At 52.2% G+C, this 109,387-nt stretch overlaps 1 protein-coding gene and 1 long non-coding RNA gene across 2 annotated transcripts; both read right to left on the bottom strand.

Moving 5' to 3' along the window:
* Nucleotides 1-42,132: 42,132 nt before the first annotated feature.
* Nucleotides 42,133-79,544, bottom strand: LOC119091241 (uncharacterized). The gene is made up of 3 exons (XR_005093388.1): nt 79,402-79,544; nt 77,625-77,743; nt 42,133-42,242 (listed from the first exon to the last, which is right to left on the bottom strand). It is a non-coding gene; the product is annotated as an uncharacterized LOC119091241 (long non-coding RNA).
* Nucleotides 79,545-90,161: 10,617 nt separating this feature from the next.
* On the bottom strand, nt 90,162-107,942 carry LOC119091428 (ubiquitin carboxyl-terminal hydrolase 47-like). Its single transcript, XM_037214216.1, is given in 24 exon segments — nt 90,162-91,571; nt 91,917-92,181; nt 92,601-92,709; nt 93,171-93,286; nt 93,807-93,944; nt 94,585-94,703; nt 94,963-95,095; nt 95,446-95,723; nt 96,042-96,165; nt 96,829-97,257; nt 97,450-97,629; nt 98,288-98,418; nt 98,421-98,442; nt 98,818-99,018; nt 99,574-99,739; nt 100,141-100,166; nt 100,168-100,335; nt 101,137-101,258; nt 101,771-101,945; nt 102,267-102,442; nt 102,642-102,701; nt 102,745-102,916; nt 103,488-103,713; nt 107,911-107,942. Coding segments are annotated over 23 exon segments (3,771 nt in total). The 5' UTR covers nt 103,701-103,713; nt 107,911-107,942; the 3' UTR covers nt 90,162-91,323.
* Between the last annotated feature and the right edge of the window lie 1,445 nt (nt 107,943-109,387).

Here is a 109,387-nt window from a genome sequence, read left to right on the forward strand (position 1 = left end):
AGATATATGAAGGGGCTCTTAGAGTACGTCTTTGCACAGAAGATAATGTCTAAATTCAGTACGAGCAGAGCGAGTCTTTCTGTCTCCTCCCACCACAAATTACTTTAATAGAACCAGCCAACAAAGCACAAAGGTGACATAATGATCTCGAGGTTGCACACAATCCAATCGCGAGGTGCCCGTCGGCTGCAGCTAACGAACACAAACGCCGCAACACAATGCCAGGGATATACCAATTACGTCCACAAAGGTTGTCAGGGAACAGAGCGATTCTGCCTGCAGTTGTCAGCGTTAACGACGCTGGCAAGCGCACGTCAAACGTCCAACAATACAGTGAGCCTAGCTGTTTGAATTCCAGTGGCATAGTGCTGCGACATTTTCAGACCGGAAACCGGAAAGGCCGGAAACAAAGACCAAAAGTGGCCATGGTTCAGCTGTTCAAGGGTCGATAAGGTTGAAAAGGTACTTATAAAGAAACCAAGAAAGTAAGAACGTAGGAACGAACTGCTTCCATCTGACGGAGACAAAAATCATGTTCAGCACCACAAAACTTTATTAAACGACATTTAGTTGGCCTCTACCGAACTGCTCGTAAAACAAACCATTTGTTATCAGTAAAAATCGTTAAAAAGCAAATGCGTTTTCTCAGTAGACTTCGCGATCGCACTGACATTAAGATAAATTGCATGAAAATCTAAAACACGCTTCTTAGAACAGCACTGTGATAAACCAGATTCATCATGGACTATTGCCATAAGCACGCAGTTAATTTCATAATCCAATCAACGGCACAACAGTTGAAGGTAATCATTCCGATGGATTACGGTTTGGGCTATTGCCTGTCTATAATCTCAGCTTTATGAAAATTATCAAATGGATGCGAATACAATTCCAAGCGCACTGGCTGACAAGGGCCACACGGCACCACCATCACCATCTAGCGCTGTTTACGGCTCTCTCAGTCTTTTTAAACATGAAAACAAATACGCATGATGTCCTCGCTTCATAATCTGCATGACTTAAGAAAGAGCTCGTGCTTTGGAATAAACCCAAAGTAAGGGCGTCAGATGCATGCGTAGCTTTCACATTATCGGCACCGCTAGACGGGTATCGCTCCTTTTCTGACCGGGGCAACGTTTGTGAGGCCTACTTCCCCGCATCTTGAAAAAGACAAATTTGGAACTTGGTAAGGCAGCCGTCCACCGTATTTGTGAAATACATAGCATTCGCATAGTTCCCATGGACGGGTAGCGCCGACCTGTGGACGGGTAGTGGAGCGGTTGTCGGACCTCTGCTGGACGCCGCTAAGTCTCACTCACCCCAGCCACCAACGCGCCACTGTACCAGCGGTATTGTGAGCGATGTGGTAAGGGAGACATGGCGTGGAAGGGACACATGACGTGGGAGGGACACATGGCGTGGAAGCGTCAAATGACGTGGAAGCGTCACACGGCATGGAAAGCGTCACACTCTGTCAACCTTTTGTAAAAAAAGGAACGCCAGGTACGCCGGCACTGCCCTCTTATGGATAGCCCGCAATCTGCATTTGTAATATTGACGCCTCAGGGGGGTTGTGGCGCAATCGGGATTTGAAAGCAGGCGCCCCAAGTGGGAGTTCGACGCACCAACGCCTGGCCATTAGGCCTCGCAATTGCCACCGTAAGCAACCGGAGAAGACCATATTTCTTTGCGTTGGATTTCACTTACAATTTGACGCTGTTTTCTCACTGTCATCATTCAGAATCAAACTGTGCTATTCTTCATGATTTCACTAGGTCCTGAAGAATTTATCGATAATCTGGCATGACAACTGCCCTCGTTTACGCAAACCCAGTAACTCAATCGTGCTCGCAAAGTTCGTCACAACTAGTATCAAAAGCTTACAACTGTCCTGAAGATGTCAGATGCAGGATCGCAAACGATGACGTCACGATCGTGCAGAAAACAACGGAACATCACGCGTTTTTAGGAATGATGAAAACGTGAGAAACTGCCACACTGAGAAGTTGGTAAAATGCTTGGCACGAAAACTAGGCGTCATGCTGAGCGACAAACAAACTGGAAGACACACATTTTCGGGACACCAACACTTTGTATTCATTTTAGTTGCATTCAACTTTGGTGACCTGTAGCCAGTGCCCGCACCATGGAGCGCGGAAAGGGCTGTGCGCGGGACGAGGTGGGACAGCGAAGATCAGACGTAGTTGGATAAGTGAATCTACATTGCGGGGAATGGGGCCCCGAACCTGTTACAGCACTGCGATGAGGCATACCAATCCTACAGCAACACCTCGCGTAGCCGAGGAAAAAAATCATTTCCTGAGGCAGGTAGCGACTGGATATTCCAATGAAATCGTCAGTGTCCGGACAGAAGAATCAATAAACGAGAAGCAATAGAGGCGGCTGGATCAAAATAAGGTGATTTACTGATCCAAACGTGCGGCGAAAGTCTGGCTCCTGCACTGCACGACACCACGCGCTGCGACAATTGCGCGGCAAACCGTCGAGAGGTGTGCCCGACACCGGACTGGGCAGCTGGTGAGCCACACATAGGTCGAGTACCACGTCCGGTGCCGTGCGAACCATGCACGGATAAGCAACCACGGGGCAGGTCCTGCGCAGTACTGAGTCATACGCAGGTAACGTTCTCGACCCATCAGTGCGCCTGCCGTGCTGGACAGTTCAGCGTGCGGACCGCGCTTGAACAACGGTCCCCGCGGACGGGACCCTCGGTGGTACGGAGCGCACTGCCGCCTGAGGACCAGCCGCCATCGGTGGGCAGAGCAAAGCGGCGGGGGTCGTTAGCGCCGCTCGTGTCATCATCGACCGTGTGAGCTTGTACGAGCGACCAGGCCACGTTCGGCGCCCCCGGCGGCGGCGCCCAACTGGCGCGGGGATGAGCTTCAGTACTGGCGACGACCCCACCACGGCAGTATCTGGGCATCACCGGAAGGGCTCAGCACAACTCTGTTATTACATAAGCTGCACAATGAATCTCTTGTGATATAAATTATATGATCGCACATGCCGTAATATATGGTTATTGAAAAAAAATACTTATATCTTAACCTGATGGCCACGCAATGTTGGTTTCTGCCACTCAGCTCCATTTACGGGGGTCATAATCATACATCACTACATCACAGACAGCTCTAAGGGACTGGGCATGCTGACAAAATTTAGCAATATGTACGAATGTACACAGTATCTAGCAAAGTGACGGAAAAACGCATCTAGCCACAAGCGCCGATGGCTGTGCATGTCCAACATGGTTTGTATATCTTCCTTTTCATATTCCTGTTTTGTGTTATCATATTCATCCCACATTTGGCTCAACCGGGGTTCACTGAAGAGAAGTGAGATTTAAATATTAAAGCTATCACAAACTCATCCGCACAGATTGTATGTCATCATGTGTAACATGGCGCTGCACGTAGTCCCCAAAGGATATGATAGGCAGGGAGTATCCTAGAATTGTCGACATTGGGTGCAAACAACACCATATGCGGACCACTTTCCACCCATTTGCACCCATTTCTAAGTGACTCTCTCACTTCACCTGATTTTGTCCACCACACATACTTATCCCATATTTCCTTTCACGGATGCTCCTACGGTGCCATCCCAGCCCTAGATCCATCCCATCCCAGATAGACCACCAAGCATAAACAAGGCCCCACAGAGCCTCGGCTCCTGCGGTTAAATCCTGCCTCACCCACACCTGAACCATGTGTTAGTCACCAATATGCTTGAATCACTAAATCAACATCCAGAACCTGGACCTCTGTAGCTTACCTGTCCATGTCCATGTCCTGTCCTGTCCAAGCTAGATCTGAACAATACAGGTCGCAATGAAATGTCTCGTGGTATTCTAATCAAATGTGAGCAACTGAGATGTTCCTAGTGGGGCGGCGGACCCAGAATCCGCTCGGGCTTCGCTGCATATACGCGAGCGGCACACCATCGACGCCAAATCACAATGAAAGGCTGGGCTTGGTAGCACAAAGAGGGGCAAGACATCCTACCTAAATCTACAATGGCCAAAGGGTGCTAAGCTGCATAAAAGCCGCGTAACACAGTGCTAACCTAGGACGTCCCGCCTATTGCATACACTGCATCCAAGGCCGAGTGAGAGACGCTCGCATTCATCAATCTTAATTTGTCTGGAAAAATGCATCACATAACGTGCAGTAGTAGAGCTGTGTTACAAAAGTAACATTTCCTTGCATCCCAAAATATATTTTGGTGACACCAAGTTAGCGTCACGCAAGGAATGGTAGATAGTTTTAGTGTATGCCATTTTTCCGAAAAAAACTGGCTTCTAAACTGCGCCACTCCCAAAGTTTGGGAGTGAAACACTTAAGGAATGCCGTATAAATTAGATTAACCAACCATGTTACCGTCTGAACGCTCATTGTCCTAAACATTAAGTCACACAAATAGATCAAACATTTTCGAATACGAAGTCTTCATATATTTACATTCATTTATCTACTTTGTTTTTCTTGGCCTCATACAGCGGTGATGCCAATACATCTTTTTGTCTTTTTGTGTTATGTTTAAATATAATATCTATAGAGTAAAATATTAATCAAACTGTCTTCAAAATGACACCACTGACACCTTTTACTGAATTTCCTAGGCGTACTGTTCCATTCGCCTGCTACCTAAATGCGTGAGATAAACGCACACTCGACTGAACAACCATAGCGAATGAAAGAGATAATTCGCGGTAAAGCGATAACTGCTAAAAAATGGTCACATTTGGAGACCTCTCTTGTGAAGCTTTTGATTCAAAACGTGGCTCGATAATGATAAATCTAAACCATTCCAGCTTTGATACCCCCCCATGTTAAAGCATAAATCTGTAATACGCATTGTGACGGAAATGGCGCAGCCAATACAGTTATGTGTTTTGGCTTAAATAGCCTTGGTTGAAACTTTGTATAGCCTTTGTTAAAGGACATAGATCGAAGACCACCTTTCATGGTTGTTGCAAAATCACCCTGTAAACGATGGTAAAAGTTTGAACAATGGTGAGTTCAGTCGGGTGAAATTCTGCCCCTGAGCATGTTTACTCATGTCCGAAGTATATGGTTTTCTAGCTTATCTTACACCTCAGCCTTGTGACTTGGCGGGTACGAAAGACCACACTATTTTTGTGGGTGGGTTCAATGATCCTGCCTGTCTGCAAACCATACCAGACGCTGAATTTTCCTAATATGATCCATAATGACGTAAGATGTGAGGAGAAAACAAAATTTTCGTGTACCTGATACGTTTATGCCAAACAAAAAGGGAAGTTTTTGTGGACTGGTGTATCTCTCACTGACTAATTCAGATACAGCTTTGTGATTAGATTTTTTTCACTCGCATATCATCGGTTGTGGTAATTCCTCACTCTTCACCCCAGCACAAAAGTAAAGTAATTCCAGCTGACTGTAGGCGGGTCAGTCTGATTCCATTTGAACTTGAAAAAGACAGTCGTAGCCGTAAGCGACACTATCCCACACTGTGCCACTTTCAGCACTTTGGCCGGTACCCAAAGACGGCGCAGATCTTTGAAAACACCCAACCAATGCATCGCAATACGTAACGGCTGGACATTGGCACCGCTCGTGAAGCTGCAATGTATATTACGCGTAGAGGCCTTAATATATGGGAAGTCCGCTACTTTTACCCCATGGAAAAAACGTTTCATTCAAACTAAATTTTGCAGGCCCTCAAAGGCTTGGTTCAAGGGTAACTTGGTTAAAAAACGAACTGAAACCCACCTACCAAAACCCAATGAGGAACCGTTTTCGCCCCGGATGACAGCCAACTGAGCTGGACGGTGCAGTCCCAGCCATTGCGATTGGTATTGAAATTAAATTAAGGGGCCGAACGCTCACCAATAACCGGTGGTCGAAATGAGTTTACATATATGTTGCCGGCCGGAGTTCATTCAGTAACGCTAGGAAACACTGATGAAACGTAAATAATTTAGCGCATGATTGCTAGAAACACGTAATTTAAAACGTCGTTTTCTACGGACGGTATTTCAGCAGTATTTTGTCGTGATAACATTTCCAGCTTCTCCCCGCGCTACAGAAAACTCGACCGCGATACATAAGGCATGGCAATTCATTTCACTTTAAGTGGATACAACACCGATTGAAACCACCTTGAACAAAACAAGTGGTGATGAGAAAGAATTTCGACGGAAGAATGCGTGGGAGAAGCTTTTTTGAGGTAAAGAACATACCCGTAATAGAACAATCGTCAGTTATCATTTACCTCAGTGTAGTTTAACTTTCAATTCAAAAGAAGGACCCTTCGTTTTATCTAATGCGTGTGTCACGTTTACGGCCGGTAATTGCATGCCCGCATAGCAAGATATATTTCGAGTTCAATTATTCGACTGGCCGTGGCCAAGCGCTGCGCCTGGCAAAGTGGAAGCCGAGTCAGAGGCATGGTCAGGGTTCACCCGTCCTGCGGTCTTTCAGGTAAGGGGAGAGTGAACGTGCACGCCGAACAGCAGCACGCGCCCCGACCGGCGACAGCGGGGCTACTACTGTCGGCGTGGCCCGCCGCCTTCAGACCCCACACCACCCACGCACGACCCGAGGATTGGAAAACACAGACATTGATTCCCTGATTCTCTCTATCAGGTCGGTAACGTCCGGTCATTTTTCGGGCTCACTGATGAAAACCACATGTCTGGCATGAAACACCTCTGCATGCGCGCCAAGTTCTGTCAACTCAGCCACGCAGTTCGCATTATGACAGCAACGTATATAAATAAACAACATGGACTCAACCTTTTCCTACATCCTCCCTTACCAAGGACTGTACGACATCCTAGATTTGGATTTGTTGGTTAACGTATACTGGGCATGATTTCTTCCTAAAAACTGAACGCTCGATGAACTCAGTATTAACGTACCCCTTGCGCATGCGTAAGAGCAAACCATGCCTCCTATGTCCTCAGTGACTTCTGCTGACACGTGTCAATATCGCTGGCGCAAAGACTTTCCTTTTGTTAGATAGACGACAGAACGATGACCAGGTAAGTTGAGAGAAACTTGAGTTATGTCTTAAACGGTTCAGAAATTGGATTCAAAGATGGGACTCACAGCATAATACGCCATAAATGCAGATCAGCCCCCTTCACATCACGCCAGGCGGGCGAGCATACGGCGTCCATATGAAGCTCACTTTCGCCTTTGTTCTGTGCCAGTGGATGACTGATCGTAGATGGCAAATACTCGGAGCGCAGCAGCGGCCAATGCTGCATTGACGCGCTGCTGCTCATCACACATCAGACGGCGACTTGCAGCGCTGAGCAGCAGCACAGTGCCACGCCTAAACGCGCCGCTAGACAAAACAGTGCCGCGTTATGAGGTAGTCAGGACGCTGGGTTGTCGGCAACTGAACATCATTCAAGGGAGCATCTCATCTTGTTTGGACTTTTCACTTATTCTTACGTCCAACGCGTGCGATTTCATCAGTTTTTTTATTAGCTTTCTCGAAGTCCATTTGGATAGCCCAAAACCTTGGTTTGAAGAAGCCGACACTGCGGGAGAAATCTTGGTCGACCCCCTGCTCACCACCAAAAAAGGATAATTTCATTTACCTTTTTTCCAAGGTGTGTTCTGTAATGTTTGCAACACACTAATGTGTCGAAAGGTGTAATAAATGCTACAAAAGTGTGAAGCACTGTTTAGACAAAAATAGATGCGAACATTAAGCTATCATCCCGCGAATTGAAGAAAACACTATCCCATGGCTTTCATTTCTGCCCTAGAGCCCTGATGCCCTGATGGCATTTACCACAGTGGCTTTTTTCGCGACATACTTTGGCTTTGTGAATGGAAGCATCATATGATTCATGCAACGTACTGGTTCAAACTTCAACCAACCAGCTTGTAGGTGGCAGGCCGCTGCCCGCTGGGCCAATCACGAACGTTCCTATATTCGCACCAGTAGAGGTGCGCACCTTGGTTGTCATAAGGGCGGTGGTAGCGACTGCAGGGAAGAAGCGGAGTGCCGTTACAAAATGTCGACAGCGTAATTGGGACTCGAAAATAATCAAAATTGCTACCCCGCATTAAGTTTTGGCGGTCCTTCGGAGATACTATCTGCCAGAGATTATCTGGTGTTGTTAAAATACGTAACTAGTCCTGAAGTTTTACTGGAGCATACCTTTGAAACATGCTCCAAAGCTGGGACACATTCCAGTCCTGAAGTTTTACTACAGTACATCTTTGAACAAACACGCTCCAAAGGTGGGACACTGACGCAATTACATCTGCTCGCCATTTGCGATCTAACTGGCGCAAGCCTGTGAGGCGGACCCGCTGAATGTCCACATACCCTTACCATCTGCCGCTCTAATGGCTCCTGGTCTTTGATGGACTTCATGCCTTCCAGCCGCTGAACTGCCACTGGAGGACCACGTTTATGAGTTTCCCAAAGGTTCAGTGCAGTCCCCCTCCCCCCTCCCCTCCCCTCCATCGTCTCGTACAGGAGACGGTAGACGACGAGCTGGCGGAAGATCACGCTGTGTTTGAACGGGGGATGGAAATTCGGAGCCACAGTACGGTAATTCTGAAAATCAGGATTGCAACACCAAACCGCATCCAATCCTGATACACATCAGTTACACGTACAATTAAATGCATTAGATATTATCTGAGTTGGTGAATTCTTGAGATACATACATATAATACCGCCTTGATGGTTCAGCATCGCACTGACGCCCGCTTTTATTATTGCATTACAATGTAATAACACAAATATTAGTTGTGGTCTTTTCTACCTTTTTCTAAATCTAAATCCTAATTTGAGTCGGGGCCTTGTACCTACCCCGAGTTGAGCCCCAGTATGACGCGAGTCATCAGCTCTAGTCGGAGTCCGTTAATTTCATAAATCGAGCAGAATGCATAGAGATCTCGTCCGATGGAACGATGTCGGCCGACCGAATGGTACGTGACCTTGAAATACTCAGCCTGCTGTTCCCATTGCAGAAAATACCACGTGGGACAATTCTCCAAAGCGCGGCAACGGACGCCCATATTCCTCATTCAGCAGCCTCAACAACATGGCAACGTACATGGTCGCATTACCCAAGCGCTTATGAGATAACAATTTTAGCCAGAAGATTTAAGAAGAAGCAAGGAACAGCGCAACAAGCAGCGTATGCACTAAGTCGCTGGAAGTAATTTGATTTACTTAAAAGCGGTTCCCAGCATCGATTACTTGGTATGGAAGCTCGACCAGCCGAGGTTCGTCACGGGTATGCTCCTGGTACAGGACCGCTTGATATGGCTTGCAAAATTGTGCATGCCTATAGTTTGCAGAAGCATGCCGCCGTGGTAAATACAAAAGGAAATATTACTATCTCAACTAGTTCACGCGAGCAGGCCAGTACAGCTCGCCAGTCATCAATGATGAAATACATCATGAAATAACATCATCATTTCCCCTGCAGGGGAATGACATTGGGGAATAACCAATAAATGACTGTGCGCAGTCTTGGCGATTTGGTAAAATCTCTCTAACAATTGTTGTCACCCATTTTCTTGCATCTGTTCATTTTGTCCAAAACCTGGTTGTCTTGAAGGCGTTCAAAAGTTTGCAAGATGCTGGGAGACATGCAAAAGTATTGTGAGTGAAAAGAATGTGAGGGCATTTCCGAACCATTTTTATTGATAAGCCTTACGTCCACTGGCAGTATTCCCACTTCCTCACATTCCATCCACCTAACCATGCCTGCATGTAGTTTTGTTATATTTGTGTGACCTTCAGCCTTCAGCAAGGTCAGCGAGTCGCCAATGCCTTTGTGCAGCATAGTTTGCTTTGTGTGAGTGCACTATGAACAATGTTGCTGAATTAAACAGTGTTATGGCTGTCTGCTGCATTTCGCGTGGCTGTGAAAGCATTGCATCCATTAAGGGGCCCATTTTTTTTTTAAAGCAAGACTGCTGTAGGTTGGACCCGCCCTGAACAGTGATCATTGTGGTGTGCTAAAATCTTCATAACAGTGGCTATTTCCATAAATATTAATCGAATGACATAATTTAGTGCATGTATAGGCAGTCTATATGCTATCAATTCCCTCCCCACAGCAGAGCATTGTAAACATACAAGATGCAAACCGCTTACATCAATAACGCATTGTTTGGGGACCATTGGAGCATTCAAGGCTTCCTTTCCTGAGGCAAATAGCTAACATCTTACTCGAAATGGACGGGTGTCATGCCACAGTCGAAAAAAACCCGTGGGACGGGCATCGGTCCTATTTGACAAAATCTGTCGTTTCTTTACAACTGTGGCGCAGTCCCTGGCCACGAACTGTCTCACATAGCGTTTTATATTATCCACAAGACCCAGATGTCTGCTTTGTCGTGTCATTCTTTCCCTACGCCGCAATATTCTTGGTCGGTTGGTTAATGATATTCGGCGAAGTAAAATCAGCAACAAAAAGAGCGCTCGTGGCGGAATTTTTTATACTGGCTACCGGCTGCATATGGCATTAACCTTTTTTGTCCTGAGCGTATAGCAGAACTGTTCGAAACCAGTTCAAAAGTTTTAGCAAAATACTGCATCAATGGTACGCACCACGTCGGTCTTCAGTCTTCTAGTTACAACTGACTCGGCTACAGTAAGTGTTCAGCATGCGAAGGTCTCGGCCATGATTGCCGTCATAGTAAGAATACATAGGATAAACTGCATGCCAAAGATTGCCTTCTTAACATATGAAACGAGCCAAAACAAGCCCTCAACCCATCTACGGATTGTCAGTATTTTTCTCTGATATGCATAATCGGTGATGTCAGCGAAAATGCCCACAACGCGTGGATGGCCTGAGACCGAAAAAATCGTTGCTCATTTTGGCTTGTATGTGATGCTTAAAATATTTATCTTATTAAGTTTACCGAAATAACGTGAACCATTTGACAGGGTTCCGTGAACAATATTACCTCTTCAGTACGACCCGCAGGGCGAAAAGGAATGAAGCACGGCTAATGATTGTATGGATGTCCGATACCAGACACTTCGAAGTTCTGCTCCGCCGAGAAGTTTAAGAACTTTGCACCTAAAACAGCGGCGGCATTTCCAAACAGGAACTCCCCTGCGTCCGTCACCCAACAGTCGTCCCGCATTATTACGCATGCAATGGCAAATTTCACTGAAGACCATCAGCAACAGCGCTATTTGGCCGCTGACGTCATGGAAACTGTCCTGCACCGATCTCCCACGTCGGGCCTGGCCACTACTGCCCAGCGGCTGACTCCGAACACGCCGGTGCTGGCTGGTGTTATCAGAGTACGGGCGCGCTGCCTGTCCGCGCTTTCGCGCCTCAGCACGACCCGCGTCCCCGGCCCGGCCCGGTCGGCCCTCCGTACCTGCTTGACGACGTCCCTGTTCTCGATGTACTTGAAGAAGCGGTAGAGGGCAGTGGACTTTCAGCGCTGAAACGGCGACGTGTGCCCATCAGCGCCGGGTGGGCGACACCCTGGCGACGCTCCACGCCGGCACAATGGATCCGGCACACACAAGCACACACGGGAACATTCAAATGGACCGGCTGAGAAGCATCGATGCACCACCGGCACGAAGTCCAAGATCTGCTCTATGCTGTGCCGGACCGCTGGCCGTGCCTACATGCCACACGGCCGGCCGGCGGCCACTCACTCTGGCTAGCCTCCTCGCCCATCTGCGGCGGGTAGTTCTCGTCCCAGTCGACCACATCGTCGTCCGAGCAGCACGACCAGGTGGCACTCTCGGTCACCCGAGGTGGCGGCGCGCACCATCAGCGGCAGCAGCAGGCTCTCCAGGAACTCCTCGAATTGCTGGCGCGCGCCGTCATTACTCAGCTCGTGCAGCAGGCCGCCTGCCGGTCAGCGCCAGGCCGGCGATCAGCAGCGCCCTCAGCGGCTGAGTGGCAGCATGCTCGGCCCGCCCGGAGGCTCAGTTACCGGACATCGCGTCATAAAAACCGCCGCCGACGGTGGCATTTTACTTCGACTCGCCGTCATCTTTTAATAACGCTTGCATCGAGTCACACAACATTTTGGTACGACATGGTGCGAGGGTATGTGTGGACCGGCAAGGCAACTGCTGCTCGGAAACGCCCCGCACGCACACCGTATGGCAGATTTGAGTGCAGATTTGTATTCGCCCACTGCAGTAGCCCCACCACGCCTGATGAGCCTTTCAGACGAAATACACATTTGCCTTTACCGAAACTTCTGAAGGAGTATAAAACCACAGGTCCTCTCATTAACTGTATCACACTAATGACATAAGGTCCCCAAATACCTGATTTTTCAACAGAACCACGAATTTCAGTAGCATCTTGTTTTTATCCACATAAATCAGCATAGCTTATAGACAACCTTCAACCTAACAAATGAGGAAATGTTCCGAGCACGCTACCAATCCTTTAAATGTGCCAAGCACTCGGGACTTTAAGGCGCTGAGACTCAGAGGGTATCTCAGTCGGCCGGAGCCGCATGAATCTGTGCGTACAACTGTGCAGCGCGGGGGTGGTGAGTCGCTTCTACGAAAATTGGCGGCCTGCAAAGGCTAAACTGGAATCTAACATAGCCGGTCTGCGCGTGTTGGTGGCCATCTCACACCGCATTTCCACAACGAATTGAACACAATGTCACCGAGAACCCACGAACCACAACCAAACTATTCACAAGCAAACTAAGACGACTAAAATCCGCCATGGCCGTCACTGGGGCTTCCCGACGCCCTCAGATGCTGAGGTTATAAGGCGTCGCCTGCTTCTCTTCCTGGCAGACGTTTCAGAAACACCTAGACTTTCCTGTTTGTGATGCTTTACCTTACGGCTGAAGGCAGCGTATGACCAGCGAAATGGAAAAAACTCAGGAGCGCACACTAGGGGCGCACCCAGGATTTTCGGAAAGGGGACTTTCGGTGAACATCTGCTACGCTGATTTTAACTGTGAGGAGTCATCCATCGTGAAAAATTGGGAAATGAAGATCTAACTCGGAGGAGGGGGGGGGGGGGGGGGGGGGGGCTTGGCTGCTCCTATCAACGACATTCAGTTTCCTTTAAAGTGCAAAACGGCAGAACGGGCATTGGTGTCTAGAGTGCGCCAGATGAGGCCGAAATTGCCCGGGAATGGCACAGGCGATGACTTAATTATTCGTGGAACCGTTATGGAAGCGTGGAAACCTTGAATCCATGAAGAGGTGGAGGGCCTGAGATGAAAATGGAAAGTGTGCATAATAGGCACCTCCAAATAGACGCGAAAACACGTTACTATGAAAATAAAACATCTAACTCCATCCAACGTTGTAGGCGTCAGAGGCGCACAGAATCAAAATGGTGTGCAACTTCTTATAGGCATTAGAGTTATCCACGAAACAAAACAGCGCAAAAGCGCTCCCCACGAGGAAGTGGTCTGGCACAGTGCTAACTGAATCTGAGAAAATGTCGTGGCGGATCAAGTGGCACGGAAAGCGCCGTCACGGAGAAGGCACCACAAGGCACCACAAACAGCAGGAAGCAATCCACGGACGGATGTGACGACTGCCACATCCGGGGCGGTGATCATCACAGGGAGCGGGCGCAGCTGAGCTGGCTCCGGTCCCGGCGGAAGCTGACGAGTGACACGCACGGGGCGGTGATCGTCACAGAGGGGCGGGCGCAGCTGAGCTGGCTCCGGTCCCGGCAGAAGCTGACGAATGACACGCACGGGGCGGTGATCGTCACAGAGGGGCGGGCGCAGCTGAGCTGGCTCCGGTCCCGGCAGAAGCTGACGAATGACACGCACGGGGCGGTGATCATCACAGGGAGCAGGGAGCGGGCGCAGCTGAGCTGGCTCCGGTCCCGGCAGAAGCTGACGAATGACACGCACGGGGCGGTGATCGTCACAGAGGGGCGGGCGCAGCTGAGCTGGCTCTGGCCCCGGAGGAAGCTGACAAATGACACGCACGGGGCGGTGATCATCACAGGGAGCAGGGAGCGGGCGCAGCTGAGCTGGCTCCGGTCCCGGCAGAAGCTGACGACTGCCACGCCCGGGGCGGTGATCATTACAGGGAGCGGGCGCAGCTGAGCTGGCTCCGGCCCCGGCGGGAGCTGACGAGTGACACGCACGGGGCGGTGATCGTCACAGGGAGCGGGCGCACCTGAGCTGGCTCCGGCCCCTGCCGGTTTGACGGGGCCACACGCCGCTAACACGGCTCTATCCGCGCCGAGTCGGGACGGAGTGTGCCGCGGTCGGCGGGAGCAGGCGCCGTCTGCCATCCACGCCGGATCAATGGCGATATTTACGGCTGCACCGAGATTGGATGTAGAGCACGGAAGCTGGGAAAACAACACCATCTGGTCGAGCACAAAAAACACCTGAAGGCCGGGTCAACCCAGAGAACTATGGCATGGATAGCCTTCCAGGGAATTCAGCCACGGCCCAAATGAAGCTATAGGGAGATAACAGCCAGGACTAGCAGCGACATGCCAGGGAACAACAGAATAACAACATACCTGCGAGAGGAAAGAACAACAAGGTCCTAACGTCCGTGTAACAATACGAGGTGCAGCCCTGCATCATCACTGCACAAACGAAATTATCACGCAGTTGTGCTACGATGTGACCTTAGAAGGTACTTATCATTTTACCTCCTTCGATGTGATTATCTTAAAAATTCAAATTCAAGATAAACCATATGAGCAGAGGGAGATGACTGGGCCATTATGGAGGGGGTGTGGAGGGGGGGGGGGGGGGGGGGGGGGGGAGGGCAGCAGTCCCGATCCGGCGTCTATACCGCCACGGCCGGGAATGGCGACGGCACGGCGTTCTCCGCGGCCAGCCTGGACCCAGGACCAAGATCCTCCACGCACCGTGGTGACGACCGCTTCCCTTATGCTGCAGCCCCAGCGGCCCGCTTCCAGAATGACCACGGTGCCCGACCTCGGGTGTTGCGGAAGGCCAGGCTCCTTGGACACAACGGCCACATGGTCCTCCACAGAATTGTTCCTTATTTCGCTCACTGATACTAATGCGGCTCGAATCTCAGCGCGACCGAGCATTCAGGGCTATGATCGACACAGCTCAGGGACGGAAAAAGCTGTTGGCCTGAGCTGCTGCCTCGAACAGAAGTTGATGGCCTAAGTTGAGCTTAACTGCTGTGCCTGGGGACTGCCTATCTCGCAATGTCGCAGTGATGTCAGGGTGCTGACGAGAGGGTCGGCCCCGAGACAAGGTGGTGACGAGAGGGTCGACTCCGAAACCGGAGCTGGCGACGAAAGGCTCGTGTTGCGTCTCGTTCCCCTCCAAGTCTTGCACCGCCCTTGTGGAGCAGAACCAACAAATCTTGCAAAGTATGCTGTTTATTTAAAGAGTTTGCTGGAAATAAGTAGACCAATGGCCTGGGTCACACTTCACCAAGCGCCCCGACCAACGCCGAAATCTTCCACTGGGAAACGAAATCCCACATGGTCTCCCTCAGCTCCTCCCTCGGGGCACCGCTGACGCCTGCATCATTTCGGAGCTAATTACCGCGAAGGTAGTATTTCAGGGCACTGCAAGTGTTTGAGGCGAAAGTCTGCGCGAGTTGCGGGCTGCGCGGCGGTAATGCTGGTGCAGCCAGTCTCACAAGCTCCTGGCAGGTGGCTGAAAAATCGGCTGCGTTGCCCTGATTATCTTTTGCCTAAAGGATGCCGAAAACTGAAAAACAGAATGCTGCCAGCCACTAGGAAATCCGGGTTTCCCCAGAAAATGTTGAAAACAGATTGGTTTGGGTTATCACTGGCCAGTGGTTAAGAATTGGTGCTCTGATGAGCTCTAGGATCGGCATTTGTGGTAAAACCCAGCTTTATTCCTAAACCTTACTGTAATCCATATTCGTTGTGCCATGGAGTCTACGCCAATATAATAGAATAGCGGCCTCCCAAACCCGTCAGGAAACCTCGTGATAGGATGTTAACTTTGCAGAATAAACTATACTGATAACATACATAAGTCATACCTAACAAAATCATTTGAAAACAAAGTTACCTGATAAGAGCACACACCTAACACATGCGTGTTCAAAGTCGCATGAAGCTGGCTAGTTATTCAGCTATGCAGCAATGCAATACACAACAAAATGATTGATCGACGGCTAGTTCGCGACAGACGTGCCTGGCACGGGACCACACTGGCCACGCGAGCCCCGGGACCACACCGGTGGCGCCACCCGGCGTCGATCTCACCACAGGTCGCGCGGCACAGGCTACGGCTGCAGGCCGCCGGTCTGCCGGAGGATTGCGGCCGGGCGTCAGCGTACGGCGACTCCGACAGCCGGCTCCCATGACGGTCTCGACGCCCCGGAACGCGCACCGCTCGCTAGTGGCGCCATCGACCGCTGTGCCAAATAATGCAGCCGCTTCCTTTCGTGCGTACGCGCTGGCGGCGAACACAATGCGGAAACGTATTGGATTCCGATACGTTTTCTCTCACGTCACCGACCACAAGAGGAGGACGAGCGTCTGGTCGGAGGCCGAGGCTCCTTACGCTGCAGCCTTGTCAGCAGTACACTGCCAGGCCGCCGGAGGCAAGGAAACACGGCGGCTGGACTGTATCGTCTAGCAGATGACCTTCCCCTGGAGACAACAGATATTTGAGCCAGCTTGCTATGTTGTGCTTTCTCATTTTAAACACCATTCTGCGTATTATGTATGCCCAAATGTCGAATGATCTATGTCAATGGCGATAATTGTAATTCATCACGTAAATGGCCAGCGTACCCCAAATGAAGTGTGAATGAATAAATACATACCGTCTAGGTGGCAGTATATGCTGAAAATGTGCGCGGCCTGTATGGTGACGTAGAGATCTTCAACGACTTTTGACTATTTCCATACCAATGGATGCCTTTTCGTATGGTCCATGGACGCTTCAGCAGTTGGCAAAGCGTCATACGGATAACTCCCACCACTGCTTTAACTCTAATATTGTTAGATAAGTGGTTGACAAATATCTTCTACTTATATTCTTATTTCAATCAGTGATCAATCACGAGGAACGACTAATACAGCTTTGACTCTGAATCAATAATTTTTAACTTGATTCGAATCAAGCTTCAAAGAGCAGAATTTAACGTTCTTCTGAAGAGCAGAATGAAGCGTTCTTCTTGACTCGGTTCTGACGCTGAAACGAATCGAGCACAAATCCACGTCCTGTCCGCATAATATTGTGCGCTCAAGTGATGCAAAGAAACGCTTACAACGCCTATGCTTAACCTGCGCTCTGGCCTGCGGAGTGTATGCACGGCCTGCGGAGTGTGTGCATGGCCTGCGGAGTGCATGCATAGCCTGCAGAGTGCATGGAGTGTATGCATGGCCCGCGGAGTGTATGCATGGCCCGCGGATGTATGCATGGCCTGCGGAGTGTATGGAGTGTATGCATGGCCTGCGGAGTGCATGGCCTGCGGAGTGTATGCATGCCCTGCGGAGTGTATGGAGTGTATGCATGGCCTGCGGAGTGTATGCACACTGAACTGGCAGCCCGCCCCAGATGTAACTCCGTGCCCAGCGCTTCGAACAAATCCGGCGTCCGGACGCAATTCAGCGCCACGTCCGTAGCAACAAGGCTCACGTTGAAACGTGTTCAACGCCCTCACACTGAGTAGCGCCAGAGGATTCGGCATAACGTGCCACACACTGGGCAGAGCCAGGGGACTCGGCATAACATGCCTCACACTGAGTAGCGCCAGGGGATTCGGCATAACGTGTCACACTGAGTAGCGCCAGGGGGACTCGGCACAACGTGCCTCACACTGGGCAGAGCCAGGGGACTCGGCATAACATGCCTCACACTGAGTAGCGTCACGGGACTCGGCACAACGTGCCTCACACGGAGTAGCGCCAGGGGACTCGGCATAACGAGCATTACTTGAAAACCTGAAGTGGCTCAACGAACACCAATTGCTTGTCCAAACCTGCACGCTGGCGCAAACTAGTTACGCACTCAACATAAGGCTCCTCCGACTCATTACGACACGTTTCCAGCCTCGCATCTAGCATTGGAATTGCCCGGAAGCCCGCTTCTCACTGCCAAACGGTGCTCTGGTCGGAATGGCGCAGACCGTGTCCGGATCCGACAGCTCTCGTCTGCACCACCCAGCGCTAACCGAGGCTGCCGTTACGCTGTGACGGGCACGTCGACATCTGGAGGAAGTGGCGAGTCCTTATGTCGGCACTTGAGGTCCATTGGGGCGGGCGGTGACGGCGGCGGACAGAATCACGCGTTGCCGCCACCACCACCGCCTCCGCCGCCAGACGTGTGACGTGTGACGTGTGACGTGTGACGTGTGACGTGTGCCGGGTGATGGGTGACGGCCGCCAATAGGAAAGTGACGCTGCATCACCACCGGGCCAGGCGGCACCAGTCCGCCGGCAGGTCACCGCCGGGCCAGGAGGCACCAGTCCGCCGGGGCGTCACTGAGCGCCGCCGCCAACGGAGCACTCCCGCCTGCACCGCCCCTCTGTCAGGCGACCCGCCCGCACGCACACCCAGTCGGAGACAAGAAATCAATGGCTCCAACGATGGTAGCGGCATGGCTCAAATTCTGCTGCCGAGAGAACGCACGACTCGTGAACTGAGGGACGCCCGGGACACCTATGCATCCAACCGTTTCGGAGGATGGATGGCTAACCAATTAAATTCATGGCAAATGTGGTCACCTCTGATGTACGGACCTTTTGTCAGGGCAAATGCACGACGCAGGTGCCTTAATAAGGACAGATGTCTTAATTCGACAATGATAACGAGTCAAACGGAAAGATGAAGTGGTTTTTGCCAGCTACGGTGCTGTCACGATCATAAACGGCCAACACCACTCGGGCCCTAGACGTGGGCAGGTGTTTCGTTTTGATGACTGCGCAGGTCCAGTATCGATTGCACGCACCCAGTGGCAACATTGATTCACGATAAATGCTTGACTACCAGCACAGACGAGATCATTCTCACAAAACAATCTGACGTCACTGACGGAGCTACTTCACGTGCCGGTCAACACCAAACGTAAGCGGACATGTCCATCCAACGTTTGGTGGGCATTTCAACGAGATAGGAGGGTAGGTATTTGTAAAGAGGTAAGAAGATGGATGGCTTGGTGTTTTTTTTAACGCTCTACGAGCATTGATGTCATTTGCGGGTAAACCGGTTAATCTAAATGCTTAGCCTCGTGTTAGCCGGGCGAGTGCTGCGTCGCCGCGGGCCGGCGTGGGTGGCCGCTCTTTAGCGAGGGGCGGACCAGGCGTCCCGACACACAGAGGGACCGGCCGCAGCGAGGACGGTGACGGCCGGCCGACCGACTGCATTCGCCTCTCGAGACAATGTACACCGCACAGACTCAACACCAGAGCGAACGATCATTGGCCAGCAAACTGCGCTTTCCAAGCCAACACAGAAAACGGAAGCTGGTCATTTCTTCTCAATGGCAAATGGAAGCACCTCAAAACCTATGGGGCAGTAACGGCATAACTCACGTCTCCGGTGCACACATAAGTTCCTTTGTGCAGCGGCTGCAGTATATCGATATATCATATATGTATAGGTATATCTATATAATATAATACAAATTAGTGTATGCAATATATCGCTGTGTGGCAGCTACTGCAAGCTGTGATTTCTTGAGCGATTTGATCAAATGTAACACTATGTTATTGGACTGGACTTTCTGACCTTTCCATCCAGGTATATAACATATGACAAAGGCGACACAATTACCCGGCACATGTAATGGCTCTTACCAATGTGGAGATGCTTTCATTTAAAAAATTTAGTCCAAGCCTTTAGTCCAAGCCTGTACACATTTACACCTGCAACCAAACGCCAGTACGCCAACCCAGGCGATAACGCAACGCCATCGGCAGACCTGTCTGGCCCACTCAAAGCCTTATTTTTCCGCGGCCGAGGTAGGGGGTAGGTGGGGAGGCGTGGAGTCAGGCCCAGTCAGCAGACCTTTTCTGGTTGGACTGATGCCACTCCACCGGGCGGTGCGGGTCGCCGGGTGGGGCGCCGGAGGGAGTGGCGCCAGTAGACCAGCCCGGGCCCGGCCGGACTGCCGGCTGCCAGCTGGCGGGCGTGGCCGGCGCTCGGCGAGCGGCGGGCGGCGGGCGGCGGGCGGCCGCGGGGGGCGGCGGCCCGCTTGGCAAGCGCCGTAGCTCGTCCCGGCGACAAACGGACCGACCGCCGTGAAGATAACAGTCGCAACGGCGCATGGATAATAATGAAGAATGATCGGCGCCACCCGGGGGCGCAGTGTGGCCCGTCCAACGATATGGTGCTGGAATGTCCATCCGCCCGGCCGTCCGCGCACGTGACGTGTTTTTTGAAGCATGCATGTCACGAGAGACACGGAAAGGGGACGGCAGGGGCAAAGCAAGACAGGGGCAAAAACGATCCAGACATTTTTTCTCAATTCTAAACTGGGCGTCACGCGTGATGGATGAAACCATACTGTCAACATTAGAATTCTCGAGTCCATGCTGCGGACGTCTTTACGCTTCTGGTGGCACATGGTGAGGCACGCCCAAAACCCGGAAACTGTGCAAACGTATCGAGGCCAATGCGGAAGGCATTCACATTGAGCATACAAAGCATATGCAAGCCCCCAAAATATGCAAAGCCTACGAGCAAATCGTGCCGCCTCAGGCAAAACCCTATTAGGAGTCAGCGAGCGCCTCAGGAGTGCGCCACCTGGGGACGGCCGTCCACTGAAGGCGCTGCGACCCGGTCCCGGTAGCTGGGCCGGGAGGTCGTCTGGGTCAGTCACGCCGCGAACGGCACGCGGTCAAGCTGCAGTTGGGCCGCCGCCGGGGTGCCATCAGAGTGCCATCGCGGTGCCATCAGGGTGTCATCGGGGCGCCATCGGACCGCCGTCCGGCTGCCGTCGGGGTGCCATCTGGGTGCCATCGGACCGCCGTCCGGCCGCCGTCGGGCCGCCGTTGGGCTGCCGTCAGGGTGCCGTCGGGGTGCCGTCGGGGTGCCGCCGGGGTGCCGTGGGGGTGCCGTCGGGCCGTCGTTGGGCTGCCGTCATGGTGCCGTCGGGGTGCCGTCGGGGTGCCGTGGGGGTGCCGTCGGGTCGCCGTCGGGGTGCCGTCGGGGTGCCGTCGGGGTGTCATCGGGCCGCTGTCGGGCCACCACCCCCTGCCTGATGAAGCTGGCCGCACGGGCCGTCAACAGCACGGCAACGTCTCTCAAGAGGTGCGGTGGCGGCGGCGGCGGCGGCGGCAGCAAAACAATGCCGACCGAGAGCGCGACGGGTCCGACGGGACCCGCTGGACGCCGCGCCACGACAAACAGCACGCTGACCGGCTGCCTGGAGTGGGGGCAAACAGCGCGCATACCGGCTGCCTGGGGTCGGCGCCGTCAGCCAGCGGGTCCGCCGTCATATGTCGTGTGTCGTTTGATGTCCCTTGGCATCCTCCGTCCCCCCGGTACGCGGCCGCCACGCTGCGGCGCCCGCCGACACGGCGCTGGACTGACTCAACACTAGCATCGCCCAGATTGGAGAGCTGGCAACATTGCCGAGAACTTGACAACATCTGCTCGATAGAACCAAGTGCAAAATGCTTCGATCACATCTGGTTGATGATACAACGTAACGGCTGAGGCTTATCAGGAATCATTATTGTCACCATCATACCACCATCGCCACACACCTATATTTACTTTACATTGAGTGCACTTCTAAAGCCTTTGCCCTGCTATCGCTGGCATATAATGGCGTGTATCACGGCCTGGGCAGCGGCTTACTATGCAAACTAAGTATGCATGAGCATGGCATTAGTGACAAAACGCGACGCAATCTAGACAAAGTCTCCGAAACACCTTCCCGGCCTATCCCAATATCCAAGAGAGCCGTGCGATCCGTAAGAAATCGACACGTCATCATCTGATGAGGCAGGGCGGCGCCGGAGCAGTTATAATCCGACGGCTGGGACTACTGCTGACCTAAGCGGGGATGTATGGGAGGAAAAATACGTGAGCCTGATAACGATGGATTACTTAAGCTTCGGCACTGCTCGACTGCTTGATCCTACACCATCCGTAAGATGTAGCGTCCGAATGGCAGCCACTGCGGCGGTCTGCGCGGCAGGCCGTTTGTTGGCTACGCGCAAACCCAGCTAAACGTCTCCTGCCGACACAACCTAAGCAGCCCAAGCCGCGGAAAGCCAGCTGGATCAGGCTGTCTGCCGGACTGCGAAGGATGGCGGAGTGGGCTCTATCTCACAATCTGTGGAAAACCCACGTCGGGCTGGTGGAAGGCGTCTATCTTACAGTCCGTGGAAAGCACACGTCGGGCTGGTGGAGGGGGTCAATCTCACAATCTGTGGAAAACCCACGTCGGGCTGGTGGAGGGGCTCTGTCCCACAGTCCGTGGAAAACCCACGTCGGGCTGATGCAGGGGGTCTATCTCACAGTCCGTGGAAAACCCACGTCGGGCTGGCGGGGGGGGGGGGGGGGTCTATCTCACACTCCGTGTAAAACCCACGTCGGGCTGGCGGAGGGGGTCTTTCTCACAGTCCGTGGAAAACCCACGTCGGGCTGGTGGAGGGGGTCTATCTCACAATCTGTGGGGGACCTGGGTCGGGCTGACGGAGGGGGTCTATCTCACAGTCTGTCGAGGACCCGGGTCGGGCCGGCGGAGGGGTCTATCTCACAGCCTGTGGAAACCTGGATCGGACAGGTGGAACTGTCTGTGGCGTGAGCGTGTCATCCGCAAATGACGAGTGTCCCGTCTACCACCACACTAGCTGGCGGCGGTCGAGCCTCAGTCTCGTTAGGCCTGCCTCCACCTGCGGTGATCACGGCTCGGCTCGGGCCGGTGGGGCAGCCGTCACAGGGCCGGTGGGGCAGCCGTCACAGGGCCGGTGGGGCAGCCGTCACAGGGCCGGTGGGGCAGCCATCACAGGGCCAGGGGGGCAGCCATCACAGGGCCGGTGGGGCAGCCGTCACAGGGCCGGCGGGGGCAGCCATCGCAGGGCTGGTGGGGCAGCCGTCACAGGGCCAGGGGGGCATCCATCACAGGGCCGGTGGGGCAGCCGTTACAGGGCCGGCGGGGCAGCCGTCACAGGGCTGGTGGGGCAGCCGTCACAGGGCCAGGGGGGCATCCATCACAGGGCCGGTGGGGCAGCCGTTACAGGGCCGGCGGGGCAAGCCATCACAGGGCCAGCGGGGCAGCCATCGCAGGGCCAGGGGGGCAGCCATCACAGGGCCGGTGGGGCAGCCGTTACAGGGCCGGCGGGGCAGCCATCACAGGGCCAGGGGGGCATCCATCACAGGGCCGGTGGGGCAGCCGTTACAGGGCCGGCGGGGCAGCCATCACAGGGCCAGCGGGGCAGCCATCGCAGGGCAGGGGGGCAGCCATCACAGGGCCGGCGGGGCAGCCATCACAGGGCCGGCGGGGCAGCCATCACAGGGCCGGCGGGGCAGCCATCACAGGGCCAGGGGGGCATCCATCACAGGGCCGGTGGGGCAGCCGTTACAGGGCCAGGGGGGCATCCATCACAGGGCCGGTGGGGCAGCCGTTACAGGGCCGGCGGGCTGCCGCGACGGGGACACGTCATGGCAAAAGTGGAGGAGGAGAGGCGAGGCTGGCTCCCTGAGCGGCGTCTTACGCGTTGGTGGGAGGTCAAGTTTAGCACGACCTTAACACTTCTTTGTGATCCATCTGACTATGAATGAAATGCTGTCTTAACAGTAATCGGAAACCCATTTCGTATGCTATGTGAACAATTTGCATACAAATGACGCTCCAAGCGATACCTCGGGGATGATTTAATAGCCACACAAGAGCCACAATGGGCATGCAAGAGAAGCCGGAGCGTCGGAGTCCGGTTTCACAAAACCACAAAACCAAAGCTTGTTGACTGAGCTCCTAGATTTACGATTGACTACAATTTAAGCGATTTTGGACTGCCCGATCTTGAGACCCTTGCAACCGAAATCAATGCATCTGATCCCGTTATCAACAAGCACGCCCGGTCACTGCCAGAGCGGGCCAACAACAGATGTCCGCGTGTGCCCTGAATAGACGCCTCCGGAAACCGGAAGCTTCAGAAAGAGCAAACGTGGCGAAGGAAGTGGTGTCGGTGGAGCAGACAGCCGCCGACCGGAGCCGCGGCATGGGCAGGACTCTGCGGCCGCTGCCGCCGCCGGTCGGTCGAACGTCGCTGGTGCGGCCGGCACGGCGCGGCGCCAGCCGGTCGGCCGCGTTCGGTCTCGTCCAAGGCAGCCGGCCCCCGCCCGCGTTCTCAAAACGTCATCAACAGAGCGTCACACGGGCATTTCGGCCTTAACGCCGCCAACCGTCAGAATGACCACCCTCGCCGCGAATCCACGCCTTCGCGAACGACAGTGGCTGATGACGCGTGGTTTGCTTCCCTGTACTGTGGCTATCAACTTTATCCACGTTGACGCCAGGCCGGATTTTAGCGTGGATCGACATGCCACGAGTCCCACTTAGACAGCGAACGCACGGTTCGCCGGCCGAACTTTGGTCACGAACGGGGGCCCTCGTTGGCTTCCGCCACCAAAACAGCTACGAAGCCACCACGAAAACAAGCGAGCGATCGACTCTTCTATGCTAGAGGCTGTCACTGATTGTACACGCGCGAACGCAGATTCCACACGCCGGTCCGGGCGGCGGCGGCGGCGGCGGCGGCGGCGGCGGCGGCGGCGGCGGCGGCGGCGGCGGCGGCGGCGGCGGCGGTGGCGGCGGCGGCTCTCACGCAGCCCGGTCGGTTTCGGGGGCGAGGGGGAAGGGGAGGGAGCGCCGACGGCGGCCGTCAGTCTGTACTCACGCAAGTTCTTGCAGCGCACGATGTCGGCGCTGAAGGGCACCAGTAGGTAGTCACACGCCTCGCGCAGCTCTGGCACGCTGACTGACGGCGGGCAGCGCACCGTGCCTGTCTTGTAGAAGTCCAGCACGGCGCGGAACACGGTGGCGCTGATGCCCTCGGCCACGTTGTACTCGCCCCGTTTCGTTGGTGTGCACAAATTCCAGACCAGACGAGAACATGCTGCCGGAGGACAGGCATTCGGCCGGTCACGTCCCCCTGGCATGTGTCCGCAGAGAAAACCGCGATGGTGGGGCCTCCAGGGCCCCACCATCGCGGGTTGGTGGAGCCTCTAGGTCATCAAACTCGCTAATGTTAAAGGTATTAAAAAAACCTCCGCTACACCCTACGCCCCAAAACCGAAAGCGTTCTACCCCATTCACCTCAAAAGTATTCTATACCCCTCCGCTTGATCTGTCCCGGGGGGGGGGGGGGATGGGGTCGTAATGTTCTGGTGCTGCTCCCTTGATATCTCGGCAATCATTCCAGTCACCCTCTTTAAAAAAGGCTGTGAATTTATCAAAACACAGGCTATATTTTTCAACACAAAATGCAATAGCCCATGCAAGGGTGCTACAGGGAATGACAAAAGTACAAGCCACAGAGGCGGCTTTGATTAGGTACTGCTATCGCGTATATGGCCCGATTTCGTATGCAACTAACGTGATTTAATACAAATGTACGTATGCCGTGCGTTATGCGAGATATTTTAAAAACTTAGAAACTACAGACGTTGAGGGAGTTTTGGCAATGCAAATTATTTTTGTTTACCTAGTGTGGAGATTTTCATGACGTTAACAATATATGACATGACTGTATCAACTATGCGCATTTCCTACAATTTTATTGCAAATGCAGGCAGAGATGGTCGGGCGTAGTTCGTCAGGGGTAAATCGTCAGGGGTAATTCGTCAGGGGTAATTCGTCAGGGGTAATTCGTCAGGGGTAATTCGTCAGGGGTAAATCGTCAAGGGTAAATCGTCAGGGGTAATTCGTCACGGGTAAATCGTGAGGGGTAATACCGCGAAGGCATATGCCTCCGTGGCATTAAGGGCATGGGCGTGGCAAATTTGAACGGTTTGTTGCACATTACCATTAAATACTCTCATGTGATGCCATATAATTAATACATATGATCTTGGATCGGTCGGTCCTCGCTGGGAAGGACGACACACGACTATCCCCAGACGGGTGGGGCCGGCTGGTACGTGCGGCGTCGCTGTTTGGCAGCGACGCCGCTCGATCTGGCGGCCTCGCGTGAGCACGCGCCGCTAAAGGCAGACTACTCTGACGGACCATGGCATGGGCCACCGCAACTGAGCTTGAAAATAGACGGTTCGTAGCAAATTATGTATGCGTTAAGCCAGGTGAGATTCAGCTCATGCAAGTCCTGATACGCCACCAATTAAAAGCAAAGCCACTTCCGGTAAAGTCATTCAGAAGTTGAAAACAAGCTTGAAGGGTATTGTTCAAAATTCCCATACCTATCGTTCAAACGCAACGCTGATATTAAGACAAGAATAGTCTGGAACGAAAAGATACGTTATCAATTTTGATGACACATTCACTGCAAAATATCAAAGGCACAAGAAAACGCTTTCCAAAACTAGCCCTGTTCCCCGCGGGGGGAACTCTGACGACCATGAAGGTTCCTTCGTACCAAAGCTTCCTTCCGTCCTCTTTCATCTGAAGTACATTGCCCACATGAACTCGACTCGTCTGGCGAGCCAGCGCGAGCACTGAAGAGATGCCAGGCAAGTTGCTCGACTTGAGCCTCTTGAGAGATCATCCAGATCCGAGCAATTATATAAAGCTCTGTTGAGAATATCACGTTGGGGCATTCAATCTGCACATAAAGCTACTGAAAGCACGTTTCGTAACGGAACGAAGTCTTTAGCGGAGTTCTTGAAAAGCAGCTGCCCGGAGGAAATCAAAGCGTAGTTTTAATGTCGTGGTGAGGCATATAACATCGCATACTACGTGCTACCCAGCTGTCTTGCTAAGCAGTTAAGCATTGCGTGATACGCAGGTTATCGGTCATCTCTCGGCAGGATACATACCAACTGGCGGACCACTGCAGCCCAGTAACGACTAACGTCAAGCTGCGAGCCATACCCACATCCCCTGACTCGTAAGAAACTAACTTAAACACCATGTCAGGCATGCGTTTGCGGACCGCCAACGCTCAACGCGCCCGGCCGACACCTCCGACTGCATCAGCAGCACAGCCGGATGACCGGATCAGCAAAGGCCCCGCCTCCCATCGACTGATCCCACCCGGCCGCACAGCGCCTCCGTCAAAACAGGAGCATCTAAATGATGTCGGCCGCCGCCCCCCGCCCGGACCCGATCCTCGCGCGATGAAATCAGTTCGACTCGACGCATCCATTTCGTCGCACTGATTACTAACTGCGCCCATCGCTGCTACCACTGCTTGGTCGCCACTTCGAAGTACTGAGCGGAAGCACGCGTTCAGACCGCCTGACATGTTCCGATGAATTGTGAAGCAGCTACGGCGTTACGCACGCACGCACGCACGCCACGCACGCACGCACGCACGCACGCACGCACGCACGCACGCACGCACGCACGCACGCACGCACGCACGCACGCACGCACGCACGCACGCACGCACGCACGCACGCACGCACGCACGCACGCACGCACGCACGCACGCACGCACGCACGCACGCACGCACGCACGCACGCACGCACGCACGCACGCACGCACGCACGCACGCACGCACGCACGCACGCACGCACGCACGCACGCACGCACGCACGCACGCACGCACGCACGCACGCACGCACGCACGCACGCACGCACGCACGCACGCACGCACGCACGCACGCACGCACGCACGCACGCACGCACGCACGCACGCACACACACACACACACACACACACACACACACCACACACACACACACACACACACACACACACACACACACACACACACAACACACACACACAACACACACACACACACACACACACACACAGATAGATAGATAGATGGATATATATATATATAGATATAGATATAGATATAGATAGATAGATAGATATATTATATATATATATATATATATATATATATATATATATATATATATATATATATATATGTATATGTATGTATGTATGTGTGTATGTTCCACGCAATTTCGAGTGGTCATGGCCCATACTAAAAACCTGCACAGCCGTGTTAACTACAAAGGCTTTCCAGGCTCCCACCGCCGGCCGCTCTGTACTCGTGCGTCGGACCGAACCGATGCAGACGGCGTTTCATCGACTGTTCTGGTCAAATTAAACGGCTTAATTGAAACGGACGGGCTGCGACGAGGCGATAAGCACGCTGCCACGGCAGATTCAAATCGGAAAGCCATTAAGCAGGACGCAGACAGCCCGCAGTCGGTGGCCACCGAACGCACACATAACAGCCGAATACACTGCGGCCAACGTCCTGCCAGCGGGGAAACCACACCCGTTCCGATCATGCTCCGTTTTGTTTTTCATCCATTTCGGGCCAGGCCGGCAGCTGCCATCAATGCCTGCGGTTCACGCCAGCTTGCGTTTTCCATCAATTTCGGGTGAGGCCCACATCAGGCCTGTGGTTCGTGCCGGGTTGTATGCGAAAGGAGCGCAGTGTGAGGCAACGCTGGAACATCCAGCTTGCGACTGAATTTAATTTGACGAACATGCGTTCACAATTAAAAAACCTGCGAAATTACCATCGCCGGCAAAGTATACTCTGGTTGCAATGGGACTAGAACAAAGTCGTCCTGTAAAGCGTATCTGCATCTCCAGAATATACAACGCCCACGTTCACCCGCAACTGCATAGTACGAGCATGCCTCAAAATGTTCAGTCACGACCCGATGTCATGTTCTGAACGACCCCGCAAGCCATTTTTCTCACACTACGCATGACAGAATTCATGCCAACATCTTCTCAATTCCCTGGAGTCTAGCCTTCTCGGGAACAGTGATCATTATCTCAATATTTGGTCCGAGAAAAGATCACCAAAACAAGCCGACAAATCGCAAAGTTGTATTTCCAAATAGTTCACTCTCTGCGGATGGAACGATTACTTCAAATCTGCCGTGGGTCAAGTTCTTAATAAGTGAACGACTCCATGTTTCTAAAAAAAGGAAAATAGTTCACTTTGTCCACCGTCAGCAGGCGAAATTCGGGCGCTCGAGAGCGGTGTGCTCTTAGAGCTTCACGACGCACACAGCTGCTGAAGCTACATGGCGTCGCCTGCCTCTCACCCTGGCAGGCAGGGCGGGCATCGCGGGGAATAGAACCCCGTACCTTTTGTTTACCAGATAAAAGACTAACCTTCAGGTGAAGGCGACAGTCACCTCTAACTCTCACTCCCACTCTCACACTCCCACACTCTTTCACTCTCACTCTGTCGGTCGGTCGGCTGATAGGTCAGTCAGATCCAATGTCCTAGAATTGCCGACTTTCGGTGTAAAGCAACATCCTATGAGGATTTTTCACTCCTTCTCCTCATATTATATGTGAATTTTGAACTCTTATCTGATATTGTCTAACCACACATACCAAACCCACATTTCCACTTCAGAGGCCCTAAGGTGTCATTGAAAGCCGAGCCCGCTTGAAACCATCAAGCATAAACAAGGCTACATAGAACCTGGACACCCATGGCTACATCCTGCCTTACATACATCTGGATCATGTCTATGTATGCACAGAGCAAGGGCACCAGACACTTTCAAGCCCAAAAGCTTCAGCGACTCCAGCCACTTGCATGCATGAAGTTTGGTTTGCTTCCAAAATGCATCGCAATCTTCAGCTATGTGACAAATGCAAGGTCTTCACGCATTCCATTTTATTCCAAAACAGATCCCTTACGGACGCAGGTGTCAAGTAATTGCCACAGAGACTCCAGTTCAACATAACGGGCCCCTGGCTGAAAGGTGATGGGGAGACCTTCAAAGATGACCATGCACCAGTTTTGTGGCCATCTATAAGTTAAGTTATGTTTGGAGGAGAGAGATTGCTTGGTGGAGCTTACTCACCATTGTTTTTGATAGAGGCCAACCATGACAGTCAGAATAAGTTGTTCAAAGTGATTTGAGGGGTTTTAACTCGTGTGATGTTGGTGGTGATGGTCTGTCTGGTGTCAATAAGCTGACACAAATAAGCTTTGCCATGTTTTATCACAAGTGCTGCTGGCAAGAAATAGGTGGGGTATGTTAAGATGATGTTTAGCATATGGGCTACTCTAAGTTATCGCAAGAATCAGTGACTCACAAATGCTGTTGAGATACAAATAGTTTAGACATGAAGATACAAAGTTTCTTCCTTCTTTAGGCCAGGCTTACTTAGGCTTTTTATGTAAATAAGCATTGGTATTTTACAAGAAACAGTGACATATTTATATTTCCTGACCCGTTCTTAACGGCAGCCAAAGGTATGGCTGTGGTGTCCGATTTGATGATGTGCCGATGTGCAGGATTCCAAGGCTCTTTTGTTCCACAGCTTTATGCTTGTTGAATTTTTGGTTCTTGTTCTTGTTGTGGGGTTCCTTTGCCTTGTTTCGTGTTAAAAACTCCTCCGGAGGGGCAGTGCGACATCAAAACATTGGTGTTACAGAGTTCTTAACGCTCATTACACTTTTCTGAAATTACTATTCTTAAGTGTATTCTGCTTCACTGTAATGACCAAAGATGTTCACCTAACATTTTTGTCATGTTTCTGATCTTACATCTATGCCAACTTGAAATGTATGTCATTGTTTGCTAAAGCAACTATCACTGGCCAACAAGTTCCAACTTTTGTTACTTGAATTTTTCACTCCTGCACGGTCTTTCAGAGATGGAATTTTCACCCCCAACATAGTTCAAAAGCGTTTCTAGCTCACTGGGTAGATCCTAAGCCAACCATGAAGACACTTGTAACTTTTCAGTCAAGGAAGAGCCTTGTCTGTGCACATCGGCAAAGCCCTTCAGATGGCTTTCGAAGAAGCGCTTCAGGCGACTGCTCAGGATGAAAAAAGAGCGACAATTTGGCCCAAACCACGCATTTACAACAGGAACCAAGGCTGTCCTGCCAATGACTAATATGCCTATTCACCTGAGATCAGACCCGAGATTGGAATCTCAGAACTGGCAGATCGCCGGCTCCATCACGAAGCTATTGCTGGTGCGCGTGCCAAGTCACTGTATTTAGCTATCTTCGACACGTCGAATGGTCCGGCGGTGTACTGCACGGCGACACGGCGGTGTACTGCTACGAGAACACACTTAACCACAGAAGCATTGCCTTCCTTCTCTTACTGCTTGTTCACTGTAGTGGCATGATCCTCACTGCATCGTCCATCACGCATTCGACCACCACAGCAAAAGCGACGGTGGGGATCGGGAGAGTTTTCGAAGGCCGGGACGGTAGGGGCCGGGAGAAAGAGTTTTCGAAGGCCGGGACGGTAGGGGCCGGGAGAGAGTTTTCGAAGGCCGGGACGGTAGGGGCCGGGGGAGAGTTTTCGAAGGGCGGGACGGTAGGGGCCGGGGGAGAGAGTTTTCGAAGGCCCGGACGGTAGGGGCCGGGGAGAGAGTTTTCGAAGGCCGGGACGGTAGGGGCCGGGGGAGAGAGTTTTCGAAGGCCGGGACGGTAGGGGCCGGCAGAGAGTTTTCGAAGGCCGGGGGTGATAGTGTCCACCGTTAGGGACGGTCAACACCACATGGTCGGCCCCACACAGTCCGCACCACACCGTCCGCTCCCCACGGTCAGCTCCATACAGTCAGCCCCACACGTCTCCATACAGTCTCACAGTCTCCATACAGTCAGCTCCACACCGTCAGCCCCACACAGTCGGCACCGCGCGGTCAGCTGCTCACGGTCAGCTTCACACGGTCCGCACCACACTCGGCAGCACAGTCGGCACCACAGTCGACACCGCGCGGTCAGCTGTAAACGGTCCGCACCACAGTCGACAGCACAGTCGGCACCACGGTCGGCACCGCGCGGTCAGCTCCACACAGTCATCACCATAGTTGGTACCAAACGGTCCGCACCACGGTCCGCACCACAGTCGGCACCACAGTCGGCACCACACGGTCGGCACCATAGTCGACACCACGCGGTCAGCTCCACGCGATCAGTGGAGCTGGGCCGAGTGACAGCGGACACAGACCAGCCGGACCACGAGACGGGTCACCGGGTATAGTCGGCAGGTACGGAGCGGGATCGGGCTGGGATGGATCTGGCTCGGTGGGGGATTGTCACCAGTGCGGAACGGGAGTGGAATAGACCACTGACACTGGTGCCGAAGGGCGCTGGGTAGTGCATTTACAATACGTCCCCACGGAAAGCCCATGCCTTTGCGGAGCTATGGGGTGAAAAGAGTGGAGGCTGGAGGACAGTACACAGACGGGAAAGGGCTGACGACGCGAGGGCCGGCCAGCCGAGTTGATGTTCCCGCCGCGGAGCGCAGGCCGGCCGGCCGTAGCGCGCGGCTATTGTCAAATAGCATTCAGCCGTAACCGGTCGGAGGCAGCCAGCGGTATTACGCCGACGGCCGGACCAAACGGAAAACGGCCGGCACGCCATATCTCGCCCCGGCCCGCGACGCCCAGACGGCTCACTGTTCTTGGACGCGAGACGACGACCTCATCAACTGCACGTCGCGAAAAGCAGCAATTTAAAACCGCGCTCTGCTCGCAACACCAGCAGGAAGAAATACCGGCGCGAACAGGGGTCCAGAAACACCAAAGGCAGTGCCATAAGACATCAGACGGTCGACAGGGCACTCCACGATGGCATAAGAAAAACTATTTATTCGGCTGTGACACGACGAAAAGTTGAGTCTCACCTGTTCCCCCATACGTCCCACCTCTTCATCCGCCCGTGCAACATTGGGCAGCAGATGTTTTAGAGTCTCAGACTTTTAGAGGTTTCCGCATGCTTTGCATTGTCTTACGTCATAATATTAAAACGGTGTTTCTGGTGAGCAGGCACTGTTGTGCTGGGCACCAAGCTTGGTTCTACGACATGGCATCTTTACGAAAGCGATAACAAAATTGGATAGCAGAATGGTTGCAGGACATTTCCAACAGAAGGAACGGTTGGGTAATTCAAACTGTTAACTATTCTGCGGCGGCCATAATACGTAACTTAATTTCTTAATCTTATGATTCGATATGCAACAACCGTTTCATCAAAAAGGATGTTCGTTCGCAAAAAAAAACGCTATTTTGTCACTCGGAACTCGCTCGACCGCCCGTCCATCCACGCCCGGCCGGCCGTCCAACCCACGCCCGGCCGGCCGTCCATCCCTCGCCCGGCCGGCCGTCCAACCCTCGCTCGGCTGGCCGTCCAACCCTCGCTCGGCCGGCCGTCCAACCCTCACTCGGCCGGCCGTCCAACCCTACCTCGACCGTCCATCCCTCGCTCGGCCGGCCCGTCCAACCCTCACTCGGCCGGCCGTCCAACCCTACCTCGACCGTCCATCCCTCGCCCAGCCGGCCGTCCAACCCTCGCTCGGCCGGCCGTCCGACTCCCGGTCGGCCGTGCCTTCATCCCTTGCTCTGTCAGCGCCCACTCACCGTCCGAGCATGGTGTTGGGCTCGCGTGTAAAGATGCTGGGGTCCACGATAAAGCGAGTGTGATCGACCACCAGGGTGACGCGGTCGCCCGAGTTGCTGATCACCTCTGCCTGGCCGGCGCTGCCGCTGTGGTGGCGCGCCGGGCTGCTCAGCGCCGCACCCAGCTCCCTGCCGGACCGGCCAGACGGTCACCACATGCCGAACGGCAGACGGCAGACGGCAGACGGCAGACAGCCGCGGCAGCCCCGGCACGTCACTGACAGGTGCAGCGATGAACGACGTGACACACAGCACACGATAAAGAAGCGAGGATACACACCAGGGCGCAAGGGCCTTTAAAAGAGGCGTGGCCCTCCAGTAGGTACAACACACGCGGTGTCAGCCGATAAGTGCTGGCAATGCACAGATAACAATCCACAGGAAAATCCGGCTCGAAATACGGCAAAGGAACAACTGGCGTCGGCGACCATGGCACGACTTCTCTAAGCAATGGCAGCAATTGCAGCCGACTCGGTATCTGCCAGGGTTTAGGCAGATCAGGTGCCTCCGTCGTTAAGTGGCCGTATCACGGATACGGCAACGAGACGCCGGCGTCTCGTTGCCATAACAGTGGTGACGGTACAGAATGCATTTAGCGACAAGCGGACGGACAAAATGATTTCATTCGTCATTGACGAAAGCACTGCCTCGGTTCCTGGTCGGCGGGCACGGCGCCAGGCGTCTGATCAGGAGAAACAGCGAGACGAGGCGACTGATCAGGACACGGGAAGCGTGACGAGGCGCCTGATCAGGAGACAGGCAGCGTGACGACGTGTCATTAGTGGGGCGCCACAAAGCGTGTCGGAAGCGAGCCCGTCGCCTGTGCCGGGGCAGCCCGAATCGATGATGCCCAGCGCGAGACAGCGAGGAGGAGCGCGACCGACCACCCGTCGGCGGCGGCGGCGGCTGACGGCACGTGCTCGGTCACGCCGCCACCAGCGCGCCGGACGCCGGCGGCCGGTCGGACGGTCCGGCCGCTCTCCGCGCGCCGCCGCGATCGGAGCGGCCGGAGAGGATCATCGGCGTCCATTAGCGGAGTCCGGCCGCCGGCCAAGCATCGATTGGCCTCGCCGCGGCCCGCGGGCGGCGCTGTCCGTCTTCACGCAGCCGGGACGCACGGAATCGCGAGCGCGCTCCGTCGGCGAGCGCGCCGTCGGCGAGCGCGCCGTCGGCGATGGGCACCGTCGGCGAGGGCGGGCCGTCGCACCCCCCGCCCGGGCCGGAGTCGGCGCCGCCGTCCAGAGGCCGTTTGGGGGGGGGGGGGGGGCAGGAGCTCGGCGGAGGTCGGCACTGGCCGGCCCGCTGACCGGTGCCCTGAGCACGCCGGCCGACTCAGCGCACTGGCTTGTCCGCTGACACTGGGCCGGCTGAATGCCGTACATCATGGCTTCGCCCATCAGGTAATGACTGAGCTGATGCCGATGGTCCGTCACGAGCCTGCCTGTGCGGGCCGTGCACACATCCCCGCCGCGGCACGGACGTGTCACGAGGCTGCCCGTAAGGGCCGTGCACACTCCCGCCGCGGCACGGACGTGTCACGAGGCTGCTTGTGCGGAGCGTGCACACTCCCGCCGAGGCACGGACGTGTCACGAGGCTGCCTGTGCGGGCCGTGCACACTCCCGCCGCGGCACGGACGTGTCACGAGGCTGCCCGTGTGGGGCCGTGCACACTGCCGCCGCGGCAACGGACGTGTCACGAGGCTGCCTGTGCGGACCGTGCCACACTCCCGCCGAGGCACGGACGTGTCACGAGGCTGCCTGTGCGGGCCGTGCACACTCCCGCCGCGGCACGGACGTGTCACGAGGCTGCCCGTAAGGGCCGTGCACACTCCCGCCCGCGGCACGGACGTGTCACGAGGCTGCTTGTGCGGAGCGTGCACACTCCCGCCGAGGCACGGACGTGTCACGAGGCTGCCTGTGCGGGCCGTGCACACTCCCGCCGCGGCACGGACGTGTCACGAGGCTGCCCGTGTGGGCCGTGCACACTGCCGCCGCGGCAACGGACGTGTCACGAGGCTGCCTGTGCGGACCGTGCACACTCCCGCCGAGGCACGGACGTGTCACGAGGCTGCCTGTGCGGGCCGTGCACACTCCCGCCGCGGCACGGACGTGTCACGGGGCTGCCCGTGTGGGCCGTGCACACTGCCGCCGCGGCACGGACGTGTCACGAGGCTGCCTGTGTGGGCCCCGCCGCGGCACGGACGTGTCACGAGGCTGCCCATGTGGGCCGCGCGCACTGCCGCCGCGGCACGGACGTACCGCGAGAACGAGAGGGAAAACGCACTGGGCGATGGCGTTCACTGTACGCTCTTTACGGATTCATGCAAATACTGTGGTCATTCAGTGTCGAAACTTCCTCTTCGCCGGTCGAGCACTGAAACCCTGCATAATCTCAGGACGCACGAAGACGTGCTGGGAATGTGGGCGGACAACGGAGCACCGCAGAAATGTTATTAAAGAAACACTCAGGACTCCGAAGGGAAGAAAAAGGATACATTGGAGTGAGACGAATTTCTTGGTTGAAAGGAAAGGAACAACTGCACAAAAAGCTTAACGGACGCAGCTTACATCTGAAACTAGCACAATGCAAGAGCAATACGGAAGCCGATAGCAGACTACGCTAAATTTTGCATACAGCTGTCCGCCAACCCATCTCATATATGGTTAACGCATTTACACAGCTTGACTGCCTTTCAGCGGTGCTATAAAACTTACAGATTGAAGTCGGTGAAAATTGTCTGGTAGTGACTTGCGCGATACTACGCTGGATAGCAATGAAACTCAATATCATGCCCACACCCTTACCCAGGTCGGGCTCAATGGCAACGACCTGGTTAACCGTGGTCTCCTAGAAGTTTCCGAGAGCTCCTGAAACAACTGAACTATTTTCTTTCATGTTGAGTGGCCCTACTGGAACGCAACTATTGAGCACCTAGCTTTATTTTGAATACTCCCACTCTTTTCTGGGCATAGAACTGCCCAGAAGTCGACCTGGAGATGGCCGTGCCTCCAGCCGCTCAAGACAGACGAAAAAGCAAAGGTTGTACAATTTGATATCGAGTTCAAATCCACAGTCAAAGCGCAACGACCATTCACACGATTTTTCCTTATTAAAAATGCACCGAGCATGAACACTACTTTGAGTATCGTGCACTAGTGTTTGCACTAGTGCACTAGTGCACAGGCTACTAGTGTTTAGACAGTGGGCAACCCCAAAAACAGAAAGTGATCAAAACGGTCAAAGTAAACGGCGGTCAGCCTCGCCAATGCCTCCGGCGGTCTCGCCAAGAGCTGAACTGTAGCAGGAAAACGGCCCGCCATCTAGCGACAGCGTACTTGCGGCTACAGGGTGCAGGGACACCATGCCCTAAACGAGTACGACTGCACCGCACGCGCTCAGTTCTGGGGCTGCTTATCAGACAGTACAACGGCCAGTCCAACTTCGCGGAAGACCTATGGCTTTCCGATGAGGCCCACTTTAAAATAAGCGGCTGCGTTAAAGGAACTGTTTCACATCTGGAAATATTGATGCAAGCACCATGGATGATGAAATAAGCCCAATTATAACTATTGGTATGCTAAATGGAAAACACTGCTCTAGACAAAACAAAATTTTCATTTAGCAAATATTCTCCTCAATACATCATTGTTTGATGGCATCATGGAAACCGTCATTAAATTGTGTATGATGTTAGAGGTGTTGGTAAACTGGCCGTGCGAAATTGCCACCCTAGCGCTCACTTGTAGTGCTTCAATTCGCTGAGAAATGGCAGCGGCGGTGCTAGACGTGTTTGCTTAAGGAAATATTGTTATGTGCTCGTGTTGTGGCCCTTTCTCATGGTGTTCGTGCATATCTGTCCGCAAGTTTAAGTTGTACACTTGCATTCCCATACTCGGCCATGACACTGTTCTTAAGTTATTCGCTTATGAGTATAATTTCGACAAGTCTAAGTCCTAAGTCTAAGTGAGTTTCGACTTCTTTACAAGTCTTAACACCGTACTATCCGGTGCCAACGCCCAATTTATTACATTATGTAATATAAAAGTTTATTCTTGTTTGAATCTTCCACTGCCCGCAAAACATTAATCGAAGGCCAATAGACGTCCGTCCTATCTGGAAACCGTGATAACGCACGGCAGACATGAACGACTTGACGACCCTTTCTTCTCGAACGTCGCATGGCTAATGGGGTGGCATAATTTGAATGACCATTCTGAAGCGTCATGCATGCCTGAGTGATCTTGAAATAGTCCAATGAAATGAAATAGTCTGCACGAAAACATTTTGCACATCTTCGCGGGCGTATAGCTCAGAAACTAGAGTGTTTTAGGTCTTAAGAAGGCCAGGATTGTGAATTGCATCAAATGATCTTCAATGTTTCGGTTGAAAACCCCATACAACTGTGAAACACACCTTTTGATAGTCCGCGTGACAGACTTTGGTCTTCAGCCAAATCGGACGAGATCGGCGAGGCTCCACCGCGCAGTGAAACGTGCGTAGCGTGGTGAGCGTTCCGCAGCAGCGGTGCTTTCTGCCCATGCTGGTCTGAAGACGGCGACGGCAACGCTGACGGCCGGCGCGCGGCCGAAGGGTCTGCCGACGGGTCCTCACCAAGCTTCGAATTGCCCGGAAGAGGAAGTTGGGCGACAGAGCTCATTCAAAATGGTCTCAGCAGGACAGCGCAACGGCTCACACGCCAAATGGGCGGGGAGTGGCCTCGAGGTCACTTTGGCCAGAGGATCCTCTCATCGAAAGAACATGGGAGCTGGCCATTCCATTCACACGGCTTGAGCCACATATCTTTTGCTGCGAGGGCGGCTAAAGCTCGCGGGGTATGCGAGGAGCTCCCACACAGTGGAGGAGCTCAAGGCAGGCATCGCAGCAAAAGCACGCCGTGTAGGGCCGACACGTGCCGGACAGTACTGATCTCCAGGTAGCAACGTGCGGAAGTGCCTTCAGCACCATAGGGGGGGGGGGCATGATGAACATATCTCCTAATGTGTTTTACGTGGGTTTTGGACAAAATGGCTTTGTCGCTATCAAAAGTGAGTTGTTTATTCTGTTTAAAAAGTTGTCCTTGGCGTGGCCGTTATACACTATAAGGTTGTACGGGTTGTCACAAGTTGCACACTATCGGCACCCCTATGGCGAGAACTCCATGCGTGCAGTTCGAGCAGCAGATACCTGGTACTGTGCATATATCTGCCCTGGACCTGTAAGCGCCAGTTTGTTGAGAGCGCCCAGCGCCGAGGCCACCCAGCTGGCGCGTTTGTGCGCACCGGACGAACACATGCGGTGCCTCAGAGCTGACCGAGCGCGCACACTGTTGACAGCGGGCAATGGATGCGCTCGCACAGTGCGCACGGCGCAAGGTCGATGACCTTGTTTCTGCACGCTTCTCGGAAATTGCGAGGCGTGCGCAGATTGGTTATAACTAGGTAACTGTATGGAAGCCCGAAGCATTCTGAGCTTTCAACTTGCACATTCATAAAGCAATGGTTGAGCAAGGAAAGGCACGCAAAAATAAACGCCGAACATAGGACCAAGAGCATATTCCGTGGTAATGGCTTAGCCTTCTGGGCGCGCAGGCTGCCCTAGTCGTCTTAGGTCAGATTTACGAGTTGGAGTTTGAACGTTTTCCAGAAAGCATAAAACAACGCCGTCCTTGAAAGGAACGTTCCACATTTAAATGTCGAGGCAAGCAGCAAATGTGATGGAAAAAGCTCACTTGTGACTAGTGGAGTGCTCTTAAAGGGGACGTTCCACGTTTGAAGCTATTGAAGCAAGCATCACATACGATGGGATAGGCTCACTTTCAACTATTGGAGTACTTTTAAGTGGAAAACACCGCTCCGGGCAACACAATTTCCCTGTTTAGTAAATATGTCCCTAAATACGTCATTGCTTGATCACGTCATTGTACCTTGCATTGTACATTGTACCTTGATTGAGAGACAACTGACGGCAGACATAGGAGCCCACCCGACATGCGGCGCAGGCGACAGGCCGCTAGCCTCGTGTGGGGCTCTACGCCCCCCCCCCCCCCGCGCCCTCGGATACCCTGACCAAAATGGAATGTTGGGATGCACTGTGACTGACCCGCGCGACGCGCCCCTCAGCCACAGGATCCGATCGACCCGGGGTCGCGGGCGAAGGGGTACGGCAACCCCGATAAAACGAGGATGAGGGGGTGGTGAGAGGGCGGGATACGGGAATGCCAGTGAAAGGGGAGGGAGTGGGCAAGACAGGGAGCAGAAGGTCACGTACCGGCAGAGTCGCTAAGCCCCGCAATGAACAGTTTGTGCTGTCTACCCGTTACTGAAGCTGGGACCCGAGCCTCTGCGCGACAAGAGCGCATCTCATCGGGCAGACGAGATTCCCCTAGTGACATCAAACACGAGTCAGAACTGGACCTTTGTCACGTTCACGTTTTATTGTCACGTTCTGGGAATGGCGTTAACGATCCAGCGAAGAGGTCGACCAAACTGAACTAAGACAGTGTCAGTCACAGAAGAGGCGGAGGGGGGGGGGGGGGGGGCAGGTGCGACAGATCCCGTCATTGCCCTCCGCCGAACCACACCCCTCATCCCTCCAGAAGCCAACGATGATTTTATTTATAGGCACTGTACTGAGGTGATGATGTTATCATATGACAAGCATGTGATCAACAGGAGTTCGACCACTTAAGTCCTAGTAATATACCACTACCACCTGTCCGTGCTACCAGCAGTCACAAAAGCGGCCTTCCAACTTCGGCAAATCCTGAACACCTGAAACACTGTCAGTCTTGCACGTTGTCTTCGGCTGGAACGCTTTCTACTAAAACATTGCGTAGTGAAAGCACCGCCAAGTGTTACCCGCCTCTGACCGGACCCGAGTTGAGGCCAAAATGACTGAATGTATCGCACGAAGAGAAAATTTCAGCCAAAAGAAAGGTGCCGAAAGAATCATGAAAGTACGCCGCAGCATTCTAGATATTAACCCCTAAGCCATTTTCCGCAAACCGCAACCCAAGAATTTTGTTTGAACCCTTAAATCACGGGACTGAGTTAACCAATTAGTAAAAGTACGCACCTCACGGCTAAAAATTGGTTCAATCATTCATCGTGGCGCTTCGCCATTGTCAGGTCTACACCATGCCGCCACTTCCTTCAGTACTGTGACGGATGTGATACAATGTATCACGTACCGCCACCATGACTGCCATATAAATCAGTTCATTATTTCCCACCGAGGACATGCAGATTAGGGCCGTTTTGTAAAGTTGCACCAGCCCCATCCAAGCCGACATTATTCTCAGCCCTGTATATTGACCGGACAGCTGATTTCACACTGTAACACCTGCCTCGTGAAAGTCGATAATGGTTCGTCAGTACCGGCACTTGGGCGCCGGCCCGGCCGGTTCGTCAGTAGCGGCACTTGGAAGCCGGCCCGGCCGGTTCGTCAGTAGCGGCACTTGGACGCCGGCCCGGCCGGTTCGTCAGTAGCGGCACTTCAGCGTCCGCCCGGCCGGTTCGTCAGTACCGGCACTTGGACGCCGGCCCGGCCGGTTCGTCAGTAGCGGCATTTCAGCGTCGGCCCGGCCGGTTCGTCAGTAGCGGCACTTCGGCGCCGGCCCGGCAGGCTCGTCAGTACCGGCACTTCGCGCCGGCCCGGCCGGTTCGTCAGTAGCGGCACTTCGGCGCCGGCCCGGCAGGCTCGTCAGTAGCGGCACTTCAGCGCCGGCCCGGCAGGCTCGTCAGTACCGGCCCTTCGGCGCCGGCCCGGCCGTTTCGTCAGTAGCGGCACTTCAGCGCCGGCCCGGCCGGTTCGTCAGTAGCGGCACTTCAGCGCCGGCCCGGCCGGTTCGTCAGTAGCGGCACTTCAGCGCCGGCCCGGCCGGTTCAAGCCGATTTCATCCTCCGCAGCCCCGCTGCTGAGCGGCGCAAGAGGCACGTCGCGTTGGCATTGCATTTAACCACGTAACGACCGCCCGAGCCAACTCAAACAGCGCACGATCCCACAACGACCAGCCCTGTCCGAGTAAAGCACGGGCATTCGCCTGACGGTACGGGACTCGAGCGCCCTGAGATGCCGCCGGCCTTCTGCCCCCCAGCGACGCACGGGCACGGGCAGGAACAAGGGTACGATCTACCACTGACTCTAGTGAGGTCAGCTCATAGAAGCAGTTGGAAAGCAACCCTGAACATGCCACGCAGCTGTGCATATTTGCTTTCGCATCCCAGAGCGAAAATAATAGCACTTGGTGAGAAAGTGGCAGCCGAGGAGTGTCCGAGCTATCGCGAGCGAGCGCTTGACTCCGGTGGGAGCACACGTCGCTGTTTATGCCAGACAGCGACCGGCACCCCCACGAATCCGTGTCCCTCACACAACACAGCCGGCGGTGCCTCGGTCGGCAGGCTCTCCGGGAACCGAGACACCGTCGACATGGCACGGCCGACGGAGGACAGCGAGCGGCCAGACGGAGGGCGGCCAGAGACCAGACGCGCTCTTACCTGCCCCGCACTGACGGCCACGACATGGGGGACGAGGGCTTGCGCTCCCACCTGCTTCGCACCGACGGCTGCGACATGGGAGGGGGCGAGGGCTTGCGTCTCACCTGCTCCGCACTGACGGCCGCGCGACATGGGGGGGGGGGGGGGGGGGGGCGAGGGCTTGCGTCTCACCTGCTCCGCCACCGATGGCCGCGACATGGGGGACGAAGAACCCGGCGTTGGTGAGTCCGAGCTTCGGCGACGTACCAGGCACGGCTTCGGCTTCGGGGACGACCTGACGACAATGGCCGCACATCAGTCACGGACATGGCGCGCCTCGCCGTAAGAACGTGCCCCAGCGACGTCCGCACACATCAGTCACGGACATGGCGCGCCTCGCCGTAAGAACGTACCCCAGCGACGTCCGCACACATCAGTCACGGGCATGGCGCGCCTCAACGTAAGAACGTGCCCCAGCGACGTCCGCATACAGTCGTGTTCGTCGTTCAGCCTCAGCGTCAGAGCCCCGACAAGTTTGAAGACACTCCGGCGAGGGAGACACTGGGTGTGAAAATGCAGGCACTCAGCTGGCCGCAGCCCAGTGTCGGTTTCGATGCCCCGTGACAGCACGCCTACTCTGACGACAGTCCGGTGGTCAATCCCCCGTGACAGCACGCCTACTCTGACGACAGTCCGGTGGTCAATCCCCCGTGACAGCACGCCTACTCTGACGACAGTCCGGTGGCCAATCCCCCGTGACAGCACGCCTACTCTGGCGACAGCCCGGTGGTCCATCCCCCGTGACAGGGCGTCTGCTCTGGCGACAGTCCGGTGGCCAATCCCCCGTGACAGGGCGTCTGCTCTGGCGACAGTCCGGTGGTCAATCCCCCGTGACAGGGCGTCTGCTCTACTGACAGCTCGGTGGGGTGGAACAGCGGCGCCCGCCTGGGACCGCGCAGCGCAGTACCCCTGTGTGCTTGTGATACGCATAGCGATATGTGTCACTTTTTTGATGACGATGAGCACCTTTTTTAGTCATCTTATCCGTAGAATGAAGACATGCGAGGCTTCCATATTGGGATTCTATATTTGAGCCCCTTTAACATGCATTGATTTGTGGACCCAAAGACCCGATGCGTCCAACAAACAGATCATACCGCAGACTGGCTCCCATCTGCTTACGTTACTAGTGTGAACTGAACGTTATTGAAAGTTGTTGATACCTCAAGTCACGCAATACGTAATGTATATGCAAAAAGCTGTGGAAAACCTCACCGATATGAAACCAAAAATAACTTGGAATAAGCATTTATCCTTTTCAGGGCTAGTTTCTTATTACTTTTGTACACTTAACACTTCAGGAAACATATATCACAACACATGTATCATATACCGATGCTAGCAGAGGCATTGGAAACGATACCACATCACCTTTATGCACGGGGCCTTAAGCCTCTGCTGGGAGGTTACTCCGCCTCGAGCTGGCGCGGTTGCTGCGTTTCACCTCCCGCATTTAGGTATAACATTTAGAGGACACCACCAGAAATATCTCGCCATTTTTCTATGATTCCCTTCTTCTGAGGCCCACCTTTTAATGTCATCATTCGTTCGGCATCTAAGAATTGCTTGATTTGTGGTAGGAAATCATCTAGAGAAAAATGATTATATTGAGCCGCTCCAAACGTACAACTGCCCGGCCAGGAAGGTGGCGGAATCTACCACACATGGAGCATTCCACACACTAAATATAGCCGCACGCATGTCAAGTAGAACACGGATAGACATGGATCTACCACACATGGAGCATTCCACATAGTAAATATAGTCACAGGTGTGTCAAGTAGAGCACGGATAGGCATCACATACCCGGGATAGAAATATATCGCACCAAAATGCATGAACCAACTGAATGCTGAAGAGGCAATGGGCCAAAGTGTCATCTCTCCCACAATACGTGCATTGTTGTGATTCTGCAATAAGCCTTACACACAAGAACCGTTTGATAAGAATGTATCTGTGCACTACCTGAAATTGGAACGACTGGGGCCGTGTAGGCACTCAACAGTAGTAAGGTATTTCAAGATGTTCGGACCGAGATTCGGGAGCTACACTGTCGACTTCCATTTTTGCAACGCTTTCCGTTCGCGAGTAATCCAAAGGGGCATTAATCTTCAGTTTTGAGCGTTATTAATAGCTTCCTATGCATGACTAATCAAGCCTTAACCTTGGCTTCTCTCGCCTGCATAGATATACATTCATGCATTCTTCCATCGCGCAAGGCTTCCATCTTGCGGGAATTACACTAACAAGTATCTCCCTCTTATCAATTTCGCCTTGTCATGTTCTGCCTTGCAGAAGATAACTATACACCTTTGGAATGTATCTAGAAGTAGTAAGCCTGCCTTTAGAAACCAACTTATCGCAAAATCTCGTTCCGAACAATATCTCGGCGGGAGAGGGATCAACGCGATGCTGAAGTTTGTGTTGATACTTAGACGTGAAGTTAAATAGTTGAATGACCCAACTAAGTATCAATGCATTGCCTAGGCCGTGCATTGAAGTTGCACCTAAGCCGTCTTGCCTAACAGACTGACACCATGCACGCGAGTCACCTTTGGTGCACACCACGCAAGATATACTTAATTGTAAGACTTTGGATCTGGTTGAGTTGGGGATACGAATGGGGATCACTAAGCATGTTAGTATGTAATTCAGGTAAGATATTAGCCATTTTCACGACGGATTAAAGCACTGAAACGTTTTAAAACGTTCTTAAAATGCTACTATAAGTTTCAGTGTATACTTAACACTTTGACAAGGAAAAGGTTGTTTCAGGATATTTTAAACACTTCGACAGGGAAAAATTGGTGGTTCTATGCAGTTTTATTAACATGCAACAGGTAATCACATGCACCCAAAGAAAGAACAAATGCTTTATTTAAGAAGACCATTCAAAGACACTTATTAAGCCTATATATTAAGTTCACCCATATTCTATGAAAATGCTATGCCTGGCAAACAGTAATGTGCATCGGTCAAGTGTGGTAGTACCGGCTGCCCTCTTATTGTTTCCATCCGTGGTGTGCGGCGAGGGGTAAGCTTTGAGAACCATTTCGTCCCAAGACCACTCATTTTTAATCATGTTATGGTACGTAAGCCCAGTAAGCTCTGAAACCACTGTAGGCAAGCTCTGTTATTACTGAAAATAAGCCCTCAAAGTGCTGCATGCCTATGAACCGGGATGCTACAAGGAAATAGAAGTTTCCTTGCCACGTTTGCATCAGAGATGCCATCGAATGCTTTTAAAAAGTTTTGAAAAGCTTCGGAAGGAGATCTAGTATCATACCTCTCCATAAAAACATGATTCTATTTACAGCAGCTATCCGTAATTTAAAGGGAATGTTCCACATTTTAAGATATTCAGGCAGGCATCAGATATGATTGGAAAAGCTTACTTGTAGCTATTGGTAAGCTTTCAAGGTTCAGAAACGACGCTAAGTAGCAAAATTTCAGAAGTTTGTAAAAATGCGCCCCATTTCGTCACTGTTTGCGAATGCGCCAGCGGCCATGCTGTCTTGACCACAAGCAGAAAACAGCCTGTAACATCAAGGCCATCGTATGCCGTTTTTCTGACATCATCATTGCGGAGGCGGCTTTGAAATAGGCCCCAAATAAACCTTTTCGCTTTTTTTGCGGACGTGTGACTCAGGAACCAGAGGGCTTTGGATCTTAAAAAGGGCATGGTCGTAAACTGCATCCAAAGGTGCTAAAAAAAATGGATATTTCAGTTCAAAACGTCATACAAATGTGGAGCATTTCCTTTGATCAAATGATGCGCCCTTACAAGCATGTTTATCAAATATCTGCAGAAACATTCCTAACCAAAAATCCCAGATAAAAGGTGTGTGGTTAGAAAATGATGCGTCTTTATACGAGAAGGTCTTTAGATCCCTGAGAAACATTTCTAGCCTAAAATCGCTGATAAAAGGTGCGTGGTTAGAAAATGATGCGTCTTTACGAGTAGGTCTTTAAATCCCTGAGGAACATTGCTGGCCGAAAATCGCTGATAAAAGGTGTGTAAATAGAAAACCAACGCTGAAATTCTTTAAATCCTTCCAAAAGTCATAACAAGCGTTGCACCGTAATCCTTCGTGACAATGACCATTATCAAATTACTGGCCAAAGTTATTCCACCCTTGATGCTAAGATGCCTTTATGACCACGAATTCAACATTACGTGGGTGTCATGGATAATATGATTCAAGCTTTTTCCGAAAAAAATTCCTTCGCAAACAACCAGATACCTAAGATCTCAATTTTCTTACAAGGCTGGTTACCACACACTGATTGCCTATTAAAACGACAGAGGCCCAGACACATGAACTCTGCTGTGTTTAATATAAGTCCAGCCCAGAAGTCCCGGAGGTCTTCAAGAGATACAGCAACTCCTGCGCAAATATCACGTCCGTAACAAACTTGTGGTGCCATCTGCGTGCTGCTGCGCTCTCATTTTTATTCTAGATATGTCGATTCCCCTTGTGCTATTTGGCGTCATTATTTTGATTGCCAACGTTTTAACAAACAGTGCAAAAAACATTCTACAGGGGGTAGACTTGTGTAAGCCCCGTTTGGTGCGGAAACTAATGAGAGGTGTACACGTCGTTGAGCACTGCAAGATTTGAACGATTTTAAAGCTGCACCCAAGTCTGGAAATCTACCGCGAAATTTAAGTGTCGCAACAGTTAAATACCAAGCAATGCCCAATGGAATTTAATGTTGTTTCAACATGCAAAGCACATAATATACCCGAACTGTCGTCAATTACAGCAGTCAATTACATTTTACATGACCCTTAAATAATCACACATGTTTCTTTCTTTGACAAATCCATTTTGATTTCATCGACCAAAGTTCCCAAAATCCTATTCCGCCGTATCGCAAGAATTTTAGCATGGATCTTGCATAAAACATCCAGGAGGCAAATCGGTCGATTCTTTCAGCAGTTTTTGACCATCCTTTTTGGAAATCAGGATGTGATTTTTAGGAAATAGCGTGTGTGGCCACATTGCCAAAGACCAGGTAGGCGTTTTTGTTGTTGATTGGGGTTTTAGGGCCCGCCGACAACTAAGGTCATTTTGCGCCCACCAGGTGGGTATCTTGTTATGGCCGAGTGGTAATTGCGTCGGACTCCCATGTAGGAAGGCCAGGTGCGAATCCCAGTGGCGCCATGGCCCCTGATCACATAATGCGGTCACTGGCGCCCCATAAGAGGGGCGACGACAAGCGTCACGTCCTCTTATAAAAAGGAGGGACGTAACTGCAAGCGTGATATCTGACGCTTATCCAAATTCAAAAACTAAAACAATCTCGAAGGTAGATAATCACTGTGAACCTGAGAAGGTCAAATATCACAAGCCTGAGCTCAACACCAGTGACGATTTGCATAGACGAGGTATCTAGGTTAAAGGTGGTTGTATGAGGAAGTCTGAGGACAGAACCGATCTGGACTTCTTTCACCATATTTAGCATGAACGTCATGACCTCGGGACCCCAAAATTTGACGCATGAGTTCACAGACCTAACCGGAAATTTGATGTATTTAGCTCTCTCAATGTTCTTTAGATCTCAGGGGGGTTCAACTGACCCCAAACCGAGCGCGTCGCATTCAACCGGCCATCCGGGTGTTTGTTAATAGTGTTTTGCCCGTTGCCTCGACTTTTTTGCCACAGCAACTACACCATTGGGTGGATGGGGGGGGGGGGGGCACAGCATAATTTCGCGACCTTTGCAGCCGGGACACAGAGCTGAGCTTTCGTCTCAGTCGACATGGCCAGTCGACACTGAGAGCCCTGCCTTTCTAATTACGAATAAACTATTCCCAACAGCGATCAACACATCCCTGGAAATCAACGGACGGTCCGGAGGCCCAGGCCTCTGATTCGATTTACCACGAGTGGGATTTCATTAGCCGAAATCGGCGGGCGGCCGGGCGCGCGTGCGGCAGCGGTGGGCGACGGGTGGCGGGGCGCCGCTCCGTGCCAGATCACTGACTTCTGCGGCCGGCCGGCCGGCACGCACCAGCCAGTCACGCGCCCCACGGACGGGGCCCGCCGGTCTGCCCGCCATTTGTCGATAGCCAGCCGCGCCGCCGCCCCCAGCCTCGTGCCGTCACACAGCCAGCCGCGCCGCCACCCCCAGCCTCGTGCCGGCACACAGCCAGCCTCGTACCGTCACACAGCCAGCCGCGCCGCCGCCCCCAGCCTCGTGCCGTCACACAGCCAGCCTCGTACCGTCACACAGCCAGCCGCGCCGCCGGCCCCAGCCTCGTACCGTCACACAGCCAGCCTCGTACCGTCACACAGCCGGCAGGCATGCGTGCATTGCTCCAGCCTTTTATCGTTGAGGCCAGTCCTGGAACGTCGGAACGGGCACGAACGATGCCAATCTGTCCAGGGGAACGAGGCTGGCATAATCTAGAGTTGAAAGAGAAAATGAAATGCAGATGACTGGCGACGGGCTCGGCACACAAAAACAACTAATGAGAATGGGCGTTATTTATATCAGAGTCAATGATGCAGTGCACGTTCCACGGCTTTGATGGCGACATCAAAATTGTATTCGCAAACAAGGCTGTCAAACGTTCAGTTCTAGCCCCCTCGGTTTCCATCCCGCATATCAGTTCAGTTATGCGCTTCTTTGTTCAACTGTTTGAACTCAGTTGTTCCAGTATTACCTAGGCACCGTCCTCTGTGTGATGAGTGATGAGGACCACTGACCGGCTGAACAAACCAGTCAAGGTTCCCAAATCAATCTCGGGCGCTGTCATTTGGTCTTGACGCCGTTATCACAGACCTCCTACCCCCAGGTGCTTTCCAAAGTGGATTGGACAGCGGTCGCTGTTCAGGCTCAATTCCTGTTGTGTTCGAATTCCATATCGCAAGGTATATATTGCTGTTGGTGCCACGAAGAATGTCGGGGGCAGGGCTGACTTAAGCACCGCACCAGGCCCCAGCGGCACACGGCATGCCACCAGGCCGGCAGAAATACTTCGCCCACACGTTTCGTCGGGCGACGTTGCTCTTCGAAGACAGGAGCGCGGCGTCGCTCATGCTTCTGCTGCGGCTTCCAGTCTGTTCCACCGGGATGGCTCGCCGACTGTTGGATCAGACACCTGACGTGCGGCATCTCTCCGGCGCTGGGACCAGCGACGTTGTCGACGCACCGCCGTCCGTGCGGCGGCCGATGCTCCAATACCCAGATATTAATGGAAGAAGGCGACGAAGCCGCGGACGGCCTCCAAGTTGTATTTTTCAATTTGGTCCCGCGGCTAACAGAAGAGGCGGTGACGGGACATCGCTGATGGACAAACTTCTGTGGATTCTACATACCGTTCGCAGTCGTGCGGAACTCAGCATCATCACCACACGGTGGATTGCCAAGGAAGTAGCTGTATCTGGGCATTGTCGATGCTAACCCGGGCTTGTAGCCGCGGCCACAGCACTCGCCCCCACGCACCGACCGCGGCTCCGGGCAAAGACCCGCGACCCACTGACCTCCTACGCACAGCGTCCGCCCCCATGGTCACATCATAAATACATTGTAGACGTGACAGGCGCCATACAAATAGCCATGTCCAAGTAATTAATCCTAGGCCATCGCGCACAACGGCCAGTAAAGACCAGTAATAATAGCCATGTGCTCTGGAAGGTGGCGGCGTGACAAATGTGAAGTCATCTTGAGCTATTCACCACGCCTATCGGCGGACGTAGTCATACCGACACGCATGGCCGAGCTTCGACGTGGAAAATGCAAGTTGCAAAATGACATTCCGCATCCGTCCCTGTGTCGTCCACACACGATCTACCCACACACTCCCGGTCACACAGCGGAGAAGAAACCGATAATCTTGGAGACAGTAAATAGGGAGTTTTGCGCTTCTGAAAGATAGTGGACTGAGCAAAAGACAGCACCTGGGGCATAATGCGGCTGCAAATCTCAACACTGTGGGAACATTGTTGACTTGGAATTTATCTTTGCAAAATCTGGAAAACATGAAGACTCCAACACCCCGGTATGTGAGAGCTCGTGGAAGAGGCGAAATGCCATAGGAGACGTCACATAGTGTCCTCGAATTGCCGACTTTGGGTGTGCAGCAACGCCCTAGGGGAGAAACTTTTTATGTGAATTGTTTACTCCTACCTGATATTGTCTAACCGCGCATATTCAACCCATACTTCCTTTTCCGGGGTTTTGAGATGTCATCCCAAACAAGTTCACTTGAAACCATCAAGCGTAAACAAGGCTCCACAGAACCTGGACACGCATCGCTAAATCCTGCCTCACATACATCTGAATCATGTCCATGCATACACAGGAAAAGGGCATCAGGTACCTTCAAGCTCGAGAGCCCGGGCGACTCCAGCCGCTTGCATGCACCAAGCTTCGTTTGTTTACTAATTGCATCGCAATCTGTAGCTGTGTGTCAAATGCAAGGTTTTCACGCATCCCCAATTTTTTGGGTCAGACTACGCAAGCGCCACACCAACAAAGCAAAGCTTGGTACAAACACCAACAAAGCCTGGTAGAAAATTTTACTCCACGTGTTTCTTTTATCCGAAGAAACTTGATCTCTATTTTGGACCAGTCCCGAAATGCAGGAGTAAAAATTCAAGAAATGCCTTCTAAATGAAATTTTAAAGCTGAATAGCACCGTTTGGGCTCTCATTTTCATAGAATTTTAGTAAACTGAGCTGATGACAAAATTTCACAATGAACTACCAGTCTTTACATTTCTTTAATTACTTTCGTTTTCTTTGTTATCATATCAGTGTAATACTTCATTCTTCCTTCCTTTCTGATCGCCGTCAAAAATACCATCTATGGCTTAAAATGTGGACCAATTTCTCCGCAAAATGTTCAAACCGCAAACCCGCAAGTATTTCATACATAAATTGGATTGATTTGCCAGCCGCCCAAACATGCTTCATGTACACCCAAGGGTGAACAATGTATGGGGAATGAAGGAGACAATTTGAAGCACGGGACCTATTTTCAACCTTATTTTTGCCCTGGTGAACTCCCAGTTAGCCGCTTTTTTGCTTCGTGGCGGGTCTCAATAATGATAAATCTGAGCCATTCTAGGCTCACTACCTCACCACGGTAAGTCATCCTAGCGTACATGGCTTTGGGACAGATCCGGCGCGGCTAATACAGAACCGTTTGGTAGCGAAATTTTGTTTTATCACGCAGACCTCCTCTTACTTATTTCGCATTTTAATCTGGCACGTTGGTAGGCATGATTGATATTTATATTTTGTGGGTGGGCTGGATGACCCTGTCTGTCAGCCAACCATGCGGAAGATGCTGACTGTTTGTGTGGGGGCCGGAATGAAACATGTCCTTAATAAATCAGTTTCTGCTGCGGAGCAACTAATTGCTAACCTTGCCTGCTTTCAACACATGATTTGTGAATATATGTGTGTGAATATTGTGAACATATGCTGTCATTTTCTGTTTTAATCCATTAAGTTTTGTTCATAAGACAAATTATGATGCCACAAGACATGTAATTGAAATATTGTGTTCCAAACTGTTGATTACTTGCTTCAAATTCGTTTGAAGTGGTCCCTCATGTATGCCTTAACCAGATGCTGTCCATAGTTACCATGGTTTGCTGACTGGCAAATGATTGTACTGTAGATATGCGCTATATCTTTAACACCGGAACACCTTAAGCTGCATGGCAATAACAACATTATGTGGATATAGGTCTTTAGAGAATGGTCAGACTATCCCACTTAAAATGTGAAGCAAACATCTTAAACTTTCAGTCATGAAATATGAATAACAAAACACAAATGATTGCCTTTGCCGCAGCTGAAACGGCAAGCAACAAAACTGGTTTTGCGGCCATCTATAAGTTATGTTACATTTGGAGAAGAAAGCTTATTTGTGGAGCATACCCATTGCTGCCCTTGATGAAGGCTAACCATAACAACCAGAAAAGTTGTTCAAAATTATTTGAGGGGCTTTGATTTGTGTGTTGTCAACTTTGTCTGGTGTCAATAGGCTGAACAAATGAACTGAACCAAAACACGCGTTCAAACCAGCCAAAAACAAGCTCCGTTATGTTTCATCACAACTACTGCTGTCAAGAAATAGATGTCGCGAGTTGAGATGATGTTCAACATATGGGCTAGTCTAAATTAGATGAGGTTGGTTAATTGCATGACAAGTGGCAGTAGGAATTTTGTAAGAATAAGTGATTCACAAATGCCGCTGAGATACAAATGGGTTAGACGGGATGAGATGAGGTAAGACTTCTTTAGGTAAGGCTTAGTTGGGTTACTTTCGTGGAAATAAGGATTGGTATTTTGCAAGAAACAGTGACGTAATATGTGCATTTCCTGATCTGATTTTAACAGAAGCCAGATGTATGCCTGCTGTGTTTGAGTGATGTGCTGATGTGCAGGAGCCCAAATCTTTTTTGTTTGAATGGTTTATGCTTGTTGAATTTTTTCTTGTTTTCGCTGTTCAAGTCCTTTGCTCTGTTTTGTGTTGTTTTTTTAACTACATGGAAGGAAAGTGCAAAGTGCAGCACCAGAACACTGCTGTTACATAATTTTTGATACTCATCACGTTGCCGTGAAATTACTAATTTTTAACGCATTCTGTTTCACTGTAATTACGTAAGATGTTAAAAAACAGAAAAAGTTGTGTCATGTTTCTGATATTAGGTCCATGCCAACTTGAAATGTGTCTCTGTTTGCTGGGGCATATTCTACTGACTCATAAGTTCCAACTTTGGTGAATTGAATTTTTCACCCCTGCACGGTCTTTTTGGGATCGATTTTTCACTCCTACCCTAGTTTAAAAGCGATACTTGCTCACTAACGAAAAAGGGAAACATGCCACGATGCCAGTGATTGAGAGATAATGCAAAGGGTCGAATTCTGCAAACTCTGGAAGACAGTGGAGTAGAGTAAATAATATGGTATCTGGTGGAATGAGGGAGATTCTTTGCTATCTGGAAGACCTCGAAGTGGAGATTCTGCAGCAACAGGTGGACGTTGTATGGGATAGAAGGGTTAAGCATGTAAAGCCTGCATACTTGGGTGAAAGGCACGGGTGACTTAGGTGAATTAAGGATGCGTATGAAGCCTGCTTGCTTAGGTGAGGGTTATCATGTGAAGTACGTGGATGAGCGCGAAGTGACTGATTGTTTCCGATCCTAACCAACGGCCGTGTCGGCGAGTTCCCGTCTATCGGAGTGGACCAATTGCAATACCGCCATGTCCGATTAATGAGCCAGCTTGCCCAGACCCCTGTCGTGCTGCCAGTACCACGGCAAACCCTGTCAGTAGGAGCACGACTGGGGAGGTCCATATCAAAACTGCCCCGTACCCTTCGCCACCGAATTCCGTTAGCTAAAATGCATGGGTGCGTGCGTGTGTGCTTGGGACTTCATGACGCACTCAGCCACTGAGACGGCATGATGTCGCCTACCTCTTACTCTGGCCGGACGGGCAGACATCACGGGAATTGAACCTCGTCCTGTGGTTTCCCAGAAACGCAGCACTATCGGCACTCCGTTGTTTAAATCTATGATGGCTTCAATCCAACGGTTACTTTGCCTGTCTTAGAATTGTACGAACATAGCTGCACAACTGGAATATAGCGCGTCGCCGATGGTCTGCACTGGATGCATCCAAAGTGAATGGAAAACTTTGCACCTGAATTGACCAAAACACGTACCATGATTTGGTGAATTTTTCATTACAATGAAACGTTCCCTTAGCACCGAATAAACCCACACAACGCGGTAAAACTACTCCTCGGCAAAATAAATCTCAACAAAATGGGGTTTAACATTCAACCGTAAACAGAAAATTGCGCCCACGCACATAAAAGCCTGCTGTGGAGAGCGCCCATTCCGTCGCCCCCCCCCCCCCCCCCACATAAAGCCGAGGAGCGTACGTTCGTTACCCATCTCTAGTGCTGGAGCATCGGGGAAACATGCCGGCTTTATCGCCTATTCGCGGATCATTCGCGTCGGCACTGAAATGGGACGAAGCGCTGAAATGCAACTGCAGCAGCGCTGGAAGGAGAAGAACACTCCCTCCAGTAGATATCGCTCCAGACGTAGTTCGACCCCTGTGTGTTACCGCCTTCCCTACCAAAATGGATACGGCATCAAATATCACGTGAATGACGACGCTGCGGCGAATTGGTTGAGAAACCAAACGATTATCGCTCCGAAAATCATGGTCGTAAAGTGTGCACAAACGTAATTGATTATTGCACTGAGAGCCTATTAGGACCGCAAACAACGGCATGAATGCACGAAGACCTTTTACCCAGACTCCACAGTACTTTTGTACTGGTGACATAGCAGGCTTAGTCTCTGCACATTTGTAATCGAAGGAAAACAAAACTAAAGCGACCAAAAGCGTTACGAAGGTAATCATCCCCGAAGCAAAGCACTTTGCCTCACAGAGAAGGAATGATGGCAAAGGCCAATAAGGTTGCGTAAATTGCTCAGTGCATTAGCGAGGAACATTATTCACATAGATAAGACAGTCGTATTAGCCCCATTCCTCGGATAACCAGGAGAATGGAGATATAGCTGGGTTGATATTTCGGCAACGCATCTTTATCGAAACAATCGCAGAAGTGAGTTTACTTCAATATGAAGAAGTTAATTCACTTCAATATAACAGCAGCAGAAGTGAATTCACCTCTACTATTGTTTCGATAAAGGTATGTTGCTGAAATATCAACCCAACTATATCCCAATTCTCCTGGTTTTTATCCGAGGAATGAGGCTAATGCTACTGTCTTGGCCAAGAAAGTATCGGACTACACCGATCCGTTACGGGAGGCATTAGTGATTCACAGCGCGTACTTACAGTGACATGAACAAATACGCTTAACTAACATACGAATGTTTTCTTTGGTGAGTAAGACACGTTGTGGGATCTTTGGAGATCCTCTCACATAAATTTTGGTTAGGATTCCACTGATAAGAATATTTGAATTTAAGAGGTTGAGGGAGAGAAGATGCCTCGGAAGAAGAATCCTGGAGCCAGATATATTATGGAGTTCCGGGACCCATATGGAGGAAGGAATTACCCGAGGCGATTTACCAGTAAGATGAGGCAAAATCTGGAAGGAAAAAATAGCCGATAACATGAAAGGAACTGGACCCACCAAAAAACCGTTTTTAAGTAGAACAAATGAAGTCAAAGTTTATGTCTGCCTCTACCGACGTGCCTCATTATTTTTCGGTACATTTTAGCCTTAAAGGTTAAGTCCCACATTTAACAAAATTAAGACGAGCGTCAAAAATGTTGGAATAAGCCGAATTATAACGATTGCCATGCTTTTACGTGGCAAAGACCGCTCAAGGCAAAACTTCTTGACTTAGTTAATATGCCCCTCAATACGTAATTGTTTGATTGAGTCGTGGAACGTTTGTATGACGCCAGAATCGCTGCCCAACCAACCGAGCAAAATTTTCATTCCAGCACTCACCTGTATTACTTTAACTCGCCGACAGATGGCAGAAATGATGCTGTGGGTGTTTGCTGAAGCAAATACCGCTAAGGGCTCGGGTTTTGGCCCTTTCTCGTGGTCACCTTGCCTACTTGCCCCTGAGTTTAAGATGTTAAGTTGTCTTCACCTGGTCGGTTATGGCGCTCCCTTTTAAGAGAATGTTTCACATTTGAAGACACTGAATCATTAGATATAATGAAACAAGCTCGCTTACAACTATTGGTGTACTTTTACGTGGAAACCACTGCTCTAGACAGCACAATTATCTGTTTCGTAAATGCGCTTCTCAACGCGTCGTGGTTTGATTACACCATCGTACCTTGCACATTGATTAAAAGCCAGCTGACGGCCGTTATATCAGAAATCGCGCTCACCAACGCCAGATATGAACGCCTCCACATGTATATTCTTCTTGGCCTTGATCGCCGCATGGCTTATGGAACGGCAGGATTTTGAATGGCAATATTATAATACGTGGGCGCGTAACTCAGAAACTAGAGAGGCTTAGGTCTTAAGGGCAGGATAGTGAACAGCACCGAAAGGACTTCAAGATAGCTATTTCAGCCCAAAGCGCCATATAAATGTGGAACACTCCCTGTAAGTTATTCGATTACAAGTCTTACTTCGGTAATACACGGTAACCATGTCTTACTTCTTGTATTATGTAGCACAAAACTTGACTGTTTGAATCTCCAGCTGCCTACACAGTGATTGAGAGCCAACTGAAGCCCGTTTTAAGAGCACTGTGCTCGCGAACGCCAGACATGGGCGACTTGACAATCACATTCTTGTTATTCTGTGGCGTCATGCATGCCTGTGAAATAGTCTGCACGAAATAGCCTGCACATCTTTGCGGGCGCATAGCTCAGAAACTAGAAGGTTTTAGGTCGCCAAAAGCAGGGCTGTGAATTGCACTGAATGATCTTCAAGATCGCTTTTCAGTTCGAAAGACCAAAGACCAAAGACCATACCAACGTGGACTACCCCCTTTACAGGAAATGTTCCACATCTGAAGATGTCAAGTTAAGCATCAGATATGATGGGAAAACCTTACTTGTAACTATTGGTAGGCTTTTAAGGTTTAAAAACGACGCTAAGTAGCAAAATTTCAAAGTTTGTAAAAATGAGCCCTATTATGTCATTGTTTGATGGCGTCATAGAATGGTTCTGTGGCGACAGCAATACCTGGCAGCATCTGGCAGCCAGACATAAAGAATACCTCAAAACACACGAAAGCTGACGCCAACTGGTCATTCTCGTCGCGGGGCTGTGTTAGGTGGCGGATTGGTGGGTGGTTTGTTTGTGAATTTTTTTTTTGTCCTGGCGCTGGCCGTAAAAAAACTTTGGTGGACTGTTTGGCATACGCAACGTAGCGATCGCCAGCTTTATGGCAGATTATAAATATCAAAGCATGATATGCTGTGCTGCTGCTGTTTTTGCTATGCTGTTAATGATTTTGTCATACTTTATCGTTGACCCATCGTTGCCTGCAGTGCTGTAGTCCTGACATTGATATAATGTGATGTGCACAGTAGTTACTTTCTTTATTGTTTGTAACTAGAAATGCAGCGTCATGTGAAAATTAATACATTTGTAACGTTGCCATGAATTCATTGCCAAAGCATTGCTATCGCTATGGCAAGGATGGTAAGGTTGGGCTACCAATATTTTGTTGTTTTTTTTTGCTCAGGATTATTTATGCAATTAATGGTTAACCCTGATATAACCATTGTGGTGCAATGACATTCTTGCTGTTGAGTCCTTTGACATTGTCAAATCAGTTGTTATAAATCATTCATAAATTATAAGCTGCCGTCTTAAAGGCTTGACATAGAGTACTCAACCAATGTGGTACATTGTGTAACGGTACGGGTCAACAGCTTCATTGTGGCACTACCTCAGTGCTGTACTATGGCATGACATAATGAACAACAATATGGTTTTTGTACTGCAATCCATGCGCCTTTCATAATAAATTCCATCATGAAAAGGTGGGTCAAGTGTGCTCTCTTGTACTGACTCCCCATCTGACATCTGAATGACCAAAGACACATGATACAATATATAAATCACTTTCAGCAGAGCAGCCAACCAATCAGTGGCATCAATTGTTCAGCCTGTTTTGGGAATCCACAAAACGTAGGTGAGAAAGATGCAAACTCATCTTCCACTTCCACAGTCATGCAACATGCTGCAGCCATCAGGCTGCTTTACTAAAAAATAGTAGGAAAATTTTACATGTGGTGAAATGACACGGCAAACATCCTGACCTTGCGTAAGGCTGGGGACATGACAGGTGAATGTAGTTATGGTTGGATGGGCAAAATGCAAGGAAGTGGTGAAGCTGCCAGTGCACACAAGGCTCATGATAAAAATGTTATTAATAGCTATCCAAGACAGCAACAGCAATACTTTTCCATCTTTTTCAGCACCCAGCATCTCACGCTAGTTGTAGTGACCATGACATTGATGACTTGCGAGTAATGCTCGCCTGCATACAAAATTTGTGAAGACAGTAAAATGTGCGTCAGTAACAACACGGCTCTGTATTTTCAGAATTCTTTAGGGAAACACCATTTTGCAAGGATATATAATGTGAGCCGATACTGAGCATGTCCATTCATGGGGTGCACGCACCAGCCCGTACTGCCAAAATGAATGGTGATATAATGACATGCAACGAATTAATTACATGTTGTACTACCTCAATAGGTTCAAAATGTTGGCCAGATCATAATGAAGTACCAGCTTGCTTTTGTACACTCCTGCAACATAAAAGCCAGTGTTTCTCTTAGTTTGCCAGCATTCCTTTGTCATGTTCAAACACAAGCATAAAAGTAGAGGCATGTATCAATATATCACATGTTATTGGGAGTCAGTAGACTTGAAGACAATCAAAACAATGATCCCTCTCAGAAGTACAAACCTCACACCCACACTCCCCATCGCATCAAGATCAATACAAGCCACTGGCACATACCACCAGTGATCACACACATTTCAAGCCCCGATTCACTCTTTTGTCAAATTAGTGTAATCTCACACTTGCAAAGCTCGCGGGACTATCAAATTGCAGGTTGTTTCGCAATTGCCGCACAGATTTTCAGTCACGACACCGCATTTCACCGTGACCTCTCTTCGGAACAAAGTCCCAACGGGGGTTCATGGTAATGCGGCTCAAGAGGTTGTACTCGTAGAATACAATTTTGTGTTCAAGATTTAAACTTGTGGCACAATATGTGTGAAAACTTAGTGGAACATATATCTAAAATTACTGTAATGTTTCCCTAATGTCATAATGCCTTGCTAACCCATAAACCCGTGTAAAGTTCTGTGCTCCGGTACACAAGGCGCCAACCACGCTGTCTGTAAGAGATACGTCAGTAGAAAAAAAAACGCTAGCAGGGGAAACAAGACAGATTTGCTGTCGTGTCTTCTTTTTTTATAAATTTCGGGTGAGTGCTCCTTTTGTGGGCGCCGTACTTTTTTTGCCAGACAGTGGCGCCCTTTTGATAATACTGACCTATGGCCTAGAAATCAGGGAAAATGCCCCGTTCACAATTGCCGCACAACCCGAAAGTGCTCCCGCTTACGTTCGCGACACGCGTTCAGCAGCGAAATATTGCTAACAGCCAATCATCTTCCGCGCATTGCATCATACGTGCCGCATCCTCGCTTTTGCGGATGTGCCAGCGGCCATGCTGTTTTGACCATAAGCAACAACAGCCTATAGTATGACCGCGATCGTATGACGTTTTTATGACGTCATTAATGCCAAGGCAACTTTGCAATAGGCTCCAATTAAATATTTTCGCGCTATTGCGGGCGTGTAACACAGGAACCAGATCGTGTTGGGTCTTAAAAAGGATATGACCGCGAACTGCATCACAGGGTTCTCAAGATGGCTATTTCACTTCAAAACGCTCTACAAATGTGGAGCATTCCCTTAAAAAATGGTCCAAAATGAGGCTCGTTCCACCTGCCAACTCGCGCCTAAAAACAACTCAACGTGCTGCAGATGCAGATCAAAATACTTAGTCACCTGATCAAAACGCTTAGTCACTAGGGAAAAATGACACTAATCTAAGCCTTTTAACGAAATAAATAAATATATATATATATATACATATATATATATATATATAATACATATAATAATAAATACACAGCCGCACTTCATGATATACCACAGCCACTGGATAAACATTACAGACGCGATCACATCCAGTCCCGCCGAGGAGAGGTAGTGCATCGCTTACCGTCCCTAGCTCATCCTGTTAAAACGGTGCCGCCCACGACATCGTTGGAGGGCCAAATGTGCAGCAAGGGGAAGCCTGGGCCCAATAGCACCAGTTGCGAAAGCAGACGGGTGATCGTTGCTAGATCCGGGGCAATCGAGCGATGTTATGTACAACGTACGTTTGCGAAAAACTAGCTCAACATGCACAAGCGCGAACCGTGTGCAGGTGGGAACCCATCGTGCGCAAGTAACAAAATGATGGAATTTTTGCGAGATCAGCGTTGACGTAGTAATCACGTCCGAAGGCGCTAGAAAAGGATCGGAGCCGAACAGTGGCAGCCTCATAAATAAACATATTTGCATTTTTACGATGCGACGAACCTGGACATTTGGAAGGTATCGAAAATGGTTTCAACGAGGAACCAGCCCAAATGGTGCACTGAGCGCATCGAAAAGTGAGGAAGTGTCCATTGATGACCTCATCCGCGAGCGTCAGTCCAGCACCGCTATACAATGATATCGGCACACCGCAAGCCCAATCGGCTTTCCTAATCGGAAGCACTTCACCGTGCATGACCTCGGCATGGTCCGAGAAGACGTGAGTAACCTGAGATGAGGGACGGAGGGTGGCATGTATGGCTATGTGTGGCATGTGTGGCAGGTGGCTATCGTCATACGACATCGCGAGAGCCTGCGGACAAAGACCGACCCAGCCAGAAACCCGCCGCAGTGTTGGCCCAAGAGTGTGTGTGTGTGAGTGGGGCCAAGCACCACTCACCGGAGCCGGAGGCAGGACCGGCGGTGGACGGTTGTCACGTGTCCCGGCTCGCGGCTCGGCCGCCGGTGATGCGCCCGCAGCCGCCGGCTCGCCGGTCCCTCCCCGTCACGTAGGCACCATGAAGTGTAGCAGCGGCGAAAGGATGATGAACACGATCACGCATACGCAGAGCACGCTGACGGCCACCGTGTTCATCTGGCCACGCGGGCAGCAGCAGGTGCAGCACGCTACCTTGCGCTCACAGCAGGCGCACAGTCCGGGCTCCGGCTCCTGGCGGAACTTCTCGATGCCTCCTGAATCGTTCAGATACTTGATATACTTGCGGCGCAGCGGGTCCGGCTCGGACTTAAGCTCAAATGTCTGATAATAGTCGCCGTTGGTGCGGTGGCCGCCGCCGCCGCCGCCACCGCCGACTGGCAGGGAGCAACGCTGCGGTGGCGCCGGCGGCGGGCGGCCCGGGTACGGCATCGGCATCGGCGTCAGATGCACCATCGGCAGGTGCGAGCCGTCCCTGCCGCCACCGTAGCCACCGTGACGTGACGCCAGCCTGGACCGGGCGCCCGGCGCGCGCCGCCGCGTCACAGAGCCCGGCTCACCGCCGCCCTCGCCAGATCGCTGTATCAGCACGTCCGCTACGGGATCCCGCTTACTGCACGAACGCGTTCGTCCTTTGCAACGCGACCGGCGGCGCCGTGGCCGCTCCGGCTGGAAGACCGGCCGTCAGTCGCCGCCGCCAGCCCGGCCCGGACTGCCGCGCCGCACCGCGGCCGAGCCCAGCCACGGCGGGCGCAGCGTCGGCGCACCGCCGCCGATGGCCGAGCGGCGGTCGGCCGCCAGCATGGCGCAGCCGCGGACGGCACCGGCGGCACCGGCGGCATCGTCTGGCGACGCCACAGCAGCCGGCGGAGGCGCGCAGTGGTCGCCGCCGGACGGACGATCGGGTTACCGAAACCGGGGCCAAGAGAGTTTGTTTGCACCGTGGCTCACAACATACGTACTGTTTGGGCCGCAAACCTTGTCAAGAATATGTCCCAGCTCTGGTATCACGCACCTGGTGATCTCGGACACCACCGAGTCAGTCACAACAGGTGACGCAAGAGATTCGGCATCGATGTCGTGAGCGGGGAAACAAAGAAATTGAGAACAGCCAGGCCGACAGTCACACATTTAAAGCCGCAGCGTGGCAGGGCCGTGGGCCGTGGCCGTGCTGTGTGACGCGAGGCACGACCCCAGCTGGTGCCGGGTCGGCTGATGGTGCCCCCTGCGGCCCCGGCGTTGTCCGCCACCGGCTCCGGGCGTGGCGCGGCGCGGCGCTCGTAGCCGCGCGGCGCCGCGGGATGGAGCATGAGGAGCTCTGAGCGATGGGACGGAGACGGAGCGCGATGGAGCCTGAGAAGCTCTGAGCGATGAGACGGAGACGGAGCGCGACAGAGTCTGAGGAGCTCTGAGCGATGGGACGGAGACGGAGCGCGATGGAGCCTGAGGAGCTCTGAGCGATGGGACGGAGACGGAGCGCGATGGAGCCTGAGGAGCTTTGAGCGATGAGACGGAGACGGAGCGCGATGGAGCCTGAGGAGCTTTGAGCGATGAGACGGAGACGGAGCGCGATGGAGTCCTGAGGAGCTTTGAGCGATGAGACGGAGACGGAGCGCGATGGAGCCTGAGGAGCTCTGAGCGATGGAACGGAGACGAAGCGCGATGGGGCGTAAGGAGCTCTGAGCGATGGGACGGCGCCCTCAGCCCCACCAGCAGCCCGAACGGAACGTCGACGAACACCACCGGAGAAAGAGGGGGCGTGCGCTCCTGGGAGTCGCCCGGTGCGGGACGGCGCAGCCGCCGCCGACAGGCGCGGTCACACACATCAGCACGGCAACATGGCCAACAAGACACTCGCTCAGGCTAGCTGTCCGGCCACGGGCCTGGAAATGATGGGAAGCGCGACAGATTGCGTCTCCCTACGGTGCAGGAGCTGACGGAAGCCGGTCTCGAATGTGTAAACGTTTTTAACATTTAGTGCAGAACGTCCCACACGGTTGGAAAAGCTGCAGTCACATTCCGTGTTGCACCTGTTGTGCGCTCACCTCCCGGTCACTAGAACCGCAGTCATATTCCGTGCTGCACCTATCGTGCGCTCACCTCCCGGCCACTGGAACCGTGCCCCGCTAAAATTTCGCAGCGATACTGCGTAAACAACATAGCGTTTGCAAGACACCAAATAAATCAGACGGAGACGCCGCAACTTTCTGAGCACGCACATTCAAATGTTAGCAGGCTCAAGCCTCCTGAGTGTGCATGGACGAACCAATGTCTGGCATGGGTCTGTCCTTTTACACGAACCACAAACACATCGACAATTCCCTTGCCGCTAGACAACCTCCGCACGGGATCTTCCTTACAGCAAGGAAAAACAAGCATGTGATACGAACTTTAAAGCACACTTATGTCTTCCACAGCATATAAAGCATGGCCGCGCTTAATGAGGATGTTCCACATTTGAAGATGTAGAGGCAGGCAGCAGATATGATGGAAAAGCTCACTTACTATTGGTGTGCTCTTTAAGGGATGTTCCAAATCTGAAGACATTACAGCAAGCGTCCAAATTATAACGATTACTATACTTTTCAATGAAAAGACTGCCCTATACAACACAGCATCTCTGTTTAGCAACTATGCTCCTCAATACGTCACTGTTTGATTACGTCATCGAAACTTGCACAACATTAAGTCAATTGATGGCCGTTATATTTGGAAATCATGCTCACGAACGATAAACACGAACGACTCGATATTTTTCTTGGCTTTTATCGTCGTATGGTCATTGTAATGACAGGATTTGAATGACGTCAACATGACGTCATCGGTACCTGGGTGACCTCCAAATAGTCTCCCCGAAATAGTCTACACATATTCGTGGGCGTGTAGCTCAGAAACTAGAGGGACTTAGGTCTTAAGAAGGGCAGGGCTGTGAGCTGCACCGAACGATCAAGATCGTTGTATCAGTTCAAAATCGCGCGCAAATGTAGAAACTGCCTTTAACCGACCTTCCCAGTCGCAATACCGCTTGACAACAGCCTCTTCAGACAGTTCATACAGGAGCACCATTTCGAAAGCCCGAAATTCGTTGCCGTTCAATTGTGTGGCCCCCACTACACCTAACTGCTTGGTAGCGTGCTTACGTTACTGCACAAAAGGGAGAACAGCGACGGGGTGATATGTTTCATCGATTATCACCTGTGCAGTGGTCAATCCATGTTAGTGAAGACAAGCCGGAAACTATACGGTAAACGAAAGCCCCGATTTAGGGTGAAGTTGAAGTGTCATTTTGTGAAAACGATATTAAACGATATTTTTTTTTTCAACAGCGCATTTCGCAAACTTGTAGATATGGAAGCGTGTGCTTTCATATATACATATATGTGTGTATATATATATATATATATATATATATATATATATATATATATATGTATGGCCTCAGCATCTGAATACGCCGTCGTAACACCCAATGACACACACACACTATATATATATATATACATATATATATATATATATATATATTAGACGCACAGCCTAACCACAGCCTTATCGGGACCCCTAATCGAGTAAGTTTTACAGGGACACTGCCATCTTAGAGACATACCGCGAGAACCCTCTGTGATGATCCTGATGGACCGCTTATCTTTTTTAATTGCAGTGAAAGCACATCACATTCTCGCAAATGGACGTCTTTTGGGAACATTCGTCCAAAACACTCCCTATCTAATCGCCAGCGCGTCTCCGCAAACTTTGCCTCTCTCAAACTGCGAACTTTTTTAACTCTTCAGGTTCTCATACACGTAAACCCACGAAATAAAACCAACTTGTTCATGGCAATGTTGCAATGCCATCAGGTACCAGTTTTCTGGTAGAACCAATTAGGTAAGTCTGAAATACCATCGTCGATCAGTAGGTCTGAAATAACATCACCAGGCAAGAGGACTATAACAAGCAAACTCACGTAATCTGAAACAAACAAAAAACTTAAGAGACCGCATTCAATCATTCCAGGTAATAGCCTTGCAGCTCCAAAAGTGAAGCCCATATTTTTTTAGACCACTGGTGGATTGGAGATATGCGCCCAAACATAGCCATAATAAACGTAAAGCTATGCTTTGTTAATAACAAATTCATGTGCTCATGGAAATATTACTCATGCCCCCAACCCTCATTTTGCAGCATCAAATCATACCTTGTACTAACGTTTACCTACGAAGCTGGATACGTTTATGTACCTATCGTATAATTAGACACATTTATATACGTATGTCATCACCCGATGTATTCAGACGTTGCAGGACCATCAAATGTCGAATCAGCTTTTAGCCACATTGTCTATTAACTACTGCTGGGGCGCTGACCATTACCGCACTTCTGGCCGACAAACTAATGAAACGACACTTCAATGGTGTGCATAAAATCCGTTCGTATGGATTCACAGGGGTGACGGGTTCCATCCGATTGTGTTTTGAAATTGTCAACATGGTGGTGGTAAACAACGTCTGTAATCTCCTCGCACATGCTACGCCGCAAGACGTGTCTTTTTGCAGGATATGGTCTGCCGAAAATGTGATCATCACGTAACTTTACAGGATCGCTGAGACTCTGGAGGCCGATCCGATCGAGCTTCCCTCTGAGCCGCAGCTGCGGCAGGTGACCGGGCCGGGTGGCCGGTGATGGCCGCCGGCCGGCCGGCCACCCGGCCGCACACGCGAGCGGCGGCAGCGGTGGCAGCTGCGGCCGGCCACGTCCGGCCCCGCCGCTGATGGAGGCCGGCAGGCGAGCCGGCCGTTACCGGCGCTCCGTCTCAGCGCGCCGACAGCCCGGTCGGCCGACCGGAGAGGGCTCTGATGGGCCGGCGGCCGTCTCCGCACCCGCACGCAGCGGAACGGTCGGCCCGCTGGCACGCCAGATGTCGGCAGGCTGTGCAGGCACGGTCACCCTCTTTCCGGGTCCGAAATGGCTCCCTCGAGCTCATATCATGGAGCCAAGAGAACACAACCTGGTCAATCTGCCGCACAGGCTCAATTTTGCGACATTGCAACGGACCATTTCAAGACTGTTCTTTTCGTATTTGTTGGTACCTCCGTCGGGCTATAACAGGTTGCTTGCGTTACAACCACCCATGCGGGGTGTCGCGACGTTCAATGACCCTGCACTCATGACTGGGTCGTTTACACCCGGATGGTCACTTAAAGGTGGATGTTCCACCTTTAAATGGGGTTTTGAACTGAGACTGACGATTTCATGATCATCCCCTGTAGTTCAAGCTTACGTCCTCTTAAAGACCTAAAATCCTCTCGTTTCTGAGCTAAACGCACGCGAACTTGTGTGCACCATTTCACGCCACCTACTTCGAAGTCACCCAAAGATGTATGACGTCATACATACGTCAGACGAATTGGGCTTCCTGAACGGCCGCTCTTTGTTCCAGGTCAAAAAAATAAGATTACTGCCTTATTACTGTCTTGAGTACATCAGCGAACAGCAATTGGCTTTCGATCAGCTTAACTCGCCAGACGCAGGTCACGAGGATGAACCACCTTTCGTGACGGTCATGTTCATGCCAATGGGCATGAACATGCCTACTGGCCAATGGGCAGTCCTGTCAGTTATGACGGACATGAGACGGGGAAATCAAATAACTTAAGATACGCGCCGTAACCGATAATGTGAATGCAAGCAAAAAGATAACACCACGAACAAATCTTAAACACCACGAGAAAGGGAACACGCGTTCTGAACTGATCGTGTGGATTACCAACACAAATGAAATGAACAAGCCACCATGCGCTATGTTCAAGTACCACAGCTGAATCAGCCCTTCCGTTCCAGCGGAAATTTTGATATGCGTCAGTCCGGTAGCCACTTTGGCACCGTAAAATGGTCCCTGACGTTATCAAACGGTGACGCATTAAGGATCGTATTTACTAAACAGTGAAATTTTGTTCCCAAGAGAAGTCTTTTGCACTTTAAAGCATATCAATGTCTGCAAATGAGCTTTCTCCATCACATATCGTGTTTGCCTCCATATCTTCAAATGTCGAGCATTCCATTTAACACAATGAAAGAGCGGATGGAGCGTTTCCCGAGATGGTATCGTTGATGTGCTGCTAGCGAAGAGGCCACCCGATGCCCATCAGAGCCATTCAGCGCTAATGGCGGTGTACGCAGCGGCCGATGGTGCAGCAGGCGGAGAGTAGATGCTGTTGGGAGGGACGGGAGGCGACCCAACCTGCTTCCAAGTTGCCTAACCGCGACGCCGATTTACATCTATCTACCATTGAAATGTAAATGTGGGCTGTTAGCGCAGGCCAAGTCCTGTCGTGCAGTGGCTCAATCCTGCGCTGCAAGAGCGTACGGCCAGGCGGCGTCCCTGCACCGGGACCTGACGGCCGGGCTCCCTCTCCTGCACCACCGGACGGCGTCCCCGCACCGCCGGACCGGACGGCCGGGCTCCCTCTCCTGTACTGCCGGACGGCGTCGCGCTGAACCGCCGGACCGGACGGCTGGGCTCTCCTGTACCGCCGGACCGGACAGTCGGGCTTCCTCTCATGTGCCGCCGGACGGGTCCCTGAACCGCCGGACCGGACGGCCGGGCTCCTCTCCTGTACCGCCGGACGGCGTCCCTGAACCGCCGGACCGGACGGCCGGGCTCCCTCTCCTGTACCGCCGGACCGGACGGCCGGGCTCCCTCTCCTGTACTGCCGGACGGCGTCCCTGAACCGCCGGACCGGACGGCCGGGCTCCCTCTCCTGTACGCCGGACGGCGTCCTGAACCGCCGGACCGGACGGCCGGGCTCCCTCTCCTGTACCGCCGGACCGGACGGCCGGGCTCCCTCTCCTGTACTGCCGGACGGCGTCCCTGAACCGCCGGACCGGACGGCCGGGCTCCCTCTCCTGTACCGCCGGACCGGACGGCCGGGCTCCCTCTCCTGTACGGCCGGACGGCTCCCGCGCTGCCGGACGGCCGTCCCCTGAACCGCCGGACCGGACGGCCGGGCTCCCTCTCCTGTACCGCCGGACGCGGCCGAGTGCTCCCATGGGTCACCCTCTCCGGCAAAGGAACGGCGGCGGTCGAGTGAACGCCGCCGACCTCCTTGCGGAGGAGAAGACGGTGGATACCGGCGACAAATGCCGCTCAGTCGGTGCCGACTGGCGGCCGGAGGGCTGAAACGGCGGTCCAAGGAGGCGGTCGACGGCCCACGTGATGGACGGCCTGGCCGGCTGCCGGGGAGGTGGCGTCCGTCAGAGGCCGCTGGCGGCGAGGAAACGTCTGCCAGAGGCTGCTGCCGGTGGGCTGGCGGCGAGGGGGGCGCTGCCAGAGGCTGCTGACGGGAAAGGGACGTCTGTTGGAGGCTGACGGTGAGGGAAGTCTGTCATGAAGCTGACGTTGTTGGCATGTGTCATGGACGACGCCAAGGCAACAACGTGACGCACATAGGAAGCAGGACGACGGGCCTTCGCCCGTCTCCGCATTAGCAGGCACATATATCTGGCCCGATATAGCCAAGAGGCTGATTCAGCTACGTTGTGCGGTAATCGTCCGCTGGCACGACGGCGGGCCTGGTAGTCCATGATCGGGCGGCGTCCCTCCTGCTGATCTGGACATCATGACGCCCAAGCATGGAGCCGTCACCGAAGCGCAGGAGTCTAACCAGAGGCACACCATGTACACTCTAGCGTCCCCTTTCAGTCAGCGCAGACCGAGACAACGCTAGACGAGCCTCACAGGAACGCTGCAGCCCGAGATGGCGCTAGACACACGTCACGGTAGTGACCTACCTCAAACAGGTGTTATAACAGTTAGGTCGACACGACTATGCGGCGTAGAAGAAGTTCAGGCATGACAATGATATCTTCCCAGTAGCGGAACCCTGGAAGCGTCGGAGCTGACCACCGCATGAAGCCGGAGATAGACACAATGGACGGAACGCGCCGTTGGGGGGCCAAAACCCTCCGGCGGCAAATCGATGCCATGAGTACGGCAGACGATGGATATATATATATATATATATATATATATATATATATATAATTGAAAATGGCAACATACTTAACATTGTCTTTCCTTTAAGCTAGATTAAATTCCTCGAATTAATCGTTTCCCATCATAGGAAAAACTGTTAGAAGGGTGCCTATATTGTTTTGTAGCGTTTCATTGGTCCCGCCAACATCATCAGGCAACAGGGTCAGCTTCCTTGGCGTGTCTTTGGATGCCAGCTGCGGACCCTTAAAGAACACTGTCCTTCCTAAGCCAAAAGATTCGTACAGATGCTTGAATAACTCGACCCAGAGACTTGACAGATAAAAAGTTAGCTCATTAACCTCCATGTGAACAGGGCAACATAGCACAGTTCATCAAGGAACCTGACGCACTTGGAAGTTGCTGGGAGCAAAACGAAACTTAACCAACGACAATTACCCTACCACGTTCTACGACAATTACCCTACCAAACACGTCCAAGCCCGTACTGCCACTTCTCCAAGCGTTGATGTCCACAAAATGTACTACAAGAATAACATGTCACAGGCTGATGGAAAAATCATCCGATCAATCGTCAAGAGACACTGTAAGTCAGCGTCCTCAAGGGACCGGCTGAGGCTAATAATCTCTTAGCCAAATTATACGGCACGTTCCCTAGGTATGAAAAACAACCGGACTCGTGACACATCTCTACTGAAGCCATCCAATGTAATATACAATTGCAAGTGTCCTCTCGGAGACTGTAAGCTCCGCCGGAACTGAGACTACATAACATTGACTGCCACCTCTCTCCGTAGACGCGCCATGACGCACATGTAGAACTGCGGCCCCAAAACACATCCGATCCCACCATGACCAGCGACTCACCACACAACAAATAGTACATAACACCAATATCGCAGACATATGCCACATTGTGCGACGACTGCACGTCGTCGAGGCTGTACAAATGCGGGACAGGGACCCATTTATCAACAGGTAAGTTAGCGAGCGGGTAACTCCAGCCCTCTACGAATGGCCCATGGATAGAACCTGTATGCAAAGACAGCCGTGTTCTACAATCGCCAACTTAGGATATAAAACGATACCCCATGAGGAATAATGTTTCACTCCTTTCCTCCATTTTCATGTGAATGTTTTGCTCCCACCTGATACGCCGCCGCACGCATATACGCATTACACCATGGACGCTCAATTATGGTGAAAGGTTGGTGCTTTTAGTGCAGAGAGGCAAGGCGTGCTACCTAAATCTACAATGACCAAAAACGTCTAACAAGCTGCATGCGAGCCACGTACCATTCAGTCTAACCGTGGACGTCCCTTCTAGGTACGAACTGCCCTCGAACCCGAGAGCCCCAGCCGTTCGCACTCTAATATTAGTTTCTTTACAAAATATTCCATAAAATGCAGCAGCACAGCTGTGTGGCAAATGTCGGATTTCTTTAATCCCGAAGGTTTATGTGGCGTCACGCGAGCACCGCACGTGAGCAAGCCCAGTAGGTAATTTTCCCCCATGTCATATCCTTTTTTAACAGAATTTACTACCTTTTCTACTTTAACTGCCAAACTTATGCTGGTTCGTGCGCTCTACTTTTCAAGGCTGGTATCTTGGTTGTGAATCTTCAAACATGAACCTTCCAGTCCTCTTTCGACTGGTGGTATTTTAGTATCTCTGAGATTCAGACTCATGCGGTACCTGGGGATCGCAATTAGGCACCTCAGGAAATATCGACGACGTGATCGATCATCTATGGGTCCTGGGCCACGGGTCCCAGTTGGATGAAAACGGGTCCCAGTTGGATTATTTGCATCACATTCATAGCGCAAACTGAGCTCGTTCAGCCGTAGTGACTACAAACATCACAGACCAGCATATCATTATATGTCGTCATTGTATCTGAAACATGCATCTTTATACTGAATAGATAATGCAGGTTATTGACATAGCCAACCCATGTTAGCCTGAAATATGTGCCCTCTTTCAGAATAGAACAGTAATTGATACAGATGGGCTGCGCGTACGAAATCTTGCAGGCACGCGCGCTCACAATTCGCAATAAGTTCGCAATGCTGGACGGCGTCGGCTGCTGTTGCTTACACTGCGAGTGTATTCGCAGCGACCCGAACGACGCAGAATCTATGCAGTCGACATCGTGCATGGACTAATACCCCATAGATTCCGCGCCCTTTGGTGTTTGCAGCGACCTGACGACAAAGATCCAATGTGATGTAACAAAGCATCCCTTCCGGATATGCAGAATCTTTTTTGCGACACGATCGGACTGCGACAGAAATGCCGCAGCCGATTCAATCATGAAGAGGTGAATTTGCGTGCCAAGCACCGACCACGGATGGTGAACGGCAGCATAATTTTAAGAAAAAACTATTACAAACAGCATAATTCGCAATATCCATTGTTTGAAGCACTCATAGTCCATGCAAACGAAAATATGTATTTTTACATGCGCAGGTATTGCCAGGACAGCAACGCGGAAAAACTGTAAGTGGCGTCACGTAGAATTCAATATTTTTGGTGCGTTGCCAATGCATCCTAGGTAGCGACCTCAGGCGGGCGAAATCCCCACGCACCGGAAAGTTGTACTCTGATGCGTACATTCCTTGTTGCGTTAAAATGGTATCATTGGGCGTTTCTTTCACTAGTGCAAACTTCCATCTTCGACCGGATTAGCTGCCACACACAACACGATGAGCAGGTACTCAGACATTGCGCGAAATGTTTGTCGTGTCCTAGCTTCTAATCTGTTCAGCTCGGTAGTTAAAGGGAGTGTTCTACATTTATTCGGGGTTTTGAACTGAAGCATCTAAGGACATTTTGCTTCAAGTAGAAAAAAGAGTTGGGGCATTTTGTATGCAGCAAACGGTGGAAAGACTACATCTCAAAATTGCGTAATGACAGCAACACAACTAGCACCGCAACTGCACCGGGCCACGATCGGCCAACTCTAACAGGCGACGCAACGGTACCATCAGAACCGGTAAACGCACGTTGTGGCCTCGGTGGGGCAGACGCAGCACATCACAATGAAGATCAGCCTCATCGGTGTCGCATCCCAAATCTGTCGTTTAGATTTCTACACATCGGCAAGAACTTTCCGGAACTTTCCAGTAATGAAGCAGAAGTCAGCCTACAGAAGTTGAGGGGCCGACGTACTGCGCACGTTCAAAAATCATAAAGCAGGCAAACTTAATGTCACTGCAGATCAGCGGAACTTTATCAGGGACCTTAGCAAAAATGATTGATATCATAGTTTAACAGGGCGATAAGTGTAAGGGTTTTGTAATATTAGACAGAGACTAACTTATGTTAATGATGGCGTGACGCTATGAACAACTGAATAGGGAACCCCAGTCACTTTCAGGTAGAGGGTAAAACAAAAAAGAACAACCCTAATAGCACAGTTAACGGGAAACCTTCTCGGGGCAAACCTATCAAAGATTTACACACCTAGACAACAGCACAAACGCCCTGTATTCTAAGGGCTGCCGCCTGAAGATCACAAAACCTGCACTACCCTTTAGACCTGTGCAATATCTGCATGGCGTGGTCCCTACAAAGAAAATCGTGTCCTTTTAGAGATAGATACTTTTACCAAACTCTTGAGGGTTGTTCCCACCCATCTGTGGAACACCAGAAACTAAAAAAGGCTTCTAATCATTCGCAGGCAGAAGGGTTACCCACATACGCAGTCATTTTCTTCAGTGTATATGTTGTCAATTTTATATGGTAATATATCAGTCAATGAGGCTACCGCTGGCCGTGAAAGCTAAGGTAGACAAACATTTCCATGAAATTGATGCTTTCGGTCTATCAAAGGAGGATATCTGCGGTTTTTTAGAGCAAAGTCTCCAGGGTCATGTTTTCCCGTCCGGCGATGACTTCTATCGACAAAAATTGGGAATAGCAATGGGGGAACCCATGCGTTCCTCCGCTGGCGATATTTCTAGACCAATATGAAACGAAGGCCTTTGCCGCCAGCCCACTAAAACCAACTTTCTTAGCTGGGTACATCGATGATTATGATGGGGTATGGGTGCACGGACAGCGTGCCCTTAAAGAGCTTTTAGAGTTCATGAACAGCCAGCATCCAAATCCAGCTATTACGATGGAGCATACAGGGGGCGGAAAAGGGGTCCCATATTTGGATACACTAGTGGAAGAACAACCGCACTACGTTAGAAACGGAGTTCTTTATCAAGCCCACCAACTCTAGAATTATTCTGCACTGCGAATCCGCGCATCTAACTTTCCACTAAGCACAACATAATCCGTAACACGCTTCACAGGCTCTAACGGCTCATCAAATAGTGAAAAGAAAGAAGGAGTATAAACAAAATATGGGCTTTGCTGTTGGGCAACGCATATTATCCGCAACTTTTAGATGGAATGTTGGAAGGAGTCAAAAAAGGTCTGGAGCGCATGGGGGAAGGGTGGCAGGGGGGCGGGAACACGTCCTATGGGAAGACGGATTATCAACGCTACCTTACATAGATAAGCATCTGCTTTGGAAAATCAAACACAATGTTAAAAAAATCAAAAATTGCGTGTACGCATAGCTTGGAAAAACAACAATAGGCTTAAAACGTCTCTGGTGGAATCTTCCATCTCGAAGCCTAAGTGCCTGGGTGGCAACAGATGTCATTTATGCAGTTCTGGGTTTCAAGCGGTTTCCACGCAAAAAAACGAAGGTTTACGGAAATCAAGTGTAAACTGTGTGAAAGACATGGGAGGGACATAGTCTATGTCGGGGACGCCATGCGTCCTATTCGTTTGAGATGTAATGTACATCTGCGAGACGCTAAAAGCAAGACAGCGGAATACCCCTTTCGGTGACCTTTTTTGGGCAAAACACGCTCAGGCTGAAATTACGGGAGGTATGGACCTATAAACACCTTTGGAGCTCAAAGTCATCTGCAGAGCACAGGATCACCCAGACAGGAGAATAAATCAATCTATCCTTATAAAAAATCTAAGACCAACTCTTAACATACAGGGCTCATCGTGGCCGATTATGAAAACGTGATATGTGCCTTTATGTGTGATGTGTGCTAGCTTAACATCGTTTACATGTGGAAGGATGCCAGACGCGTGATGTGCAATGCCTGTTCGACTGAAAATCGCTTGCCATGTATAATTGTTGTGCGAGTGCATGTTTACCTGTTCACTTCAACTCGCTTGCATGTTTGAATGAAATACGTAATACGTGATGCATATTTGCTTAAATTCGTTTGCATGCACACGTATTTTCGCGCGTTCTAAGCTCTTGGGTAGACACGGTATCGGCGGTGGTAATGGGCTGGCAATCGCTCTTTATTTAATCCCCTGAATGTTGGTGTCCTGTAAAAACTGTGGCTTGCTGTTTCAAAACAAACCTGAAAAATCGAGCAGGACCATCGGTAGGGCAATTTTGAATTCACTTCTGGTATTGTCTCGATAAAGGCATGTCGCCGAAATATCAACCCAACTATATATCCATTCTCCTGTTTTTTTCTCCGAGGAATAATGCTAATACTCCAATCCGAAATAGACACCTTGAAGACCTTTCGGTGCTGTTCATAACTCTGCCTTCATAGCACCCTAAACCCCTCTAGTTTTTTAGCCAAACGCCCGCGAAAATCGGAAGAGTATTTCGGGGAGAATATTTCCGTTCACCATGGCATTCACGACGTTATAATAACGTCATTCAAATAGAGTCATTCTCTAGGCATGCGGCGGCCAAAGCCAAGAAAAAATGTAATTGTCGATGCCTTCATATCTAGCGTTCTTGAGAACGATTTTCAATATAACGGCAGTCAATTGGCTCTGAGCTCATGTTGTGCAAGATACTATGACGTAATCAAACCATAGCGCACTGAGGAGCATATTTACTCAACGGAGAATTGTGCTATCTAGAGTAGACTTTTTCACTTAAAAAGTATACCAATCGTTAATTCAGCTTGTTTCATCATATCTGATACAAGCTTCGGTATATTTAACACGCGCCCGGGTGGCCGGCTAGATACTGTTCACTCGGGTGGGGGGGGGGTCAATTTGCCCTCCCCCCCCACTGAGCTCTCGAAAAATAAAAAAACTAGAGACACCAAATGTACAGCGTGTTGACCCGTACGTGAACTCACTTAGGTCAAAGTTTCAAGTTCCGAGGTCATGACCTTCGGGTCAAAAACGGTCAAACAAAGTCAAGTTCCAGGTTGGTCTCCTACGTGCCCCTAGAATCTAGATAACCGTGTCTTAGCAAAAGGTCACATTCTCATTCAAGGTCGGTGACGTCGTTTGACTTTTAAAAGGTCAAGGTGACCAAAATCATACAAGATGGCTTTGAGTTTGAATTTGACTAAGCGACAAAGATTACACTAGGCAGTATGTTCCTTAAACAAAATGGTGACCTGGGTCATTTTGGGTCAATGACCTATTCTTACCTCTAAGAAGTTCATGGAAGATGTATAATGCGGTTCCTGCTATCAATAAACTCGAAACGTGCACCAGAAACTATCCCATATAGCAAACCCTAGAGTAACAAAACAGGCCAGTTTTCACCCTGGTGTGCCCCTCATACCTGACCTTAAGTCAACATAATTTACTCATTCAACTGTTCTGTTTTCCTAAGAAAGTATCTCAGAGATGCATGGCTCCGTCTAACACTCGGTTTTTGGATCAGATTGAAGGATTGCCTAGAAATTACCTTCGCTGAAACCAGTGCCTGATTTTAACCTGCCATAGCTCAGCGACCTTACAAGGTACATCTAAATTTTTGATGGCAAACGATCCGCTATTCAATTGTCTACAGCTATGCACAATTTGGCGCAGCTACGCCGCGCCGTTCGGAAGCCATTCTGGAAAAACCTTCGGGGGGTCAACTTGCCCGCCCCCTACCCGAGCACGTGTTACGTGTGAAATATTCCCTTGAATGGGAAGTTCCATCATATCATTCAGATGCAACGGGAAGTGTTTGACAACCAGACGCTATGATTACGCACCAGACTGTCAGCCCAGCGGAGCAATTTCTACTTGCATTTGATTCGCAACCCCTGGCCGCAGGCTACTGCACTTTTCAACAAGAAGTGAAACTCTACAAAAATAAAAAAGAAGCGTAATCCTATAGCATTTTACAAAGGAACGTGACCCATGTCGTCACGCTCTTTCTGTATAGCGCCAGTGACTGTATTGGCCATATTGGCGCTCAGGGGCCATGGCAGAGCCGCGTAATTTCGTGACAGATTTGCTCTGGAAATTGTTAGTAATTTTTATTAGAGCTGATCACACAGGATTGTGCTACATTGCCGTGGCACCACGATTTACCCTTCCGTCGATTAGCACAAAACACATTTTACGGTTGCAGAGAGGCTGAAGAGCACGGGTTAAAGCGCGGTGAGGATGTTGAGGACTCAGTGTCGCACGGTCTTTAAGTTAGCATATTCTGATGCAGCGGAACGAACAATGGTATTGGTAAGTCTGCGTCGCTGCGTGCATACTTTCGCCCACAGTCGTGATGAAACCGTGGATCCGTCCGTTTTCCGACGCATTTCAGAATTAATGCCACATCTCAGCGACTGAAGCAGATGAAATGGAACCAACTACACAGCATAGCTGAGGGTGCCTGCCGGCTGCAACCGATTTACATATATCCGACCCTGTTTCACCCAGGTGCACCAGTGGTCGACCGGAAAGCGGCCCATGTCACCTCTTCCAAAAGCGATCTGGAATACCACACGCCGTTCTTAGATCCGAGGGATTGGGCTGTGAAAAATTACACAGCTGTATCGTTACTTTGTATACGTTCGGCGTCACACTACACGGGTTTGCCTGGTTAGATGTTGGCCAGTAACACAAGCAGGGACACAGAAACATACATAGATTGCACACTGCAGAGGTTTCTGTTTTCGGAACCTTCGCGGGAGTTTTGACCACTAGCTTGCTGTCGAGATGTCCGCGCAGTACGCACGCGTACAGCCTCCGGCAAACCGAGCGGGGCCGTTTCCTCTGGGAGGGTTGCAGAACCGAACCGACTATCGTGACTTTTTAAAGACAGACTGTCCCCTTAACCCAGTGCCGCGGGTTATGGTCGACACTGCGTTCATCGTACGGAAGGATGATCGCTTTCCAACTGCCGCCACCCCCTTGGCGGGGAAAACCCTACCGACGTCAGGCTTGAACCGAAGGTATGCCATCTGCCCAATCATGTCCATTACCCAACTGCACCAACTAGACGACCATGCGTGCAGCCCAGAGCAACAGAACACTGTACATCACTGTTCGTTGTTGCCAACATCCACCCAAAACATTTGCGTTTTTCGTCATAATTTGATAACTGTTGCCAAAATTGCGAATAACTGTACGCTGATAAATCTGCTAGACCAAGCCGCACTCTTAGCTCGCCAATTGTCAAGCCATGCGTCTATGAACTGCCGCGCAAATGCTACATCGGTTTTTGCGATCCATTTGCGGTTTTCAATTTTGTTCTTCGAAACAGGTTTTTGACGCATTGATAACACTTGTTGGCACGGGCTGTCAATCCAGTCTGCTTCCATTAGCTAAGTTTTATGCATCACCTATGTAATAACGACTATAACTCCCGAGCCCGTTATCGCCTGGCTCGTTACCCGCGCAAAGCCGTCCTGTGTCAACAGCGTGCGGGAGCAGCCATTTCGATCCTCCACCCACAGCAGCATTTCACAATGGATGAAAAACATGGCAAAACCAGACTGGTGGTGGTTGACCACACCACTTTTACATGCAGTATGTGGTTGTGGTTCCTAAAAGTGCCCGATATAACTTGTCACTGACAAGCATATGAAAAAAGGAAAACTGTGCACTTATCATATGCTTTGTGCCCCTGTACCCAGCAGACTTTTATCATGTGGGCTTCACCTAAAGTTAACATGATGAACACAGTTCAACTTCAGACCACAGCCATATACCAACCAGTTTGAATCATCTGAATCCACGCAGTGGCCTAGACACACCAACTTGGAGCACTACTGGTGTGACACTCAACAGGTGGCCCACTCTACTGGTGAGACACATGCTGCCACCTGTTGAGCGCTGGCGGAGCTCGTGACTCACCCGACCCGATCCTTGTAGAGACGGTCACGCCGGTCCTCGGCGTCCTGGTCTGTGTCGCTGCTTGAGTCACGGTACGAGCTATACCCTCGCCTCGAGTCCATCATGGACACAACCTGCAACTGCAACAGCAGGTGCACTTGGTCATCAATCTTCATCACCACCTGCACACCTGGCCTTGCTGTGAAGCCACTCAGTAAACATTACACAGCATAGTTCTGCTTTAAAGGAAAAGGCAGGACAGAGAAATTAATGCTTGGAGTTGAGCAAAATATGAAATTAATCCTTCACACCTTCATCACTGTGCCAGGGATAAATGTTCTTGCTGCCCATTAAACACAACTGAATTAATGATAATATAAATTGCATGGAAAAGCATCTCAAAGGTCATGCCACCAAGGCTTTATGACAACTTACAGCAGCTGAGGCTATATGGTGCCTCCTGCACTCACCCTGGCAGGAGGGGCAGACTAGATGCACATCTTAACCCATGGGAAATAAGCTTTATCTACTAACCCTGAATTAATTAAATTTGTAAGCATATCAAAATGCTTGTATTACACACAAGCATGGGAGTCTATAAAATCTTAATATCTGAACAAGCATCTCAAACACTTATATTGCACCCTAGCATGGGTCTGGAGACTTAAATGAGCAACTGCAATTGACATGTTATAGCATTTATCAAATGAATGTCTTTTTCCAGAATTTATATGAGCACTCAATGCCAACAGGTGTGATACCATGTCAAAATAGTAACAAGTGATCATACATCATCACAACCATTATCATACTTACCAGTTCTTTGATCCATTTTACTACCAAGTCAATGTGGACATTTTGTACATGTCATGGAAACAGCCAGCAACTTCTGCCAACATACCACCTGTATTTTCAGTCAGGTTGCTAAATTCTGATTGACTAGCCTTGTTTGGAACACGGTTGTAAAAGCCTTAAAATTGTGTCACCCAGTGACTGAAAGAATACTTTTCAGAGATTTTTGACAAAGGAATCTAGCAACCAATTTAGGAGCATGTTACAACTGGCATGGTCAAAATACTCCCTTGCATCTAAGAAACAAATACACTGCTCTGCATACTTTGCATAAGTCAATAATCTCTTCCAGCCCATATGTGCCTTACCCTATATATGCTTTAGTTTGAAGCCAAATTGGTTGACAGACCTAGCACAAGATGTTGAAACTTATTTGTTTCCAAGATTAACTCAAATTACTTCTTCACCAGTCTGTAATGCAGGTCAGTATTTGACTTTAAGAGAACAGTTTTCCACTTCCCTCTTGGCAATCAGGACCACATCATAGAAGCTACCAAATTGTGATGTATGTCATGAATGAGGAGTGTGCCTGAGTACACTCAACCAGAGTACTGGAATCACATGACCAACACATTTCCGCACATCTTCCTGTGCATCTGAATTACTATCTTTCAAAATAGTGTATGCACATCAAAATGAGTAGATTCAAAATATGCTGTTGCTCAACACTACACAACAAACCCGAAATATTTCCAGAAGGCTAGAGGTGCTAAGATGCATGATTTTGAGCCCTATGCCTGTCACAAAGTCATGCATTTTCCCCACATCAGGAGAATACTACGTACAAATATTCTTACACACGCAACGACATTCGGAATTTTGCAAAATTAGAACTCAGATTCGAAATTCATCAAAGAAAAATTGCTACGAACCAGTACATGTCGAGGCATCGGATCCGTCTGACAAAGCACGCTTTCAACACATACGTGGGATTCAAACGGATTACCTGTGTCAGCAATGTCCTGAAACTTGAGGTACAATATCTTGCCCTTTAATCCGTCCCCAAAATGTGTCAGCTACCTCACACTACAACGCAGATCCTCAACTAACACACTCGCCCAAGGCCGAAACTCTGTCCACAAACTGCAAGAATCGGATGGGTCAGCTGGCTTAGTAGGAAGCTTGTCTGGTAGATGTGCAGGGCCGTGATCTAGTTGAAAAGGAATAGGGCTGCTAAAGCATGAAACTTTTGTTAAACACAAATCTTCGAAAAGGCGTGCATAAGAGGTTTTCCCTTTAAGGAATGGCGAGGGAGATAATTTTTTACTCAGCTTGGTATGCTCACCTCCGATTTGTCTTGTGTCTTCCTACTTCTCATATGAAATCCTGAATGTGCTCCTGCTCTCTGAGATGTATCTCGTCTCCTTTCAACCACGTACCGGCTCAGTCGACCATCTGTACTACTTTTTAGTGGGTAGAAAATCATCACGCTATTCCGTTTCTGCGACACCGGTATTATCAGAAATCAAGGGTCTTTCCCTCGGTGCACTGAAGCCCACTGGGCGGCGAAGGGCAGTGACGCAGGCAGGGGCACAGGGATCCGTGCCCCGCCCCCCTCCCCCAGGTTCCGATTTGAGGGCCCGAAGGGCCCGAAAGGCCGGACAGAAGCACTCAGGGGTCCCGGCCTGCAGGGCCGAGTACTCCAATACCAGCCAGATAGCCGCGCGCGTTAATCAGGCCCCACCCCCACTCCCTGAGTCAATAAGGGCTCATATGTCGACCAGCTACCGCTAGCGACGAACAGTCGGCTTCGTGTCAGCATAGCCTGAGGGCTCATTTCTCAAGCAGGCACAAAGGCGGAGCAAGCGATTTACATTCGTCGGCGCCCCAGCGCCTATCGCGGGCCAGGGCCCCACAGCGCCTAACAGAGCGCAATGAGGCCCTGTGTTGGCAGTGTTCGGAGCCTTTAAGCCCCCTCGGCATGGTCTATAGGGGGGGGGGGGAGGGGTATGGTTCCGTGCCTCCAGCCACCCTCTACATCCGCCACCGGCTCGAGCAGCCTAATGAGATCCGCAGAGAATGAGAGCAGAGAGAGAGAATGAGATCTTAGCGAGATCCGCCAAGAACACAGGACCACCCATTCAAATAACAAATACTCACGACACAATACGTAAGGCTTGGAACGATCGAGTGTGTCCGAGCAGGTTGACATATAGGGCCTGCGTCAAGAGCGTAGGGTCCTCCATTCAAGTGGGAAGCCCCCAAGACCCAATAAACAGGGCCCCGAATGATCGAGTGTGTCAGAGCAGGCTAACACACAGGCTCACCGTCAAGAGCGTGGGGCCCTCCATTTGAATAGAAAGTACCCAAGACCCAATGTAGAGGGCCCCTAAATGATCGAGTGTGCCTGAGCAGATTATGAGATGACCCCGACAGGAGTGTAGGGGCCAAAATTCAAACACCAAGACCCAATGTACGTGGCCCTCGAACACTTCAGCGTGGCCGAGGAGGAGAACAGATGGGTTTGCGACAAGTGCGTGGGGTTCTCTATCCAGATAGGAAGTACTGACAATGTGGAGGGCCCCCGAATAATCGAGTGCGCCCGAGTAAGTTAGCAGATGGGCCCCAACAAGAGCGTAGGGCCTTCCGTTCAAATATGAAGTACCCACAACGTGATGTAGAGGTCACTGAATAATCGAGTGCGCCAGAGCAGATAAACAGACAGGGCCTGGAAAAGAGCGGGGGAACCTCCATTCAAATAGGAAGCACCCAAAACCAGATGTAGAGGTCCTCAACGACCGAATGGGCCCGAACATCTTATCAGAAGGGCCGACGAAAGCGTAAGAAACTCCATTCAAATAATAAGTACCCAGAACCTAGTGCGGAGTGCCCCCGAAAGATGGAGCGTACCTGAGGAGGCTATCACATAGCTCCGATGGGAGCGCAGAGCTCCTCTAAATTCAAACACCGAGACCCAATGTGCAATCCAGCAAACCCCGAGCAATCCAGTGTGGCCGAGGGAACGAACAAAGGGGGTCCCCGACAAGTGCGTAAGGACCCCCATTCAAATAGGACGTGCCCAAGGCCCAATGAAGAGGGCCCCCGAACGATCGAAAGCGCCCGAGCAGGTTATCAGATAGGCCCCCACCAACGGGTAGCCCCCCCCCCTCCCCCCATTCAGATAAGAAGTACCTAAGACGCAGTGTGCAGGGTCCCCGAACGACCGAGTGTGTGCAAGCAGGCTATCAGATGGGCCCCCGACAAGAGCGTAGGGCCCTAAGCAAGTGACAAAAAAATTGGAAGCCCCCTAGACCAATGTAGAGGGCCCTTGAGCACATCGCGAGTATGTCAGTAGGTTAACCGAGACACATAGAGGGCCGCTGAGCAGCCGAGAGTACGCCGGCAGGTTAACATATGGAGCCCGGCTATAGTCCGCAGGGCCTTTCTGGCGAATGAAAAGAATCCGTGGAAGACCCTTTGATTGACAAGAATCCCCTGTCACGCTAGCAGGAAGGGCCCAGCAACAGCATAGGGCCCTCCGAGCAAATGCAAAAAAAAATCAAGGGCAACGTGAAAGGCTTCTTAACAATCGGAATGCCCCTGCAAGTGGGCATGTAGATCCACCAGAAACAGCATAGGGCCCCTAGATAGTGTAATAAAGCCTGGGGTTCCCAAGTCACAACTTTTTCAGTCACTGAAGTTGTTTTGGTTTTTTTACTTCACGTGGGCCCTTCATTTTCGCTTGCAACTATTCTTGGTCATCCAGAGATGCTCAACTTGTTGACGCTGCCGCGACCACTACGGGAACCGCAGGTGGCGATACCGGTGCTCCGGCGATCACCGTTGCGGGCGACGAAGTCGTTGGCGACGACGGGTCAGCCAGGGTCAGCGACGAGAAGATTTGCAAAGTTCACGAGGCCTCTGGGCTCCCGGGTGTGCGGCGCACTCTGTACTTTTGTCGCCGAGCTGGACTGAGTGCGACGAAGCGAGTGGTACGCGACCTAGTGCGAGTCTGTCAGCAATGTCAATCCATCGACCCCGCCACCGTGTGGTGGGAGCGGGGCGAGCTGGCAGTGAGCGACAACTGGCGGCGACAAAGTACGGATATAACTCACGTCGGTGCCGCGCATTACCGTACGCTCGTCGATTGCGGACCGCCGAAGTGCGCTGTGTGGTGACGTCTGGGGAGGCAGGACAGTGCCAGCGTCATCGAGCAGCTGGAGCAAATGTTCTGTGAGAGAGGAGCACCGACGGAACTGTTGACCGACAACGCGACAGTTTTCCGCAGACACACCTTTGGAGACTTTGCCGGGCGGTGGCCGTTGTCGTGATTCGGCTCGGAAGTGCACACCAGGCATCCGGGAACGGCGTAGTGGAGCGCTGTCACCGTATGGTGAAGCGGATGGTGGCCCGCATCAGCTGCCTCGTGCTGGACACCGTGTACTGATATAACGTCACGCCTAACGACAATGTGAGTGCCGGTACGGCGCCGGTGAACGTTCTCTACGCGTATGAGGTGAGAGTCCGCGGCATTGATAAGAAAGAGCATGATCCCGGGACTGTGACATGTCGATTCAGTGTCGGCGACCAGGTGTGGATTCGCGACCCAAGTCGCAGATGCGACGCCCCTAGCGCGGCTGGAACCGTGACGCACGTGGTGTCGCCTCTAGCGGTTGAAAGAGACGGGGTACCACACCACGTGCGTGACTTGCTAGCAGGCGGCGCCCCGACGCGGGTAACGCCAGCTGAGGAGACCAGGCCGAGCATTCAGGTAGGCGATGAAGACGCCGACGACTGCGGCTGCTGGTCGGTACGGCGGGGAGGCGACGGCCAAATCGAAATACCGCCGGTAGCGGCAGACGGAGCAGTCCGCGACGAGACGCGGGTGGAGGCAGCGGGCGGTCCCCCGAGGAAGAAGAGGTGATCGACAGGGGCGAGGAAAGAGAGGGCACTCCTGCGGGAAAGCCCAGCAGGAATCGCTGGCTAGTCAGACTGCGCGTCCGCGACTTGTGCGACGAGTGTTGATCCGTTCTGCGGCGTTCGCGCGGGATCTGGGGGGGAGCGTGAGCTGCTAATTAAGTTTATGATTAAAGATCAGCGAAGTGGGCGCAAGGGGCGAGCAACGCCACGAAAGGTTTCTTGTGCAGTGTTGTGTGGGCAGGACGGCGCGGGAGCGTGCAGCGAGGGGACCGGTGGGTTAGGAGGCTTGGGCGGCAGGGTTTTTTAGTGGAACTGCGCACGCTGTTGGAGGACAATAGAAGTGACGTTCTGTGTGGCTCAGAATACATGACTTTTTGAGGCCCGTTAGCTGTATTTTGCGCAACATTCAGTGCGTAATGGCCGGCAAATGATACTTTAATGCAACTGAACTCCCGAAACAAAAAAGTTTAATGGTTATGCCGGATTGCATTAAATTTGTCCTGTTTGTGGTTTATCGCACTGAGATTATATTGCAACGGTTTCTGAGACACTCGGCTCCAGGTGACAATGCAGAGGGCTCCAAATTTCGTCGGTGACGGAAAATATACCTTTTTCACCCCTGTGTTCGGTATTTGGTCAGAATCGATTGGTGGTACAAGTAGTTTGAGCTAGCGCTCTCACATGTATTGGTAAAAAGAACTCGACGCCAGGCGTCGCAGTCTCCCTGCGCCGTGCGGGGTCGGCCCTGCGGTTAACATTAAGTTGTGGCCAAAACGTGGCGCGAATGGTGCCACATTTGAAAAAAGTACCTTTGAACGCTTTTAGACACCAAATCGCATATTTAGAGATGTTCCGGACGCATATTTTACCCGTGCGGTTTTTAGACTGATGACAATAACGTATTGGCCTTTACAGCACCGCGAGGTGGTGCTGGAAAGGTTGTGGTCTGGTCCTGGAACTGGAAAGGTTGGTAAAATGTATAATTCCGTCTTGCTGTAACTGGCAATCTGCCCAGAGGACAATCCCGAAGTTTTAAACAAGTCTCGCCCGGTATAATTTTTTAACCGCATGAATTAATGTTCAATGACATTAAGCAACACATCTTACCATGGGTATTGTTGCGCGCTCGGCGCCCGCCCCCTGGCGTTACTTGCAATGGCCAACGCTGTTCGCTTTTGCGAAAAGTGCGACCCAAGCCATCGCTATCCTTGGTACGCGAGATGACGGGCGTGCCATTGGGGCTTTATGACGCACTCAGCTGCTGGGGTCATGCGGCGCCGCCAGCCTCTCACCCTGGCAGGAAGGGTGGGCACCGTGGGGAATCGAACCCCGTACCTGTAATTTCCCAGACCTGCAGTTAGGCGTGTTAACCACTACACTTTCGGCACACGGCGCGCAGCCCAAACCTTTTGATGGTCTGCGTTTCACTAGTCGATTCTGCAAAACAGTGAACGTTCTCAGGGAAACGTGGGATGGCCTTGTGTGTTTTTTACTCATTTCGTCCCACTCCACTCAACACTAATGAGACCCCTTATTTCTTTCCGGTATAGGGCACTTCTGAAGCATAACTCGACGAGGCACATTGTTGTTCCCGGCCAAGGGCTGATGGGCCATTCTGTCCCACCGCGGTGTGTCTTCCGGCTGTCACTCTGGTGACGACGGGCGGCATCCTCCGATCTGGGCGGCCGATCTGGGGGCCTTTAGAAGGATACATCATATCTTTTTGGTCCGCTGCCTGACACGGGAGGCCTTCGGAACCACGCAGTTAACCCCAGATCGACGCATGAACCGTCATCAACGTAACGACATCCCTACTCGCCGCAAGTGGTCAAATGATGGGCACATATACTCCACTTGGGCTTAACGGGCCCATACTGGAGTAGGGTCGGAGCGTCCACCGCTCGGTACTGGGGGCACCAACTGTCAAAGGACTTTTCTAGTACCTCAATGTGAGCACTCGTTTTAATTTTTCCGTTTCCTTTGACTGCCGGAGGGTCTCCACTAACGCAAAAGACCTCCTGTCATTCGGGCTCATCGTTTCTGTTGAGCCCATCTTCCTCTGACCGAATTGGGCCCTCTTGCTGATATAGAATGCCCTATTAGGCACTGTAGGCCCCTGAACAATACAGGAGCCCAGCCATTGTAAATCGTGGGCCCGGCTTTGTCCCTGCTTGCGAAATGAGCCTCTAGAGCTCAGACAAACACGGAAGCGGTTGTTCGTTGTTTGTGATCTCTGGTCTAAATAGAGGAACGCTCTGTCTCTGGGGTCCCTATTGGTGCAAGAGATAATCTTACTGACATTTGAGATTACAGCCCTGTGGACGGGGTCCTTAATGTGACCTACAGCCAGCCGCTCGGGCCCCTGAGCCATCCCTTGATCTTTGGTCTCGAGAGACCCTTCGGGTTCTCTTCGGGCCTCCTCAAACACCGTTCCGACTCGGGGCCACTTGCCGCCACAGGTCGGCGTTGTGGCACCTAACCGACACAGGAGTCCCTCATTGCGCCAGGGACGCCGGATATTTCAGATTGCTGACCCCGGCCTCCTCTCTGCTTGGGTAAAGGGTCTCAGGGGCTTAGACGGACATGGAGACGACTGTTCGGTGTTCGTGATCTCTGACCGACTTATACACCCGCATCGTCTCAGGGGTTCCTCAAACGTTGCAAAAAGATCACTGACTGATATTTCAAGTCTCTACCTTTCGGGCTGCGATTTTTTATGTGACCTACAGCCAGTACTTCGGTTCGTTATGCCCTCCTACCTGGCCTTTGATCGTCGGCTCCGGTGGGCCCCTCTTCGGGCCTCATCAAACAATGTCTTTGGTCGGCGCGGGGCCCCTTGTAAGCACAGAATCCTCTGTAAGACGCTGTGGGCCCCTAACAGGCCCCGACCAGTGTAAATTACTGGCCCCAGCTTTGTAGCTGATTGGTAAGTGGGCCTTCAGGCCCACACCGATTCGGAACCAACTGTGTGGTGCTGGTGGTGCCTGGCTCACATATAGGTTCATATCGACTCAGGAGTTCCCGATCGGCGCAAAGGATCCTCTGACCGTTATTTGGGCGTTCGTTTTCGCAGGTCGGGTCCCTGTTCAAGACTCTGACCAGCTCTTTATGCCCTTACACCGTCCAATCGGGCCCTCGATCGTCGGCCCTGTGGGACACTGCAAAGTAGTGGGCAGTGATTTACACTGGTCGGGGCCCCTGCATCTTTTAGGAGCCAACAATGCCTAGCAGGGATCTTGTTTTTGCAAGGGGCCTCGAGCCGCCCAAGGACAGTGGTCAATGAGGCCCGAAGAGGACCCGAGCGGCCCACCGGAACCGATGATCAAGGGCCCGATGGGAGGGCATGAGAGCCCAAAGGGCTGGCCGTAGGTCACATCAAGAACTGCGACTCGTCGCGACCTGAAATATCAATCAGAGGCTCTCTTGTATTGTTTGGGGACCCCGAGACAATACGGGTGCCTTAGTCGGCCAAAGACCACCAACATCTAACAGTTGGCTCCCTGTCAATCTGAATCGTGGGGCCCATTTTCCAATCAGGAGTAAGGCGGGAGGCCACCATTTGCATTGGTCTGGGTCCCTAAAACAGTTTTCCGGGCCCCTATATCCGCCAATAGTGGCTAACAGGTGTCATGTGTGGGCTAGTGGCCTCTAGTCGATCACAGGTTTTGTTTGAGGAGGTCCGAAAAGGGCTAGAGGGGTCCGTCGAGACTGAAGGTCAGGGGCCTGAGTGGAATGCTGAGGAGCCCGAAGAGCTGGCCGCAGGTCACAATAATAACGCCCCCCTCGCCACTCCCCCACTGGTGATACCGTGATGTCAATTTCAGTCAGAGGGCCTCTTGCATCGATTGGGGGAGAGCACCAATACCGAACAGTCGGCTGCTCTCGGTCTGAGCCCTGGGGATCCATTTCCCAAGCGCGAGCAAGGGACTTGCATCAGCCGGGGTCGCTGGAACCATGAGGGTGTCGGTCAGGTGTTCACAGTGCCTAACAGGGGGTGCTGTATCGGCAAGTGGCCCCGGTCGCTAGAATCCGTCTTTGCGGGGGTCCTAAGACTGGCCCAAATGATCCTTCTGGACCAACGATCAAGGACCTGGTCAGACCAGGGCCCGGCCCCATCCACATTGCCGTGACGTGAAATATCAGTGAGATGGTATCCATCAGGGCCCTATTATTAGGGTTTGATATCCATATTTTAGAGGACCTCGACACGGAGCCAAACAGTCGGTTCCATGTATACCTGAGCCCTTGGGACATATTTTCCAAGCAGGAACAAGGCCGGGGCCCGTGATTTGCAATGTTCAGGGTCCCTGACACAATGAGGGGCTCCCGTGCCGGTCAGAGGCCACGGTGCCTAACATGGGTCCTGCAGTGGCACGTGTCTCCGAGTCGGGCTGGGGGGGGGGGGGGGGGGGGTGATGGGCTCAATCAGGAGCCGAAGGGTCTTTGAAGACCAAAGACTGAAAGACTGAAGTGCCTGAAGGGATGACTGTAGGTCACATCAAGAACCTCCGCCCGCAGGATTCTGATCTCAAATGTCGATTAGATGGCCTCTTGCACTGATGGGGACTCCCTGAGACAGAGCATTTCTCTATTTCGGCTAGAGACCACCAACACTAAACAGTCCGCTCCGTATCGGTCTGAGCTCTGGGAGCCATTTTCCAAGCTGTGAAAAGGCCGGTCCCGCGATGGGCATTGGTCGGGGCCCCTGCAACAATGCGTGGCTTCCGTATCGGTCAGGGGCCCACAATGCCTAATAGGGTGTCCTGTGTCCACCAAGGCCTCGAATCGATCAAGGGATCGTTCGCTGAACAGGAACGGGACGGGATCCCAAATGCCAGAGGACCTCTTGCGTTGACTGAGGCCCAAATATGAGAACATATGATGAGAGGTGATGTTAATATAGTGGAAGGACTCTGTGTCAGTCAGTCCCCCCCCCCCCCCCCCCAGTACCGAACGGTGTGTCCTCCAGCTCAATGCCAGCCGTAGGACCGTTAAACCAACCTGGAGTCAATCAACAATTATAGGACCACGTGCGGCGATTAGGAACCTTGTTGCGACAGTAAGGGTTCCTACGTCGATCTAGGGCCAACTGTATGGGCCAAAAGGCCTCTCGCGCCAGGGAGGGACCAATGTGGCATGATGTATCTCTCTAAGGTCCTCTAGTTCGACCAGGATATCCTGTCCCTTGTCACCGGAGTGACAGGCGAAAGGCACCCGCCGTGGGATGGAAAGGCCTTTCAGCCCTGGGAGACCAGACGCCGAGCCTTAGCCAGCGCAGGGACCCCTCTGCAGGGACCCCTTGGCAGGGACCCCCTGCAGGGACCCCTCTGCAGGGACCCCCTGCAGGGACCCCTCCGCAGGGACCCCTCTGCAGGGACACCTCTGTAGGGACCCCTCTGCAGGGACCCCTCCGCAGGGACCCCCTGCAGAGACCCCTCTGCAGGGACCCCTCTGCAGCAGGGACCCCTCTGCCGGGACCTCTCTGCATGGGTCCCTGCGCTGGCGCCCCCCCCCCCCCCCCCACGGCCTCTCGACCCACTTGTGGCTGGCGCTTACAGGCTGCCCTGGACAAGCGGGGCGTTGCGAGGATGCAGCATGGAAGAAGAAGTAGGATTAGAGGGGCGGATGTGCTCGAACACGCAATCTCGTCTTGCGCTACATAATACATACACGAAGTTGAACACGGTTGTTAGTTATCACATAAATTATACTTGTAATCGAGTAAGCTAAGAATAGCGCCATAACCAAGCATGTGAATACAGGTAAACACCTTAAACTCATGAATGAATGTGCAAGACCACCGCAACAAAGGGTCAAAACACGAGCACATGACGATATTGGGCTCAACAAGCGCCGCTAGTACCGCCGCGGCGCCACGGTGCCCTCCCGGGTGATTGAAGTGATGCAAGTGTATGCTAGTTGCATGGGAGGACTACGCACGGCTCATTTATTTCACCTCAACGTCGCACAAAGATTCCATGATGCTATCAAACAGTGACGTATTAAGGAGCAGTGACCAATTAAATAGACAAATTATGCAGTCAGAGCAGTCGTTTCCACTTAATTGCATACTAATGGTAAAAAGTGAGCAAGCTCGTTTCATCATATCTGGTGCTTGCTTAAAGGGAGTGTTCCACATTTATGTGGAGTTTTGAACTGAAAGTCATCTTGAAGGTCTTTTGGTGCCGTTCAAAATCCTGCTCTTTGTATGGCCCACACCCCTCTATTTGCTGATCTATACGCCCGCGAAAATGACGAGGTGTATCGGGGACATTATGTCAAAGTAACCTCGGCATTCACGTCATAATAACGCCATTAAATCCTGTCATTCCACAAGCCATACGGCGAACAGTGCCAATAAAAATATAATGGTTGCGTCACCCATATCCGACGTTGGTGAGCACGATGTCCGCATGCCACGTCAATTGGCTTTTAATCAACGCCGCGCGAGGTACGATGACGTGATCAAATAATGAATGCATTGAGAAGCATATTTACTTCACAGATAAATTGTGCCGTCTAGGGCAGTCTTTTCCACTTAAAAGGTGCCAATAGTTACCAATACTTATAGACCGCCAATATTGTAAATGCTCGGGGTCGCAAAGCCAACGACCCTGGCCCAGGCCCATGCGCCAGAGGCGTCCCTTGCGTTGGCAACACTTCGTAGGAACCGATGCAGGGCAAACATCGTCTACGCTTTCACTGCAGGAGTTGCTTTCAAACGATCATTGACACGGAGTTGGCCAATAGGGAAATGGATCTACGACGACAGTGTGACAAATCGCACGACCGAGAAGCCACAAAAATGCACATTTTTGCGGCCGGTCCCCACTGAAATAGACGAACGTCAGTCAACCGGTATATTAACAGAATACAAACAAAGAACAGGCCATTACGGCTCAACATGTTCTTTCTTTGGCGTCGAAACGGTGAACGCTGTGCTGCCTATTATCAAGCAGAATGGGCAAAGAGGAACAATCTAGCGCCAAAACTCGAGTCACTTTATTACAGATGCATCGCAGCAGGTGCCCATTCAGAGGCAAATTAGGCGAACGACAGAAAACTGAGCAGCGCCAGCCGACCGTTACGAAAGAAGCGCACGAGTCCCGGCGAAAGCGAACCACGTGGTCACTCATCGTAATTGAATTGATTTGTGTTAGACAGAGTGCGGCGATCGCTGCTGTGATTTCGCCCGTCATCCCAACATCCGCCGGCAGGCTAACAGCTGGCCCGCGGACACAGACACCACTGCCCCGAATGGGTCCCCGCCGGCAAGCTGATGGCTGGCCCGCGGACACAGACACCATTACCCCGAACGGGTCCCCGCCGGGAGCGTCGCCGCCAGCCCGGCGCCCTCGCATAACACGGACTGTTAACTGATAGCACACACAGAAGCCGAACCGGGCCGACCCGCCACGCATACCGTACTCAGATTGAGCCGACGCATGTTACGAATGCCACAATTCGGTCTGAACACGTGTCGGCGTCGGTCTCAGCCGGGGCCGCGAGTCGGCTGCGCAGGCAGCTTGATTGCCCTCGATAGACGGGTGGCCTGCTGGCGGCCGGCGGCGGACTGCGCGGCACGCGGCCGACCCGGCTGTCCCCCGTCCACTGCCCCGCCTCGCCCTGCAGCAGCTATCACACAGGCCGCCGCCGAGCCGACTGGCGCGGAGCACAGCCGCCGCCCTCCATCCGACCGGTGCCCACCGGACTAGCGGCGCGCTGTTTGTACACACTAAGGCAGAACAGCGCCCGGCGGGAGGGCACACTTCTCCGCGCACGGCTCACGGTCGGCCCGCGCAGGGTCGCGGCACACCCGGCGCCGTCAGCAGCACGTCCGCCGAGCCGTCCACGTCTGCCCGACCCCCGGACTGGCCGGCAGCACGGGATGCCGGCACAGCTACCCACCGGGTCCGCGACGCCAGTCCGCGCCACCCAGCCGATGCCGTCGCACATACCAAAGACAGACCACACACAGCCATCGGCCGGCCGGTCGGCCGCGACCGTTCTAGTCGCCGGCGGCTGGCTGAATGTCCACGTGGATTTTGAGGCCGCGTTCGCGGCGCGGCGCGGCCGCCGCCGAGCCGGAGGAGCCGAGCGCCGAGCCGAGCGCCGAACGCGCCTGCAGCCGAGCCGTCTCGCGCTGGCTGATCTCGCGCCGCTGCTGCTCGTTCAGCTCGGCCAGGGGCTCGGTGCCATCTTTGTAGTAGAGCACGTAGCCGTCCTCCAGGATGTTGAGCGGCCAGACATCCAGCGCTGCGACAAAGCCGGGGTCGGGGCGGCCGTCAGAGGGCGCCGCAGGTAGGTGGATACGCGAGCAGAGCCACAAAACCGGCGTCACAGCCCTCAAAGCTCTCCACAGCGGGCGGACGGGGGATAGTTTTTACCTATCATCAAACGGTGGAAGACGGAGACGCAATGAAAACTGCAGTCGCATGCGCTGAGTATACAACAATTATTCGAGGAACTGAATTTCTTGAGGACAGCACACCAGCCCCCTATCCCCACTGCCGCGTTTATTCCCAAATCGCTCGCAGATTTGGGAGCCCCACCCGCCTTTCGGAGACCGCCGAACCTTTTTTACCTCCCGCCAGCGCTCACCGGTGACATTCTGCAGCCAGTCAAGCTCGGTGGGCGCCAGCAGCGCGTTAAAGTCGTTGGGGAAGCTGCCGGGCGGCTTGGCCAGTCGGATGTTGTCGGGTGACAGGCTAGCGTGCTGGCCCAGCGCCCCAAGCAGGGCCGCCGCCGACGACTCCGGCAGCACCAGCTCGTGCATGTCGTCCAACTGGTAGGTACTGGGGTGGAAGCGGCGGCAGAAGAGCGCCAGCTGGCCGTGCCGTTGCACCTGCTCCGGCTCCGGCAGCTCCTGCCACCGCCGGCAGACGATCAGCGCCAGCCGGCTACATCCCCGCCACGGGCTCATGGGCTTACGAACCTAACGTGAAGTATACAGCAAACGGTACGAGCATTTCTCACTACATCGACCATAGCAGTTTGATCGGGAAAATATAAAACAGATCGTACATGTATTGATTAACGGGAACCACCTTTTATTCCAGCACGTGCCCAGTCATTGATAGAAACAATGACAGGAATGAAGATGAGTTTCATGCCTAATCTGGACATAATATGTTTCAAAACTCAGCAACAAAAGCCTGCAAAAAAATCACAGCAATCATGTCTTGTACCTCTTTGGTTGATAAAATTGCACACTGCTGAGTATCTTCAGAAGAAAACAAATGTTTACGACAGGCCTAGACATGGTCGACATGTGGCTATTACTACCTGAACGAAAATCTCCCAGTTGGGATACAGAGGAACTTCTTCATCAAACTTGTATGAATCTAGGTAAATCTTGCCGGGGTTCTTCCAGCTCTTCTTCCGCAGCCGGCATCTGAAGAGCGGACACATGGACCCGGTTGTTTACGCAATTGAGCTGCTTGAGCGTGGAAGGACATTACGACATGATGAACATGAAAGTCCTGGCCACCGACAGACGCTCATCGCACGACGAACAAGTCGCTGCCATCACTCCGGAAACCTTACCGGCCCGTGGTCAGACGTTTCAGAGCCAGAGGTTTCATTCCAGGTGATAATTCGAGCGCGAGTGGTCGATGATCGGCCATAAAGCGCTCTGACCTTCAACCTGACGCTGAAGAGCTTAGGGCTAATAACTCGCATCATTACCAAAACTACAGTGGATCGCAGGTATCTAAACATAATGGAGGCCTGCCGCCTGTATTGACAGACATTTTATCATCATACACAACGCATAGCATGGGCCAAGGGGAGACAGACGACGGGCGACAACGGATGCCATCCGACGGGGGCTGACCAACGGCAGGTGACAATCACCTGGACATGGGCACGTCAACGCCCAGCCGGGACTTCTGTTCGGCCAGGATCTCCTTCTTCGCTTGCTCGATGCTCATACCCTTGCGAAGAATCCACTCGAACATGAACTTGCTTGGCTGAGGGACACGGCATTTCCGTCAACTTGGGCAACAGCGGCATGCTCCATCCACCTCGTTCGCTCTGGTGATGGTGACGATTAGGATTTTGGGGCGCGCCGACTAATAAGTGCATTTCGCGCCCCTCTGTGGTGTGCATACGGCACTGCCGTCCCCAGGGTGAAGCACCCGTTTGTAACTATGACACACAAGACCAAGAGGGAGTGTTTCAGAAAACAAAAGAAACCAAAGAAATGATAAGCTACCTCACCCCAAATATAGGGTTACGTACGTGCTGACTATTTACACCCATAAACAAATAAACCGGCGTAAGTAAGCAAACGCGGACTTTTGTTGTAGGCCCCGACGACCATTCCCGCCGAGACCACACCCCTCTTCGAACCCGACCAACTGTTGTTTGACAACGAGCCGGCCGTTCCAGACCAGCACCAGTGCCAGTCAGCATGCGCCGCTATGGCGAGGAGGGGTTGCCGCAATACCAGTCCACCTTCCCGGCATCGGCCGGCCCGTCCAGTCTCACCTCCGTGGCATTGGGCTCCAGCTTGTAGACCTTGCCGCGCAGCTCTCCGTCCCGCAAGCGGCGCGACAGGCGCGCCACGAATGTTACATTGTCGCCGTGCGTCATCAGCTGGTCGTCCAGCCGCGTGCACTCGAACTCCTGCGTGATGGGAGGAGTCAGCAGCCGACAGAGGGGCGGCACGGGGTGACCGACGGGGGGGGGGGGGGCAGGGTTGGTCAGCAGCCGACAGAGGGGCGGCGCGAGGTAGCCGGCGGGTGGGGCAGGGTTGGTCAGCAGCCCACAGAGGGGCGGCGCGAGGTAGCCGGCGGGTGGGACAGGGTTGGTCAGCAGCCCACAGAGGGGCGGCGCGAGGTAGCCGGCGGGTGGGGCAGGGTTGGTCAGCAGCCGACAGAGGGGCGGCGCGAGGTAGCCGGCGGGTGGGGCAGGGTTGGTCAGCAGCCGACAGAGGGGCGGCGCGAGGTAGCCGGCGGGTGGGACAGGGTTGGTCAGCAGCCGACAGAGGGGCGGCGCGGGATTACCGGCCGGTGGTCAGCGTGGACCATAGTGGCCAAAGCGCGCCTCCCACACCAGATGCGACAGACAGCTCCGGATAGCTGGGTGTCTGCACAGTCCGCCCAGAATCATGGGGATAACTGATGATGACAAAAGTTTTTTAACAGTATAAGCTATCGTAAATGATGTAGTCCTTAAGAATTTATCATTAGCTACAAACGCCTGTACCCGTCATGTTATGCTGACACCCAACCATCATCAAGTGATACACATTTGGAGAGGGTACCTGGTTGCTGGTGTAGATCTTGAGTATTTTGAAGTAGTCGCGGTGCACATTGATTAATGCCTCAATTTCCCTCTTAAAGCCTCCTAAGGTGATGCGATTGTCTAGGCGGACGTCCCACACTGCGAAAAAAGAAGACTGCATGACGGAGGGCACTGCTGCACACTTCCGACTCACTCGGGCCCCGATCACTTCCACATGCCAATTTGCTTGGAACTTTGCTGAACATGGTCGTGGATAATGTTTGCCCTAAAAGTGCTCCCCTTCACATCCCCTGCACAGGCTTAGGATTCGAGCGGTGCTCGGCGGGCAGCCAGGCCGCACTTCGTTGCACGCCAGCAGAGCCAATCCCCTCCCCCCCCCCCCCCCCGCCCAACTCACGAAAGCCGTTTTCATGCGGCACAGACTTCTCGACGACGAAGTATCGCCTGACGTTGGCCGGCTCGGGCTCGGGCGCTGGCCCGGGGCCGTACACCGGCTCCGCGGCACCCTCCACTTCCACGCCCTTGTACCCCTGCGACGCAGAGTTAGACCGAGTTTGTCAGATGGTGGCAACCCGGTAAGCACTCCGGCAATGCGCACGCCCACATGAAACGCTGCGATTGCTGAAAGGTCACGACCACATTATACTGGTGTCGAACGGGGCAATAACTATCGCAAGCAAGCATGTGCTGCTCACACTCACAAATAATACATGATACCAATTTAGAGTCAGTCCGGATATGAAGGCGCGCAGTGACAGCTCATACACCAGCTTAGTTTGATCTTGCGGAGCCGACACCAGCCCCGGCGGCGAAGCTGATGTTCGTCAGCACACATGTAGGGCACAGGGCTGCGGGCAGCCGCCGGCGCTGGCGCGCACACCTCCTCCTGCGGCGAGAGCATGCTCTGGTAGTCGGAACCGGCCGGCGAGTTGCTGGGCGTGGCCGGGGGCGAGCTGGCGCGCCCCGTCGGCTGGCCGCCGATCAGGGTCCGCTCGCTGTCGGTGGCGCTGCTGTCCTCGGAGGCACTCTGATCGGAGCTGGCGCCGCCCAGCAGGTCGTCGGCCGCCGGCTCGGGACTGGCCGGCGGCGAGTCCGGCTCGGCGGCGGCCGCCAGCGCCGCCTCCTCCAGCGATGGAATGGCCAGTCTGTCCAGCGTCTCTGGCGGTGGCCGACGCGGCGTCAGGCGGCGGGCAAAACACGAGCGCGGGGTCAGATTTCGAAATATCGCGCGAAAAGACAATCTTTTGAACACGACCCAGGCCACGACGATAAAACTTTTGAATATGAACACCGACGAGCTTACTTGTTTCACATCAGCCAACACTAGAGCCAGGATAACCGTGGCACAGAGATGGAACAAAACTACAACGGCCGCATAAAACTTATACACGAGCAGCTGGTAACGAACTGACTCCTTCCATAGCAGCATTTAGAACTGTTTCAGACCACAGAGGCGAGACCAAGTGACCAGCTCACCTTGATCGGTGTTGGGCACGATCACCTGAAGACCGATCGTGTGCTCGAACCGATCGCACAATCGGAAGAACTCGGACGACGTAAACGGCACGTCCGCGTCCTCGGCGTCCTCCGACACGAATACCTGCCGTGGGGGGCCGGCAACCAATGGTCACAACAAAGTGCACTGGCAGACCGCCATGCGCGCGCGGCGGCGGGTGTGACACCACGAGAAATCACCGCTGCGGTATTTAACGGCTTTACGATAGAATGTTTGGATGTAAAGGTCAAGTGACGTCAGAGGACAGGACGGACCGTGTTGAACATTGCGGCGCATTAAATTTTCGCCACCAAATACTGCCACCGAATCGGAATTGCGTGATCGCATGATAAGGGGTCGGGGCTCGCACAACAAGCACTGTTTAGCGTGAGCTTTGATCCCAGAAATCCATTTATCCAAAGCGATTCGGAATAAATCTTTTCATAGAAAATATGTCGCAAAACATCACGGGCCTGCGGCGTTCGCTCGTGACGCGAATGCCCGTCCGCTAGCTGAATTACACGCTTGTTCTCGGGGATTTGCGAGCGCTGTTGTCCCAACCCGTCACTCCACGACCGCCGAGCTTCCACACATTACCAATGCAAACCTCCGTCCACTGACTCTGCTATTCCTTTTCAAGTGCTTGTCAGCTAGTGGCGCTGCGGTTTCCATGAAAACTCTCCCCAGCCACACCCTGCTGTTCCTGTGGAACTCCTCGTCACCTCTGGCCCTGCCACTGCTGTGGAAGCTCATTCCCCAGCCACTAACCCTGCTGTTCCTGTGGAAGCCCTCCAGCCTGAGCGAGCGTTCGGGGCTGAGCAGAGGCCGCAGATCGCCGCAATAGCGCGCCAGGCAGAGCCGCGCCGCCTCGGGCAGCGCCAGCGCCGCGCGCAGCTCCGCCACCGTCTGCGCCAGGTTGGCGCGCAGCGGAGTGGGTCCCGAGACGCGCCCCGTAGCCGCCGACACGCGCAGCACCTGCAGCGTCGTGTCGCCCGCCGCGTACACCTCGAACTCAGCGTCTGCCGCGCGCCAGTCCAGCATCAGGTCTAACTTGTAGGTGCTGCGTACACCTCCCATCACTTCCTCCATGGTGCGGCCGGCCTGCTGCTCCAGACTCCCTTCGATGGCGTCGTTCAGCTCATCGTATTTGACTAGACGACACCGCGACAGCGGTACGTGCTTGTCAAACTCGAGCATCTGGGGGCGGCAGGAGGAGGTGGGACATCCAGCAAGGAACGGACCAAGTTGCATAGAAAGGACCGAGATGATAACCCACACACAAGTATGAAGGGCCGGCTCAGCACGTGCAAAACTCGTTTGATGCTCTAGTGAAAATGATGGTCCACTGATGATCCACTCAAACCTGATGGTCCACTCAAGCCTGCGTACCTTCCAGCCCAGCTCAGTCGCGTCCTCCAGCAGCATGTCCTTGTGGACGTGGAACGCGGTGCTGACGGTGGTCTTGATGACCGGGTGCACACCGAACAGGGTCAGCTTGCACATGCTGCGCTCGCGCTCTTTGTTGGCGCGGTCCTCGTCCTCACCCTCACGCATGCGCGTCAACAGCTTCTGTGGCATGGCCAGACGGACGAGTCAAGCACGTAGCACGGCATCCCCTTCTCACGTCATATGCCTCCGCATGAACGCGTATTGCGCAGGGTGGGTAGCAATGGGCTGCAACAGCTTCCCTCAGTCAGCTCTTGCGGCTGAGGCGAGTTGGTGGTAACTGCTGCTAACACAGACTGGCAGAACATGGAGAGAAGAAGTAAAGCATCTTATATGACATGGACTGGAAAAAATAGTAAAATACATCACATGTTAGCATTGTTGTTTTTCAATCACAACTTAAATTTCTACATTGACAAAACTGCGCTACTACCATGGGCTGGCGAACAAAAACCCATGAGCGGTCTGATATGGTGACAAACAACATCTTTACACCAATCAGCAGACATATCCATTGCCCATCCCGTCATTTGTGAGAAAAATACTACTCGCGGTTTGGGAGTATGTCATGACCTAAACTCTAATAGCCTTGTGATTTTACTTTTTAATAAATATCTGTGTGCACTTAACGCCGGCACGCTTCGCGAAAATACAGCTGGAACAGGGAAGTACATCATTACAGGTACCAGACAGAGGAAACCTCAGGACAGGGAAGGCCAATGATCTGGTAGCCAGTACCGACACAGCGTAGGCGGCCGCGGCCTGGCCGAGTCAGACCCACCTGAATCCACTCCGGAAACTCGTCTTTTAGCAACGGCAGCTTGTTGTGCTCCTTATCGATACGTCGGTACATGAGCATATAGGCATTGGTGCTGGAAGAGTAGCTGCTAGTGCGCGTGCCGCCGCCGTAGTCCTCCGGATGTCATCCTGGGTCACCTGCAGCCAATCCAGGTCAGGGTAGGATCTGGATTGGATCCACCGCACGAGTACGCATCTTGCCATTCATGTAGGCTCAGTACGAAAGTCGGGGAGGAGGCTGCATGGCGTGCCTAACGTTTATATCGCGAGCTGTAGTACAGATTGTTACGGCATTAATTACATCGGAGTAATGACAACCAGACGTGCACGGGGAATTCCCAGCATTACTGGATTAAGCCCAATGCATCCCAAACATTCAAAGCACCCCTTCCCTCCCCCCCCCCCCCTATCAACTGCATTGTTCTAGCAAACACATTACAGTCCTGCAGTGCCATCTCTCGTCAACCAGACATCCAGAGGCCACCACCAGCGCCCCTCCGGAGCTCTACGCACCGGCGACACGGACTGGTCGTTAAAGCAGAACCACTCCTGCCTGGTGAAGTCCTTGATGTAGGCGTAGTAGTGGCCGCCGGACGCGCTGCCCGCGTGGATCATGATGGAGAACAGCTCGTACTCGTATGGGCCGCGCACCGCGTTCCGCCAGTTATTGGCACGCGTCTCGCTGTCCGTAGAGCAGTCGATACCCTCGTCCTCCTACAGCAACGGTCGGGCACAAGTGTCCGGTCACGGCGACGTGCAGACCAACCGCAACATTGCCTTCGGCGAGACGGACATACCGACGGCTGGGTGCATATATCGCACCGTGATCGTCGCCACTCACTGAACGGCGAATAACTAGTGCAAAGCAGCTTCAATGCGATCTACGAATCTTATAGCTCCCGCCAACCGCAACGTGACAGCGAAGAAAACACCTACGCCGATTATGTCCTGACACGACAGCGTATAATTTGAGCGTGTTGTGTTGTGCAAGTGTTTGAGCGTCACTTGACAGTAACCTGGCTCATCTAAGTCCAGGAAACCTCTGACGTCAGTCTTTCAACTCTCATCTTCTTCACCCTAAAAAGTTTGAGAGATTTGCGTGAATGGCATTCAGCTCAAAATCGGCGGATGCCTTGAGCACTGCCGCCGCAACATAGCACGACTGCCACCTCGAGACCAGCTGAACACGAAGCGCCACATATCCCTAATGGCGGCCCGATGCGGCTCAATGCCGCTGTCGGCCGGCGCGTGCGAGCCCTGCGCGCCCACCTGTCCCACGTCGCCCTCGGCGGCCACCGGCAGATGCGTGTCGTCCTCCAGGACGGCGCCGCTGTCCGTTGTGGACGTGTCGTCGCAGCGGCAACCGTCGCCACCGTCCGCCGCCGGCACGCGCTCCACGAAACTGTTCAGGTTCAGGATCTCCGGGAACGACACCCTGCCGGCGTCCCCGGGAGCACCGTCGGAGCACGCCCCAGCGGCTGCGTCCGTCACTCACCAACATGCCTCACAAACAATCGGTGACGCATCAGCCGCGCCATGCATCGGCAGGCGTCAGGCTAATCTGTGTGTCCTGTACGGCGGGAACTAGCTGGCCGATTCGCGCATCCTCGTCTCGCAGTATGCTGCATGTGGCTGAAATTTAGTCCCACTGAAAGACGTAAGTCCTCCAAGATCGCGTGTACTTAACAAAAAGAAAATCGAAATGAAGCTCACACACCATACATTGCACCAGGCAAGTTTCGAAACACGACACAAACCTGTGTTATGAATAGTGCGTCGAGTTTTCTTATTTTTGACTTGCATACGTTATCAACCATAAACAGCGGATTCACTGACCTGTCATTAAGTTTGATGCGGTGCAAACGTCTGATAGTCGAAGTCGAAACGTTTGAGGTGCAGTGTTAGCAGGTACGGAAACGTCTTGAACTTGAGACCTTTGTGCGCGTCACACTTGCGTGCGCAGTTGTCGCAATGATACTGATTGTTTCCGTCTAGAATTTCCGGCTTCACGAATCCGCGCAGCGCCTCTTCCTGGAAACAGGAACGGCCGCAGTTTAGGACAAACCACACTGACTTTCCGAATCAAACATAAGACGTAGAAAACCCTTCATGGAATTCGGGACTCCCAAAACGACCACGCAGTTTATAGATACTTTTGTTACAATATTTGGTGTACAAAAGTGCGCCCGCATCTGACGTCTGGGACATCTTTTCCATAATTCAACCACTAAATGCACAGGCCACCATTATGCTATCATTCGTACTCAAATCTACCTCGACAAAATAGATGTCTGGCTGGGATCATTCGTGCCTAAACGAAACCTACAATAAGCCATCTCCAGATGCATATGCATAGTTCAGCCTGTCCTATTACACCGGCGGCTATTTTAGCACACTGCCGGGGTGCCGGAAGTGCAGCGGTTAGGCTGGGCGTCTGGGAGACCGAAGGAACGCAGCTCGGTTTCCTGCGGCGACTGCTCCACCTGCCAGCTGAGTCTGTCGTAAACTCCCAATAGCCATCACCGCACGTCAATCAACGTGTGAACACATGGCAGGTGGCAGCTCGTTGTGTGGAAATGTCACTCCACAACAAAAGCGCGACTTGGGGATGGTCACAAGCTCCACGCCTATCAATTTCAGAGCTGTCTGCCGCGAATGATCCGGAAGGGCGAGGGGAGGAGCTCGAGGCGCCATCGGCACGAAGTGCCCGCGGGGCCTGCCCGGGACCGGCTACAATAGTGTGTGGGTGTGGGTGAGAGGGCGAGTTCCAGGCGTCCTCCGTGTGATGGGCGCCTGCCAGGCCCGGGCCGGGCTCGGGGACGGCACACTCACCACGCTGCTGAAGGCGGACGTGGCGCCGAACAGCCGGATCGGCAGCGGGATGTCCAGGTAGGTGTCGCCGCGCGCCTTCTCCGTGCCGCATTCCAAACACTTGACGTAGTCAATCATTTTGCCTGTCGTCATGCGCACCCACACCCGTCACTGGCAGCCAATTCATAGACAAAGCCACCGCCGGCTGCATGTCACTGCCGTCACCGGCGATCCTCAGCTGGGCTTCACATGCCAAAATAGGCTGCGCCAGATAGTTGCCTCGAACCTTGCCAGATGGATTTCAACATGGAATGTCTGGAGTGGGTACTATGCCTGTGTGTAGTATGTCTTGCACATGTACTGATGCTTAAGATATTAAAAATCACCTCAGTCTACCAAAGGTGAGCTAACATGTCTTCCACGTCATATCAACGTGGAAAGTGAAACTTAAGCATTTAAGTTTGGATTCGTCGAAGTTCGACGCATGCATTTCAATGAACATGTGATTCAAGTAACACGTAACTAACAGAAAGGCAAAGTGCAATATAAGCTGAGCCATGTTTGCCAACGCAATGAGCAGAGCAGTTCCCAAGGGCTTGCCCCCTTACCCCCGCGCTGGAACATTCGGCCAGGACGGCCGCCGTCCCTGACTGACCTTCGTAGAGGCGCGAGATGAGGTCGTGCTGCTCGGTATCCTTAAACTTGACCTCGAGCGCGTCAAACATGACGCGGCAGAGCTCCTGGATGTCGTGCTGCTGCCACGCCTCGCTGCTGTCCCAGCCGAACGAGTAGGTCAGCTCGGTGGTCTCCACCGCCAGACGGTCGGTGGTCTGTGGACGGCCCCGGTCACAAGACGGTGGCGCCGGCCGCCAAACGGCCTCACGCGGCCGACTGACGCAGAGGCGGCCGCGCACGGCTCCAGGGGACGCCCGAAACTCGAGCCTGATGGATCACAATCTAGCGCTCAATAAAGTTCAGCGCGTTTCCGTCCAACCAGTGCCAATGGTGGGAAGGCACACATCGCCAGATTCACAACTGAAGGCAAAAATAGCTGGTAGTATTACAAATATTAGCCCGACGTGCAATGTCAATATTATCAGTCGGTCCGGACTAAGTACTCTCCACACACTCTCGCCGTGCACAGGCCCCACCTGCATGTTGACAAACAACTTCTGCAGCTGGTATGGGATTGACTTGGCGGCGTCCTCGGAGGAGCCGTCATACTCCCAGCTGTACATGGCGTTCCTGAACTCGGGGGTCATGAAGAGGGTCTGCAGTAGCGAGTTCAGGTAGCAAGTCATCGCCTGGTTCACCAGGCCCACGTGACCTGCCGGCAAACGATGAACAGTCAGTCCCCGTGGCCCGCTGGTTAGCGAAGAGGCAGTTTAGGGCACTTAGCTGACCCACAGAAAGCGTACCTAGCATAAGCCACATCCACACCATACAGAACACGCCTCCCATAAACCACAAGCCCGTGACCGAGGAGACGCAACGTCCAAGAGTTCGCCGCCCCTTCTGGCACGCACCCGTCTCGTTGCTCTTGATCAGGCCGCTGGCGTACGTGTAGGGGGGTGGCTCATGGGCGGGCCGGCGGCGCGTCGGCGCCTCCGTCTGCGCCGCCGGCCGCTGCCGGCGCCACGGGCGAGGTGCGTCCGGCGTGGTCGCCGCTGTCGAGGCCGCGCGCCGGCCGCGGCTTGCGGCGCGGCCTGGCGTCCGTGATGATCAAGTTGTTTCGCGACTGGCCACCCGTGTCCAGGCCCACCTCCATCACCGTGTAGTTCAGGTAGTCGTTCAGGATCAGCTGCCGCGGCGCAGTGCGGAGCGTGAGGCACGTGTCGCTCCACCGTACGGAGGTGCCGCCGGCTGGGGCTGGCCAGCGGCCAGCGGTGTGACGTTGGCCGCCAGAGCAGCGCGTGACGTCACAGCTGCCAGGACAGCTCATCTTTTGGTTGGCGAGTACTAACACCCGCGCCAAAACGCCCGTGAAAAACGCAGGGAATGTGGGAGGCCTGACAGTGCGGTCCAAGATCGACGTATTACCATACGTGGGCAGCGCAGGATAAAGTTGTAAGCCTCGCTGACATCTCACCAAATCAGCCTGATGCCTGGGAACAGCAAAACGTGTCCGTGTGGAAAACACGTGCATAGGGACGGGTGCAAGGTACAGCCCGAGCGCGACGGCATCTTATACATGCTCCAAAGCATACTTGAAAACACAAGACATAACGACACGAACAGAATCCTCCTGTGCCCGTTGGAACACAAAGACGCGCGGTGAGAACCGGCCCGTTCTGACAGCGTGCGGGCGAGACGGCCTCTCACCGCTGGCCGGTGACACATCGGCGACGGGCACCGGTGCTCCCGCCACTCACCGCCTCGCCGCCGGCCGCCACCTGCTGCGAGATGAGGAACTCGTCCGGCGCGTACTTGGTCTGACGCGATACCTCGTCCACAAGCGTAGCCACCTTGGCCGTGCCGGCCAGGTCGATGGTCATCTTGCCGGCCAGGCAGCCCCGTGACGTCATGTCGCGCACGAAGCAGCGCGCCCAGGCGACGGGCGCGTCGTCGGCGGGCGCCTCAGGCATGGTGCCGGAGGCTCTGGAGGGAGCGGCACGCTAGTCAGCGGAAGCCGGCCGGCGCCTCAGGCATGGTGCCGGGAGGCTCTGGGGGGGAGCGGCACGCTAGTCAGCGGAAGCCGGCCGGCGCCTCAGGCACGGTGCCGGAGGCTCTGGGGGGAGCAGCGCGCTAGTCAGCCGAGGCACGGCCACCGACCGGGCCTGTGCCACGCGACAATGTAGCCATCGCCAAGCAACCAGGGCAGCCAAGAATAACAGCTCATGCCGATACGAGGGTGCAAAATCCCGTCGAAATGTGATCCAGAAATAACCGTACACGAAGTATTTAACACGAATGCCAGCAATTCAAAGTCTTTTGTCGGCGGCCAGTTAAGGGTATGGCGACAATGCCCAACATTCGCCACAGGGACATTGGATGCTGATGGCGCGGCTGGTCAGAGTGGCATCACTGTAGGGTCGGACAGCAGGAGCGCGGCCTACCAGCGCTCATGACTCACACAGCGGGCGGCCGCGTCAGCAGCGGTTGCGGCGGCCCGCAGCTGTCAGCCGTGGCCGCGCCGTGACAAACTGCCGCGGCGAAGCCCGAATCTGCTATTTCCAACGTGTATACTTTATAATCCTTGCAATGCATTAATTTGTCAAAACGCTCGCGTAATACATGCTACAAAGGTTTCAAAAATTTTATCCAGAGAAAAATATGCAAACATTTATATCATGCATAGGGCCTGTTATCCCGCAAATTCAACGAAGCGTTATATTATGACTTTGATTTCACGATTTTCTACACAGACGTTTAACACCGCAGCTCTCTTCTGAGCGCGCTCTGGCTTTGGGAAACGGAGTATCTCATGGTCTTTAGTGACGTACTGGTTCAAACTTCAGCTGAGACGCTTCTTGATAGTTGTGACCTTTGCCTCCCCTGTCCCATTCATGAATGTTTATTTGTATCACGTCATTCATACCAGTAGAGTTACAACTTTTAAGCCCGCTGCCCCGCAACGTGCGGGTTATGACAGCTCAAAAGTGGCATCTCTAATCCGCAACAACTGATAACGGCCTAAGCAGACTCTGTCGTCGTCCTGACAACGGCAATCGTAACAACTGCTGCTGTTGTGGACCCGGGCTCAACTCTGGGGCTACCAAGAAAGGAAGAAGAGTAGGGCTGTGAAGGAATGTTAACAGTGTCACTGCGTTAACTCAAACATAGAAAACTATCCATATCATATCTCGATGGTGCTGCAGTGGCACTACCCAGTGCTATCACTAGATGTAACTGAGCCTGAGGTTTCATTAGGGTATGTTTTTGAAATGCAACATAAAGATGGGGGCACTCCATTTAACATCTGCTGAAGTTCAAGTGAGTTAACATTCATTTAAAAATTTTGCATTTCCCAAAACTAACTTCTGATATCTTGTTGCAGACACGTACACACTCCGTGCTCAGTTTTTGCAATGATGACAGGAGGCAAACAGTCAAAACTGCCACTCTGATTTGATAAAGCAAGTGCCCCCTGAAAACAGCACATCAGATGGAGAGTCACGTGGGGGAGAAGCATTTCTTTCCATCACTCCGCAACAGCCTGTCGCAACAACTTGTTGGCATGTAGACATTCGCCAGAAACTTTCCCTAGTGTCTCCCACAAGGAAGCCAGGGCTTATTCTGCACATGATAGGACATGTGAGAAAACGGAGACATGCTCCTGGAGACGCATGCTCCTAGAGTGGATGTGAGTCCGGAAGTAACTGATGTTGATGATCCTGAAGCAGCACTGTTGCCTTGGAGGCAGACAACAGTTCAGGCACATCCAGGATCAACTCCCCTAATTCCCACTTTATGGCCAAGGTCATCAGGAAAAAACAGCAAAACTCCCCTGTCATGATGGATGTGTGAGGTAGCATTGACCTGTAGCTGACTTAAGGGCATAGTTCCTATGAGTGTTGAGTTAGAATGAGTGTTCTTAACTCCAACAACACTATCACATTGCCTGGTCACAGGCCCTTTGATTCTTGACGTGCTACTGCCGTGGCAGTTGACATGTGACCAGGACAGTGACATCCTGCTGGCTGGGAAAAAATAGAAAGGTCTACTGCATTCTGGCTCAAAATGTAAACAAGAAATATATGATGACCGTAATGTGTATGTTTTACTTTGTTTGGTGTGAAAAACATGGCAGTGTACTCAGATCTCTTCCTTCAAAATTGGTGAGGTGAGGTGAGGTGAGGTGAGGTGAGGTGAGGTGAGGTGAGGTGAGGGTGAGGTGAGGTGAGGTGAGGTGAGGTGAGGTGAGGTGAGGTGAGGTGCTTGGTGAGGCTTAAATGCAGCCAAATATGATTCTCACAAATGGAGGATACTTGCTTTGATGGCAAGCATGCACCACATATAATATTTAAGGAAAACTCTGAACTGTTGGCATATTTTTAAAAGACTTTCAATTCAGGGATACTTGAATGTATCAGGATTGAGCCTATCAAAATCCTGTGACCCTAATCCTGTGAAAAAAGCTGAGATTATCAACAATAATAATGATCTGCACTGCTGCCTGCACAATTATCTGCTTTCTCCTCCCACAGATGCACTTCTCTCCAAAAAGCCAAGGTTTTCAGCATGTGTGAAGGCTGGCCTGGGCCTAAAAATTTCATTACATTTCAAGTAAGACATACTTGGCTGGGAAAATTGTGTGTAATCATACTTTTGAAGACTTTATTTCATGGAACCTAACGTCAACTTGCACAGTGTAAATGCTATAATTCCTTAAAACAAGTAAATGACATGGCAATCATTTAACTTAACATGCCAGTTGTCAACAGCAAATGTAGCAGCAGATTTTGTCAATGTAGCACTACCATGGCACACTGGATTACTAAAAACTGTGTTAATGTGCAGCAAAGTGTGATATATCTTGATGGATATATCTAACACCAAGTTGGGCAGCCCATGTACCACATGAGAACTTTTCAGTGATACTGCAGCAAAGAAATGGCAATAAAACAATAATAAAAAATGTTTAATAAATACAACAAATAGGCATGAGCTAAGGGTAGATAAAATATGCCTATCAATTGCAATGAACTCTCTTTTATGGATAGCGGCTTGGATTCACATCACAATATCATTACTTATGCAATAATTATTCCATACAATCAGGAGATGTGGATGAATTTTTAAAGCATGGGCCATGTATGTTCCTTAAGGACCACATGAACAGAAAGTGGTATATTAGTAATTACCATCCAGTCATATTTCAACAGTAGTTACTTGCAAGTAGCCATCATATTACTGTTTTTCTCAGATATAGGAAATACAACACTGACAACATGAGAACATCTGATTTCACCAGATGCAGGTTTTGGGTATCTGTAGGGAACCAATTTGTCTTCTATCCATCAAATCTATCTATCTCTCAAATTGTGGGTGTATATGTACTACACCACAAACATTCCAATCTATACCATAGCACAAAAATATAAAGGTAATGTTCACAGCAGGCCATGCTTTCGTTCACAGCTTCCTAGCTTTCATGATAACTGTGCACACCATTCACTATAGCATACTATATGCATGTTACCTTATGATAAACCTCAGGTTACACTGTGTGTAGCATGTGACACAAATTTTACCTGTTGTTGAGGCATAACTTGACTTGGGTTATAAATGTAACAGTTGCATCATATCTGTCTCAATTTGGACAAGTAACAGATAAACTCTGCAGTCTTGTGAATGTTCTACATATGATGACACAAATTCTAAGGGTCTGGGCCACTGCAAACCCCAACCGTGAAAATTCATGGGAGTATGGCACCATAAATGGTATTGACCAAATAGATTGCTATCTGGGTCACTATGAACACCCCTACTCCCATTCACCTAGCAGCAAACGAGCAATTCAATTCTGGCCAATCAGTAGTTGAGCAATTGATAACAAAATCACATCAAGATCCATTCATAAGGTTTAGCAGCCTAATCTGACTTTTTAAACATAGGTGAAAAACCTTCACCTTTTCATAGGCGCCACACATCAAGTTCTTCTCATGTCACCATTATAAGCATATGCTCATGTTTGGCATTATATAAAGCATATAAACTAGCGCAGATCGGGGAACTCACAAATATGCCAGCTAATTGGGTGCAGGGGTAATATCGACAGCAGACTGAGACACAAAGGTAGGTACATTCATGCTCAAGCATATAGTTTGTCTGAACACAACGCAATCAACCTACCACAGCTGAAGCCGCAATGAGCACTCTTCTTATAGAATAGTTTATATAAAATTATGTCTTAAAACCGTTTCGTCCGCAGTTTCCTGCCATCACGCTCTCTGGGTCAGCCAACATAACCAATCAACATCGAAGCGCAGAGTTGGTGACTGGTGCGTCACTATGTCAACAGCATTCTGCTATCAAATTACTTTCGTCGATAAATGACCGCGCTTCATCACTTTATATTTTATAAAATGACAGCGACAGCTCGTTTCCATACCGTTGTATGGAAACGATCTATCCGATAATAATATGCCTCGTAAGTTCCAGCGGCAGCGTAATATTTTGTGTTTTACAGGCTTGGGTGCCACAAAATGGAAGCGCATTTCCATCCATTATTCCGTCTCCGATACCCATTTCCGCATGCCGCACAAGCAGAAGATGAGCGGGCGACACCGGCGATTCCAGTATTTCTGGCTGGGACGTCCATAAATTGCGTTACGCATTGTTGACCACCTTAAACCTCCTGGTTACGCACTGGTGACAACTCTTGGTGAAAAGCCCTGATCTACACTATCGGTGGTGCATACGCTACGCTGCGTCAGTGTTGCATCCCAAAATTATGACGTGTCCGTTTGACCCTAATTGAGCTAGACGTGCCAGGAAAGGACAGACGCGTTCCTCGTTTCTCTAGAAGAATCTGGAGGGCTTAAGTGTTAAACCGTTTTAAAATGACTGGCAAAATTCGCAACCATAGCTGTGCGTAACGTTACGCTGGCCATCCCCACACCCATTTCATGCATTTCGGTCACGTTCCATCAAAAGCTGCCGCACCGCGCGTGACATAATATATGGACGGTCCCATGTGTTCTTTCCACTCAAAGGCAAATGTGACATGTTTTCCCCTTGAAATTCGCAGTGGGAAGGACGATAGCCCTCTCTGTACGTCCGTTTTGCGGTCTGGTTGGGCGACCCTAGTTATAATGGTTAAAGCCGAGTGGGGGCACAGAGCGTATTTTGCCTCCCCTTTAAATAAACCCTCGTCAGAGCTAGGTCAGACACAGTGAACAGCAAGACCCGTGCGACTTCCGAAAGCATGGAGAGCTCCTGATAAATACACAGCGTAGTCCTGCACGGCTCATCGCACCTCCTCCGCCGAGGCCGGCAGCACATGCTCACCTGAGGCCGACGGTCGCCAGGGCCGCGACTCGGGTCAGTCAGCTCGGCACCGGTGCCGGGATCACCGCCGCGGCCCGCCAGCTCCGCGCAAAGGAAAGGCCACGCTCGGGCCGTCGAACACCTGCGCCGCGCCCGGCGCGCAGCCGGGTATTTCGGGAAACTAGGCTTCGTGAGCGGGCGGCGGCGGCTGCCAAAATCCTCCCACCTCCCGACGTCAGCAGTGGCGGGCATCTGCGGCGAGATGGCAGCAGCGCGACCGGCCCGGCCACGCGCTCGAGCACCGGCACCAGTATCTGCTGAGCCGGCCGGCCGCCGGCGT

The sequence above is a fragment of the Pollicipes pollicipes genome, unplaced genomic scaffold, assembly GCF_011947565.3.
Source record: "Pollicipes pollicipes isolate AB1234 unplaced genomic scaffold, Ppol_2.1 Scaffold_3447;HRSCAF=4054_pilon_pilon_pilon, whole genome shotgun sequence".
In the NCBI taxonomy this organism is placed as follows: domain Eukaryota; kingdom Metazoa; phylum Arthropoda; class Thecostraca; order Pollicipedomorpha; family Pollicipedidae; genus Pollicipes; species Pollicipes pollicipes.